The 121,664-nt window shown below is 38.7% G+C and overlaps 11 protein-coding genes and 1 long non-coding RNA gene across 13 annotated transcripts; 5 read left to right on the top strand and 7 right to left on the bottom strand.

Moving 5' to 3' along the window:
- Positions 1-1,564: 1,564 nt before the first annotated feature.
- On the bottom strand, positions 1,565-2,074 carry LOC121808357 (ATP-dependent DNA helicase PIF1-like). The gene has a single exon (XM_042208790.1). The coding sequence runs from the start codon at positions 2,072-2,074 to the stop codon at positions 1,565-1,567; it is 510 nt and encodes a 169-aa protein (XP_042064724.1).
- A 773-nt stretch (positions 2,075-2,847) lies between these two features.
- On the bottom strand, positions 2,848-5,349 carry LOC121809060. Its single transcript, XM_042209612.1, has 8 exons — positions 5,206-5,349; positions 4,619-4,746; positions 4,414-4,538; positions 3,997-4,082; positions 3,716-3,879; positions 3,493-3,613; positions 3,158-3,397; positions 2,848-3,075 (listed from the first exon to the last, which is right to left on the bottom strand). Exons 1-8 carry the CDS (start codon positions 5,347-5,349, stop codon positions 2,848-2,850), a joined length of 1,236 nt encoding a protein of 411 aa, XP_042065546.1.
- Positions 5,350-17,008: 11,659 nt separating this feature from the next.
- LOC121809539 lies at positions 17,009-20,628 on the top strand. Its single transcript, XM_042210241.1, has 15 exons — positions 17,009-17,173; positions 17,548-17,659; positions 17,763-17,877; positions 17,992-18,138; positions 18,607-18,711; positions 18,855-18,938; positions 19,014-19,129; positions 19,245-19,346; positions 19,430-19,543; positions 19,624-19,680; positions 19,778-19,844; positions 19,918-19,971; positions 20,054-20,128; positions 20,203-20,238; positions 20,332-20,628. Exons 2-15 carry the CDS (start codon positions 17,625-17,627, stop codon positions 20,446-20,448), a joined length of 1,224 nt encoding a protein of 407 aa, XP_042066175.1. The 5' UTR covers positions 17,009-17,173; positions 17,548-17,624; the 3' UTR covers positions 20,449-20,628.
- Positions 20,629-22,673: 2,045 nt separating this feature from the next.
- On the top strand, positions 22,674-25,236 carry LOC121806544. The gene is made up of 2 exons (XM_042206625.1): positions 22,674-23,150; positions 23,796-25,236. The coding sequence occupies exon 2, from the start codon at positions 23,811-23,813 to the stop codon at positions 24,885-24,887; it is 1,077 nt and encodes a 358-aa protein (XP_042062559.1). The 5' UTR covers positions 22,674-23,150; positions 23,796-23,810; the 3' UTR covers positions 24,888-25,236.
- A 2,858-nt stretch (positions 25,237-28,094) lies between these two features.
- LOC121810012 lies at positions 28,095-29,445 on the top strand. The gene has a single exon (XM_042210884.1). The coding sequence runs from the start codon at positions 28,192-28,194 to the stop codon at positions 29,248-29,250; it is 1,059 nt and encodes a 352-aa protein (XP_042066818.1). The 5' UTR covers positions 28,095-28,191; the 3' UTR covers positions 29,251-29,445.
- Positions 29,446-29,676: 231 nt separating this feature from the next.
- On the bottom strand, positions 29,677-32,523 carry LOC121810011 (CRM-domain containing factor CFM9, mitochondrial-like). Its single transcript, XM_042210883.1, has 4 exons — positions 32,388-32,523; positions 32,031-32,292; positions 31,099-31,500; positions 29,677-30,997 (listed from the first exon to the last, which is right to left on the bottom strand). The coding sequence occupies exons 1-4, from the start codon at positions 32,459-32,461 to the stop codon at positions 30,044-30,046; spliced, it is 1,692 nt and encodes a 563-aa protein (XP_042066817.1). The 5' UTR covers positions 32,462-32,523; the 3' UTR covers positions 29,677-30,043.
- Positions 32,524-37,688: 5,165 nt separating this feature from the next.
- Positions 37,689-40,934, bottom strand: LOC121806401 (serine/threonine-protein kinase STY13-like). 2 transcript variants are annotated; one of them, XM_042206422.1, is made up of 6 exons: positions 40,481-40,934; positions 40,140-40,272; positions 39,827-40,022; positions 39,034-39,158; positions 38,801-38,959; positions 37,689-38,245 (listed from the first exon to the last, which is right to left on the bottom strand). In XM_042206422.1, exons 1-6 carry the CDS (start codon positions 40,609-40,611, stop codon positions 37,931-37,933), a joined length of 1,059 nt encoding a protein of 352 aa, XP_042062356.1. In that variant the 5' UTR covers positions 40,612-40,934; the 3' UTR covers positions 37,689-37,930. The 2 variants fall into 2 exon arrangements, with proteins under 2 accessions (XP_042062356.1, XP_042062357.1); XM_042206423.1 differs by lacking the exon at positions 40,140-40,272.
- A 5,657-nt stretch (positions 40,935-46,591) lies between these two features.
- LOC121809463 (putative glucose-6-phosphate 1-epimerase) lies at positions 46,592-49,146 on the bottom strand. Its single transcript, XM_042210101.1, has 9 exons — positions 48,768-49,146; positions 48,524-48,669; positions 48,217-48,291; positions 48,000-48,056; positions 47,768-47,925; positions 47,557-47,688; positions 47,307-47,409; positions 47,099-47,198; positions 46,592-47,022 (listed from the first exon to the last, which is right to left on the bottom strand). Exons 2-9 carry the CDS (start codon positions 48,662-48,664, stop codon positions 46,802-46,804), a joined length of 987 nt encoding a protein of 328 aa, XP_042066035.1. The 5' UTR covers positions 48,665-48,669; positions 48,768-49,146; the 3' UTR covers positions 46,592-46,801.
- A 4,704-nt stretch (positions 49,147-53,850) lies between these two features.
- On the top strand, positions 53,851-57,032 carry LOC121806606. The gene is made up of 2 exons (XR_006051688.1): positions 53,851-55,001; positions 56,730-57,032. It is a non-coding gene; the product is annotated as an uncharacterized LOC121806606 (long non-coding RNA).
- Positions 57,033-62,713: 5,681 nt separating this feature from the next.
- On the bottom strand, positions 62,714-65,945 carry LOC121806201 (serine/threonine-protein kinase D6PK-like). Its single transcript, XM_042206160.1, has 3 exons — positions 65,678-65,945; positions 63,965-65,069; positions 62,714-63,737 (listed from the first exon to the last, which is right to left on the bottom strand). The coding sequence occupies exons 2-3, from the start codon at positions 65,062-65,064 to the stop codon at positions 62,852-62,854; spliced, it is 1,986 nt and encodes a 661-aa protein (XP_042062094.1). The 5' UTR covers positions 65,065-65,069; positions 65,678-65,945; the 3' UTR covers positions 62,714-62,851.
- A 7,209-nt stretch (positions 65,946-73,154) lies between these two features.
- Positions 73,155-80,262, bottom strand: LOC121807354 (nuclear pore complex protein GP210-like). Its single transcript, XM_042207574.1, has 3 exons — positions 79,993-80,262; positions 79,633-79,898; positions 73,155-78,641 (listed from the first exon to the last, which is right to left on the bottom strand). The coding sequence occupies exons 1-3, from the start codon at positions 80,142-80,144 to the stop codon at positions 73,264-73,266; spliced, it is 5,796 nt and encodes a 1,931-aa protein (XP_042063508.1). The 5' UTR covers positions 80,145-80,262; the 3' UTR covers positions 73,155-73,263.
- A 31,118-nt stretch (positions 80,263-111,380) lies between these two features.
- On the top strand, positions 111,381-112,998 carry LOC121806969 (F-box/LRR-repeat protein 20-like). The gene has a single exon (XM_042207148.1). It carries the CDS (start codon positions 111,483-111,485, stop codon positions 112,881-112,883), a length of 1,401 nt encoding a protein of 466 aa, XP_042063082.1. The 5' UTR covers positions 111,381-111,482; the 3' UTR covers positions 112,884-112,998.
- The last annotated feature ends 8,666 nt before the right edge of the window (positions 112,999-121,664 follow it).

The following is a 121,664-nucleotide window of genomic DNA, read 5'->3' as shown; positions in this document are numbered from 1 at the left end:
GCACGTTTCTATTGGTCGTTGGTATTTTTTTTTAATTCAAAAATAATACCAAAAATGAAAACATATATATTTTTGGATTCCCAAAAATATACAGATTTTATTACCATTTTTTTGAAATCTTTTTTGAAATTTTTTAAAACAAAATTAATCCCAAAATCATCTATAAATACACACATTCATCATCCATTTGGGCGAAATTCGGCCACGAGTAGTGGGTTTTTTTTAATTTTATGAATTTAATTATGTAATTTTTAATTTTTAGGATTTAAATTATGTAATTTTTAATTTTTAAGACTTTAATGAAGAAAATTTTAATTTTTAGGATTTTAATTATGTAATTTTTAATTTTTTTATAATTTGTAATATTATTCTGGTTATTTTTAATGCATTTTAATATTGTGGAAATGTTTTTATTTAAATAGAATAATAGAATGGTGGACCCTTGAGCATGTCCTTGCGGAAGAGCACGGATGTGGGCGTTGTGCTCTTGCCTAAGAGCAGGGAGTAAAAGTGGGTCTGGGCCCACATCCTTGCTCGTTGGCAAGAGTACGGATGTGGATGCTCTAACCCCTAAGAGTGTCCACAGTAGTTAGCCCAAGCCTGAGGCCAAGCAATAAATTCTTGTCCACGGCCACAAAAACTTGTCCAGGGCCATAAAAAAACTTGTCCAGCCTAATAGTGGATAACCACAACCACAAATCTAATTATTTTTTCAATTGTTGGTATATTTTAATTTAATTAGAATAAAAATTATCGGATTATAATAATTAGAAAATATGTGTGAGGTGAAAATACGTAAAATGGAGTAGTATTTATAGAAAAATTTTGAAAAAAAAAGTTGAGCAGAGTCGCTGCTCCCGGCGCCCTGCAATAGAGCGCCGCGGGCAGCGTCCATGCGTCGTGTCCACGCCAATCCCACCCCCGTTGTGGCCCTCCGTTTCTGCATCTATAGGGAGCCGCGACCAAGCCTTGTCCTTGGGCGGGAGTCGCGACTCCCTATTGTGGACACTCTAAAAAGTACTCCTACTATACTAACATCACATTCTCAATTGTGTTTAGGTTGGCACATATTTATCATCGTTGGCATATACTACTATATGATCAACTAGTTTTACCACCCGTGCTATGCACGGGCCAAATTATCTTCAGGAAAAAATAAAATATGTTTTTTAAAAATAAAATATTATTGAATTTTTTGAAATTCATCAATAAAAACTATTGAAGTATTGTATAAATATAATTATTAACATTTTAAAATCATACTTTTACTACTACATCTATTAATCTATCGATCCACTATAACAGAAATATATGAGGGAAAGAACTAGAAATAGAATAGGATATACAAACAGTAGATTGATAATTACTAAACACTAAAGTAAATTAAATACTTCATTATAAATTCGAACAACAGCACATAGAATTCAAACATCTTCTTAACAAAAACGTTACAAACATCTCTCTAACACAAGTAATTCATACATTTTGAAAGACTTGTGTATACAACATTAAGAGTAGAATCACTTCTATTGTCAATCTCATCCCCACAAACTAAAATTTTCAATCATTCACGACTTGTGACTCTAGATATAGCAACATAAAGTTGTCCATGACTGAAGCCCGGTTTTTTCAAAAATAATCCAACATGGGACAATGATTGGCCTTGACTTTTGTTAATGGTCATTGCATATGACACAGCCAGAGGAAATTGGCGTCGTTGGAATTTGAAAGGTAGCCTTGGATCAGACGGTATCAATGACATGCGCGGAATCAGAACCTTATCACCAATATTATGACACCCCAAGACACGCGCCTCCAAAACATAATCACCTAAACGGGTAATGATCAATCTAGTGCCATTACACAAACCATTAGAATGATCTATGTTTCTTAACAACATCACAGGAGTTCCAACTTTCAACATCAGTTCATGATTAGGGGTACCCGAACATTTCAAATTATTCAAAAATTCAACAGAATGAATCTCAGCAGAACCATTCGAAGTGGAATCTGAATTTGAAATGCTATCAGAGCTCAAATATACCCGCCCTGGAGACTGATCCACCGAAATCATGAATTGGTTAACCTCATCAACAACATCAAGCGTGGGAGCAAGTATAGCACGATCATGCAAACAATTGCTCAACTCTTCTGGATCCATATAGGAATGATATATGCTTTTAACAATGGTTTTAATTTCTACTAATATCAAAACCATAACTCTCTATATGTTATTTTATAGAAGATTTTACACCATTTTATACTTAAATGTAATCAGAAAAGGTAAAAGTTGAAAAAGCCTAATGCAGAAATTGTCCAGATCATATACTATGCATGTATCTTTATTATTCTATGAATGTAGCTGTTAAAACTTAGGAAAAATTAAACATAAGGCTAAATTTATAGTATATATTCCTAATCTGTAGAACTTAGACACAGAGCCTCAATTAATGTCAAAGCCATAAATCCCTTTCTGTTATCTATTCTAAGATTTAAATAACTTCTTAATCTGTAGAACAAAGTATATATTCCTAATATGTAGAACTAAGACACAGAGCCTCAATTAATGTCAAAGCCATAACTCCCTTTCTGTTATCTATTCTAAGGTTTAAATTTCTTCTTAAATAAATCTGATACATGGCAAAAACCCAACAAAAACATCAAATTATGAACACAAAAGAGTAAACCAAAAGAAGAATTCATTAAGAAAAGGCATAACACATGAATACAAATAACATTCATCTTAACAGTGCTAAATAAAACCAAAAGACAAAGATGAAGATTATGATAAGTTCAAAAAGATGAGACAGAAATAAAAAACACATAGATTCATAAGTTTTTCCAACATTAATCACCAAGAGAGATGTCCCGACTGTAGCTGACAGAAGCCTCATCATCTTCTTCAATCACATTTACTTTCTTCATCTTCTTCTTGATCTTTCCAAAAGACACATCATCACAGTTATCAAACTCATCTTCCAAACACCTCTTCACACTTCCCTCAGCAATCCATTCAATCTCATTTGCCTTAGTAACCACAGATAAATCAGGTGTGACAAAGCCCTTACCAGACACCTAAAAAGGAAGTTAAAACAGAATTACAAACCACTACAATCAAAATGGAACAATAGGTCAACTTAATATTTGAAAAAAATACCTCTACAATATCAACACCAAAGAGTAAATCATACAACTTCACATCAGAATTGAAAACTTGTGATCCAATATTTAGAGGAACATGTTTCTCAACTATATCTGGGATGTTGCAAATTTTTTTAACCGTATACGGATATCTACGATAATATTCCTTGTTATTCCTGCTTTGAACCTTAAACAACACCTCTTGACCCAAAAGCAGCTCCTCAATTTTCCTAGGAATATATTTCATAACATTATTCTGTAATAAAGAAACAACCACTCATGATACAAAAATAAAACCCAATTATTCTGATGTATAATTATTACACAGATTTGAGTTCATTCTTTTATTACCTCCATATTGCTTCCAATCAAGTCAGTCACCCTTTTACCAATTAATTGAACAGTTTCTCTACCCCACAACAAAAGGGATGCATTACTTGTGTCATCAACAATGTTGACTACAAACCTGAACCTAAATAAGAGAAAGGGAAAGAGAAAGTTAAATTAATTAACTTCTTGCATTAAATAATAAACAACAACTAAGTCAGTGAAAAAATAGGAAGCTTAAATATACCTTTTAACAACATCATCATAATTCTTGATGCAAAAATCACATCTAAACTTCTTGTCATCCAACACTCTAACTTTCTTAACACAGGTTTTACATGCTAGATAGTACCACTCTCCAAAATGAGGCTCAATTGATTCAACTTTACCAAAGACCCAATAAGAGCCATCCTGTTTACCAACATCAGAAATAAACTATTCCACAATTAAAAAGTGAACATATTGGGTGACAGAGTAGCTCATCGGTATTTATAAATGTATAATTTTTAAACATAAACCCTTCAATACCTCCAAACAGACAACATCACTAATAGACTTGACATCAAGATCATCAAGCTCCCTACCATGCTTCACTCCAGTTTGATCCACTGACCCTTGTGCAATGAAGGTATCATCATTTTTAATCCAAAAAATTAGAATTAATATTTGTTAGAAGCAATATACATCCAAGTATAATATCAAAGATAAAAAGCATAAACACTACAAATGTGTATAATATTCAGACAATTAGACAGAAAAAATAAACTTTGAAAAAGATACTACCTCTGCCTAAACTCCTTGACTTCATCCACATCAACATTAATTAGGATCTTGGATGCTTGAAAATGAGTGGACACACCAATCTCACCTAAATAAATGGCAAACAAAAATTATAAGTAAAGTTTCAAAATATCAAACAGAATATAAATAAAATGGAAACACAACCTCTGAAAACATTAGCCTTGCAAAACTGCACTATGATTATAGGGACAGTCCCTTCAACCTTTTTCAATTGAGACAAATAAGAATCCACGTTGGAATCCCAAGTTGTACACAATATCTTATTATGGCTGTTGAGAAAGTAATAAAATTAGTTTAAAAAACAGACTAAAAAATAAAAGGTCATTTAGAATATGGCAGTGAGACTTACTGCTCATCACTTATTTTCACTTCAATCAACCTATATCTACTTTGCTTCACAACTCTTCCAGGTGCAGTGATAACACCAATGATATATGCCAAGTTATAGATGTCATTAATGAACCAAAAGATTGTAAACTAAAGTGTATCAAACAAAAGATATAATAGATGTTATACCAAAAAATGATGTCTGCTCTTCATTCTCATTGCTTGTTATATCACCAAATGGTTTACATGAAAAGAAATTTGTTGGAAAACAAGGATCTCTGACCTCATACATCTCTGTTCTGAAATTCATAATGAGTCTATAAAGGTGATTAGTAGCTTTGTTTCTGAGACTGTTGTCCCTAACAAAGAAATTTTTCATATAATAAATGCCTCATTCATAAAGTTTATGTTCCAGATTCTGTAGCACTTTTTTGGAAATGTTGTTTGAATTTATGTACCCTGAATATGAAGGAAATAAGCAATCAGATATGTGTGATATGATAAATAAAAGATTATATGTGTAACTCTTTAATTAATAGAAACATAGAGATATAGAAAGTAATTTAATTAAAGATAAGTAAAGATTTATATTCTGTTAGTCATTTATACCTTTGAATCATGAAAAACACATTCTAAATTGATATCTTTATTGTCATCAGGAAGACCTCCAAAGACACGAACACAATAGACTTTTATGATAGAGTTTGTGATGGCAGTATGAAGATTTTGCACCAAGGTAACATAGGGAGCCATACTTCAACAAGACACTGTTAGAAAACAACCATCTAGATTTTAGTAACATTTACATTTATCTAAATTAGTCATATAGCTAAATTATTAATAACTCTAATCTAATGCAGGTTCAAAAGATTCAAAAAGAGGCCGGAGATGTAAAGGAGAACGTGACACTACAACAGAGGCCAGTTTCAATAAACTAAACTAAAAATACTACCAAATATTATGAGCTATTATGTAATAAATAAGATTTGCAATAACAGGCACATTATAAATAACTTTTTTTGCAGATACTCATGATTCCACAACAGGAGCAGTTCAATAATAATGAACAATGACATCTAAGAAGTGCTGGAAAGAAGAAAGCTCTCAAACAGGTAATCTAATCAACTCTATAATACAACTGATTCCCTGGTGTATAAACATTGAGTATAAACATGTAAGGTACACTAAAACTCCACTTAATGAAGATAACTGCATATAGCATAGAAGATCCATCTAATGATGAAATTAGAGGAATCTATAGAAAAATCATAGAGTATCTAGAGAGTATAAACTAAAATATTTCAACTATAAAATGGTTTTGCAACTGATCTAAACCGCAGATGCTTGCAGATAGTTAAACATGGAAGGTACACTAAAACTCCACTTAATGAAGATACTTGCTTATAGCATAGAAGATCCATTTAATAATGAAATTAGAGGAATGTTTAGAAGAATTACACTAATAGAAACTAACATGCTGATACATCAGAGAGTATCCAGAGAGTATAAACAGAATTATTTCAACTATAAAAGAGATTTGCAACTGAGATAGAATAAGAAAGAATCAGAAAGAATCAGAAATAATGGAAGAGTCATATACCAAAAGAAGAATGGAAGTTTATGATGGTCTGGAATATGTTGCAAGGTGAGCAAAGAAGAAGTAGAAGATGGTATTTATAGAAGTATGTTTGCAAAAACACTGCAGAATATAAACAAATCAGCTTTGGAAAAAAATGTAATGATTAGTAAGACCTTTCATATAACAAATAATAGAAAATAACAGATAAAACAAAGAATTAACTAAAAAATATATTATACAACCAATCATAAAACCATGCTAATATTATTATATATGTTATTTATTGGGACTGCTACACAGGAATATAAATATTGTGAATTTTTATGCATTCTGTATTAAATACAGAGCCCATTAATTGGGCCTCCTGACAGCCATAATAAATGAGTAATACATTGTGTTTCCCTATTAATATCAACAATAAATAGAAGAAAACCTAATGAGATAACAACTGTCTCTCATTTTCAAGATATGGGAGAGAGAACTATAGCTGCAACCAATACAATAGAAGACATCTAGAGGTTCCACGCCTATAAACCTCTTCAAATCTGTAAGATAACACCAGAATATGTCAGAAATAAGAGGAAGAAGAAAGGATACCAAATACATCTTATATTGAAGGAGAATGAGAGAGAATAAAGGATGCAATCATTACAGCAAGAAGGCACAATTGCTGATGCACGCCTGAACCTTTTTGCTTCTATACTCTACAAAGTAGATAACAGAAGATGAAGAAAGCACTACTTCGAAAAGGTAACTTCATTTTATAGATTATACTTTACCATATAAATCATTTTTACATTAACATACTTAACAACAGATGATTTTATTTGCAGGATTTAAATACCAAAAACTTTTAAAGAACCAAGAGAAGTATTATCCAGAATAATATCAGCACTCTTCAATCAGAATAGGTACTATACTTCTTTATTACTACACTGTTTCATATCTACACAATTCAAGCTCAACTTTAGATGGTTTTAAAAACCATTAATGACTATATTCTTTTGCTATTCAGATACTAATACACAAATGATTTCATTTGCAGGATAAATCTTCCAAAATATTTGCAAGACAAAAAAAAAGAATTATAGCAACTAATAACATCATTTTTCCAAGAAAATGTATCAATCTAATTTATTACTCTACAAAGAGAAGTTCAAGATTACATATTTAAAATTAGCACTGACATCTATGTATTACAGAGCAGATTTCGAATTATGCAATAGTCTAGTGGCCAATAAAGTGCTACTTTGGATTCTCAACCATCTAATTCTATAAGAGGTATGAACTTCTTTTCTTTTTATTAGTTGCACATGGATGAATAATAAAAGTATAGAGGCAACATAACTGACCTATGATCTATGCATTATGAACATAAAACCATTACAATATAAGAATAAAAAGGCATACTCTACCGATACTTTCATACATGATTTTCCTCATCAAATCCAATAACATTATTCATTAATTTAGATAAAGCTTTTCATAGATTGTTGATATACTCCTCATTCTGTGTTTGCAATTTCTCTTAATGCTACATGATAATCAAGTTTGCATACTTCTTATATGACTTTTGATCAAACATTTCATATTTGCTATAACTCTAGATGACTTCCAAACTAATTAACTTTGTTGATGTTTTCTATTCAGTGTTGACATACTACTCATCCTCTCTTTCCTATTTTAATCTTTGCTATATGATAAACAAACTTGTATGGATTTCATGTTTGACTTTTACATATGCATATCATATTTGCAATATCTCTAGATGACTTTCAAAATTCATATGTACATAATGTTCATATGTTCATATTAGGCTGTTCATATTATACTTATACAAATGCAGCTACCTAAATTCCAATTCATATTTTAGTTGTGAAAATGAAGCTATATTATTTTTTATATGGTTCATGTTATATATGTATGAAAGCTAATATATTTTGTTCATGTGTGTTCAGGATTTGAATTGCACTGCATCCTGGTGTAATTATGTATCTCAATTCCTATTCAAAAATATGTATATATGTAATTTTCTATAATATCTCTTTATTTGTAATAGAATAGGTTTAACTACACAAACTAATGAAACCTATAGATAAAAAAAAAGAAAAATACTACTAACAGAATACAAACATTGAAACCATAAATTGCTTTTATATTGAGTGCAAAAACAGAAACAAAAATGAATGAAATAAGAAAAAAAAACAAAACAAAATGAGACTTCATTTTCCCACCCAAATCAATGCCACATGGCATGCCAAAAAACGGGCACTTTATATTTGTATAGATAGATATGCTAGTAATTCTTTTATGAGCCAAAATATGTAATTATTTTACAAAATATAGAAAAATTATAAATTTAATTATTTTCTACTGATTAAATAGTATCTTACTTAATTTGACACGATTTATGAATTAAATATTTGGAATGTATTAAAACAATAATAAATACATATAACAAAAATAATAAAATAAATTTAATGAAAAATGCTTATCATAGATGAATAGCAAACTGAGGAAGATGAGGATTAGGGATTAGGGTTTAGCAACATTTAATCAGATCCATTTTCATCCGGGTAAATATATCCAATCCAAATAAAATTATTTAAAGGTGGCATTTGGATACAATATGAGACTAGTAAAGGATAAAATTCATAATTAATTAGAAAAAACACTGAATTTTGTTATAATGAATGTTAAAAGGAAAATTACAAGAATATGTGTTATATTGTGAATGAATAATTTTTAATTACTATGAAATAAGTATATATATTAAATTTCAAAAAACAATTATAGATTGTGGAATTACTCGTTTTACTTTAAAACTCAAGTATATTACTTTTTTTACTTTTTAATGTGATAACTAATTAACTACCAAAACTAAAAATACGCACTATTCCTAAGTATACGAGTTTTGAAGTTGCAGACAGTTAATATTCACATGATCTATAAATTACTGTCTTAATTGGAGTGTTATTTGAAACACAACCAAAATTATAATTATTGATAACAATCTTTTTAATAAAATAAATCCAAGGCTTACATGTTCGTATATAACTAAAACTCATCAATATGAAACATCAATATATAAATATAATTTTTTATATACTTTATGAAGTAAAATAAAAATAAAAATAATGATAGCTATTCTAAACTTATAATTTTTTATAAACTTTAGAAAGTAAATTATAAATAAAACATAGTAATGGTAATTATTTTATTAGTATAATTGGTTTAAAATGGAGTACTTTATAATAGAGAAATGATATGCTATATACTTTATGTGAGCATCATTCTCGTTTAACGCATATTTAACGTTGTTCGTTTCGATTTATATATTTAGTTTGATTCTAATGAATTAAAAAATGTTATTGAAATTTTTAATTTTACAAAATTCATATAAATCAAAGCTCGATTTGCTCGTTTTCTCTATAAATTCAAGTAAATTAATAATCTAACAAATTAAGCTTTGATTTTTATGAATTTTGTGAAATTAAAAATTTTAATTACAATTTTTAATGCATTGGAATCAAACTAAATATATAAATGGAAACAAACAACGTTAATAAACATGCGTTAAACGAGAGTGATGCTCACATAAGAAGCTCAGAAGGTAGGTAGAATATCATTTCCCTTTCATAAAAGTTAGTTTTAATTTTAAAATTTAGAACGGAACAACGATAAAGCCGATAGGCCCCACAAGCTAATTTGTCTACCGCCGAAACCACGGAGTTTTGATTAATCAAAATCAAAACTCTTAATAAATCGCAATAATTGCAGTGTGCTCTTGCTTAGAGCATGCATAGCGGTGGACGGACGGCGTCCGTCCGTCCGTGCCGCTGGCACGAACAAGCTCCACCGCCGCTGCGCTCGCGCCGCTGGCACGGCGCTGCTCGCTGCGAAGAGCACGTACGTGCCAGCGAGCAGGCGACGTGGCGGCACGCGATTGAGCAACGACATAGCCGTTGCCTTTGAATTTTTTTTAATTAAAGATTGGTTTTTAATTAAAAAAACCGATAAACAAAAAATCACTTCCCAAAAAAAATATATCCGTTTATTACAGTTTTTTACCACTTTTTAATTTTTTTTTATTTTTTCCCCCAAAAATACACATTTTCATCTATAAATACCCCCACTTTCACACCCAAAAATTTACACCAAACTACACAATTCTCATATTCATTCTCCCATATCCATTCTCATCTTCATTCTCCCATATCCATTCTCAATCTTTCTTCCACTCCTACACCATAACAATGTCCGGCCACGGCGATAACCCTCGGGCTCCGGTTGGAACCCCGAATGTGACAAACGACAAAGGAAGAAAGGAATTTGGGGTAAAAGCTTGATTTATTCTCATTACCACCGTATAGGTTAAATAGGAGTTTACAAGGTCTTGTATATGGTAACTAAATCATTCTATTCTATACATGATATGTAATTAATTCTTAATTTATTCTTTCCTTGCTTAATCAAATCTTCTCCTTTATTCTAACACTCCCCCTCAAATTGAGTAGTGGGATCCCCGATACTCAATTTGTCAAGAACATCTTCAAGACTCCTCGAGCTAACCGCCTTGGTTAGTATATCTGCCAGCTGATCTTCCGAACGCACAAATGGGAACTCGACCACTCCATTTTCAATCTTCTCCTTGATGAAGTGTCTATCCACCTCAACGTGCTTTGTTCGGTCATGTTGTACGGGATTTTCTGAAATGCTTATCGCAGCTTTATTATCGCAGTACAATTGACTCTTACTTGGAATAGAATCAATCTCTGTCATCAATTTCCTTAGCCACATGATCTCAGTCAGACCACTTTTAATTCCTCTAAATTCTGCCTCTGCACTAGACAAGGCTACCACCTTCTGCTTCTTGCTTTTCCACGTTACCAAGTTACCTCCAACGAATGTGAAGTAGCCTGAGGTCGATCTTCTATCCACTGGGTTACCTGCCCAATCTGCATCAGTATACCCATGGATTTCTAAGCTTCCATTTTTCTTGAACACTATTCCATGTCCAACGGTTCCCTTCAAATATCGAACTATCCTCAGTGCAGCCTCTAAATGTTCAGCCTGGGGTTGGTGCATAAATTGACTTACCACTCCTACCGCATAAGCAATATCAGGTCTAGTGTGAGATAAATAGACGAGTCTCCCAACTAACCGCTGATAACGCCCTCGATCTGCTGCCTCAGCTCCATCTTGTATCTTCAAGCCATGATTTTGCACAATCGGGGTCTCGGCTGGTTTACACTCTAGTAGGCTTGTCTCTGCTAGGATGTCCAAGATATATTTCTTCTGCCTCAAAAATATCCCTCGCGGTGATTGAAGGACTTCAATCCCTAAAAAATACTTAAGGTCACCTAGATCCTTCATCTCAAATTCCTTGAAAAGCTTCTCCCTCAAACTCTTAATTTCCTCTACATCATCGCCTGTAATAATCATGTCATCAACATACATAATTAAATACGTAGTATTTCCTTCGTGCCGTTTCAGGAACAATGTATGATCTGAATTGCTCTGTCTATATCCATAGCTCTTCATTGTGTCAGCGAATCTACCAAACCAGACTCTCGGTGACTGCTTCAGTCCATATAGAGTTTTCCTCGACCTGCATCCTTCACCTACCTTGAACTCGTCAGAGAAGCCCGGTGGTGCCTCCATGTAAATTTCTTTCTTTAACTCGCCATGAAGGAAGGCGTTTGTGACGTCGAACTGGTATAGTGGCCAATCTCGATTGGCGGCAATGGAAAGTAGTACCCGGACCGTATCCATCTTGGCTACTGGAGAAAAGGTTTCTGAGTAGTCTATTCCATAAGTCTGAGTGTACCCTTTAGCCACCAGTCGAGCTTTATACCGCTCGATGCTTCCATCCGGTCTCCGCTTAATGGTGAACACCCACCTACACCCAACTGGTTTCTTTCCTTCGGGTAGTATACACTTGTCCCAAGTGTGGTTGCGCATTAAAGCATCTATCTCCTTCTTCATGGCCTCTCTCCAATGTTGGTTCCTTATTGCCTCGTCCGCCGACTGTGGGATCTCTTCCTCATCGTAGAGTGCTTCCTCAAACGCCTGAGCCATCTCGGTGAGGTGACCTTTGGCGAGATTAGCCATAGAGTATCTTGCCTTTATGTTGATTCTCTCTGGAGTGTACCTCTTCGGTGGTACTCCCCTGTTTGTCCTTGGAGGTAGGATATATCTCCCAGTGTCGGGATCAATTCCCTCAATGTCATCTATCTCACCTTCTTCAGGGCTAACATTAGACTCCCCCTGAGTCTCATCAACAACATTAGATTCAATAATCTCATTGACAGGAGCAAGAGTACTTACATCCGATATCAGGAGCGGAGAGTCGTTACTAGGACTTGTGTCACCTGCTGCTTCAGCGGAGTTGCGTACTGCTTCCTCTGGTAGGTCCGCCTCTGGTACACTTGGCATTGACACCCAGCTTAGTGGGTCACTAACGTCTTTCCTAGTGTCACTCTCCCCCTGACCGCTAAGATGGGTATAGAAGTACTCAGTTTTAAGAAAATCACAATTCATGGTCGTGTACATACGATTAGACTTAGGATCAAAGCACCTATATTCCTTTTGGTTTACCCCATAGCCCACAAAAACACATTTAATAGCACAAGGGGACAATTGTGTTCTTTCATGTTTTGGTATATGGGCAAAGACTGAGCATCCAAAGACACGGGGTTCTAGTGAAAGATGTTGGGGAATAGTTGTTTGTAGGGCTAGGGTATCGATTGGTGTTTGGAATTTTAGTGTATGGGTGGGTAGCCGATTTAGAAGGTAAGCGGAAGTGGCAAGGGCTTCAGGCCAGAAGGTTTTTGGAACTTGTGATTCTATGAGCATGGCTCGGGTCATTTCTAGTAGGATTCTGTTTTTTCTCTCGGCTACCCCATTCTGTTATGGAGTGTGGGCATAGGTGGTTTGGTGTATCATTCCTTTTTCTAGGGTGAACTGTTTCATTTTGGTATTGACAAACTCTCCCCTATTATCAGATCGAAGGGTTTTTATGGGTTTTTGGTATTGTGTTTGAACAAGGTTATAAAAGTGGACAAAGTGTTCAAAAACTTCAGACTTATGCTTCATAAAATATACCCACGTCATACGGGTGCAATCATCAACAAAGATAAGAAAATATCTAAAGCCTTGTCCCCCAACTACTGGTGCGAGTCCCCAAACATCAGAATGTATTAAATCAAAAATGGTTTCAGTACGAGAATTGCTCAAAGGATAAGAGTTTCTATGACTTTTAGCCAAAACACAAGTCTCACAGTACATGCTCGACTTTGGAATAATATTAGGAAATAACTTTTTTAAATAACCCGGAGAAGGATGTCCTAAGCGTCGGTGCCAAAGCCAAGCTTCCCTATCAGCAGTCCCGTGAGTTAGCATGGCAGCCCCTTTTTGGGCTATCTCATCCACGTAGTACAACCCGTTACTTTCAGTGCCACGCCCAATAATCTCTCTGGTCCTGATATCCTGTAATAGACAGAAGTTTGGTTGCATCAGCAATGTACAATTTAATTCCCGTGTCACATGACTGATTGACAATAATTTATGGGAGAGTGAAGGAACATGCAAACAATTAGATAGTTCTAAAGTTGGAGAAATCTTCACAGTCCATGCCCCCTTTACAGCCGTAAACTCTCCACTAGCAGTCTGAATATGAGAAAAATGAGGTTTATGGAGTTTAGTAATATCCGACTCATCATACATCATCGTATCAGTAGCCCCGCAATAAAAAATCCACCTATTAATTTTTTCCGATCCTGTAGACACGGCACATGCTGCTCCAAAAATTTTCTAGGACTTGAAAACGATTTTCACATTTAATTGGGTCTGATTTGTATTTCTCAACACATCTGGGGTCACTTTAAAATTTCGGGAAACTTTTGGGGCAAAATTAAGAGAAAGATTGGCATGGGGTAATTTTTCAAAATATAAGAAATATGGAGGGTTAGGTTGCAAACCTAACCCTAATACACGGTTACCTCCCACCGCCTCCGTCATTTCTCCTTCCTCTGATCGGATTGGTCCAGCGGCAAACTGTGCGATCCCGGCCATCTTCGGTGGTGCTCCGATCAGCTGCTCGTTGCCCCGAGCCTGCGCGGCTACATCACGGTTGCCCTCGGCGGTGGCGAGATTAGCTCCTCCTCCATCCGCTCCAACTCCAACAGCCGCGGCGGCGTGGCCCTTGCTCCATGGTGGCCGAGCGGCCGCCGGTTTGTGCTTCGACTCCCACCATTCCGGGTATCCCACCAATTCGAAGCATTGTTCTCTTGTGTGCTTCCGTTTTCCACAGTTTGTGCATACCAATTTGGACCGATCTTCATCTGTTATTCGTTCATCGGATGGTCGCTGGTTCCACCCTCCGATCCTGCTATCGCCGCCGCGGCGTGGGGCATTGGAGTGATTTGGCCTTCGCGCCGTGAACAGCCCTACTCCGATCCCATCTCCTGGGGCTTTTCCGTCTGCAGGGCGGAGAATCTCCGATCGGATGTCCTCCCGCTTCACTACGTTGTATGCTTGTTCGGCCGAGGGGAGTGGTTCCATCTTTAACACTTCTCTCTTTACTAACTCATACTTCTCATCCAATGCCGTAAGGAATTGATAGAGGCGATTTTGTTCTGTCTCTTCATTGTAGATTTGGATATCCTCTGAACATTTCATCCGGTTAGGCCGCTTCTGGTCAATTGCGGTCCAGATCTCGTTGAGGTCGTTCCATACTTCCTCCAACGTTGTGTTCCCCTGTTTTAACGTGCTCGCCCTCCGGTGGAGATCGTATGTTTGCAACGAATCTCCCCCGCTCTTGTATGTTACAGCCAGGCTGTCCCATATGTGTTTTGCCGTCGGTTGTTGAGCAACTCGGCTGACCAACTTGGTTTCGATGTTTTGAACAAGCCACGTAAATACACAATGGTCGGCTTCTTGCCACTGTGTAAACGTCGGGTCTGTTCTCGGCGGGGGGATGGGACTCCAGTGATGTGAGATACCATCCCCCTTCCGCTTATTGCGTTATGCATCAGGATGGACCATACCGGATAATTGTCGCCGTTGAGTTTAAATCCTACCGTCAGTGGCTGAGAGTCGGTTTTGTATATGGTTTTCTCTGGTTTGGTTTCATTGATTTCTGGTGGTTGGTTATGCATAAGGCTTTTACGCATAAAATTTGAAAAGAGGCGTGCAAACTCATCCGCTTCGGATGTGTTCGGGCCGCCGGTTGTTCCTTTTTCGGTTTCTGACATCTCTCTGTCACAAGTTCACAGTCAAGGGTTGGGATGATATTGATTCTGAGCTCCCAGAATCGTCGCCCGCTCTGATGCCATGACAAACGGCAAAGGAAGAAAGGAATTTGGGGTAAAAGCTTGATTTATTCTCATTACCACCGTATAGGTTAAATAGGAGTTTATAAGGTCTTGTATATGGTAACTAAATTATTCTATTCTATACATGATATGTAATTGATTCTTAATTTATTCTTTCCTTGCTTAATCAAATCTTCTTCTTTATTCTAACAGAATGGTTCGGTTGACCACCATTTCCTAGTCCGGAAACGGAATACTCGGCCCCTCCTCAAACCCAAAGTTCGGGCGTTCCGGGTGGCTACCGGCCATGCCCAATCGACGACCAAGGTGCCCCCGAAGGGCGATACGGGTGGACACCGGAGCCTAGGCCGACCGCCCCCTCCCAAACTCTGACTCCTCCTACTCGCAGTGTCCGCACACCGTACACTCCGGCGGAGATGGATAAATTGTTCAAGGCGTACTTGGAAATCTCCGAAGATCCGGTGGTTGGCACGAACCAATCCGGCGATCACTTTTGGTGGCGCATCGCTCGCCGGTACAATGAAAACTGGCCACCGGGAACAGTCGAGCGCAACGAGAGTATGGTGCGCAACGCCATCTTCCGAGCCAACGATGAAATTGGCAAGTTCAATGGCTATTTCCTCCAGAAATAGCGGAATGAGGGGAGCGGCCGGAACGAGGTCGACTTCATCACTGCCGCGATGAGCACCTACCAATCCATGAACTACAAGCCATTCAAGTACCTCAACGTTTGGCAGGAGACGCAGACGCACCCGAAGTATTTGGGAGGCGTAACATCCTCCTCTAGCGGCTCCTCCAAACGGTCAAGGTCGGTATCCCTATCCGACGCCGGCTCCGAAGAAGTGGCTAGCCAACTCGCCGGAACTAACTTGAGTAGCCCCGACGCCGACCCGAGCGGTTCCCAACGCCGACCGCAAGGAAGGAAGAAGGCGGCGGCCAACCGCCGTCGAGCCGCGGCTGCAACCGCCGATGCTCCAATTCCCTCTCCCGTTCCATATGAGCCACCTCCACCCCCCACCAACTCGTTGTGGCAGCTTTTGACCTAACTCAATATGGCCGATAGGTCCACTATGACCCCCTCGCAGCTTCGATCGCACGAGGCCATGATATTGGGCCTCCAAAGACAATTAGGGGTAGTGCCGCCGGATGAGTAGTCGTCAACGAGGGTATTTTTAGCTTTTAATTATGTAATTTTTAATTTTTAGGAGTTTAATTATGTAATTTTTAATTTTTAGGATTTTAATTATGTCTTTTTTATTTTATTTGTAATTTGTAATATTTATTGTGGTTTTTTAATGAATTTTAATATTATGGAAATGTTCTTGTTTAATTGAATTTTAAATTGAATTGTGCTTGTCCTTGCGGAATAGCATAGCTGTAGGTGTTGTGCTCTTGCCCGAGAGAGCAGATAGGAATAGAGGTGCCGAACCCACAACCATGCTCGCGGGCAAGAGTATGGTTGTGAATGTTATTATATCATCTCATTCATTTCATAATAACAATCCCCCTTTCGCTTTGGGGGATTTCCTATCATTGTCAGTTTTTTTTTGTCATTTCTCTGCTTTTCCCACCTTCGAATTTGTGCCTTTTGTAGCTCAATTTCAGCATTTGAAAACCTCGGACTCGGTCGGCCCTATCAGATTCAAGATTCCTGAAAAAGGTGACACCCAAATGCCCTACATTTTCATTCCACCAATGATTGAATTTTAATTCTTACCCATTTCGTTTAAAGATTGAATCTTTTTGTTTTGTTCTTGTGTTTCCATTTTTTCTGGAAGGAGGGATTTTGTGTAAATGGGATATTTGTGCATCTTTCAAATGAGCCATAAAATTCTGTTATGTATTTTTGTCTTTTGATGATGGGCTGTTATTGACCCTATTGGTTGTGAAAGATGATATTTTTGGGCATTTTGATTTTCTGTGATCAGCTTTTTGTGGTGTTGGAATTTCCTAAAATTGATTCTTGAAGGAATTGAATTTGGTGTTGGATTGAATGTTTTTTTTTTCTAAAAATGGATTCTTTATTTCTATAAGGAATGGAATCTTGAGAGATAGGGGTGTGTGAGATTTGGTGCATTGGCTGCTCATCTGCTGCAAAGATTGTGAGCAGAATGGGTACCCCAATACGAAGGACCGCGAATTCTAGGTAATTTTTTAGCTCAAGAATCGCCCGTTTAAGATAAAAAAAACTGCTCAATTTGTTGGGCCCGATTGTGAGTAAATGGTGACGCGGTTCCTGGCTTTTGCAGTGGGTGGCATTTGAGAAGAACAAATGAAACAATGAGGCTGATTATCACAACTTTTGTGGGGATTGTATTTGGCTTCTTTTTAGGTGTATCTTTTCCTACACTTTCATTAACAAAGGCAGGGAGACTTGGCTTTTACTCTTCTCAATTCCTTTACTTGTTTGCTTCCTTTCAATTTCTTACACTCAGTGTTTGCATTTTGGTGAGATGGTTTGTGTTGTATGCTTTGTAGGTTAACTTATCATCAAACATATTTCCATCTGTTGATCTCACTTACATTGAGGACAAGTACTCAGGTATCTCGACTCAAGCACTTTTGAACGTATGGTCGGCTCTTAAAGGAAGGAGAGTCATCTCGCGCAAATATAACGACACTAAGGTAAGTAATTCCATTTTGGACACGGTTTCATAAAATTTACACTAAAGCAGAGCTTGCCTCGTCGTAAATATTTATCACACAGTTTTAGTTGCAATAGTAAAAAAGCTGCAGCTTCTAACAAAACATTTCAGAATAATAATGTTGTATGCTTTAATGAGGGCTTTTTGCATAATACTTCTATATCTTGATTAGGTTATATGTTTGGTATGAATTATTCGAATAGTTCATGTTAAGGATTCATATGATTTCTTGATTTCAACACTTTTAGGCTCGTAATCGACATGCCCTAATCTTGAATTGAACTCTTTATGTATGTCTGAATTGACTTTTTTCTCAGCCTTGTCTTGAATAAGCCCATATGGACGAAAAAGCAGAAACACATGTATTCCTCTTAAAAACTATGCTATCTTTGGTGTCCGACTCAATTTCAAGTGATTTCATTTTCTTAGTGTGGGCGATTTTTTGCAGATCTGGGTTCCAACCAATCCTCGAGGTGCAGAGAGACTACCACCTGGTATTCTCGTAGCCGACTCTGACTTTTACACTCGCAGATTATGGGGTGTTCTTGGCGAGGTGTGTATTCTTCAGCAAACTTAATCGTGTGTGTAACTTTCAACTTCTTGAGAATGAAAACAAGTTGTGTTACCCTTATACCATCATGCTCGTTTCCATGTGAATTATGTTCCGTTGTCTGATAAGGAGGCTTGACATTGCAGGACCTAATTGTTAAACCAAGATATCTCATGACCTTTACTGTTGGTTATGACCAGAAAAACAACATCGATGCTGCAGTAAAGAAGGTAACCTCTAAGCCGTCCCGTTGCTCTTTCTACTAAACAGGCATTTTATACAAATTCCTGACAAAAGTTGTGTAGTTGACAGAGAATTTCCAAGTTCTGTTGTTTCACTATGATGGCCGGACAAGCGAATGGGATGAATTTGAGTGGTCTAAACGGGCTATACACATGAGCGCAATGAAGCAAACCAAATGGTAATTTGTAAAGCAATTCCTTGAATTCCTTTCGACCTTTGTGTATTTGGAGACATTTTTTCGTTTGTGCAAAACCAGAACTGAATAGAAGTTAATATATTGTGATGCATACTAGGTGGTACGCGAAGAGATTCTTGCACCCCGACATTGTGGCTCCATATGACTATATCTTCATCTGGGATGAAGATCTAGGAGTTGAGAACTTCAACCCAGAGGAGTGAGTCAGAAATAGGTCGCTTCAACTTTCATTTTATGAAGCTCGAACCAAATTATTCGCTGATGCTTTCTTCCACATGACAGATATATAAAGCTAGTGAGGAAGCACAAGCTCGATATTTCACAGCCTGGTTTATCCCCCGATAGTGGTATGACGTGGGAGATGACAAGAATGCGTGAGGATACCGAAGTCCATAAGTACGCTTCATTCAAAGCTTCATCCGAAAATAAGCTGTCATGCTTTGTGAATCTAATGATCACTACTTTTTTACTCACAGGGACACGGAGGAAAGGCCTGGCTGGTGCGCAGATCCTCATCTACCACCCTGTGCAGCGTATGTGAATGAGACGAGACAAGCATTTGTTCGAAGATCCATTTTTTACTCATATACAGTTCAAACATTCAACTTATTGAGAAATTTATATGTGCAGATTTGTGGAGATCATGGCCCCCGTTTTCTCTCGGGATGCCTGGCGTTGTGTATGGCATATGATCCAGGTATGTTACGCAACATTCCTTGAACACGCTCCTCCCTCTCGATTTTTGATGATTCGAAATTACAATGGCGCAGAATGACTTGGTCCATGGATGGGGTCTTGATTTTGCTCTTCGAAAATGTGTAGAGGTCAGCTATCACTTTCTGTATCATGAAAACACCCTTCTTTTCCTTTCTCTCTCCTATAACTCGCTCTCTCTCTGTAATATAGCCTGCTCATGAGAAAATAGGAGTTGTCGATGCTCAATGGATCGTGCATCAAACCGTTCCTTCTCTAGGGAATCAGGTAAACGTGTACAACAATAGGTCTTACCAACGAGTCCTTGACTCAATAACACGAGTTTATTTTATTTTTTTCAGGGTCAAGCGGATCAAGGCAAGGCGCCGTGGGAAGGGGTAAGAAACCACGTGTGACCTGCCCCAAAAAACATGTGTTTATGCATTGCACGAAAAAAAGTGGTTAAACGTGATTTTGTTTTGTTGACTTAGGTGAGGGAGAGGTGTAGGAACGAATGGAGTATGTTTCAAGATCGGCTGAATGCAGCTGAGAAAGCGTATTTTCAGGCCATGGGCGTCGATCCTCCTAACTCCACAGCTAGTCGTTAGGCATTCTAGTTTTCGATGGTTTTTTTTTGTATGTATGAATCAACCGTGCTTCGTCTTCTATTCTCGACTGTAATTTTGTAGCCCTTTAGAGGAAAGGGCGTTTACATGTACACTAATTGAATGGGAACTGTAACCTTTTTGCTTAAGTTCATAGAATAGAGTTTGTACATCGTCTCATTATATTTGATAATTCCGATTGCTATTGATTCGATATAATGTTAATATGTAGAAATCGGAAGGTAAGATGAGTGGTGTGAAGTTTTGTATTTCTATTTCTCATTCGCCATCGATGATTTTTTATGGCAATTTTGATGAAGGCGTTGGATTCTTATCTAGGATTTATTTATTTGGAGGGAGAATGGATGATTGGTTATTTAGTTTATTTGTGTAATTGTGTTGTACGTACTGTATAAATGTATAGATTTAATCATTTAATCATGGTATGTTTTAGTATGTTTATAATTTACGGTACAAATTATGTGTATCATATCTGCCCATTTGCTATAAGTTTGTTATTTTGTGGTGGTTCATTATATATTTCTCAAAATTATTTTTTATATTAATGTATTGATAATAGATCTTAATAAAGCATTTTATTCTCTACCGAATTATGAATAGTTTGTGTCGTAAGTAACTTAAGTTATTTTTTTCTCCATGATTTAAGTCAGATGAAATTTTTGCCTAATCATATTTCAATTTTTAGCATTCTTTTCACACAATTTCATAATCAAATGAATCTTATTTATATATTTTTTTTGGATGTATCTAATTTCACTTTTATTATTTTTATAAGTAGAATGCGTGAAGTAGTATAGCCCACTTACAAGAAATCAAGAAATTTTTAAAAAAATAAAATAAAAATAAAAATGAAATATTCTTATGCTTCGAAAATATTGTTAATTTATAAGATAGATGTGTTGCATATTAAAGCCACCTCAACATATGATATAATTTTAATATTTAATAATATTCCACTTATGACTAAATGGATGCTCCATTTTTACTCATTATGTACAACTCAGGATTAATTAATACTCTATGGGGCTATTCGGTTGGCAAGATTAAATCTCATAATTAAATATGTATCATGTTTGGTTCATAAGATAGAACCCTTCAACTTAATCCTAGATGGATAGTCTCATGATAATTAGTCATAGTCTCTCCCTCTAACTAAAATAATCTCACAACTTAATCCTAGATGGATAGTCTCATGATATTAGTCATGGCAACCGAACGCCACATATCTATCTTATAATATCATTATATACAGCTCGATATTAAATATTCTATCTATCCCATAATAAGAGATCTGTTTTGCCATTTCTGTTCATTCAAAAATATGAATCTTATTTCATTTTTGCCATAAATGATACGTAGACCTATATTCCATCAATTTATTTCACTCACATTTTATTATAAAATTAATATATTTAAGTGAGACTCATATTTCACTAACTTATTCAATCTGTTTTTCTTTATATTTCTTAAAACTCGTGCCCAAATTAAATATGACTCCTATTGTGAGACGAAGAGAATAATTAATACTAATAATTTATTACTCCCTCCGTCCGCCATTAGGAGTCCCATTTATGGGCGGCACGGGTTTTAAGGAATGTTAAGAAAAGTGGGTGGAAAAAAGTTAGTGGAATAAGGGTCCCACTTGTATATATTAATTTTAAATGAAATGTGAGTGAAATGAGTTAGTGGAAGGTGGGACCCTATTACTATTTATGGTAAAGGTGAACCGGGACTCTTATTCGCGGACGGACTAAAATAGAAAAACGGGACTCCTATTCGCGGACAGAGGGAGTATAAAAAAAACAAAATACTTGGATTCTTCATTCTTATCATAATCATTGCTATTACAATAATTCGAATATACTATATCAAACAATAGGTTGCTTATATCAATTTTCCTCCGAGACCAATTATTCAAGATTTCTTTTTCTCTCCATATATTTTAATTTCCATATAATATTATAAGTTTATAAAAAAACATTAGAAGTAACTCGAATTAAATATACAACCAATCACATCCACATTTTCCATTGCTCACATCATATTTAAATAGAAATAAAATAAAACCAATTACCAACTTTATCCATAAAATTGGGTAAATTTAGTTGGTCATAATGCAGCATAAATGATTTTTAACCAAATTTATGAGGAAAAATTAAAATAGAAATAGGCATGCAGCCTCCACCTTACACCTTCTTTCCATCATTCCTTCTTCGCTATCAATACAATTCGATTTGTCCATTTCTGATTTCATTTTTCCCCAATCGTTAATTATAGTATTAATCCCAATTCCCCAAACGCCATTTTCTTCCAATTTAATTGCTCATTATTTCAGCATTCCATTCCCTCTCAAGAAAATTTGCGAAAAAAGGTTCTCCTTTTATATGAGAGGAGAGGAGAGGAGAGGAGAGGGAGAGAATGAGGAAACTGGTGATTTACACAACCAACCCTTTGTCGACGACGATTGCCCGTTTTTAGGAAATCAAATTCCCCCTGTTTTCTCTCTCCAAAATTGTGTCTTTTTTCACCATTGTTATTAAATTTTGTATAAACTTTTTTTTCTTTTCTCTCCGCTTATTTATGATCACGGAAGAGGCATTTGTGCAGAGAGAGGGAGAGATTTTGAGGTAGAAAAAAAGGATTTTTGGGCTCTCTTCTCTCTCTTCTTTTGCTGTTGTTAACAGGTTAGTCACATTTCTTGTTTTTGCTACTATTGATTTAAGGGTTCATATTTAATCAACAAGGGCTTGTGTTGTTGCTCATTTTCTACTTATTTGATTTGTTTTTGTGTCTTGTGGGGTGCAATCTTTATGTGTTTTTTTCATTGATATTTTGAGGTACAACTGTTCTTGAATTAGCTTTATGAGTTTACATTGCTGAAAATGGCATTTTTGCTGTTGAGATTAATCCAAAATAGTGAGAAATAAGCAAATGTGTTGTGCAATATAATCTTCAAGATTTGCCCTTTTAATAAAAAGAAATGGCTTGTTTTGTTGATGGCATTGTTTCTGTTGAGGAGAATCCAAAAAAAGTTCATATTGTTCACAAATAGACAAATGTTTTGTTGATTATAATGAATATATAGGATGGCATTGTTGCTATTGAGGAGAATCCATAAATAATTCAAATTGTTAAGAAATAAGCAAATGTGTAATGCAATATCAAGATTTTCCCTTTTTATATGGTTTGTGACTTTGTTGATTATATGAATATATGTTTTCATTTTTACTGTTGAGAAGAATCCACAGTTGTGCATGATGTTGACAAATGAAGTGGTTTGCACTAAATTACCAAATTCATCAAGAAATTCTTGTTTTTTCAATATGCAGCCTGCACTCTTGAGCATGTCGAGAGTCCGGTGGTCATTTCTAGGGCTCGATTTGAGGGCCTTGCTCTTCCTATGTCTAGTCATACCCTCCGGCATAGTTGGCATATACTTCCACGGCCAAAAGATAACCTATTTCCTCCGGCCATTGTGGGAGTCCCCTCCGAAGCCCTTCATAACACTAACTCATTACTACCACGAGAATGTGTCGATGGAGACTCTTTGCAGGCTTCACGGGTGGGGGGTCCGGGACTTCCCTAGGCGCGTCTATGATGCTGTCCTCTTCAGCAACGAGGTCGACATGCTCAAGATCCGGTGGAAGGAGATGCATCCTTACATATCACAATTTGTGCTGCTCGAGTCAAACTCCACCTTCACAGCCCTCCCAAAGCCCCTCAACTTTGCCTCGAACCGGGACAAGTTCGAATTCGTTAAGCCTAGGCTGACCTATGGCATGATTGGCGGGAGGTTCAAGAAAGGCGAGAACCCCTTCATCGAGGAGGCATACCAGAGACTGGCCCTCGACCAGCTGCTGAGGATTGCTGGGATAGAAGACGACGACCTCCTTGTCATGTCGGACGTTGATGAGATCCCTAGCAGGCACACCATTGATCTACTGAGATGGTGTGACAACATTCCTCCGGTTCTCCACCTCCAGTTGAAGAACTATGTCTACTCGTTCGAGTTCTTGTATGATCTCCGGAGCTGGAGAGCCTCGGTCCATAGGTACCAAAGGGGGAAGACGAGGTATGCTCATTACCGCCAAGGGGACCTCCTCTTGGCGGACTCTGGGTGGCACTGCAGCTTCTGCTTTCGTTACATAAGCGATTTCGTGTTCAAGATGAAGGCTTATAGCCACACGGATCGAGTGAGATTTTCTCACTACCTCAGCCCCAAAAGGATTCAAGAACTGATATGCAAAGGTGCTGATTTGTATGATATGCTACCGGAGGAGTACACGTTTAGAGAGATCATCGGGAAAATGGGCCCGATTCCTCACTCACACTCGGCCGTTCATCTGCCTGCGTTCCTTCTCGAGAATGCAGACGAGTACAAATACCTTTTGCCCGGGAGCTGCATAAGGGAGAGTGGTTGAGGGTGGAAGCCTCGGATTCTTGAAGAGGGCGAGCTCTGACTGTGCAACGGGGCAAGGGAGACGACGGGAAGGGCTACACATATTCATCTTTGCTCCGACTTGGAAGACCTCTCTCGCTCGCTCGCCTTGTTTGGTGGCTCGATCGTGTTTTTGGCCGGATTCCGGCTGTGGAATGGCGTGGTTTGCTTGCTTTCATCAACGATGTTTTATTGAATTTTTTATGCTTACATTTTAGAGTCTATTTATAAACTACTGTCTCATTTGTGATGCACATTTAACTTAGTGTATATAACATCAAAATACTAAGCATGATAAACAAAAAAATACATAAAATTGTTTATTAAAATTAGCCTATAAGTGTTGATTAAAATCTGTTACGTATTTAATACCGTATAAAAAATTGCAAACACACATCAACAGTAGTATGCCATAGTGAGTGAAGATTAAACTCTAGAATAATGCATCACCCGAATGAAGAAAATATAAAAAAAATTAATATAACGAGTGAATGGATTTATAATCCAAAATGACTTGCAGCTAAATTTAAAACTTTAGTTATGGTTCTATTGTTTTTTTAATATAAATTATAAATTAATTATCAAAATGACTTTTTCAATCTGTTTCACTTTTTCGATGAATTAATTATCCATCGAACATTGCACGACTTCTGATATTTGTATATGTTAGTTTTTGAATTTTTTTTATTATTGGATTTTTTTACATTCTTTATTATTTTTATGTAGTTTATTTATAATTAAGGTCCAGTACAATATTTTATTTTTAACTATCTTGTTTAGTTAAAAGTTATTTAAATAATTATATTTTTAATTTTTAATATTAAAAAAATTGAAATATAATCAAAATCAAATTTAGCTACAAAATATTTTGATAATTAAATGTACAATTATAATTTTTAAAATGAATATATTTAATAGTATCATACTAGTATTAAATTTTTAGTTTCTAAAAGTTTAAAAGAAAAGAAGCAAAGAGGATTGAGATAAAGTGATTAAAAGAAATACTCTTTTGTCTTTTTTAAGGATGAACTACTACATGTTTAGTCCAAAGGAATTGAAAAAGTACTCTTTATCTATAGTGGCCGCTTCTCTATTGTTCTCTCCGTCCCATAAAAATATAGACAATATATATGATTTGAGAATTAAAATAAAATTAATAAAATAAGAGAGATAATGAAAATTGTATGGTAAAGTAAGAGAGATGAGGAGAATGGTAGTTACAGTAGAGTTAGTGGATAATAGAACCTACATTATTTAATTGATATAACTTTCTAAAAATAGAATGCACATATTTTTGTGGGACGGACGAAAATGGAAAGTGCATATATTTTTATGGGATGGAGGGAGTATAAAAATACTCGGGTTTTTATCTTTTTTTAGAGTAAACTACATGTTTAGCTCCTAGGGTTTTTGTTTCTCATACTATAGACCTCTAATAAAAAAAATATTACTCCCTCCGTCCCACAATAATTGTCACTATTTTCCATTTCAGTCCGTCCTACAATAATTGTCACACTTCATATTTACCATAAAGGGTAAGTATGTCCAACATTCCACTAACTTACTCCACTTACATTTTATTATAAAACCAATATAAAAAAATGAGTCTCATATTCCACTAATTTTTCCAACCAACTTTTCTTTACATTTCTTAAAACTCTTGCCTACAATAAGAGTGACAATTATTATGAGACTATACACCCAAACATATAATTTAACCACGAATTAGGTTTTGTTGGCCATTTTTATGACCAAAACGCCCCCAAACCTTGAAGGGCAACATTTGTTTTTAATTTTTATTTTTTAATTGTCTCTGCATTTTTCTTAACTTAATTATCTCATATTCTAATTAAAATATTTAATTTTTAACTGACCATTTTACAACACTTAATAATAGGAAAATACAAGTATGCAAATACTATTTTTATTTTATAACATATAGTACAAAAATACTACTAATTTTAATTTAAATAGGACTATATTTTGAATACTAAAATTGATCAAATAAAAATAGCATAAATTTTCTTATAAAATTTACCGTTCTAACTTCTGGCATAGTATTTGACAAATTTAATTATACTCGGAAGTATTATTAGTTAAAGTAAGTGGTACTCCGTATAACTTTTTATTAAAGCACCTAATTAGTTAATTGACAAATCTAATCTTTTATTTCTTACATATATATTTCACAATGAATTCAAATTGGAGTAAAGGAATAATATTCTAGTAATACATGGATTGACAACGATTAAGCGTTCATGAGATAAAATAATTTAACTATAAACAAAGTATCTAAGCAAAAGAAAAATAGAAGCAAAAGTCGAAACAATAAAAATAGTGACTGCCAAAAATCCTCTTTAGGGGCTAGAGGTGTTTTAGACCAAAAAAACTCATTCATGATTAAATTAAATACTAACGGTGAATGGTGATATTTATTTTATAGGAATGTGTTGTGTGAGAACCACATACACTAGGAACTAAACATTGTTCACTTTTTTTTTAAAATCTATGAAATAGTCATTCAAATATTTCGCATTCTTGTACTATGTTAAAAATACTCCACCACTATAATATTATCCTAAACCAATATATCTTTGTCCTTACATAAATACTCCACCACGTAAGTATTTTAAGCCACAATTGGGTCAAATGCATGTCCACAAAATTCTGTTATACCGAAGAATAGTTGTGTGGCTAGTTGTATAAATTGCGATTGACAGTGAAGGAGATTCTTGTTAAATAAAATCCAAAAACAAAATAAGCATATTCTTTTGTTGGTAAAACAAAAGTAAGAAAATATAGGATGTAATAAATTTAATTTATTTAGTCACTCGTTGACCAGTTGACCAAGTGCATTTTAGTCAAATCTTGGAATTAATGGTGGAGAAAATTGAGTGTGAATAATTATACATTTAATCTTTATGAGAAATCTAGAGAGAGTAATCTTGATGGAAGATCAATAGATTTTTTTTTGGTAATTACGAAGGATATCTACCGTCGGGTCCAGTGACTGTTTCCTGCGCTCATTTGTAGACACTTTGATGTGTGGGAAAACTAATCCAATGATTTAAGACTGCTCCGTACCCAAAGGCAGACCATTTAGTTAAGGATGAATGAGTCTCATACCACTCGACTACTTTATAAGTACAAAATAACGGAGAAAAAATTATGACGTGGGTGGGTGTGTGGTCATATAAGGAGCTCAGCATGACCAATCTGTTGATATTTAAGAATCAACAAGTAGTGTGCATTTATAATTGTGTATTCATGAAGAAGTAGTGTTGATCATGTCAAGAATGAGGTTGGCATTGGTAGGGGTGATGCTATGTGTAGTGATCCCCTCCGGCATGTTTGGCATATACCTCCACGGCCAAAAGCTAACCTACTTCGTCCGGCCGCTCTGGGACTCCCCTCCCAAGCCCTTCACAACGATAACTCACTACTACCACGAGAATGTGTCGATGGAGACTCTTTGCAGGCTTCACGGGTGGGGGGTCCGGGACTTCCCCAGGCGCGTCTATGATGCTGTCCTCTTCAGCAACGAGGTCGACATGCTCATGATCCGCTGGAAGGAGTTGCACCCGTACGTGTCGCAGTTCGTCCTGCTGGAGTCCAACTCCACCTTCACGGCCCTCCCCAAGCCCCTCAACTTTGCCTTGAATCGGGAGAAGTTCATGTTTGTTGAGTCCAGGCTTAACTACAACACGATAGGCGGAAGGTTCAGGAAAGGCGAGAACCCCTTCGTTGAGGAGGCTTACCAGAGGCTGGCCCTCGACCAGCTTATCAGGCTCGCGGGGATAGAGGAGGACGACCTCCTCATCATGTCAGACGTGGATGAGATCCCTAGCCGGCACACTATTGATCTACTGAGATGGTGTGACGACATTCCTCAAGTTCTCCACCTCCAGTTGAAAAACTATGTATACTCGTACGAGTTCTTGTATGATCTCCAGAGCTGGAGGGCCTCGGTGCATAGGTACCGGAGGGAGAAGACGAGGTATGCTCACTACCGCCAGGCGGACGTCCTCCTGGCGGACGCTGGCTGGCACTGCAGCTTCTGCTTTCGCTACATAAGCGATTTCGTGTTCAAGATGAAGGCTTATAGCCACACGGATCGAGTGAAATTTTCTCATTATCTCAGCCACAAGAGGATTCAGGAACTCATATGCAAAGGTGCTGATTTGTATGATATGCTACCGGAGGAGTACACGTTTAGGGAGATCATCGCGAAGATGGGGCCGATTCCTCAATCACACTCAGCCGTTCATCTCCCCGAGTTCCTTTTCGAGAATGCGGAGGAGTACAAGTACCTTTTGCCCGGGAACTGCGTAAGGGAGAGTGAATGAGGGTAGATGATAGGATTAGCCAGCAAATCTCGCCCAAGATATTCTACAACATACCTTCTTAATTTTGTTTTAGTTAGCATAGCAGTTTATTTCAATTAATTATTTTTATGCAATCTTTATCTTCCTTCAGCCTAATTATTGTATGAATTGGAAGGTAGAAACGCCTCTTTGAACCTCAACTATAGCTTTTTCGCTTCTTTTGAGTTCTAGTTCTTAGAGATGGTATGTATTCGTGCTTTCATTGACGTTCTCATTTCCAAAAGTCGTCTTGCCATCACCATTTAATTTCCCATATTTAATGTTCATGTGCAATGAGAAGAATATACTCCATCCGGTCACAATCAAATATCCCATATTCAAAGGATATTTACTTGTTAAATTGCGATTGATAATGAAGGAGATACTTGTTAAATAGAATCCAAAAACTAAATAAGCATATATATTTTTGTTGGACAAACAAAAGTAAGAAAAGATGCTACAATTGCCGTGGAGGGAGTAAATGATTAAAATAATTTGATAAATAAAAATTCCACATCAGCAGTTCCACTCATCCCCAATTCCAGCCTGTTGAAGCAGCAACAACGAACAAATTGTCCACGGCAACGGCGAGCCACCGACCTTCTCCACCGTCGGCGTATCATGAACCTCCAACCAGTTCGTTCCTTTTCGACAAGGAAAATAAGTTCGAAATATCCTTTAACCTTGTATCATGAGGAGTTATCACAAGCTGCCACAAGTTCAAATTTCACCCAACATTCTTGGATTTTCTGATTCTGGTATACTGCATTGTCGATTATTTGCTGCCTTCATCGTCTCCTGATGTGGCATCTGATTCCCATTCTGCCAGCTCCGATTCGCTAAATGGATCTCGATCAAAAGCACTGCCTTTCAACGTTGCTGGAGTGCCTCTATGCGATCTTCTGTTCATCTCTGTCTGTTCAAAGTTATTGACATTCCTACTGCTCTTACTCTGACGGTGTGATGTTCTTGAATCCGTCAGGGCCCGCCCTTCGCCTTCCGAATCCCATGTTATATCTTCCAAATCACTTAATGCGTGTTCTCGAACAGTATGCTGATTCTTCCTACCATTGGGTTTCATTTCATTTCTCCCAAAACCCCTGCTGTTAGCTCTGCCAGCGTTGCTACGCTGAGATCTCTCCCCATTAGATTCATCAGAGTCATCCTCATAACTCCCGGGAACCACTTCTCCAATGCCATCAGATTCAAACCCGTCGTCATCACCTTCAACCTCACTGTCAGAGGCTCTCACCCTACGCCTTTGATCCCTGTATTTCATCCTATCCTTCGTTTCATTACCCAAGTCCTCATTTCTGATACCTTCAAATCTTTGGTATCTACCACCAAAATCTTCTCTATTCCAGTATCTAATCCGGTTAAGCTCTTCCTTCTCTGCTGATTCCTCCTCGGCCCATTCTTTATCAGCCGCATCTTCTATCTCTGCAATGAATCGGTCGAGCTCCTCCTGATCACTATCATCACCAGCATCTTGCGGCTGCTGAAAGCTCTCCTCAGATGCCACTTGTGTTGTCTTGTCCTCTCGAAAGACGTAGGGACTTCCCTCTCTCTTATCAATAGCATTGAAAAAAGTCGAAGCCACTCTTTGGATGCTAGCCATGGCAACTGGGTCATCAGGATTCACACCCTTCCTGCGAAGCTCTTGTTCTATCTTTTTAATGTTAAGCTTCTGAGATTCGAGGGCCTGTTCAAATCGTGCCTTGAATAATGCCTGCATGTAAAAAATACAAGTAATTAGGATCCAACATTATTCTATTCTACACTCTTTAAATTTGTTGGCAGATGCCAATATTGAGGAAGATTACACCTCACCTTCCTTTTCGTGAGGGTGTTGATAGGTATCAAGTTCTTAGGTTGGCGATAGTTTCTGCCACGAAACATGATAATGGTTTTCACATTGTGTACATTCACCACAATCCCCCCACTCAGTCTTGTGAGCATGGATGCCATCTCTTTAATTTTTTCCTTGGGGAAATTATCACAACAAACTTGAACTGTCTCATGGAATTTCCAGTGAAGGTGCATGTTCTGAACAACTCCTCCAAAGACACCGCGAACACCAACAGGGACATAGTTCTTATTTCTGAAACCAATCTTCTTGTATGCCTGCAACTGCTCTGCAGTGAACAACTCGGGATCATGGCGAGGAAGCGGAAGCTCTGGTAGTTCGTACTTTTTCAGCTTTTGGAGAAGCAAAGCCACCTTTTTCTTTGCCTGGACTAGTCAAAACATGAGGCAAAATGGTGAAATATTCAGCTTCTGAAACTAAAGGAGAAAAACAAGCAGCAAATTGAGAACACAAAGCTTGCAACTATTGTAAAAAAAAACAGCATCACTTCTATCAAATGAAGTAGAAGCTAAGCAACAAGAGACAACAACAAAGCCCAATCGGAAACAAGAACAAGTCACCAAAAAAAGATAAAGAATACACCTTTGAATATATACGAGTAAATGAAAGACAGTTTCTGAAAATCGAATATAAAGACATACTGTTATCCCATGCTCAGCATTCGATTCTTCATTCCAACATTGCACGAGCAATTTAAGCAGCTAAGATCAAACAGTGATTCATTTCACATATCCAATGAATGAATCAAAAAAGAGAACTCAAACTAATCAACTAAATTCCAATAACTACTAAAGCAAGCTAACCCATTTCAGCATTAAAGAACCAGTCGAGACACAGAAAATGACCTAAAAATAATAAATAAATAAACTAGTAGAAATTAGCAGTAATAGCATACCCTTCTAAGATTGTATATGAGGCGTTCTTCATCAGTCATCAATTTCTTCCTCAATTTTTTCGCCCTCCGAATTTCCCTTAGGGTTTTTCCCGACTCCCGCTGCATCCGCTTCTCCACTTTACTCCTCATACTCTTCGACGAGAAACGCCGCGCCCCTTCAAAACTGCTCCATATTTTCGGCGCCGAAGACGATTCACAGCTCACATTGCTGAATCCAGGCATCGAAATTGCAGCAAAACTGCTTCTCGTGATGACATCAACCCTGAGAAAAATGGAAAAGTTCGATTGATCAGATATATGCACAACTCTTCACAAAAAATGAGAAATTTTTGGAGAAATTACACAAAATTCATTTACCTTTGATTGAGGAGGAGAGAAGAAAGGGTTCTGAGACATTGATTTCGAAGATTTCTAGTGTAAACAGACATCATTTTGATTCAAATTTCCGCGAATTGAAAACCGGCCGAGATTGAATTGGAGTTTGGGGGTTTTTAGGTGGGGGGTTTAACAGTTTGGTTAATTACAATATATCCCCCGAGACTTTGTATAATTAATTAGTAGCCCCACAAATTTGGTTTAGACTTTAGAGTCTGCTTCTGAAATTAAAATTGAAATAGAAATTGAATTTGAAACTCTAGCATCGAATTGGAAAGAATTGAATTATAAACTAATTTTAAATTTTTTATTGATAAAATAAAATAATTAATATGAAATTATACACACAACACACAAGCTTACTAAATACACGAATACTTATTGAATACATATATTGCGCACACACAACACATCAAATATACGCAATACATACATTACATACTACTACTTCGTCCGTCCCCTATTACTTGTGTACTTTTCTTTTTACGATAAATGGTAAGTAGGTCTCATATTCCACGGACTCATTTCACTCATATTCTATTATAAAACTAATATATAAAAAAAGAACTCACTATCCATTAACTTTTTAAAAGCACTTTCCTTTACATTTCTTAAAACCCTTGTCGGGACAAAAGTGCACAATTATTGGGGGATGGAAGTAGTACACAATATCTTGAAATGTGAAATACACACTACATGCAACGTCACGCACAACAGTGGCGGATCCAGGATCCGAAAACAGAGGGACAAATATATAGTATTAGCTTGATTTAGTGCGGACGTGGCTAATTTTTCAGTGTTTGGGACGATGCCGGAGGCAAACAGAGGGGTGGAAATGGTAATTTTACGTCCCGATGAGGGGAATAAAGTTAAATTATACATATACTTAAATATACTCTCTTCATACCTCTGTAGTAGAGACGTTTCTTTTTTGCATAGGATTTAAGAAAAATTGTTTTAAACGAGCTAAGTAAAAGGAGAATAAAGTAGAAAGGAAAGAGGTAAAGAGATGAAGAGAGAATAAAGTAAGAGAAAGCAAAGTACTTTTTGCCAAAATAGGAAATGACCCAGCTATAGTGGGACAACCCAAATCTGAATACGACTCATCTACAGAGGGACGAATGGAGTACACTATATGCAGCCTCGCACACAATACACACACAACACATGTTACGGTCACACATAATACATACACTTCAGTCTAGGGGTGGTTCGGTACGGTATACCTTACCGTGAGTGCCATACCGATACCGCACCGAATTTTTTGGTATACCGAAAATTCGGTAAGTTGTTTTTTATACCATTACCATACCGTGTTTTCGATTCCGTAAAAGAAAAGTGGGTTGAATAAGTTAGTGGAATATGAATCCTACTTATATATATATTGGTTATAACAAAATGTGAGTGGAATAAGTTGGTGGTGCTTATCACTTATGGTAAAAGTGAAATAAGACTCTTATTGTTGACCGACCGAAATGACAAAAACAAGACTCTTATTATGGAACAGAGGGAGTATGTTTTTCTATTTATTAGCATAATATTAGAACCCCATTTTCTGCAATACTATATTTTCCATTTATTACAATACTAGAATCCCATTTTCTCCAAAAATAGGTTTATCTATTTATTATAATATTATATCTCCATTTTCTCCAATACTATGTTTTCCTATTTATTATAATCCATTTGATTTTGGTTTATAGTAGAATGTAAGATTTGGATTTTTCGGTTCATCAAATCACGGTTGATCCGCCAGTAGCTCCTTTAGACTATATTTATCAGCAACCATTCAACTCAATCCAACCATCCACTTTTTTAATATTTAATTAATTTCTATCTCCTTCACATCATCAATTGTCATACAACCCAACCATACCATATTTTATGATTTATCTATTACCACCCAACCTTACCATTATATATTTAGTTTTATAATATTATAATTTATATAATATTATTACATAAAATATTTATAAAAATAACACAATCAAATCTAGGAAAATAATCTAGGGAAGAATTGAAAATTTGGGAATCATAGAATATATTATTCTCATCATCCTCTACGGTTGGCAACAAAGGAAACTAAAAAATATTACTAGTAGTAATAAATTGTACTCCATCAAAGAAGAAGGATTATAGGAGTAGAAAAGATGAGATTTTTTTGTATGTAAAACTATATCAAATGTAATCTCTATTTATAAAGGATGAAAAATTATGAATTTTGGTATAACTTTTAAAAAAATTTAATAATATATTAAAGATATATAATTTTAAAAATATATATATATACCAACCAATGAGATTGTGCAAAATAAAAATGGGATGAGACCATGAGAGAGGCCAGCCAGTTGATGGTGGCCTTGGAGGAGACCATATCACTTCAATTTTTTTATAATTAGATAATGACATGGAGGTCGGCCATTTCCAACCGATAATCCTAGTCTTAGAATATGATTATCTGCAATTATCGTATTAACACCTAACACTATAAATCTTAATCCAACTAACTTTTTTGGGTCAAACTAACTGTCATGACTTGTTGATATAAGTACATAGATATCGAATTTCATCATATCTATGACATTCACATTTGAGTGAAATATAATATAGTAGTAATAAATTTAAATATACCAATTTTAGGTCGTTTGTCGGGATGTTATGGTAGTGACGTTTTTAGTCAATGCAAAAAATATACGCAACGCAGAGAGAGTAAGTAATGAGACCCAAGATATTTACTTGTTAGAGAGGTGCACAATACATGCACTCATGTTGATATTCTTCTTGTGTATATCCACGAGTATTTTTTAATACATACGACGAGCGGTAAGTTCATTGGATTTAACTTCTTTTTAGTTAAGTAATTAAATATTTATATATTAATTATTTTACTATTTTATATTACTCTTTAGTATATTAAAATTATTTTATATTTATATTTAATATTCAAGTTGTATAATTTATAAATTTTACAAATATATGTAATCCCTTAAATCTTGGGTTTTAATTATTTGTTGATTTGTTAATTATTAAAATATTGGAAACAATATAAATTATAGTACTCCCTCCGTCCCACAAAGTTTGTCTCATTTTACCATTTTTGTCCGTCCACAAAGTTTGTCACAATTGGATTTTTTTCAAAAATAGACATTAAATACACCTTAATCTCTTCAATGTGGAGCCCTTATTCCAACACACCCCTCCATTTAATACAAGTTAAACAAATTTTAAAACCCGTGCCAAGGCAAACTCGGATAAACTTTGTGGTACGGAAGGAGTAACATTTATGTACTTGTAGTAGTAGTAAAATTTATTTTTGTATGCAAACTACATGTATTCGTAGATGAGGTATGATCTGTTGCTAACTTTTCTTAAGTTGCTAACTTGTTAATTCATCAACGTAGTATATTACAAATGTCAATACGATGATAATGAAATGTCAAAATAAACTTAAGTTGATATTTTAATATATTGTGTTGACATTAATATTTAAATGTCAACACAGTTTACTAAAATATCAACACAAATATGTGTTGACATTTTAATGTGATCGTGTTGACTTTTTTAATACACTACATTGATGAGTTAGTAAATTAACAATTTAAAAAAGTTAGCATTATAATGCACCCCTATGATAATAATCTCGCTCCATATAGCTTTTAGTTTCGGATTGAAAACGTAAACTATTATTAAAACATAAATTTCTAATTTTAATAATAGTTGTGATAATTGAATTTTGTGGTGATGCAAATTATAATCCAATTTTTTGGTGTAGGGGAGGATGTCAATTGTTACACATGATGTATACAGATGATGTTGTTAATTTTACCCAACAAATTGATTTAAAAGTCCCAACTCACTTCTATAAAAATATCATATTTCGTCTTTATTTCTCACGCCTTCCAATCTCTTTCCCAATAACTCATTTCCCATCAAAAAAATTTGGTCATGTAATCGATGAAATTGTATTTTTTTAGTATTGCGCGTTATACTTTTTTGGCTTTTTAATAAAATAAAGTTTTCCATAATGTGGTCTTATGTACTCCATATTGAATATCTAAGTTGGGTGAGTAATTTTTGTTTCTTTCTCCCAAATTACAAAAATTTAATTTTATTTCGAACAGAAAATCTTTTTTTTAGATTAGGACTAGAGCATCATTCTTCTTTTATATAAAATACATATAATGGTTTTTTTTAAGTATTTACAATTTATATTCATTAGCCAAAAATTATTTTGTCTGTGCATAGCTCCAGTGCTAACTATTCTCTTAACCATTTTCTAAATTCACTATTGGTTCTTCATCGTTCGTTTTAGTTTCTACTAGGAGCATCTTCAAGGGGAGAGGTAAACTAATATAACTATCATATTTACTTTTTTTTCATGAAAAATGATTCTCCAAGGGGAGAGGTATTTGAAAATGTATTATACATTTTCCCATTTTGAAGAGGTATCTTTACCTCCCCATCAATGGAGAGGTAAAATCATATAACTACCATATTTGTCTTCTTTTCATGAAAAATCCTTCTCCAAGTGAAAAGGTATTTGAAAAGGTATTACACTTTATGTTTTTTAATGCATTTTGTACTATTATTTTGTTTTTAAAAAATAATTTACTTTTCTATATACATTTTCCCTTTGAAATGTGTTACTTTTTAAAAGGGTATATTTCACCTTTTTTAAGAAGGTAAATATATAATATACATTTTCTGTATATCTTCTTTCCAGAACTGAATAATTTTTTATTTATTGATTCGATTTTCGTATCCTATACCTTTTCGTCTTCTCTTTTTCTTTGGAATTGTTGAGGTAAGGCAAAAGCTGCATAAATCGTTTTTTTTTTGGTTAACCACAAAGCTTAAAACTATACACGTGAAGTAATTTATGCATTCTTTAGCTCACATGAATAAGGGCGAGGCAATATTCTAAGCCCAAAAATTAACTTTTTTCTTCCTTTTGGAAAAATTTGCGAGTTTTTTACATTTCGAACATTTTAATAAATTAACTCAATAATTTATGCATATTTGCATCTGCATTGTTTAGAATTGTAGCATAGTATCCATATGTCCCACTATAAGTGAGTTATTTTTTTTCCAGCTTTTATAAAGATGATAATAAATAGTTAGATTGTAGATGAAGTAAAATAAAAAAGAGAATAATATAAAAAATAGTCGTGTATACATTATTCTCTTGCTTACTTTACTTTCTCTCTATTTTAACTAATTAGTCTCACTTATAGTAGTGGGACGGAGAGAGTATGATCTAAAGCAATGGAGGGTTACTTACAATGTCGAGCAAATTAGTTGGTAAATTATTTTCTTTGAAATCAACAGGTTGGGAGTTCGAGTCACCACAACCACATGCAACATAAACAGAGAACCAACCATTATTGATTCTCTTTAGAGAAAATCTACAAATCAATGGAGCAAAAGGCATTTGGATGGACCTCACAGTTTCACTGCAACACCATCACAGCAGCCTCTAAAAACTCCATAATTTACAACCACTCTTGCCTCGAAAATCAATGCGGCTAGCAACAGCAGAAGAAAAGTCCTCTCGGCTCATCTTCAGTCGCTGCAGTCGGCGTGCCGGCCATGTCACCCCTCTTCGCCATCAGCGAGCTCGTCCCTGGGGACTCCGGTGGGAAGACAGCATTCATCTCAGAAGTGCTTTTGAAGATGCGGTGCGGTATGGCTGGCTCAGGCAGAGAGGTCGCGGAAAGATATTCCAGGAGCATTTGTATTATCTGAGTGAAGTTGGGGCGAGCATCAGCGTCTTCCTTCCAACATAAGGTCACTATTCGAGCCAGTTCCTCCGGAAGCTCATCCGCACTCGGCCGTACGTTCTGCAAAACATAGGGAAAGAGAGCGGTTTGGGATGACGGTTGACCGGATTTAGAATTGGAGCTAGTAAGGGTCAAGAGGGTTTAACCCCTAAACCCTTAAGCCCCCACATCAATTTTTATACTCAAATTATTATCAAATTTTCGGTATTTTGTGAGAGTCGTTGCGCAAAAGCCCCCATCACGAGACTATTATACAAAAATTAGCTTATCGAAAATTCAAACTTGAAATTGATAAAATCCAGCACTCATCATCGAGCTGAATCATAGGAACTGCATAAAATCCAGCGCAGACGCATGACTAAATTTTGGTAGTAGTCTTTATATATTCTAAATTTCGAGTTTGAAATTTTGAGACAATAATTTCCATGTTTTTTTTGTGATAATACGGGCTTTTGCACAATAATTCACACAAATAATGAAAATTCGAGAATGAATGAAATAAAAATTAATTTTTTTAGCTTGGTATGGGCTTAAGCCACTCGTAGGCTCTAGGTACTGGATTACACGAATCAAAGTAAGTGCAAAATATTCGAAAGAGGAGTTGAAGAAACTCACTTTAAAAGCTGCAGCATAGGCCGCCTGCAGATTTGACATGCCTTCGAAGGGTAACTTGTTGTGTATGAGCTCCCATAAAACGATCGCGAAGCTATAAGCATCCACTTTGTGGTTATAATGCTTCTTTTCACCCTGCCTTAGTGTGACAGTACTATACAGCTGCAAGTGCAACATATTTTTCAATCATTTCGATCAGAAAAAACAAGCAGAGGGGAAGATGTTGCGGAAACTACCTCTGGGGCCATCCAGCGATAGGTTCCCGTCTCCGCAGTCATCATCTCAGTCAACGACTCTTCTCTAGCAAGACCAAAATCTGCAAGTTTGACTGTTCTTCGATCTTCTGTCAAGAGCAAATTCTCTGCAAGACAGAGAAAGCCGTGTGCCTGTTAACCGTGTTATCCAATATTCAAGCAGATTCCTAGTCTAGCAGCACGAGTTATACGAATTTGACAAAGAGCAAACACGTTATCACAAATTCTTGATATTGGTTTTGCAAAGCCAACCATTTTGTGGTCTGATAGCAAGAGCCAAGTGGTGTACAAATTTTGACGAGGGCAAACGAGTATCAGCAGCATTATGAACTGCTCCTAACGATTAACAACTTATACAAATTCGTAACCCTGGTTAGCCAACTACCCCCCCTATGTTCCATTATAATTTGTAATTGCTCGTTACATTTGGGCACATAAACAAGAAAGTTGTGATTTGTATTTAAAGTAGAATGAGCCTCTATCTTTGAGCCACATTTTGTGCTTAACGAAGATTCTTTCTGGAATGAGCCACGTATAATAGGACGGAGGGAGTATTTCCTTGTCCAGTAGTAAGAGTCGTACAAATTTCAACGGGAGCAATCAAGTTTTAGCATCATTAAGAACCGCTCCTAACACAACTTAACCAAATTCTTAACCTTGGAAAGCCAACTATCTCCTAGTCTAATAGCAAGAGATACAAATTTCATCAGGGGGAAACGAGTTTTAACAGCATTACGAATTGATTCTTCGTGCGTTGAACAATAAACATCTGTACCAGGTTTAAGGTCACGGTGGATGATTCCATGGGAGTGCAAGCACTCCATTGCACGAGCTATATCAAGCGCAAATCCAATAGCTACCCGAATATCGAGGCACCCAGGGCGCAGGCTGATCAAGTGCTTTCGCAACGTCCCACCAAGCAGAAGTTCAGTCACTAAAACCATCACAGGCTCCTTGCAAGCACCAATGAACTATAAAGGAAGGAAGAATCTCTAAGACAATACTCACTACAAATATCACACCGACACACACACACACACACAGATCACTCACTCATATTTGTATGTAATGAATATACAACAAACAACCTTAACTAAATTCTTATGTTGGACTCTGGAAAGCATCGCAACCTCTCTTGCAAATCTCGCCTCCTTCTTTGCAATCTCTTCAGCTGTATCCCCTTTCTCAACAATTTTGATAGCAACATTCCGATTTTTGTATCTTAAGAAACAAAAATCACAACCACAAATTACTTTCTACAACATGAAATCTTTTTTTTTTAACTTAAATCTGTTTTACTTAAAACTAGTGCTCTCCCACCTCAAAAGATTAGATTTTTCAACATCCTAACATCACATAGATGCATCGTAATGTCAGAATCATAAGCAAATTTTGACTTAGGAAATCAAGATTGAGAAGGTCAACTTACTTTCCCTCGTAGACTTTGGCATGAGCTCCTTCTCCAATCTTCGGCCCTACAAAGAGAAGCTTCGGATCCACCAACCATTTCGGGTCCAAATCAAGCTCTGCTACAGGGTAAAACCCGTTTCGAGATTCCATTCTCTCTCTAAATTATCACCAGTTTTAAGACTTTCGCACTTGCTTAAAAAAGTGCTGAAGCAGCTCCAAGATCAGATTTTTATCCCTTTGCGGCACATTTCAAGCAAAATCCTTGTTGAAATTGATGATTTCTCGCAAGTAAATTGATGGAAGTGATGAATTTTGATTGCCTGACTTGGTTTCTCAGAGACCCAGATCCAAAAAAAACATGCACTGAGATGAGAGGATTGGATGCTTCTGAAATCTTCGAACACCCAATGCAGAGAGAGAGGAAAGAGAGCGGCGGAAGGAATTCTGTCCGCGTCACAAATTAGTGAGCTCGTTTTATCTTGTCTTTCTACACTTTAAGTTGAATATATTCAATAAGCCATGCTTGATAAACATGGAACAGAACGAGGGCATCCGCAATGGGGAGGACGATAGCGCGCCCGAGACAATGTGGTGTATGGACGATGTCCGATGCATCGTCCGCACCCTATAAATCGTCCGCGGATGATAGGACATCGTCCGCCCATTATGGGCGACGCGGACTATCGCGCAGACGATGCAACACGTCTTCGTTTTTTTTTTCCAAATGTTTGTTTATTTAAACCTCGTTTCTCATTCTATTTTTCATACGAACATTTCTCTCATCTCTCACTTTCCATACGAATATTTCGATCATCTCTCACAAACAAAAATGAACCACGACGACGACTGGAGTACCTCGGAGGGCGTTAGTCGGACCTTGACTCGAGCCTTATTCGATGTCGTTAATGACACAATGGCGGATTGCTTAGCCGAAATGCAGCGCGAGCAGGAGGCGGCGGCGGAGCAGATCCCCAGGCCTATTCGACGTCGTACATTTATCCGCCGCGACCACGCCGTAGCTCACGAACGTCTATTTGCAGACTATTTTGCCAAGCAACCACGGCGGAGCCCGACTGTTTTTCACGGCAGGTTTAGAATGCATCGTTATCTTTTTCTCAGCATTGTCCAGACGTTGGAGTCACGTGATGAATACTTCCAGTATCGGGAAGATGGCATCGGTAGACCCGGACTTACGCCGTTGCAGAAGTGCACGGTTGCACTCCGACAGTTGGCCTACGGCACCACGACGGACACGTTCAACGAGTACCTTCACGTCGGGGAGACAACTGGCCACGAGTGCTTGAAGAGATTTTGTAGGGGAGTTGTGGAGGCTTACAGCGACACATATTTGCGAAAGCCGACTGTTGTTGATTGTCAATTCTTCCACTCACAGTGCATACAGTTGTGGAGGCCTGATGAAGATGCACGAGACGGCGCACGACTTTCCTAGGATGTTAGGGAGCATCGACTGTATGCACTGTGAGTGGAAGAATTGTCCGACGGCGTGGAGAGACCAATTTACCAGTGGATACAAGGGTAGCCACCCGACGATGATCCTCGAAGCCGTCGCTGACCATCGGCTCTGGATTTGGCATGCTTACTTCGGTGTAGCAGGGTCGAACAACGGCATCAACGTCCTCAACTCATCCACCCTTTTCACCGAGCAATGCAATGGCAACGGCCCGGCCATCGAGTTCACTGCCAACAGGCGCCAATATCACATGGGGTACTACTTGGCCGATGGCATATACCTAAGGTGGCCTGTTTTTCTGAAGACGATCAGCTGCCCAATTAGTGAGAAGAGAGTTTTATTTGAGCAAAAGCAGGAGGCGGCGCGAAGGATGTGGAGCGAGCATTTGGTGTGCTCCAATCACGGTGGGCAATAGTGAAAGGGCCGTCGCGTCTCTGGTTCAAGGAAGTCATCTCTGATGTCATGTATGCGTACATAATATTGCACAACATGATAGTCGAACACGAAGGTAGAAGCGTCACCGATTGAGCCGATGATGAAGGTGGATCTAGCTCCAGCACGGCGACTGCGCCCCACGCTCGAGGATTACCGACGGGCTTCAATGAGGTTCTATCTAGACAGGCCTCAATGCGCAACCAACAAGACCATGCTCAGCTCATGAACGACATGATTGAAGAAGTTTGGGACCGTAACCGCCGTCGTTGAGAATGCATTTTTTTAATTCGAATTGTAATATATTAATTTTAAATGAAATGAAGGGTTTTTCCAATTTTTGTAGTTATTTAAATATTCAAATAAAGAAAATGCTTAGGTCGACTTATAGGGCGCCCCACTGCAGGTGGAAGGGTAGGAGGATAAAATTATGATGTGGCGGTGCATAGGGCGCTCCATTGCTAATGCCCTAAAAAATAGAAATTACTCATTATGTCCATAAAAAATATTCTTAGAGCATCCACAGTGGTGCGGATCTCCCGGCGGATATCCCCGCGGACATCCCAAAAACACCCCTGTCACGTTATAAGGACTTCTCACTGCACTGCCACGTCATAAGGACATCCCAATGCACAGTGGCGGACATCCCCAAGGACATCCCGATGGACTTCCCACAATAATAAAAATTCACAAATTCACCAAATTAAACAATTTACGGAATTAAAATTTCGACACAAATACAGAGAAATTGCAACCACTTAATTTAAAAGAAACATACATAGTATAAAAAAAACATACATAATTATTAAAAAAAATTACACAATTTAAAAAAAACCGTCGTCTCACTCCTCGGATTCCCCGCCGCCAGTACCCTCGTCGTCCCCGCCGGTAGTCTCCTCGTCGCCACTCTCCGCCATGTCTCCCAACCCCAAATCGCGTCGCATATTGTTGATGATATCCTCCAGCGACGACGGGAAAAATTGGTCCTTGTGACTCGCTCGTGGCGGGGGAATCACTATCGTGGTGCTCCATTTATCTTCGAAAGAAAAGTATTTAGAGAGAGAGAGAGATACACGTTAATACAAGTGGTGTGAATGAAATGAAGTTCAACGAGCCGTATTTATAGAATTTTTGAAAAAAAATAATAAAATAATCGGGACGTCCGCGCGGGCGTTCGTTGAGTCAACGCAATGGCGGACGTCCGCAAGGACGTCGCGACGGACGTCCTGGGAACGCCACGGAACTCCGGTGTCCGCAGAGGACGTCCGTATCCGCGTCACCGCTGCTCAATGATGTGTAAAAATCATGGATTAAATATGCCCGGTCAATGGATTTTGACCAAATAATAAATGTGACGAGACATTTAATTTTGTGAAATTAAATGACATAGCGTCGATCTACATTTTACGTAGATAAATGTAGTATATTCACTTTCTCAAATCCGATTTCCGGTGAGTGAGAAATAGTGGATTAAAGTTGGGCATAATTAGCTTTTAATTAAAGCTTGGAGTTGGAGCTTAGGGAATAATTAACCAGTGTTAATTATCCCACATTGGAGGATTAGCACATCTTTTGATGTGTATAAATTAAGTGACTTTATGTTACTTAATAATTATAGTGGACCAAGATGGGTGAAAGAGCCCACACGCGCGCGCCGCCGCCGCCGCCCGCCCGCCCGTGCTCGCGCTCGCGGGCCGCGGGCTCGGGCCCGGGCCCGGGCACGATCTCGATCTTGGCAATTGGTCTTTGGGTGGTCTTTGGGCTTGGTGCTTGGCCTAAACTTTTCTTTTTAGACCACCGCCGAGTCAGCAATCCAAGTGGCTTGACACGTCGTCAAGCGAGGCACAGTCACGGCTGCCACGTGAGAAATCCACACGCTCCACACACGGGTGGCACACTCCAGCCACACGCCTGTAACCGACGTCGGTTACGAATTGCCATGATGAGCCTTCAATGGCTGGTTGACCCTGCATGGTGGCTTGGCCTATAAATAGGCTAGCCATACCACTGCATTAGAAGACACACATACAAGCATTCTCTGCATAAGCTATCTCCCTCTCTCTGCATTGTCCTTCTGTCGAAGCTCTGCCCTCTCCTCTATCCAGTTCGCCGGAGCTCTGCTGATTGCGGTGCTGCATCAAAAGAGACGTAGCCGTTTTACTTTTGGGGACGACACGCCAAACCGAGAGCACTACCGGGGCGTATCTCGTCTTGCGGGAAGAGGCCTCCTCGACTCGGCTATCATACCATACTGGTTTAGTTGCTTCATTTTTTAAGTTGTAATTTCAGTTCAGTTCTTTCTTCTGTATTCCTTCTTTTGGGTTGTATTACGCCCGGTTTTGCTATCTTGTAATCCAGAAACCAACATGATGGACGTCCCGCGTGGAATTCCGGCACGCTGGCCGGACGTCTGCCGGGACGGACGTTATTGTGGATGCTCTTATGCAAAGAGAGAGAATTCCCACTCAAAAAGACACTAGGCTTAGGAAAATGATAAAATGACACTAGGCTTAGGCAGAGAGAGAGGATTCCCACTACTGTATTCAGTAGACTTGAGAGTAAAAGAACTCTCTCCACTCAAAAAGACACATAATCAAGTGTAGAGTTTCTCAATCATTCCAAGAATTGAAGAAGGAGGCTCCAACCACTTATCTATCCTCCAAGGGTGTAAAAGTTTAATGTTCTTGATTCAAATACTTTGTTTGATTGTTTTTATATTGAACATGACTAGTTAAATACACTTGTAAATCGACTGTGTAAATACTTATTTCCTATGGTTTAAATACTACTCCCTCCGTCCCAAGAATATGCACTTTGGGTTCAACACGAGTTTTAATGAAAAATCGGTAACGTAAGAAAGAGGTAGAGAGAAAAAAATAAATAAATGGTCACACCTCCTTAAAGAGAAAAGAGTTCCAAAATTAGAAAGTGAATATTCTTGTGGGACGTACTAAAAATGAAAGAATGTATATTTTTGTGGGACGGAGGGTGTATGTTTCTCCTATGTTGATTCATGTAGGTGATTTAATGGATTTTGGTGGCTTGCTATTTAATTGATTGGTCATTATTTAAATAGTTTAGGCTTTTATACAAGATTCAAGAGATCAGTAATCTATTGTAGAATAAAAATAAATATCATATTAATCCATAGGAGTTGAGAAGTTTAAGATTAAATGTAAACTGTAAAGTAAATTGATAATTAGATATTGAATGAGAATATTATAATCGTAATTGCAAAACTTGGATTGTAATTATATAATTCCAAGTTGTGCGCTACAAGAGAAGATACATATTTAGGAAGTGTTTAACCTATCAACCAGTTAAACCCCTAGTACGCATAGGATCATACTCCTTTCGTCTGGTATTAGGAATCCAATTTCTTGGCGACACGGGTTTAAAAAATGTTAAGAAAAATGGATGAAACAAAATTAGTAGAATATGCGTCCACTTATATATACTCTTATTAGTTTTAAATTAAATGTGAGTGGAAATGAGTTGGTGGAATGTGAAACCATATTACCGTTTATGGTAAAAGTGAACTGGGACTCCTATTCACGGACGGACTAAAATAGAAAACAAGACTTCTATTTGCGGACAAAGGAAGTAATTAATTAACCATAGGCGATTTGTTATCAAGTTTATAGAATTCTACTTCTTTTCTACCTAGCTATTCATCTTTTTATTATTATTATTTTATTTTAATTAGTGTTTAAAATTTGTTTTCACTAGAATATAAACAAAAACCTCTTTTTATGACTTATCTAAATAGTGATCAACATTGCATTGTGGTAGTTAAATTATCATCCATAGTCCTTATGTATACGATACTTTTACTTATTGATTGTTATACTAGCTCCATACACTTGTAGATATTGCTCGTGTAAAAGTAAGTAGAGTCAACAAACAATGAGAAAGTTGAGGACCTTCTTATAAGAGCGAAAACTGGAAAAGCGGAATCTAAACATCCAAGGAAATGACGGTGATGGAATCGATATCGGGATGCTGGTCCGAGTGATGATCGGGTTTTCTAACCTAGCTTTGGTGAAGGTTTAGGTGCTTCCATCAAGTAGCTGGTGAAAGGATGAAGAGCTCGCAAAAATGTATGATTCCTCCTCACTTCTCAACGGTGTAAATATATGACGAAATATTGATGATTCAAACCAGCTTCTTCAATCAATTATAGGATTATGGGAGAAGCATCAGATGATATTAAAAGCTAAAACTAGGTTCCATAATTGAGACCATCATCATAGAGAATCTAATGTAAAAGCAATTCTCCTACATAAAGGTAAAATGTTGAACCTCATATAAAAGAAGACAGATAAAGCTCATCAAACAGCATGAAGCTGGATTAGTACTTCACAAAGAAAAGAAGCGGCTTATGTATGCATGACGGAAAATGATGATAAGCGATCCCGATATATATGCACTACAAATTCAATACTGGTACCCCTGAAGTACTTTTCGAGGATCCAACTGTCCGCTGCAATAACTTGAAGAGACGCCTGTCAGCTCTTGACGGCCCTTCCACTCTTCACAGGGCTTCAAGACTATCGGGGTTTCAACTGAAGCAGAATCGATACATAACGATATCTTGTAATCCTCATCCCCAAAATCTGGCATAGCCTTTGCTTTCTTGTCCCAGGGATTCCATAAAACTGCACAACGGGGTTACTCCTTTTAGAAAAAAATGAACACAAAGATGAAGAACATTTTGACAACAAAACAAGGAACCTGCATCAGGCATCCCGTCTTTGCGAAGCACATAGGTTCTCTTCTTCTCATGGTCTATTACTGCTATCTTTGGTGGGGTGCTTAAATACACCCGCTCAACCTATCAACCCAGAAAGGAGACGATAACCAATTACACTAATGTGTATGTCTCATCGGCTTTCAAGCATAATATACAGAAACACTAAATAGAAAGAAAAGCATTACCTACCTCACCTTCAAAAGTAATTGCATCAGCCTGCTCAGTATACCTTTCCCTCTGTAACAAATTATCGAAGTAGTCCAGCGTCTCCAAGCCCTCAACACGCACTTCGCTGCAAATCAAACAGCATCAAGCAATCTATTTCTAAAAAGCATAGCGGAGTTCCTCATCCGTGATAATCAAACTATCATCTAAATGTGTAATACACTCAATAAAAATGAATTTAGCAATACCAAAGCATGATGCAAATGAGAAGAACCTGATATCAGAGACGGATAAGTAACTGCATAAAGCAAATGTGAAAGAGAATGGTTTGCTATCGATGTTCCGCACACGTGGGATCACGGTGAGCTTGCCAGCAGTCACAGAAATTCGTAGACGTAACTCAAATCTACAATCAAAAACGAAATAACATAAGACTGTCTTAAATACTAGTTATTGTGATGATAGCCATTCTAATGACTGCTAACCTATGCGGCCAAGTCTTCAGATCATCATCTGTGGATTTAAACAGAAGATCCACCGTTGAGCGACTATTGGCAGGGGCCAGAGGCGAAGGAGAGTTATCTACCGACCACAGCCTATTCCTCACAAATCCAGGTTGCTCTGGTGACCCAAAATTGGTACACTGGTATGCACATAGAATTCAATAAGAATCGGTAGAAGCTTTTTAGATACTTTATAGCTAAGTTAGCGACTCACCTGCGGAAAGCAAATGGATATCCCGCCCTTGATGACTTTACCAGCCTTCCAAAGAGCCTGCCAAACCCCAAATACAGTAACCTTATCAACTGCCAATCTGGCATAATATTCAATCATTCATTCAAAGAGATGTATAAAATTCTTTACCACCTTTTTTCGTGATAACTGAGTTATATTAAGTTATTAACACGTATACATAATCTGAAAAAAACTTCACCTTGTTGGTCATAAATAGCAACTCTTCTCTTCTTTCATTCTTCCAAGACACAATCTGCCCGCCGTGCAAAAGCACCTAGGCAGCAACATACAAAATTTCACAGTCAAACATTTGTCAATAATTCTCTACTCTAAATAGGCTAAACTTAATTTAACACAAGACATATACAAAGAGCAATAACAAGCAGAAAGGGGGGAAACAGTTGCATTCCATGAAAAAATAACTATTTATAGAAAAATCAATAAATCTTCATGAGATGGAAGAAATTCATCAACAAAAGCATTTCTCTTCAAAAAAAAATACAAACCTCAGCCGTACAACCGGTGGGCTCCGATAAAATAACCCTAGACGATCCATCTGCATCGCGAATTACATTAGCCGGCATCGCAATTGCCCCCAATTTCTCCCCTGAATTACTCGCAATCGGGTGAAATTTCCCTTCATCCATTGCAGCTGCGCACAGAAAAAAGGAAAACCAGAAATCGACAAAATCAAACCCAAATTCTAAATAAATTATAGAGAGTGATAATGCGGAGCCTACAGAATCACACCTGCAAATCAAATATTGTGCAGAATCACAATTGGAAACGCCAAATTTCGATGAATGATCAGCCAAATAAACTAAAAAGGAAAAGAAAATGATAGTGAATCGAAATCACACATCTGTCGTAAATAGATCACGATAGTAATAATTAAAAATGCACAAAAATAAAAAATAAAATCGGTTTCGAGTTTGATGAATAATCACATAATAATCGAGCATAAATGATGGAGTTTGCATTAAATATTGGGAATAATTATCTGATTTTCTAATGATTTTCAGTTAGTAGTATAATATTCATTGGATTGGTGAATGGGACTATGAAATTTCCAGTGAATTTGGGGCTGTACGCCACGTCACCAGATTTCAACACTTGGCCGTATGAGATTACGACATTCAACTTTTGGGGATGTAATCAAATTTAGTTGGTCTAATATAGAATAAACGTGTTTATCTTTGCTATTTTGCTATCATGATTGCCTTTTTATATCAACAGATATTTGTCTATAATCATTGTTTATGACAGAGATTTTAATATATTGTCCCAAAGTGTATTAAGTTTCTTTAATTTTAATATTCTTTTTTTGGTATTTTAAAATTACTACAAATGATTAATTTCTATTTTTAGTAAAAAATAATTAATTTATTCTTTCTATATATATATAATTTATTTTCTCTTACTTCAATTTATAAATATTATTTTTTGAATCTCGTGCATAAAAAAAGAAGAGGAAACATCTTTTTAGGTCCACGAACTTTGCCGAAGTATCATTTCAGGTCTGTGAACTTTGAAAATAACATTTTAGATCCGTCAACTATAAGTTAATATCATTTGAGGTATTTTGAACTTTTTTCGGAGGAAAATGCCCTTAAGGCCTTCAATGGCAATTTGAACAATTCTTTCGTCACTCATCTTGCGTCAAACACCTAGAGTCCAACAATTTTTATATTTAAATTTAATTTGGATGGTAATTGACCTCATTCTGAAATTCATATAAATAATACTCCGAATGACAATCTACATTAATAGTTATCCAATTTCAAAACAAATAAACTAAATATAATTCACAAATCACCTATAGTAAGTTCTTAAAATGATAAAATAAAGTATCTAAGTCCCAATTCATTATCCCTATATAATTGGTCATCTAATAATTGAAAAATGTACTATTTTTTACGGTAAATTTTAATTATATTTAAATTCAATTTGGATGGTAATTGAATTATACGGTGTAAAAAAAATTGTTGGACTCTCTGTATTTGACGCAAGATGAGTGGCGAAAGAATTGTTCAAATTGCCCTTTGAAGGCCTTAAGGGCATTTTCGTCCGAAAAAAGTTTAAAATACCTCAAATGATAGTAACTTATAGTTGACGGACCTAAAATGATATTTTCAAAGTTCACGGACCTAAAATGATACTTCGGCAAAGTTCGTGGATCAAAAAGATGCTCTCTCAAAAAAGAAATCATCATTTAAATTGAGATAAAATAAAAGTAATCAAGGGTTGCTTTTAGCTTCTAATTAAATTGAATTAACTAGCTCCTTCCTCGATGAAAATACATTTTAAGTATCCTGAAATAAATTATGAACTTAATTTGAAAAAAAAAGTTCTCATATTTGGAAAATACTGTTGAGACTAAAATGCATGAAATTCGTGCAATGCCCGAAAGTGGTGAATCCAATTGACAGAGAAAAATTTCATTGAGAGAGGAAGAAGAAAGGACAATGAAATATAGAGAAACTTGTCGATTATAAGAGAGGAAAGAAAAAAAGGGGTTTTTCATTAATGACTACATTTTACCAAAAGTTACAGTAAATTACAATTAAGAGCCTTATATATAGGCTAACTAAAAAGCTAACTAACTAATAAAATGCTAACTAATTACATTTGATTTTTCTGATTTCAATACGATAGAAAAATTCGCAGATATCTCCTCAACTTCATATGCTCATTTTTATTCACCGATCTGATCCAGTTTATGAATCGATTATAGTATGTCTAGGCAATAGGCACAATTTATTTATAGTCCATAATTCATACTCGTTACGCTTATGCATCTTATTATAATTTGAATAATTAAAGTTACATTCATTGGATAATAATGCTTTCATTTTCATCTTATAAACGAGATACCAAAATAGAGCATAGGATTGGGGTTTTACTCAAATAATTTAATATGATCATGCATGATTCGAACACTCAAGCATCATATTACTATATCGCTACGTGTCCAAATTTACTTGCTCTAGAGAGAGCTATTATTATTTAAAATAAATATCTCGCGTAAAAAAAATATTGTTTTAAAAAACATATGTCTACATACAGGAATCTAAATATAATAAGAATCTTAAATTGCTTTTGACTTTTCTATTTAGTTACATCCAACTTAAATATTGAAAACGCTTAAAATGTTTATATAGTTTAAGCAACCTATATGGTACTACTAATTATGTGGTAACGCTTAAAATGTTTATATAGTTTAAGCAACCTATATGGTACTACTAATTATGTGGTAGTGCTAATCTATATTTATTCTGAGTGAACGACTTCAAAAGTTCTTAGCATTTCGGTTTGTGACACGGTAGGTCCCTAACAAAAACAAAATAGTGTCAGAGGACCCTAACGTTAAATATAATCACGAATCATATTTTTTTCGGATCAAAATACCCTCAGGCCCTAAAAGGGCATTTTTGTCACTCCATTATATTGTTGACATGTGATTTCTGTCACATTTTTGTCAGCAACTTCTTATGTAATTTTCCAATAAATTAGTACTTCATACGTAATTAAATTTTTTTCATTATTTACACTTTCTAATTTTTTTATAATATACATATTTATCATTATATGCATTAATTAATATGAAAATAATAAAATGAGACCCTTTCTTCCTTATAAAACTCATTTTCAAGTATTTTTCGATGTTTTCTATTTCCACTAATTTTTATTTGTTTTTTACCTTGATTCATCGATCGATTTTATTTATTATGATAGTATCCCAATTTTGCAGTATTAATTTATAAATTTACGTTGTCTTAATTTCAGATACTTTTAATAAAAAAATGTACAAGGATTAAATAGTTAACGTCACATGATTGAATATTTTCAAAATATTACTCATGTTTCAATTTTATCACGAATGACAAGAAACTATGCAAATTTATATATAAAGATTGAATATTCATATGATGTTAAAAATTTCAGTTTGAGCTAATTTAAATTTCTTAATAAAATATTAATAAATATAAAATCATCTTAAAATTAGGCTTACATTAACACATTAGTTCGATGATATATAATGAAAAAATATTTTAAATGTCAGTGTTTCAAGAAAATAATAATGTATCATTTAATTAAATATGAAATATTTTTTATTCTGTGTATTATTGATTCAGATTTTTATTTCATAAATAACTTCACATTTCCATGTGTTTATTGTTTCTCAATGAATTTCCTATATGATATAACTAGAAATAGAGGAATATAAGAAGTTTTTTTGTGTACAAATATTGACAAAACTTTAATCACGTATGAAATATCAGAATTTATTAGGATATCACATAAGAAGTTGCTGACATAAATGTGACAGAATTCATATGTCAGCGAATTTAGGGATTGTCTGTCACGACCACAACTCCCTAGTACTAGTGAGCGTAGCTATTCCGTGACTAAAAATAATCTCATAAACCATGGATTAAACATAAGTGAACAATTCAACTCAAGAAAATGGTTTCGAAGGCGAACGGGTACATAGTCAAAATAAAATCAGAGTATCAAGACCAAATTCATAAGTTCCTAGAACATAATTCTACTGCAGCGGAAGGTTCCAAGACAAAATAATATGTATGAAGACATACTACTTTGGGCTACCTAACTACTTATTAGCGGTCACTTCCCAACACCTTTGCCTCCTCGTCCACGTTCAACCTGCACGTTAGAAAAGAAACATGCAGGGCTGAGTACTTGATATACCCAGTGAGCATAGTGCCAAAATAAGTTCCATTTAATTTGTCAGCCACAGTTGAGTGAACACAGAGTTTTTATTTAAAAAGGCCCCGAGTCACTAAATTCCTTTCATTTCATAAAATTGATTGCGCAATCCCATAAACATAAATACCATATCTGAACATATGTGAACCGGGAATGTGGCCACATTCCACGACGGTCACCGGATCGGCCAACTCGAAAGCTAGCTCATGATCCCCATATGTGCACACTAGTCCGAGTAGGGTTTGCGGCCATACTGGAACCCGAATTCGATTTAACATGATTGGCATAGTCAAGCAGATAGGTAATCGTAAAAGCAAAACATGACATGACAAACATGTTTAGGAAAAGATTCACATTTTCATATTAAAAACATGTTTTGAAAAGAATGCCCACGTGATGTGCTTATCTTCAATTAATAAGTCTCGTGTAGGCCTCACTTTGCTCTCGAGCAAAATTGCCTTTAACATTCAATAGCGTAGCACACTCATTAGTACTTTGAATTAATTCTCTTGAGAAAAGAATGCATGCGTCCTATTAGATCGCACCTATATCTTAGTCTCGGCTCATAGGATCTGAAGTCCCCTCTCGGCTTTACTAAGTTGTAGGGTTTAATTATTTACTTTAATTAAATACAGAGAAATTCTATTCTCTCTAACACCATTATTTGGGTACTTATTTAATAGAGATCTTGGAAATCCCTTCTATTTCTTTCTTTGAATTTCTTAAGGCCGCCTGAGGCGTCACGAGGCGATGCCGGTCAGCTTTCGCGTTCCCAAATTCAACATTTGTCAACCTCGCTAATTTAGTTAATTACTCGGGAATTAGTTCAATCAGCTTTCGAGCTCCAAGCTCCTTTCATAATTAATTTTAGCCCAAAGTAAGTTAATTAGCAAGCCTGATAATTAATTAAAATGGAGGGCAGCCCACTTGCCCCACTTATTCCTCCAATTCATTTCATACTAACATGAATACTACACTACACGGCTAGTTTAATAAATTGGGTAAGGCCAATTCATTTAAGTTCTTGCCCATGGTAAAATTGGCAGTCCAATTAAATAAAAGGAGTGGCTCACTACACTAATTAATTAAAGTGGCCCAAATTTCTCCTCTCTCTCTCTCTCTCTCTCTCTCTCTCACCTCCTCTTCCTTTTCACAAATTAAAATCCCTAACTGTGGAAATTGAGGTCAACCAGCAGCGGCGCCCCCTCCATTCCTCTCACTGTTTCTCTCTCTTCGGCGAACACCGCCGCTCACGCCTCGTCCCGATGACTTCGCACCCGGCGTGATTCTCCCCCTCCATAGATCGGGCTCCTCTCTGAAGTCACTCTCTTTTTCCCTTTTCATTCACTGCCAAAACACCATTTCACTTGCACCGCCGCGTATACTCCCTCCTCACGCCTCTCTCTCTCTCTCTTCGGTGGAGTCACGGTGGAGCTCCGACGCTGCGTCGTTTCGTCGCCGGGCAGCCTCTCTTAGTGGAGCCTTCGCGGCAGCCTCCGAGGCCCCGTCGTCAATCGATCACCGCCGCAGTTCACGCACAAGCTAAGTCCCCTTCCCCTTGTTTCCCCTATGTTTGTTCTATTACGAATCTAGTTCTTGGCAGTGGTGTGACTATCCTCTCATTTGGGACTCGTATCTTTGTTACATGGTTAAGTCCCCGCTGTTTGATTCAAGTAGCCTATGTTGCTATGTGTTTCTATTGATGTGCTTCATCCTATGTTGTGAGAATCCTATTGCGAATCTAAGTTCTTGGCTAAATACTGTGGTTGCCCTACATGATGTAAAGGTGTGGGGTTGTGATGTTACCTGTTGTGGTGAAGGAAAGCTTCCTGTGCTGTAACTCTCTATGATACTCAAGCTCTCTACTCTAAATCTTGCTATGTTGCTTAATTTTTGTGGTGTGTGGGAGGGGAATTTGACGAGTATGAAGGGGTTTTTATAGGCAAGAGTGTGTACTCGTGAGGCTTTAATTGGGGCTGTTGTATTCCTTGTTTTCTTCCTGCAACAAATCCTTTAGGATTCTGCAGCAAATTGTAACTGAAATTTGGTGATGTACTAGGAATAGGGACTCTTGTAATTATGCTATTTGTTGGTATTGTAGAGGGTACCATCAGAGGCTGCAGAGATTGGTTAGGAGCAGAGCTGTTGCAGGCTGCTCTTCTGGCTCGTTGCAGCCCTCGGGTGTGGAAGAAGGAGTGCAGGAGTTGCTGCTACCTTGCCCCTTTTGGCAAGTCTTTGGTCTTCCAACTAAAGGTAGTGTTGTCTCCTTCCTCTTAGGGCATCAGCAGTGGGGTGCCCTAAGGCGCGCCCTATGGCGCGCCACTTCATCAGTTTTATCCTTCTTCCCCCCACCTGCAGTGGGGCTCCCACATCATCATTTTATTGTTTTGTTTAATTAATTTAAATGTTTTCAAATAACAAGTAACGAGTAAATAAAAAACTTCTAAATAACAAATGGCGACGCATTAATAAAAAAAAGTTACACCATTCAACTTACAAAAAAAAACCAACTAAGTCGGTGCAATTCCCAACTCCCGACGCAGCTCATCGATTAACGCCTGGAGATATTCGGCTTCGTCGGGGTCGGTACACTTCTTGAGGGCCTTGTGCGTCTGCAATAACGTCCTCGCCATCGACGCTGTTGCCAACGACTCAAACGCGGTGGCCGTCTGGGTCGGGAGCGTTTTCGGGAACGGAGATGGGTTTGCAGCGGTCGAGGATGAGGTCGAGGCCGCCTTCCCCTTGGCCTTCGCAGCCTTGACGCCGGGAGGACACCGGTGTGCCGGAACTCCCTTCATCCACGTACGTCCGGTTGAGGTCAACCGGGTGATTGCCGCTGCCGCTGCTCGTGTAATCACCAGCTTCGGTGGTCTTCGTCATCTTCGGCGCACCAGTGTGCAGAATTCCACTTTGGAACTTCTGCTTGTCCCTCAAGAGCGTCCAGATGGCCTCGTGCTTGAAGTCGCCGTACATCGACCGGTACGACAACAGCGCTTTAGGGCGCACGTCGCTCAAGCTCTCGCCGCTCCCCTGTGCTCGCGTGAACTTCTCGAACTCCGCCGCGTACAAGTTCACTTGCTTCTTCACTTGATCCCAGTGCTTGCAGAGTTGCTCACGTTTGCGCTTGTACGCGGTCGGCGGCTTGACCTCATTATAGAGGCCGGCGATGCGCTCCCAGTACGCGCCCTGCCTCTGGTTGTTCGTGAAAATCGGGTCTTCCGATATATCTACCCAACACCGAGCCAAAATGAGGGTTTCGTCGTCGGTGTAGTTCGTACGGCCGGGGGCGTACTCATCGCAATTTTCGGGAGGCGGCAACTTCTGCGCCCGCTGCCGGTTCCGCTTCTTTTTGGCTGGGGCGGAAGCGGTCGCGGCGAGTTCGGGATCGGCCGCTGCCGGCGTCACGACGGGAGGGAGCGCTTGGTCGGTTTGGAGACGGCTCCATGTCAGACAACCCGTACGATTCCGTACTGAAATCGGGATCGTACTGGGTGTCGGCGTCGAACGAACGATATTCGCCGGGTTCTGTACCCGGCCAACGCGCCTCTCCGCTAAACATAGGACTATTGAGACTTGAATCCATTTTGTAGTAATTATGTAAATGTAATAAGTTTCGAAAGTGAAATAGTGAAATGAAATTACAAATGAACTCTATTTATAAAAAAACGAAACCGCGTGCCATCGTCCGCGTCGATCGTCCGCGTAGCCCACAGTGGGCCGGACGATGGCGCGGACGATCGCAATGGGGCGGACGATGGCGCGGACGATGGGCATCGTCCGCGCTATACTCCGCGCCCTTAGTATAGGGCGCGACGATCGTCCGCGGCCTATGTCACGCACCCGCAATGGGGCGGACGATGGCGAGCGCGGATGATGCGCGTCATCGGGCGTGCCATCGTCCGCCCCGTTGCGGATGGCCTTACTAAGAGTTTCTTTACTTTTTCCTATTCATAAATCTTAACATTTGTTTTGGTCTTGCAGTTTGGGGCAATGACTCGGCCGTCCCGCTGCTGTGCTGTGAAGTGGGCCGCCCGCTACTCTGGGCCGTCGGTTCATTTGGGCCTGGCCCGCAGGGGTGTGATTTTGAGCTCGAAGGACACTGGCTTTTGAGCTCGAAGGACACAGGCCCAAAGTTAGCATTTCTGAAACTTGTAATAGGATAGTGTTTCCCCCCCTTTTTTTTCTTCATTTCTCAAATCACATGTGAACCATTTATTTCGATTAATGTACCTTGTTTCCGAGCATTCTTAGTTCGAAAAAAAAATCATCGATTTCCTTTCTCTATATTCCGTTCAATAAATTGTTTCAGTTTATTCGATTATTTCATAAGCTTTTGATTTTGCAAACTAGTAACATTAAGCTTCAACAAAGGCAGTGAGTTCCATTTGAAACAACGAGATAAGAGAGTGGCAAATCTCTAATTCGACAATAACACATCTAATAGGGCGTTTAAAAGAGTGGTTGTTACATTGCAAAAATGCCCTTCAAGCCGTTTGGGCATTATCGTCCGAAAAATGGCTAAAAAACATGATTCATGATTATGTTTAACGTTAGGGTCGTCTGACGATCTTTTTTGGTAGGGACCTGCAATGTCACAAACCGAAAAGTTAGGGACTTTTGTGGTAGTTTACTCTATTTATTTATTCTTTTTATAAAAGGCGAGTTTTGCACATAATTTAGAATATTTATAAATTTTTTTGTAATTAATTTTAATTTATATATTCATATCTACTACTATAAATGTAATCCACCATGTAAAAAATTAATTTCCCAATCATGCGTTTAGGGTATATTGTACAATTATTATTGATTATATGTTACTTCAGAATTACTATTATTGCTATTATTGATAAGGAAAATGATTAAAGTATAATTAATATTAAGTGCATTACTAAAAAACAAATATCAGTCATTAGATCAAAATGATCTAGTTTACTATATGGACGTTTTAGTTCACAATATAAATTTGAAAACAAGGAGTGAACCAAAACACCATTATAGTTAAATATTTATCCCGTGAAAGATATAGTTTATTGTAATGGCGTTTTGGTTTACTCCTTCGTGTAGTGAACTAAATCGCTGTTATAGAACTAAATTCGTGTTCTCTATTGCAGCAATAAAAACATTAAATTCGTGTTATCTAGTTATGCATTGAAGTAGTGATTTCCCTAAATCACTAATCTTGTTGACAAAAAATATATAATTAATAAATGTTTGAGTTTGATTCTGTTGTAAAAATAACAAAAAGAAAATTTGCTTCATTGGAAACAACTATAAACTTGCATAAAAAAAATAGGCTAGACTATTCATGTTCCAAAATAAGCTACATTTAATGTAGTAATAAAAAATGATAAATGCACCAATATTCAAAGGAACTGTAATTAATATAATAATATTAGCAGATTTAAACAGATCTTTCTGTATATATTATTCACCCAATAAATTTCTTCGATCAATATTCCAGATGTGTTGTGGTGGGTGACGGTGCGGAGAGTGAGATACAAATAATCATAGAATTAGTATAGATTCTTGGGCCATATTATGTTGTTAGTTATAATATAAAACAATATTTTTTTTTAGTTTGCATGTAATGTTTGCTAAACTTCTATATTCCATTATTTTATTTTTCATTATTCCAATATATATCATTTCTTCATCGTCTAGAATAGTGTGAATAACTGATTCATACCATAAATAATGTCATGTACATTATTATAATGCAATAAATTTCTACCATTTTATATTTTTATGCTCCATTTTTAATTTTTAATGTAATGAATTGAGTCATAGTATTCATATTACACTAATATTCTTTAAGATCAGTGTAAACGTTGAAAAATTTATTAGCATGTGGCGATATTATTTTTATGGTATCAATAAAGAAGTACGTAATCTCATTTTCATTAGATATCTTTTTAACTTTAATAGTGAAATCCATTAATTTTTTATTTTAGTAATATATATTGTCAATATATTTGTACTATGCGACTGCCAATGACTTGAGTTGATTAAAAAGTTCCTATTGAATTGAAAACAGATAAGTTAACAGTAATGGTGATTATCATTAATCAGTTCTAGCAGTGTCAAAATGTTATATTTTTTATGATAATAATTTAATGTTTTGAATATTATAAGTTGTGGATTGACTATTTTATTAAAAAAAATTGATTCGTGTTTTTGTAGTAGAGATATGTAGAGGTTTGTTAAATGCCTAGACATGATGTACTCTCTCTTCACTGCAGTCCTATTAACTGGGTTTATTTTGATTTCGTTTTAAGTTTATTTAATTTTATGTCTACCGTGAATTCTTTTTCTTATACTTAAATTGTTCCTCATTCGCTTTATTAATTGACTATATAAATATATGGATATAAAAATAAATTGATTTGTCATCGAGGATTAATACTAGTATCAATAATTTACTACTTTAGATAGAATTTTGAATGTATAGGCCAAGTTTAATAAATGAAAGGGAAAACGGTCTCTAAAACCATAAACTTTGCCTAAAATTTGATATTTTCCACGAACTTTAAAATTAGTACTATATAATATCACAAACTTTACACTTTGTTTGATATTTCTCATTACATATCTATTACTATATTTGACTAATTTAAGAGGCTTTTTTTTTTTATCATACTTGACACAATTAAATCAACGTGATTTTCAACGTGACCTTTTATCCTACATGTTATGAACTTAAAAAGTGGTTTAAAATATTATAAAACGTATCACGGTTGCCTACGTAAAATAAGATTTTGATGAAAATATCTTATTTGAGTGAGTTTGGGAAATAACAAATAAAATGCAAAGTTTGTGATATTATAGATCAATTTCAAATAGGGGTGTGCATTCGGGTTTCGGTTCGGTTTTTTGCCAAAACCGAACCAAAATCGAAAAACCGAATTTAGTTCAAAATCCAAACCGAACCGAACCCGAAAAACCGAAAAACCGAAACTGAAAAACCGAAAACCGAACTTAAGAAACCGAAAAACCCGAAAAACCTGAAAAAAATAAATATAATATAAATATATATTTATATATGTGTATTTTATTTTATTTTATATATACTAATAGAATATTTATATTTAATATAAAATTAATAATACATATAATATATATTATATAGTAGAGTATATTAAAAGAATATATATATTATATATAATATAATATATTAAATTAATAGAATATATATATAATTCGGTTTTTCGGTTATTTTCTTCGCCCGAACCGAACCGAAAAACCAAAAAAACCGAACCGAATTTTAAAATTTCGGTTTGGTTCGGTTCGGATATTCGGTTTTCAGTTTTTTTGCTCACCCCTAATTTCAAAGTTCATGGGAAATACCAAATTTTAGGCAAAGTTCATAGTTTTAGAGACCAATATCCCTAAATGAAAATATGTGTATTTATAATTCCTTGAAAAAATTCATTATGAGATCATCTAATTACTTAATGATAATAATCTAGTTACTCTCGTTGATTGTGAGACTGAAAAGATGGAAAAACAAAGTAAAAAAGTTATATTTTTAAGAGATAAATGGAGTATATAAGTACAAGAAATCTTTGTATAACTGTATTAATCCAAAATTAGAAGGATAAATATGTTAACGTTTTCCACTTAACCACATATGTATCCCAACATTATGCACGCCTTTACGACATCCACAATGATGAAAAAATCGTCTGGACGATCTGTAGTTCGCGCTATCGTTCGCAGTTGTCCGACCGTTGTAGGTCGACGGATGACGCGAAGGACGATCGCCACGCCCGAACTTTCGGACGGTGACGAAGGGGCGCCCCAGCCTCGTCCGCCCATTGCAGGCCCACAGACGAGGACGAGTGACACGTTTTCTGAATATTTTTTTCAAACCTTTATATATACTCCCTCACAATTCATTTTTTCCTCACACACTCCACTCATCTACTCTCTTCTCTTCTCTTTTCTCTATCAAATATGAATCCCAACAAATTCTCAAACCCGAACAGTGCCAACGACGGTATGCTGATGTTCAACAGTGGCGGCGACACCCGTTGGCGAGGCCATGAAAACTACAGTGGGCAACCGTTTACTACACCCGTTTTGATTGAAATGGTTTCGTTGTTGGCGACCGTTTTGATTGAAATGGTTTCTGTAGGGTCCACATTCAAGTCGGAATCTGAGTTCAAACTGTTCTTCAACACCGACTCCTATAGGGTCGATGAGATGGAGCAGAGTTGTGGGCAACCTTCAGCTCCGGAGCCTTGGACAACGATGCTAAAGAAGAGGGTGGCCCGGAAGGAAAATGCTCCAACCGTCCCACTCCTATCCAACGATCCCAACTACACCCCAGAAGAGTATACGAAGGTAGCTCAGTGTTGGATCGATATATCGGAGGATTTAATATACTCCAACCACCAGACGACGGCCAGGATATGGCATCTCATTGAGGCTAGGTACAACACGGTGAAGCTGAAGTGGGCGTACAAGCGGAATAAAGAGCAGCTCCGCAAGTGTTGGGATCGGCTCAGAGTCCGCGTCAACAACTTCAGGGATATTTACACGAAGTTGAGGGACGGAAGGGGCAGTGGCGAGAGCATGGAGGATGTCATCCAGAAAGCAATGCCTACCAGTCAAAGTACGTGCAGTTCAAGTTCTACAACATTTGGCTGATGATGAAGGACAAGCCGAAGTTCGATGAAGGGATAGCGGTCGCGTCCTCAGCACTGAAGCGGACGAAGAACACCTTCAGTGGCGGTTACACGAGCAGCGGTGGCCCGACGCCTATGGATCTCAACGCTGAGCCGGAAGGGAGTTCCGGCACGCCAACGTCTACTTTTATGCGTCCCGTTGACAACAAGACTGCCAAAGCCCAGTTTAAAGAGAAGGCGGTTGCGTCTGGATCGGCTCCCCCGCCTGCGCTCGTGTCCTCAGCGCTCGCTAAGTTCGGTGACTTTCGCAAGAGTAACGGCTATAGGTTGGTAACTAACGCGACCACCATCCGTGATAATGCTACCGACTCGAACACCCGCCGGATGTATGAAAAGATGATCAAGAATTTGTTGAAGAAGTTAGATTTAGATGAGTAGTGTAGGTTTTTTTAAATTTAGTAATGTAGGTGTTTGTTTAAATTCATCGTGTTTAATATAATATATTTTGGTATTTAGTACTCCATCTGTTCCATGTTAATAGAGTTATTTTTCTATTTTAGGAAGTTCCAAGGTAATTGAGTCATTTCTATTTTTTGGCAAAAGTAATTCTTTCTTTTACTTTATTCTCTCTTCATCTCTCTCACTTTATTCTCTCTTACTTTATTCACCAACCATTTAACACACTATTCTTAAACTCCGTGCCGAAAAGAAATGTCTCTATTAACATGAAATGGAGGGAGTAATTGAAAATAAAATAAAAAACTAAATTTAAATATAAAGGTGGGTACTTGTCCGACCACTACTTCGAATCACCGCATGAGAGTAGGTCAAACTAAGAAATGCTAATATGGCGACCACTAGTCTGCTCACTAGGGCAAACACTAGTCCGAGCAATAGATGCTCTTAGCATTATGCTGATTTTTCATGAGAAATTCAATAGACTTACGTTCAAAACTTTTGCAATAAGAATTAAGTTATGAACATTAGTAAATTTCAATCAAATAGATTCTATAGAGAGTAGAATAATAAGCCAATGACAAATAAAAATGATTACTTTGCACAAATAAATTTCTCTCTTAACACGCTATACTGAATAGAAATCTAGTAAAGCAAAATGAAAATCTTCAAAGCGCAAAATGCGTCTTTTCCTTTAGTTACAGTGAAGAGGAAAATGTGGGTCACATGTGATAATTACAAATGAAATTCTGAATTTCCACTACAAGAAACAAGTAATAAGACATTACTAAATCTTGATCAAATAAACCTCCAACTCAATCTAAATTCTCCTACATTTTACAAGTCTTTCAAAAATAAAACCAATAATTCCAAAACCAGTTAAATTTGAAGGAACAACAGCCTTTATATATTCTTCCTTGCAACGAAACAATATCCCTAAAATTAAAATTTGAGTACAAAGATGATAGCAGAAATCATCTCAATGCATAAAAGAAAAGAAAAAAAACAAGATTTCAGCTAAAAAAAATCTATCTCATAGTAATTACCCGAAGGCTTCACATCCACACCTTGCCCCTTCCCAGCCCCGGCCGGCAAGGGCGAGGGCGCAGCAGCTGGGGCTGGAACCGCAGCCACCTCGCTCATCACGAACGGGGGTGGCACGTCAGGCGGGCTAGCGCAACGAATGAGAGCCCAGTTCACACTCTGGAAGAAAGGATGCTGCTTGATCTCGGTCGCACCCCTCCTATAAGCGAGGCGATGCTGCGGCTCCTTCACGAGCAGGCCACGGATGAGATCCCTCGCAGCAAAGCTGACTGTGGGCGAGTCCGGGAACCTCAGAGGCTGCCCCACGACATTGAACAATGTGGCTCGATTCCCTGCTCCTTTGAAGGGCGTCCGCCCAAATAAGAGCTCGTATAGGAAGATCCCGAAGGTCCACCAATCCACTGCACTGCCGTGGCCTTCTCCCTTGATGATCTCCGGTGCTAGATACTCGTGTGTGCCCACAAATGACATGGATCGAGCGCTTGTGGGCTCGGCTATCAGCTCTGGGAGGGGGGTTACCTGGTTGTATACCTCGGTTTTGGGTTTGGACTTCTTGTCTTTCTTGGATTTGCCAAAACGCGGCCCGAAACATGTAGGTTGGATGCAGGCGGGCTGGATCGCGCACGAGGGCTCCATGCAGGTGGGCTGGACGCAGTAGCCCGAGTTCTTGGACTCTGCATTGGTGTTCGAGGACTTGACCAGCGTCGGGCTCACTGCACACCTCAAGGAGAGGTCGAAATCGGAGAGCATTATGTGGCCGTCGTCTCTCACGAGCACGTTCTCGGGTTTGAGATCTCTGTAGATGATCCCAAGCATGTGCAGGTATTCAAGAGCAAGGAGAACTTCAGCCAAATAAAACCTGCAAGAGTTGAGCATAAAATGAAGTAATTTCAAGAAACCAATATTGAGATTTCAAGAAATTCACAAATAAACTCTTAAAATCTTCTAAAACAAGGATGCGTAGCACGAACAAAGCGTTTTCGTGGATCAATCTAAGTTCAAAAAGGTATGTGTATCAATACTTTCTTCTGACAGATTCGATTCAACAAGAAAACTATGTGAAATTTGGAATTCATTGAATTCTACCTTGCAGCATGCTCGGGGAAGAACTTCCCGGGCTGCTTCTGCCTAAGCGCGTGCAAATCTCCCCCGGGGCAGAACTCCATCACCAGGAACGAGAACTTCTCCGTCTCAAAGTGAGTGTACAAAGTGGGAAGAAATGGGTGGTCGAGAGACTGTAGAATCTCCCTCTCGGTCTGAGCTCTGAGGATCTTTTTCCGGCTAGCTAGGGCTTCCTTGTCCATCACTTTCATGGCGAACAAAGTCCTCGTCCCTATCAGCTCAGCGAGATGGACACTGCCGATATCCCCACATCCCAATCTCTTGAAAATCCTGAAATTCTTCAACTCCAACGCCCCACTGTTACAAGACCTGACAGCTAGAATCGCTTCCCACCTCGTGTCATTAGCTTTATGCGGCTTGTACATGGCGCTGCTGAAGCTACTGGAGCTGCTCTCGTCGCTGACATCACTGCCCGTGCTCCCTCTATATATGCTAGTCTTCCTACTCTCAACAACAAAGTCACACGAGTTGCTGACTTCACCACTCTCAGACTTCCCACACTCACTCACTTCAGTGTTGGTGAAGCTCTCTTTAGCTTCTGCATACTGCGTCGTGGAGTAGAAACTGCCTTGAGGGCTCGGACAAAACCCACTTCCTACTTTAGCCTCTTTAGCAGGCAACGAATCAATCTTAACCGGCTCCACTCCATTAGAATCAGAAATCTTGTCATCTTCAGCCTGTTGCTCGATCTTACCATTGCTTAATGGCTGTTTCCCTGTACTACCCGGTTCCCCCTTCTCTTTCTCCATTCCTTCGTCCATTCCACCAACATCCCTGTCTTTTCGCATGACTAGATGAGCAGTTTTGTAGGAGCGTTTAGAGACGACCATAGAGCCAGACGGGGCGTAGATTGTCTTCATTATATGATCCTTAGGCACCGAGTCCTTGGGAACTGCATGAGATCCGGATGAGCCTCCACCGTTCCTGTAGTGCTTCGTAGAAGGATGGTGGGGTGGGCGGCTCGATGGAGGTGCAGAAGAAGATTTGTATTCCACCTTGCTAGCACAGCTCATATCTATCGAATCCACTCCTTGGATAAGGGATTCCCTAGCGTCGTGAGGCATCGACACTGCAACACAGCCACCAAATGAGGATGGATTCAGCCCAAATTAACACAACCTCAACAAGCTAAATCATAAAAAGTTGATTCTAAAATTCAGTCAACCAACATCAATTTTGAGATACATTTCTACCAACAACAAACATTATTCACAAAATGAACACTAAAATCACTCAACCAAGATCAATTTTCAGATACATTTCTATCAACAACAGCTCTTCTACACTACTATATAACATTATTCACCAAATCCCCACAGAAATCACTCAACCAAAATCCCTTTACGATAAACTAAGAAATCCCAACATACTAATTCATGAAAACTTGATGCACTCAGAATGCATATGAATCCACCAACTAAAACAACTTTTTCCACTCAAATTCGACTAAACTACAAGAAACCCCCTCAAAAACCAACAATGTGTCTAAAAATATGAATCCCATTAACCGCAAAAAAACATGAATTCCCAAACAGAAGACGAAATTCACACTGATCATTACCAAATTCAATTCTCGAGTCCCATTAGCCAAGATTCCTTTTTTTTTAATTTCACTCACATTATATACATAAACAAAAATCAAACAACACGAAAAGAGAGTGGAGTTCTTGAATTTACCTAATCACAATCCTTCATCACCCATGAGAAAGAAAAGAAAACTCCCACAAAGTAAATGAGCTTTGTGCAGCTTTATTATTTAAAATATTTTCCTTTCTTTCTCCGGAAAATGTTGTTGCGCAAGTCCCTTTCAGATCCGATCGGAACAAGAAAGGATTTCAGGATTGTGGCAATAACGATAAAACGCAGTGAAATTGATTCCCTTCGTGTCGTTTAATGGAACGGAAATGGGAAGGAAAGGGAGAAAGAGAGGAACTGAAGCTCAGTTCACAAGCAATGATTAAAAGGGTATGGGAATAGGAAAAGAAAAATACGTTAATACAAAATGTTTTACCTTTGTTTCAATTTAATACCATGTGTATTAAGTTTACCTATTTCATACAAAAAGTTACATTACTGTTTTAAATTAATATATTTTGTTAAATATTTTAAACACCGTTAGTTAATTTATAATTTATCCAACTTATCATCATAATAAAAGAATAATTAGAGATTTAATACAATTAATCACTTAACATCCAATATCAATTCTTCCAGCAATTGATCGTGGTTTAAAAAACACCCTTCTCTCAATATACTCTGTTTTTATTGTAATATTTATAGAACACAATATAAAATAAGTCCATATTTCATATTTGCAAAATGACTAATTTGAACTTCAAACAGTCAATAAGTCAATATTTAATTTTTTCAAAAAAGATTCAATATCTTTTTAATTGTATTCTCCATTTTTACATGAGAAAGCTTCGACAATAAAATGCAATTCGCTAATTTGATGGTGAAGAGTGGTGATTTTTTTTCTCTGTATTTTATTTTTGTGAGTAATAAAAATAATTGTGTTTGAAATAATTAATGGAAAGTTTTAATTTTAAACTTTTTGTACAAATTTGAAACATTGATGAAACTTTTGTATGTATGATGTAATTGGAAGTAACGGTGTTAGTAGGGACTTAACGGAATATATTATTTTGTAACACTAAGTAATTTTTTGTATTAAATATATAAACTTAATACTTTTTGTACTAAATTGAAATAAAATTAAAATATTTTGTATGAAACATGGAATTACCCGAAAAGAAGAGAGCCGAATTTTAAAATCAAATTTCTCAGCTTTTCTTGTTTTTGTAAATTTTGTAACGCTCTTCTCGTTGTCTGTGAAGTGTTCAAAATGTGCACTTGATTTTCATGAAGAGAGTTAATGCTCTCTCTGTGTTTTATTGTTAATTTAAATGATTTTATTGGGAAACTTTTTCTGCAGACTGCGATATTCTAGGAAGGTTTTCAAGTTTTCAATTTTAATTTTAATTTTATTTTATTTTTATAATAGTGGGGACTTTTTCAATTGTTGGTAGAATATTATACTAATTGTACTCTATTAATGCGTATTTTTCTCCGATATGTAAAATGTAGGGATCTTAATCTAATAAATTTAGCCGGTTTTGTGTCAAATCCACTTGGATCACGGGCTAATCAAGTTGTCATTTTTTGATTTAGAATTTTTTTTACTCTACATTTACACATTCAAGTTTTGGGCTAGCCTACTGTGTTAATTATATTGCTATCAGTAAATTTAATGTTAGATTAATTCAATATATGATAATCTAAATTAATCATATTTTATAGTTAAAACATTTTATTGTGATAGTTTTGAAATATATATGTATAAACACAAACATCATTAAATACTAATTCAAGATTTATATGAATAAAATAAAACTTGCATTTTTAGAGAATTTTCAAAGCATGTTTTATAATTCAAAATATTTCTTATAATTAATACTCCATGTTTTTTTATTATCTATTACCTATAGTAGTAAAAATTCAACATATATATTAAACATAAAATTAAAGGTTTATTTTTTATACTTATTTTATTATTTATATAATAAAAATTGTTAATGAAATATCGAATTACTCGTTAAACTAGACAAAACAATAGATGATAGTTGCACCAAGTTCCAACCCATCTGGTTAGCCTTACTTAGATTGTTGGCTAATTGGATTACTCCATTCTTCTCATAAAAACATGTGCATTTTCAATTTTTGTCCGTCTCACAAAAATGTGTATTCCATTTTCGGAAAATTATGCAATTTATTACCACAACACATCAACTTATTTACAACTTATACCACCATTAAACACACTACTACTAATAATGTGGGTCTCACTATCCACTAATCTACTACTTTAATTATCCTTCTATTCTCTCTCTTACTTTACCAATTTTGTCTTAATTCACGTGTCATATCAATTGCCATATTTAATATTTTTATGAGACTGACGGAGTATGAATTTATCGGGCTATAAATTTTCAAAACTAACCCTCGAAATTTAGTGGGTTATTTAGGTAGCTAATAGTTTTTGGACTGCACTGGCGTCCCTAATAAAATGTACTCTAGTATTATTTTCTTGCTCGTGTGTATTTTTATTACTAAAATATTAACAACCGGATTTTTGGAACATGCTAATATTTTCTCGTGTATCTAGAAATATATAGTCCATCATAAAGTTGATTTAAAATTTTAATTTCTGAAAAAAAGTTAGATGGGATTTTGTAAAATTACTTCATCTATTTCATTCCATTCCATTTCATAAAAATAGAGACTTTGCATATGCTACAAGTTTTACTATAAAATAAGTAAAGTACAAGAGAATTAGAAAGATGAAATAATTAAAGTATTATTAATTGAGAATGAAGTCCATTTTATAGTTAAGAAAAAAAATAAAAATAAAAATAAATTAATTTTATGGGATGTACTAAAATACTACTAGTAAAGAAAATTATTTTTTATAGGAACGGAAAAGCACTATAAATTATTTTCTGAGACCTTTTGTTTTGTTCTGTTTTAGGTTCGATAGAAATGTTTAGTCATTTTTAGATGAAAATACCCAACGGCAAACACTACATCAATTTATTATTTAATGTAGTATATGACATAATACGATTAATTCAATGTTTTTATTAATCGTTGGATGATATTTGTATCTTCTACCATCAACTTGTTGTATACTACTAATTCAAATACATAAATATTAAATATATATTCGTGTGCATAGTGAACACCGAACACTTTATTAATGTAGGCAAATATTGTGCATGCTACATATTTATTGTCCATTTATAAATAACACTATAATCACTCCTAATTTATTTGTATACGTGCATAAACTGGTGGAGCTAACCCAGATTTAATTAAACCCATATAAATACAAGACAAATAATTGACATTGGATACTCATAAACCCACGTATTTTTTGTCCTATTTATATGTATTACTACCATTTTCTTTATGTTCAAATTAATTATAGCTTTATCAATTATTGTGTGATTAAAGTAAATGCACATTAATTTACGTATAGCGAAATTAAGGAAGAGGCACATGCATGCACGTGAATGAGGACCAAGCCATGTGGGCCGCTGACAATAATTATATCTATTCAAGCACAATAATCGTAATTCCTAAGTCCTAATAATTTTTAATTATGCTCATAAAATTAACCTAATCATACAGCTACGTTAGGATTAACACAAAGGTCAATCATCAAATTATTACATTTTTAAAAAATATACATTGTTAAGGATTCGGCAATAATTGTTTTTGCCGACACAATTCGGCAAGTTCTTTTTTGTTGCTATATTTAATACTATTACTAAATACTGTAAATGTTTTTCAATCCCTGGTTATTTTTAATCAAATGATTAGGGAATCGATCTCTGTCTTTGAATATAGAGCTGTCATAATTGTTGGGCCAGTTATTTCACCATTTAAGGTGTCTGTAAACATACACGGAAAATAACTTCTGAGTCTGCTATGAGTACATATTGATTAAAGGGTATTAAATAAAATAAAAGATGGATTAAGAGAATATGTGTGTCAAATACCATTTGAAAAAATATGTTTCCATATAATTTGGTACTCGTAGAACGTATTATATAATTTTTGTCATTAACTTTTTTTCTCTGCTGGTTACGATTACAACTTTACATACATTGAATTAAATGAATTCATGAGTTATTATTAAAGGAAAGTGTCACGTCTTACTCTCTCCGTCTTAATTGAATTGAATTATATTTTATTTCATATTATCTCAAATTAATTGAGTTATTCTCTTTTATATTTTCTTATATTTTATTGTCTCTTATATCTCGTACTTTTTTCTTTATCTCTCATACTTTTTTTCTATCATTTCTTATTCTATTCTCATTTAATCTAATTTAGTCTCTCTTATTTCTCATAATTTATTCTCTTATCTATTACTTTATTGTATTTTATTTTAACTTTATTTAACCTATTAAACTTAATTTTCTTGTTGAAAATAAATGCTTCAGATGAGAAATAGAGTACTAATTAGATCCTATTCATCGCCTTATCATTAAATTTCTAAATTTACAAATCCGCAATTTAAGAATAAGTAATAAAATATTGTATAGTACTCTTAATTATCATTAGATCGGCACTTGCCACCTAAGGACCAGCCGGGTAAAATGTACAGACAAAACAAAACAGCTTATATTTTGAGCCATGTTTTCTATTCTCCTCACCAAATTATTTACTTTCATCCATAAATTTTTGTTCCCAATCCCATATCATCCATACGAAATTAATTAGGAAAATCTAAAATTAAAAAAGGAAACGAATAAAACTTATAAATTGACGGTTTACATGAGACCGAAGAATATATTTTTGATGAAATATACTTACAGAGAGAGCCTAATATTTATACCACCGATGGCAGGGAGGACGCGGAAGCAAGGGAGAGGGAAGGGCAAGGGCAAGGACACTACCTCGTCCTCGCGTGCGGGGAACGAGGGTGGAGCAGGGGCCGAGGAGGAGGGGGATGAAGCCGGCGGGAGAAAGAGGACCATCTGGAGCATAAGGGAGTGCGTCGCGCTGGCGAAGGCCTGGATCAGTGTAGTCGAGGATCCCTACTCGGGGCTAACCAGCATATCAACAGAATGTGGTGGAGCATTAGCCAAAGCTACCTCCAATTCAAACTGCCAGGTGGGAAGCCTCACGATGGAGAGCAATGCCGGAAACAGTGGGAGCGGCTGAGGAAGCAGCTCAGCCGATTTGTCGGCATCTACCAAAACAACCTCCGCACGACAACCAACGTCATGTCCGCCGATGATGTGAAGCTTTTGTCTCACCAGCAGTTTCCCGACAGTGAATTGGGTTTCGGGGAATTCAAATATTGGGAGGTCTATCTTGTGGTGCAGACTTCCGCCAAGTTTAGTTCGGGTGTTGAAGCTGGCTGGCTGAAGCGGACGAAGATCAACGCCTCCGGGGAATACAGCAGCAGTGCCAGTTCCCACGAACTCCCTGACGTCGAGGCAGAGTTCCCGACCCCTCAATCGTCTTCCCGCCGCCGTCGTCCTATCGGCAGCTCCTTCCCAGATCGATCCCGAGCTCCCCCACTCGCCCGCCATACAACAACATGAGACCCTGATACACACCATGGAGAAGTGGTATGCAGCGACTGACCCCTTATATAACTTGATGCTGAAGGATGTCATCGACAGTATGCTGCGCGATTTGGGGATGCCATCCCTGCCCGTGAGTGACGCCGGGACCGGCCACGGGCACGACGGGACTGGCGGCGGGGACGACGAGGAGGGAGACAGGGGCCGCATTTGTCGAAGCTTGAGGTTGTTTTTTTTAACTATGTATTTTTTTTATAATAATTATGTATGTTTTTTGTTTTAAATAAAGTGGTTGTATTTTCTCCGTATTCGTGTCGAAATTTTAATTCCGTAAATTGTTTAATTCCGTAAATTGTTTAATTTGGTGAATTTGTGAATTTTTATTATTGTGGATGTCCGTCGGAATGTCCGTCATTGTGCAGTGGGATGTGCTTATGACGTGTCATTGTAGTGAGATGTCCTTATGACGTGCCAGTGCAGTGAGATGTCCTTATGACGTGGCAGGATGTGTTTTTGAGAAGTCTGTCGGGATGTCCGCCAGGACATCCGTTCCACTGTGGATACTCTTATGGGGCCTTTATCAATAGCAGTAGTTAAATGGGACCACTAATGTCACCCATCAACATAGCATGTTTAAGAATAATCATAATCAGAGTGCAGACAGGTATCATTTCCTCTCTTTTTCTTTAACTTTATTTCCTTTTTATTAAAATATAAAAATAATCCTTAGTCCATCCATAATGACCTCTATATTCTCAAATTAGCCCCATCATTACATGTATCTTCTTCAATGAGCTGGGTCTGTTTCATCAATATATAGTAATCCCTTCGTCCCATAATAGATGTCATACTGAGAGATGCCACGAGATTTTAAGAGATGTTATTTTGTGGGTTAAGTGGTGAGAAAAAATATAATTTTATAATTAGTGTGAGAAGGAACTTTTTTTCTAAAAGAGGAAATGTGACATCTTTTGTGGGACAAACTAAAAAGGAAAGTGTGACATCTGCTTTTTCACGGAGGGAGTATTTATTAGTACTATTATAAACTATAGTCCAAACATCTCTAAATTAAAGAACATATGATTAAGTTTATTAATAGCTATAAGTTGTTTTGAGAAGTTTATAAGCTCACCCAAACACTCTCCTAGAACTTATGAGATTATACATGTTTAAATTTGTAAATTGTTTTGAGAAACTTATAAACCTAAACCAAACATCATCTTATTATGGTTAAATACAAACCTGATTAAAAAGTTGACAGAATAATCTAAGAGTGTGTCCCTTTTGTTTAGTTGTAAAATTACTATAGATGGAAGAGAAAATTCTCTTTTCAGAAATCGTATTTCTTTTCCATCATTTTCTGCATAAATCAATTTTTTTTCCCTTCAGTGACCAAATATAATAATGTTTGCTGTAACCGAGTAGTAATGGCCCGAAACCAACAAGCCAATGTGTATCATAAAATAAATTCAAATTTTACATACGACCATAACTTAAGACATAAGTTAATAAAAAAATTTAACAGGATTGTTTTGAATACGTGACATCAAGGCCACAACAGCCCTGCGCTGCCAACTGCGCTACAACCTATTGGTTCATTTTTTTTCTATTTTGATTTGACATAAAAATTAATTTCCTTTCATTTATTATAAGTTACTACATATAATTAAATAAGTCTCATTTTCTACCAATAATATTCCATCGTTATATTTTCATAAATAAAAAAATTAAAATCATCAACGTAGCAAGGGGTGAACCGTGAATGGGCTTCACGGCAGGCATTGACGGACAACACCACATTCCTTCCACGCGCGAGTCCCACAGGGAGTTGACGCTAGCAATGCGTCCCCCCAGTTCCGTTCCCCTGTAACGTGATAGGGTATCCACGTTGCAAATGCCCTTATGGCTCGATCATAGCTTAATTCTAAATGCCATAATGCCCTTATGGCTCGATCATAGCTTAATTCTAAATGCCATAATGCCCTTATGGCTCGATCATAGCTTAATTCTGAAAGCTAGATTGGAAAAAAAATGAAATTAAGAATATTTTCTCCTAGCAACAAGAACTCGAAAAACTACACTAATATAATAATTTTACATGAAAGTCTACAAGCATACACCTCAAAAAAACAATTTGTTCTTGCATCTAATTCAAAATTCAATCTAGTAGGTGTGTTGAGGATTAGCCCTCCTCCTAAAGTCTTGCCTGTAATAAGGAGTTTCATCTATGGTGCTCCTAACATAGTCAATGAACGGCTGCGGTGTCCGAGGCGAATGCTCATTGACCACGGCCGGACTGCTGCGCTTGGGGGTGGCAGGCGCCGCAATGCCCGGGCTGCCGAAGGCAACTCGCGGCGGCGATCTAGCAGGTCTGTCAAGGTAACATATGCCAAAGGTCACTGTGAATATCAGTAGAAAGAGGAGAGCAGATATACCAGCCCAGAAGGTGAGGTTTGCTGGTTTCATGGCTGTTTCTCTGTCACGAGGATAGTAGCTAACGCTGACTTCAACTCTCTGGCCAGTTGATGGCAGCGAGAAAACAAGATGATCCTGGATTCTGGTGGGCCCACGGGCGCTGATCTCATACTTTGCTACAGCAGGATCGCCCCCGTGGATGGGTCTAACGATCAGGTTGTTCCTGTCGAGCCAACTGAGCTCGACGTTGGTGTTACCAGTTAGGGTTATGACACGCTTGTTGGAGTCTGGAGTCAGGTTCATATGCAGTGAGTTCATCCCATCGGTTTCAAGGACAAATCCTCCAACGAAGAGAGCAGATGCAGAGCCAGAAATTTGATGATCATCCGTTAGCGAAGCTCGAATAAAAACAAGCACCTGGTGTGGCGAATCTCCTCCTGTGTTGGCTGCTGAACGCGCTAAATGTTGAGGAGAGTGTGGGAAGAACAGGCAGTGCATGCTGCCAGTGTAGGGATCCTTCCACGGCCTGGCAAACCCGATTTTAGGTGGAGTAACAGCACAATCAAACGAGCTTAGCTTCTTTCTTCCAGAAACTTCATCATTAAACTTCACTGAGAAAGCATATCCTTCTACTGGAATTGGCACATTAGTGATAACCTCATTAGGAGCATCAACAGACACGATGTTCCCTTTCAACACTCTGACCGTTGTATGAAGCTCGAAACTCGAACTTGTACCCTCAAAGTGAACTAGGGCTGTACCTTCTCCGGTGGCTTCAGCTTTTCCAGAGAGACTTTCAATAGACACAACGCTCTCATTGGAACTGAACCACTGCCCTGATGCTGAATCCCCTAAACCTTTTATGTCGAAGTTGAGACTTGCTCCCTGGTGAATGACGGGATTCTGTGGATACAGCTGAGGACCAACAGAGATCACAGCATATATTGCTTTCCGAGGATTATTGACAAAAGACACTTGAACAAGAGCAAAACCTTCACTTTTGGCATGAAGATTGATAGTCCCATGACCATCATACTTGCCAATTGATACAATGTGAGGGTAGTTAGTTTCCACTTCGAACAGCATGATGTTATATGCCTCATGGAAAGGATTTCCAAGATCGTCATGATACCTGATGGGAAGGGCAAGATCAGCATCTAAAGCAACCATGTGAACATGAAACTCATCCACCATTCTGATTTGATCCAACTCCGCCACCCTTACACAAGATGCAACGTCAGTTCTTCCACTTGTCTTGTCTTTTGCTAGTATGCATGCAACACTGTCCGAGTCCTTAGTTATGATTTTAGCACCATCAATATATAAATCATTGCCACGTAACTCATCATTTTTCCCCTTTTCCGGTCCTAACAAGGAATAAGCAATGCCTTTATCACTCAAAGAAACCCCTTTACTGTAGGCATGTGAAGATAAAGGTAATAGATCAGAAGAGGTATAGTAAGAAGGAAGGATCCAGGTTATTGGTGATCCAAGAGCAAGGGGAAGATCAGGGACCACCGATACTGACACAGATGCAGTGTAAAACATTGATTTTGACAACGAATTGGAATTCTTGAATTTGCATGAGAACGAAACTGCAACTTTTGTCCTGCCAGCTGATATTCCGCGAAGAACTTGTACAAAGTTGAGGTCAAGCTCATTTAGGGATGTTTTCAGAGTTCTGTTGCCTCGACCATGCGCATGCTCTGCCCCTTGAAAATCCATAACATCTTTGTCTCCCACAGTCCACTTGAAATTGTTACAGAGCTCATAGAAGGAAAACAAATTTCCCTCTGACAGTGAAGGATATATTGGCATCTTGCAGTTAACAGCAAGTTGTTCACTCTGGACATTTAAAATGGCCGATGAAGGAATTCCAACTTTAACTATGCCATATGCTCGACAAAGCATGATATCACCAACACCATAAATTGTGGCAACAAGAGTACTGTTCCCTGGTGAAATTGCCGATAGTTTCCCTGAGAACTGGTGAATTTGAGCAGTTTGATCATCCAAACTGGAATACCGAACATGTGAACCAATTTTAGGGCCTCCCCTGACTGTAAGCACATAAGAAGCACCTGGTACAAGAAATATGTCACGGGGATGTACTGTTGGTGGTGCATATACTTCCACCTTAATCGGCTGGCTAACAATTTCATGTCCAGAGTGTTGGACAGCACTAAGATATATTGTTGTCACTCCAAGATGCGTGCCTTGCAACGTGAAAGTTGGCCCACCACGTAAGTATCTATTACCAACTAATGGAGTGTCATTATTCTCCATAACATCAACTATATCTTCTTCAATGTGGACACTTATTTTCATGTAAATGTACTGAGAAGGGTCAAAAGTACGCCCATCACTGACCCCAACCAAAAAGTTTATAGACTGCAAACTTCCCTTCTCAATGCTTATATGTTCTCCGGTTGAAATCTTGATCCAGTCCATGTCTGCAACTTGGACAGTCGAAGATGCAGAAAGAGGAGGAACTAGCCCAACATCCTGAACAGTTACAAGTGCAGAGCCTAGGCTTTTAGGAGCCAACGTTAGTTGTGAACAATCATAATCAGGGATCTGTTGTATTACTTCAACAATATGAGTATCGTTTACCAATGTGTCAAGAAAACAGCTCCCTCCAGTTATAGAGATATTCAACCTAGCTTCAGGATTGAAAAACAACAAGCTGAATTCTGGAGTGACTCCAAGAGACGAAACGAGTTGCAGCTGGATTGCATCTGTAAGAGTATTGATATAAGTTTCAAACTTAGCAGCAAAATCATTACGGCCCAAAGAGTGAAAGCTAACAGCGGTGGAACGCACAGTACAGAGTCCAGATGTATTCTGCAAGATCAAAAACCTTTCCCAGCTGGAATATAATGTTGAACTTTCAGTCTCATCCCAGAGAGCCAGTCCTTCACACTCAGCTAATTCCCAACTCAAAAAGATAGAAGATGAATTTGCAAAAGCTTTTCCCGAATCACTAAGACCAACAGCTGATGCCCGTATTTTACGTCCATTGGCTACTTTAATTGGGGTGGCGCGCATTCTGCTCGGCAACAGTTCAGCCCGAGCTGCAGACTGTATAGCTAGAGGCGTGTTCAAAGCTTCATCAGCTATTATTACAATTGATGATGGAAAGTTGCATATAAGCAACAACTGCACTTCAGATACAACAGGTAAATGATGGTCTTCTCCCATTAAGTTTCCACGTCTGAAAACAAGTCTAAAGGTTCCCAAGCTATCACACCCGATTCTGTATGGATTCCCATAGCTGGTTGGTATTTGATGGACCGAAATCTTATCTTTCACAAGACCATCCTGTTCAGCCATCACTGCAACATTCTCAACGTACTCCACATCCTTGCCCCATCTTTCTGGTCCCCCATGAAGCATTACATCCAAGTGAGTACCAGGCACAAGATACAGATAATCCAAACTGCCCAGCTGATTTTGAGATTCAGCATGAACCCAATTGAACCAATAACCACCAAACTGGTTCCCGTCACTTGCCTGGTGAATAATAAGTGGTAAAAATGCAGCAATAGGCGAGGATGCTTTCAAGACAACAGAATCCCTACCAGCATGTTCTGATAGTTGATGATCCCTGGTCAATGTTGCATGCACCAAAGTTTGACCAGAATTTGCAGCATATATGTTTGTCCATGAACACGGAGGACCATATGGAAAGGAATGTCGTTCAGCAGCTTCTTTTATGTCTGGAATAAATACTTCCGTACTTGTATTGACAATTATGAATGAGTCACTCTCAGTTTTCCATCTGATGAAGGACCGGAAAGCATCACATGCATAGAAATATGCACCAGTTGACGCTTTCAATGTAACGGACGCTTGAACATGTGAGCCAACAGGTGCTTCCGTTGGAAAGTTAGGCAGCAAGACCATCGAATGGGGAACGGAAACTTCAATAACCACCTCATCATAATTCAATGAATCAAAGATGGACACTGCTCTAATAGTTGCCTTCCCAGGCTTTTTTGCCTGAACGATCCCAGAGACAGATACAGAAGCAATAGACATGTCTGAAGAAGACCACTTATAGTCACTGGAGGACATGGAGCAACCTCCACTTGCTTTAAGCTCCAGTTCCTGATAGACACCAGTGACCCATGGGAGGAGAATTTTGTCCACATCACCCCTGTCTCCTTCAGTAATAAATTTTATTTGATCGCATACCATGACTTCTTGAAAAACCTTAAGAACTTCTTTCTTTACCTCAGGACCAGTGTGATAAGCCAAAGTTGCAGTAAGCTTTCCCAGACCATATGATTTTGCATCCAACATTCTATAATTGCTCATAGCAGTAGCACCTTCTGAATGTGGGAGAATATTCCAGAATTCATCTTGGTTACTGTGCAACTTTATTTCATCACTTTCTGTTATATAAATTTCATGTGCTCCAGGTCCTGGAGAGAAAACCTTTACAAGAATCATATATAGACGGCCAGCCACTACATACCAGCGAGACACGGAGGGAATGGGCTCAATATCCTCAATACGATCACCACAAGAAGAAAGAGGTGACATGAATAACAACATATTATCAGGTATGACAACATGAAGAGATGATATTTGCATGTGTCCTACGACCCTAGTATCTTCAACAGCAACTGCTGTAACCCCCAAGTTCAATGCATGAACTGTACCCACAGCTCTATCCACTTGAGCCACTGAAGAGTTCAGAACAGACCATTGATGGAACGGAGATGGTAAACTTACAACATGCGGAATATTGCTACGGATGACTTTAAGAGTATAACGAACAACAGCACCAATAAGGACATGTACGGGTGATGGGGGATCTAGAGACATTGCTTCTGCAACAGTTATTACAATTTCATCCCCCAAGTGCCCCGCTGATGGTTCCAGCAGATTAACCGAAACAATCTCATGGCCAATTTCAGTGCCCTTTACTACATAAAAGTCTGAAAAAACACCACTTTCTTCAAGGTTTATTTGAATATCCAAGTCGCCACAAAAGCCACTGCAATCACTCAATGGAGACTCCTTCAAAGGAACATGGACAAGGCTATGAGGCATTTCGTGGGTTTCAGGCATCAACTGCCACATGAATTGCAGGCCCACCAGGGAGGAGAAGACATTGTCTACATCACAACAACAGCACAAGGGAGAATAATTGGGTGAAAGAACGAAAAAGATGAGAATACAAATAAGTAGAAATAAACAAACAACCACCTCCATGAAGAACATAACACTAGTCACAGAACTAAAGTTTCTCTTCACATGAAAATCTCATGAGATAACACAAATCAGCTAATTTTAAGTTGCTTACAATATCTGAGAACAGCAGATAAAACACACATAACAAGAAGGCTCCAGGAAACCACAAGCCAAAAAGTGCAGACCAACTATATCTCATAACTTGCCTATATAAACAAAACCAAATTCAGTAAATCTCGTGTGACAAATCCATGCATAGATTATCAGTAAGGCATATGGCTTTCTTTCATGGTTTAAAAGAAGCATACAACAAGACTCTTCTAAATCTTCAAATCTAAGTCTATTTACTTTTATCAGTTTAAGAACCAGATACATGTACACAAATCAGATACACAGTATGCAAAGAGTCCACTCACATTTAACTGTAACAAATTCAACGAGACACTTACAGGCCCCAGTCCCAACATGTAACAGTTATGTATCATAGCCTTATAACGCATTGTAATTTGCAATTACTGAATACTGCTTAACAGAAAGCAATACATCACCATATTGCTGCTAAGTTCCTTTGTTCTGCATTTCTATGTCAGCTTGTCAGCAAGACCACATGTAGACTTTACATTCTTTTCCAGTTTGGGATAGAAATGGAGATAAGTGTTCTATCCGTTTAGATATAGCAACTCAGATTTTTATAATCGACGGCAATCATTCTTTTCTGAATGAACTAGAAAGTTATTTTCATAGTTATCGCTATTCTACTCCATACAGATAATGGATCCCTAAATGAAGCATCTAGTGCAAATGTGGACAGCAGCTACAATATTCTGAAATTTTGCGAGCACCAGATAAATTCGAACGGAAGCAAAATTAATAAGTAATACTGTAGCAACATTAAAAAAGAGAGAGAAAAAAAACCTTCAGAGTCAAATGCTCGAACGCGAAGAGTAGCGAGTCCATCCAGATCAAGCTTGACAGAGTTATGGAATATCTTAATCTTAGATATTGAATCCACATAAACCTTGCACCTAATCACCATTCCAGTGTTCAAGTCAGTGGCGTAAACCGCAGTCTCCTTGCGGCCACCGTAGGGCGCAATCGACCTCAACCGAGCACTAGTCGAGCAGCGGCTGCTCGCATTGAACTCCGGCAACACCGATAGTATGTCGTGATGATCCCACGACCTACAAAAAAAGTGAGTGGTTACAAAATCAAGCACTTCAGATGAAAAAAAAAACGATGAAAAATAAAAGGTACAACAAGCGAAGCACGGCGTACCACTTGAAGCAGCCGTCGCTGGCCTGAAGCCTGTACTCGACGGGGTAGGTCATTTTGGGCGGGAGGAGTATGTTGACGTCGGTGATGTGGGGACCCGGGGTCGGAAACGACGTCGCATGGTGGAGAAGGAAGAGGAGGAGAAGCGGAAGCATTTCTCTGTTTTCTCAGGTGAAATTTGAGTTCAATGAAGAAGAAGCTGTCAACATTGAAATGTTTTTGAGGAGAAAAAATTTGAGTTGGAAATTTTGGTGACACCAAGAATTTAGGGTTTAGGAGTAGAGACCTGGCCACGAGGCGATGGCTGATTGGGTGTGATTTTATTTTACTTTCTTTTAGAGCATCACACGTGGCGCGGAATTCCCAAAAACACCTTCTGTCACGTCATACGGATTTTCCACTGCAATGCCACGTCATAAGGACTTCCCACTGCACAGTGACGGACATCCCCAAAGACTTCCCGAAGGACTTCCCACAATTAAAAAAACCACAAATTCACAAATTAAACAATTTCCGGAATTAAACAATTTACTGAATTAAACAATTTTGACACAAATAGGGGAAAAAATTCCATTAAATAAAAAAAAGAAAAGTACATTGCACCAAATTAAAAAAAATTCAATAATTAAAAACCACATCAACGACGACCCTTCTGCTGCCATACTTCTTCAATAATATCGTTCTGGTCTGAGCCCATCTATCTCCTACATGAAATGATCTGAGTCCATCCAAATAGCCCAGAAAATGACAGCCATCAAAACTCCCGCCAAAATTTAGCGGCTTCCACACTTTCGCAGAGCCCGTCTTTTTTGCCAGACAGACGAAGTGGTTCTACAATCAATACTCCTTTCTTCATCAATTCTGAGAGAGTCAAATTCTTTTGAATCAGTGAATGACTGATTTTTTCAATCTTTTCGACCTTGGTTCCGTAGGAGCAAGTCAGAAAGATTGAGAAATAGAACCATCTGATTTAATTCGTTCTCAATAGCCAGCTACTCATGGAATAACCCACTTAACTACACCACCTCATACTCTTGAACATAATAGTTACGCCGAGCGTCGTCACCGCCACATTGTTGAAACTGGACTGACCTTACTTCACCATGCGTCTATCCCGCTAACATTTAGGCCTTTTGCTTTTCTTTGCTAAAGCAGTCTTCATAAAAGAGCTAAACACTAGAGGGTGCATTCAAGCTGCTAAACGAAAGGAACTCCTCAATCGGTCACTTTCTTCTTTCTATTAACAAAACATCCCCTTTTTCTTCGCTCTTCCGGAACCGGTACAGAAATGGGTGCTTTTTCTACGTTGTTTACCTTAGTTACTGGGGGGTTTCGGGGAAGACTTATGTGGGGCACCTTTTGGGTGTGGGATGCTCGTTTAACCTCTGTATCGTCTCCACTGGATCTGTTCCCGGGAGTACCCTCAAAAAAAGGAACCTTTCCTCTCCCCAGCCATTCCGGGTTAAGAAGATGTGAAAGCGCGTTTATCTCCTTTCAGTTGGCTAGAATCCGTTACTTGAACGAAACTGGATCTTGTGGAATCATATTGAATATTTGACGATATATTCCGTACCTTTCTAAAAAACCAACCGAACATGGGCTTGTCTTTGGCGCATGTCGGCAAATGCATGAACTCGATCGACATCGTCATGGGGTATCCCCATGCGTACATTGCTAGTGGCCACGTCGTAGCTTGGACCCGCAGCACCAGCATCATCATTGGTCCAATCAGTCAGTGTTGGACCTTCATCTTCGACAATCATGTTGTGCATGATAATACATGCGTACATGATGTCGGTGATGCTGTCAACATACCACAGTCGTGTTGGACCCTTCACTGTCGCCCATCGAGCCTAGAGCACACCAAATGTCCGCTCCACATCTTTGCGCGCTGCTTCCTGGCGACCCGCAAAATATATCTTCTTTTCATCTGTTGGGCATCTGATCCTCTTCACAAAGACGGGCCACATAGGGTATATCCCATCCGCCAAATAATATCCCATATTGTGCTGGTTGCCGTTGGCGATGAAGTTGACGGCCGGACCAACGCCCATGCACTGCTCGTTGAAAATGAGCGACGACTGGAGGACGTTGATGTCGTTGTTAGACCCGGCTACTCCAAAATATGCATGCCAAATCCATAGCTGGTAGTCAGCTACCGCTTCAAGGATCATCGTGGGATTCTTGGCCTTGAAACCAGTAGTATACATCCCTTTCCAAGCAGCGGGGCAGTTCTTCCATTCCCAGTCCATACAATCTATGCTGCCTAACATCCCCGGAAACCCTTGCTGATTCCCGTGCATATCCAGCAGAGCCTGACAATCTTCGGGGGTATGGCTCCGAAGATACCTATCCCCGAATATCTCCCTAACGCCCTGACAAAAATACTTCAGGCAATCGCGGACAGTCGTCTCGCCGATGTGGAGGTACTCGTCGAACATGTCGGTCGCGCCTTCGTATGCCAGCTGCCTGATTGCGACAGTGCACTTCTGAATCGGCACGTGGCCGGGTTTACCAGCCGCATCCTCCCGCACCCTGAAATACCCGTATCGATGCTCCAAAGCGCCCACGATACGCAGAAAGAGCGGACGATGCATCCTAAGTCGTCGCCGGAACAGGTTTTCCCCAAACCGTGGCTCCGGCGCAAAGTAATCCTCATACAACCGAGCGTGGGCAGCGAGGTGGTCCCAGGGTATTATAGTTCGACGATGGATGGGTCGAGGTAACGCCGACGCCAAGGCCGCTTGTTCCTCCATCTCCGCTGATTCCGGCACACGTGCATGAATCAGACGCATCATGTGTTCATAATGCCTACCACTACCACTACCACTACCAGCCATTCCGGATATATAAAAGAAATGTAGAGAGAGAAACTTGTTAAAACAAGTGGTGCGAATGAAATGCAGTTCAACGAGCCGTATATATAGAAATTTTTAAAAAAATTAATGCAATACACAAGAATTCCGCGCGGACGTCCGTGGGAGTCAACGCAATAGCGGACGTTCGCACGCTGGTCGCGACGGAATTCCTCGTAACGCCGCAGAACTGCGGTGTCCTCGGCGGAATTCCGTATCCGTGCATACCATGCACAATGGCGGACGTCTGCCGCGAAATTTCGGCACGCCGGTCGAAATTCCGCTGAGACGGGCGCCATTGCTGATGCTCTTAGGTAAATAGAGTTGTTTGATCTGGTTTTAAAAGTGCAAATACTGAAGCAACTGATTTTTGTTTATATTATTTGTAAAAATATAACTTTATGCGGCAGTTTTTTTAATAAAGAAATTAGGTATTTAATTACTCATCAGGCTACCAATATTGATTTCGGTATTTTTTTTTATTGCAGTATTAATAAATTCAGAGAGATTTAGGCCACCCGCAACGCGTCCCGCGGGTGGCTCGTATCTCGTCCCGCCGAGACGAGACGATGGCGAGACGCGTTGCAGCGCCCTGTCTCGTCCCGGTCTCGCCGAGACGCCCGTCCCACAGAGACACCTCGCGGGCTGTCTCGCCACGCGCGCAATAAATCACTTTTTTTTTAAATTCAAATTTAATTAAAAAAAATTAAATAAAAAATCAAAAATGGTAATATTACCATTTTTCGACCGTTTTCCTTTTTTTACTCTATAAATACTCCTATTTCATCCTCATTTCACAAACAAATACACATCAAATCCTCCAAATTATCTCCATTTCCTCTCCAATTTTCATCTACCTCTCATCACAAAATGTCCGGCGGCGGAAACTCTAGCGGTGGTGGCTCCGGCGGGTTTGACATCAACGCGTTTGGCTACTGGGGGGCATGTACAACGTGTTGGGTGGTTCCGGTTCCGGTTCGTCTACGCCGGGCACCCAGGGCTCGTCGACGCCGGGGGGTACCAACCACCCCATTTTGATGTGGATGCATACGCTCGTCCCTCCGCACCAAGGTATTCGCATAGATTATCCCAAATTCAGGAGGATTATCCGGATGAACCCCATCCGGAAGGAGGACGAGGCGGTGGAAGCTCCAGGGCATTCGACACCGTGGAGGAAAAGGCGGAGGCGACCGAGGATGATGAGGATGTAGGCCGGCATCCGTACAGCCGCAAGGACACGATGGCAGTGTACAACGCCTGGATCAGCGTCTCGTACGATCCCATCGTCGGGAAATCAACAATCCTGGAAATGCTTTTGGGAAAAGGTCACCGAGGCCTACAACGAGATCAAGCCAAGAGGTTCCTGCCACCGCACATTGAAGATGCTCCGCTCTCACTTTGACCGAGTCGACAGGGAGGTCAAAACATTCTGCGGCATCTACAAGAACGAAGCGGCTCATTACCAAAGCGGAGCCACGGGAGCCGACATTCTGAGATCGACTTTGTGAGTCTATTTCGACGACACCGACAAAGAATTCAGACATGTCGATGTCTAGGAGGCTGTCAAAGACGAGGAAAGGTGGGCCGGCGGTGTGTGGTCCAGCTCGGGCTTGACCTCGAAGCGCACGAAGCACACGGCGGGTGGCCAATACTCGTCTAGTGGGGGCAGTTCGGGCAGCGCCGCACAAGAGGCTACCTCGCAGGAGGTTTTGGGCACGGCAGACGATGCCGGGGGGTCCTCCCGTGTTCGCCGTCGGCCGCAAGGGACCAAGGCGGCCAAGGCGGCTCGAGGGAGGAGGGGCTGAGGCGAATCAAGCCAGGCAGGCTCGGGCTCGAACACCCTATTGTCCATGTACTTGACCGCCACGATGGCGGACACTTCCAGCATGACGCCTCCACAATACCAAGCCCATCTTGCCGGAATTGAGTATATGGCAAGACAAATTGGTATTCCGCCTCCAAGTAGCTTGAGTGCACTGCCACCGCCTTAGGGAGATGATTCGCCGGCGGAGTAGTTTTTTTAATTTCTATAAAATTACATTTTAAATTATGTTTTTTTATTTATTTTGCCACGAATTTAATTATGTATTTTTTTAAGATTTTAAGTTGTATTTTTATTTTATTTAATGAAGTGTGTTTTTTATTAATTGAATTTGTTGGAAAAAAATAATAAATGAAATTGAATGAATAGTGAGTTAAGAGATGATTAAGAGACGGATAAGAGATAGATGATTGCAGGTTCTGTGTAGCACCCCGAAAATTTGTGACTTTTTTTACCTTATTGATGAGAATGTTGATTGGGAAATTCAATTATGGAATTTAATTTCTATGTGATTGAGTTAATTATGTGAAATTAGTTGTTGTGAGTTATGTGAAATAATGTGATTAAATTTCCAATGTGTGAATTAAATTAAATGGGATTGAAGACGAGTTTTTCTGTTTTATATATATCGAGTGTGCACAGAAATAGATCACTGCAAGCGCTTGGTCAAGACACCACGCTCCTTAAATCCACTAGAGCACAAGGTCTATGAACTTAAGAGAACATAAAGTGCTTGGTCGTTGGACACACATCGACTCCCCTTCAAAAAATATAAATCCCTCAACCCGAATACTATGAATTAGTATAGGGAAGTGGGGTCGATCCCACAGAGATGGACTCGCAAAGTAGTGCTCAGAGACTTTGGACAGACAAATGGCTGCTGCCACGCAACAAAAGGGTTGAGAATTTTAAACTAACTCTAGACCTAGGCAGAAAATGTAAATGCTAGACCTAGGACATGTTAAACTTGTAAATTCAGACTTCGACAACAAGAAACATAACCACTTCCTAGACAGTGTAAACAACTACCTAATCTAGCTAAACAGAATATGACTGAAGGTGGGGACCATAATTCCAAAAATGGCAAGTACGGAAAGAACTGCAGATTAACAAACTGAGCAAAAAGCGAGATTCGAACAGAATATAGAGATTTGGTCGTCGTTATCTTGATGCAACTCGGAAACACATCAGATCTGCGTCCACTAGACGGAATGAAAGAAAATCACGTAAACTAAGCATGAAAATCAGATCGAAACTACTCAGATTCACGTCAGAATGCTTGATCCACTCCGGATCCAAGACATCCGAACCCAACAACCAACAAATCCAGCAAATCCAACCAAAATTCCTCCACAATCCAACTCCAATCTCCCAGATCTGACCATTAACCTACAATAACTCAGTAAACAGCTGCGAAACGCATCCAACTCAGACAATTTAAAACTCCAAAATCTCAATAAGCGAAACGATCAAACCAGAAATCAACACAATCGCCATAACGGAAAATTAAACTTGCATTTAAACCAGAAACTATTCGGTGAAAACAGCGAACCGAGCTTCGAACAACGAAGCTCGGCAGAGTAAGCAAAATGCGGAAAGCGGAAAATAAATTGTTTCTTCGCTCCTAACAAGAGCGGTGTTACACCATATCAGAAGCTAAGATGAAACCCGGACGTGCGAACTGAGATCTCCTCAAAACTAGTATCAAGTGTGTGTGTGGGAAAGTGAACTAAGCAACAGGCTGTGGTGAGGTCTCCCCCGGGAAGATCCCTCCAGCTTGCATGCTTCTGCCTTTTATAGATGCGGAAATAGCCCTTGAGTCTTCGTAGAAATCTCTATTCTACCCTTCAACTCTGGAGCTTCCTCCGTCGAGCAATTCTCTTCATAATCGTTCACTAAATCGCCAGTTCCTCGACCTTGTGATTTTTTGGTCTTCTTTCCTGGACCTGGCGAATTCCTTCACACACCTGGCTTAAAACGTGCGTTAGTCCTAGTAAAATCACGAATTAAATCCCTAGACCCATGCATGAAATTAGCCTTATCAGGGATCATGCATAATTATTCTAGCCATTTTATTGGAATTTTCGGCCCTTCTATTTATTGGAAATAATATTTTCTCTCTTGGATTTAATTAATTGTTTTGGGATATTTATCCAAATTAAATCCAAACCAAATTGTCCTTATGTTATTCTACATGATTTTCGGTCTACCTCTTGTTTTTAAAAGAATTGATATTTTGTTCCTATTTTGTGGGATCCCTTCTATCCAAATAAATATCAAATTAATTCCAATGCCTAATTCATTGAGAATTTAAATATTTTTTTCTTTGATTACTCCCCATATTACACGCCCCTCCATCCCTTCCTACTTGGAGATTCTTGAATTGTCGTGTTACCTTATTTATGGGATACTCAATATCTTTTTACCTATTTTGTGAGTATATTTCTCTCCAAGTAGATATCAGTCAATTTCTAGGCTAATTAAATAGCATAATTTTCGAAATCTCATTTCCTCACTACACGCCTATTTTGTTTTAAATTGGGGAATTTATTCATTGACCTCTATATTTTTTTCTCCCACAAATTTTAATTGTTTTATTTAAGTGTGGGATTAATCCTTGAATATAAATAGAAAACCCTAACCCTAACCCCCACATACACACGCCTCCTCCCTCTCCTCCCACACGCCTCCTTCTCCCTCTCAAGTGCCACACGCCTCCTTCTCCCTCTCAAGTGCTCCAAATCCATCATTCACAAACTCTTCATCCTTGCTGCGATTTGGAGTTGGAAACTCAGTATCCGTCGAGTTGTCAGTTCGTCAAGATAGCCTTCTGACTTCCCAATTGTTAGATTCACTCGATCACTCATTCCTCACCAGGGATGTTAGGATCGGATCGCTCTTAAGTTAAAGTTACTCCACTGATGCATCGGGTTATGAGAGTTTCTCCTTCCTACCGTCTCCTTTTTATTCCTGGGTCTGGTTACTACTGCTTCCTACCCTTAAATTTTTTTTTTTTTTTTTTTTTTCCTGGACTTCGTCCAGCTTATACCTCCGGTTTTATTATTTTAACTCCTCCCCTGGACTTCGTCCAGCTTATACCTCCGGTTCCTGGACTTCGTCCAGCTTATACCTCCTTTTCCTGGACTTCGTCCAGCTTATACCTCCAGAAACCCCTTTTTTTTCCGTCAGACTCTTCTCCCTAAGCATCAAGTGGTAGCCCATTCTTTTTACAAGTTAGCTCAAAGTGTATAGGCTTATAACTCGCTCTTATAGTAGGGCTGCACAACTGGGTTATCTAAGGCATCCTCTATCGTTCTCACTTCATCCAACTGACTTTGATTTATTAAGAGAAAAGGATTCACAATTTAGCATGTATTTTCTCTTCAATTACTCTCCCTAAGGGGCTTTTTGCTATTTATTTTACCAGTTATGCAAACACGAAACCTAAAAAAAACTTCTACAAACTCCTAGACCTAACAGAATATGTACAAGACACTAACTGCACTAACTGCGTCCCCCCTCCCTCTTCATTTATGCTTGTCCCCAAGCAATCCGTATGAAGTGGAAAGCAGGCCAGTTAGTGGCGACATGAAACGAACTCAACAAAACACAAACTTCTCACACTTAGACCAAGCATTGGGCTAAGTGGGAGAAGGAACAATATACAACACAAAACATGCTATGACATATAACCCCTTCTCACACTTAGACCAATGCCTGGTCTAAGTGGAAGGGTTCAACACATATATACAGAACCTAGCATGCTGACAGGTAAAACAGAAATAAAACGAAAGAACTGTTAAATAAAAGAAAGAAAAAGTTACTTGGGTTTGAGGGGAAATTCAATTCGGTGTCTGGCCCCCGTGGGAGCCAAACTTTGGTGGCACCGTCGGCTGGGTCACCTTTGCTTTCTTCCTGGCCGGCATCTCCGGCTTCACTGGTCTGTCATCAGCAGGTCGGGGTATGGCTGTCCTCAGGACCACGGGTCTAGCGGAAGAGGGGGTGATGTGAGGCCTCGGGCCTTGTGATGGCTTCTGCGCGGATACACTTCCTGAACTTAGCGTTGTAATGTTGCCGCTAGACCCAGGAATAGTTTCTGATGCATCCGGGAACTTTTTGTGCAGCCATTTCATCATGGTCGTCATCAAAGCAACACCCTCCGCCATCCTGTTGGTTTGCTCTGTTGACGAAGCCACCCAATCGGTGATTCGTCCCCTTAGGACTGCGGCCTCTTCCCTGCTTTTTCCGAATTCCCTTCGGATCTCAGTCATTTCCTTGCGTACCCCGTCGATTCCTTTCCTTACCTCCTCAACCTCTTTCTGAACTCCCTGAACCATCAGCCTGACTTCGTCCTCAGTGGCTTGATCCTTTACCTCCACACCATCGGGTTCCTGCTTGACTTGTGCCTCTGACTTACCGACCTCATAAAAACACACCTCCTTCCCTCGGGCGATCAGCAACCCCTTGTTGAAAAAAAAGTCGAAATTGAAGACTTCCGGGGCTGAGCACATCTTTACTACACGGCAGGCCTTGCTGATTTTAATTACAATGTTGCGCTGCAAATAGGCCCCGAGAAGATGGCACGTGTACAGATGCCGGGACGGGTTGGAGGTGACTTGATGGCAGGCTTGGGCTAACCAATAACCCAAATGAACTCGTACTCCTGTGGCCATGCACCACGTAAAGTATAGATCGGCGGTCGTCAGGGCGTTGTTGGCAGTGCCCATCAAGTTGTAGCTAACAAAAGTTTGGGCGAATCACAGGACCCGATTTTCTATATGGTGTGCCTTCGACCAACTTGTTTTAAATTGACCCACTCTTGAGTGAGTCAAGAACTCCCACGCACCTTGTGCCTGAAATCCTGGCGTCAACTTCGGCGGACCAACCATTCTGTCGTTCCACAGGCCCTCATCATCTTCTGTTCTCGTTAGCAAGCCCATCCGCAGCGTCCACTCCCGGATACTCATCCTATGTTCTTCATTAAAAAGCCTGAAAGCTATGGAATCCGCATCCAAATCGGCGGTGGATTTGAACCGGAAGGTGGAAAAGAATTCACGTGCCGCGTCGACTGGGACTTCGAAAGTGCTGTGCTTTAGTAACCAATCAAAACCGATTGCATCTATATACCCCCTGAACTCATCGTTAGAGCTAATATGTTTGAGTTCCGCCGGGTGGTACATTTTTCCGGACTTCGCCACCTTTCCCTCCGCACTCTTTTCCTTGTATATGGCCACACGTTTTGGATCGTCAAATCTTCTCATATTGTCTAACAGCTCGTTTGTAATCCAAATCTCCGTCGGCTCAAAGTTCAGTACATCCTCGTCTTGCTCCTCCTCGGAATCACTGGACCTGGCAGGATTCTCGGGCTCTGTGGCGTATGGTACCTTGGCGGGTGGAGGAAATGGAGATTCAGTAGATTTCCCCCTCTCCTTCTCGGTCGAGGAGGAAGCAATTTGTTTCCCTTTCCTCTTCTTAGCCCTCGCGCGGCGCCCCTCTTCGTCACTCTCCCTTCCACTCGGCCTGGGGGAGTCTTCCTGCGCAGACACGGCTGTCGCTAGGTCCAGCGTATCCTTTTCCTTTTGTTGGGCAGAAACGGCAATGTCATCAAGAATACTCCGACGTGTCCGTCTCCTTGTTTCCCTTAGATTAAGCTACGAATCGGCCTCCTCAGAGACCTCAGTTAAATCCACTATCATGTGGAGTCCTGCATCGACAGTTTCTTGAGCACCCTCAGATTCGAGTGCTCCACTTTCCTCTGCTAACAATGGGGTTGCCCCCGTGATATAAACAGGGGTTTCTAACCCCGTAAGATTTCCTTCAGGTTGGGCTTCAGTGCCCACAGATTTTTCGGGAGTCCTTCCCGCATCAACAACTTCCTCAGTAAATTGGGCTTCATCGCCCCCAACTACGTCTAGGGTTTCCTTTTCTACATCCTTCTCAGAATTTAGGGCTTCTCCGCCCACTTGAACATCATCATCATCAACGACATCCCTCTCAACAGACGCCTCCAGAACAGGGGTTTCCCCCTCAGGCCTACTGACAGTAATAGCGGTGTCTTCAACTACCGCAACAAGAGCATCTACCCCCCCAACAACACTCTCCACCAAATTCACAGTAGGAATATCAAGGTTTACTCCCTCTGAAACACCATCACCTCCAAACTTTAAAACAGGGGATTCCTTCTGAGAATCAGAACCTAACCTGGGTTCACTTACGGCCAATAACGTCAGTCCCGCGGCCAGATCTGTCTCTACTTCGCGAATCTCCGCAATGGGTGATCCTGGAACGTCGGGCACTGCATCGTCCTCCGGCCTGGTGAAGGTTTCTGGGACTGTGTCCTGGGCAGAGGTGGTTTCTTCTGGAATAATGGTAGCAGCCTCCGGTGCGGTTTCTTGTACAGCAGTGGGTGGTGTCTCGACAACCTCCGGTTGTGTCACGGTGGTTGTTGGAACGGCTGGCATGGGTTGTCCCATTGCAAACATCGCGAACGCTTGCATCGCTTTATCGGCCCCTCCGAACTTCTGAAATAGTTCATTCATGAACTCCGCCGCACTCTTCTCGGCGGATCCAGAAGCGCTGCTGGTTCCTTGTTGGTTATCCATGGTATTCTGCAGAAAATTTTGAAAAGAACTTGGGCGAAATTTTCAGATTAGGGTTAGAGAGAGATTGAAATTTGGGGTTTTTGATTTGGGAGAGAGAATATTTGGAGAGAGAATGAGTAATGAAAAAAAATAAAAAGGCCAAAACCGATCATAGTATAGGCATTGGAGAGGACAGTTTCCTTTTGCAGGCGGGTGCAGGTGGTGACGCTAGCGACCGTACGCCTCCCCATAAAGTGCTCTTTGAAATCCGGACCGGTGCCAATTCCCTCCAAAACTCTTTTACCCCACAATTCCTTGCTCAAGTAAATTCCTTCTGCCAAAACGCACTAAAAGAAAACATCAAACTAAAAAAAACAAATATGAAACGCCAAACTCCCCGGGTCTAGGATATGACAGCATCAAAAACATTCCCGATGGGTCTGGTGTTTCGAAAATATTTTTGGAAGAATAAAATTTTTTTTATTTGTTTGGATTTTTCTTGATTTAAAGAAAGCAATTAAATATTTACAAAATTGTTGTCAAGTGTTCTCAAAATTTCCTGGATCAGGGTATGGTTAAACTTTATATTACTAGACCCAGGAGATATTTTAAAAACACTTCCTTCCTAGACTGGTTAGGTGATATCAAAGAGTGCGCGTAGTGGCGCTTCGTCCACTACACACAACTCTGAGCTATCCCTAAAGACCTTTATCCTATGTCCATTGACAAGAAAAGGTATGGAGTTTGGTGCACTTCCCTGGATTTCAACTGCTCCGTTTGCTCGAAGTCCCATGATGATGTAAGGCCCAATCCATTTAGACTTTAACTTTCCAGGCATCAACTTGAGCTTGGATTGAAACAAAAGGACTTTCTGTCCTACCCTGAGTTCCTTGACCCGGAGATTTTTATCATGCCAAAGCTTAGTTTTTTCCTTATACCACATGGCAGATTCATAAGACTCAAGCCGTAACTCTTCCAGTTCCTGGAGCTGCATCTTCCTCTCTTCCTCACAAGCCTGCGGATTCATGTTGATCTCTTTGACCGCCCAGTATGCTCTGTGTTCGATTCCCACGGGTAAGTGGCACATTTTTCCGAATACCAACCTATATGGTGACATACCAATAGGTGTCTTATAAGCTGTCCTATAAGCCCATAATGCATCATCCAGTCTCTTACTCCAATCCTTCCTAGACGGGTTCACCGTTTTTTCGAGAATGGCCTTTATCTCCCTATTTGATATTTCTGCCTGGCCATTGGACTGAGGATGATAAGGTGTAGACAACCTATGGTGGACTCCGTATTTCTTCATGAGAGCCTCTATTGTACGGTTCTTAAAATGGGTTCCTTGGTCTGAGATGACAGCCCTAGGGATCCCGTACCTGTTGAAAATGTTAGACCGCAGAAATTTGGCTACTTCCACAGCTTCGCAGGAGGTCGTAGCTTTTGCCTCTATCCATTTCGAAACGTAGTCCACCGCCACAAGTATGTATGTATTCCCATATGAAGATGGAAATGGACCCATAAAGTCCATACCCCAAACATCGAAAATCTCACAAACAATCACCGGAACTTGTGGCATTTCGTCCCTTCTAGAAATTCCTCCAATCTGCTGACACCTTTCGCAATTCTGGCAGAATTCGAATGCATCCTTATGTAATGTAGGCCAGTAGAAACCACTGTCTAGAACCTTCCTTGCAGTCTTCCTAGGTCCAAAGTGACCCCCACAAGCCAAAGCATGGCAATGATTCAGCACATCCCTTTGCTCCCACTCCGGAATGCATCTCCTAATTACCTGGTCAGCTCCCATTTTCCACAAATACGGATCGTCCCAAAAGTAGTATTTGGCTTCACTTTTTAATTTCATCTTCTGGGCCCGGGAAATTTCGTCGGAACTGGGCACTTCTCTAGTGACCAAGTAATTTGCTAGATCAGCGAACCATGGCTCTGCATTCGCCTGGCATTTCCTTTTTTCAGCATCTCCTGGACCTGTTGCTGCCATTACTTCTTCCCAATTGATAGGTCTAGGAGAATCGTTAAAATAATAAAGATGTTCTTCCGGGAACGCATCAGGTATTGCTTCATCCGTCTCACCTTGGTAAATGCGACTCAGGTGATCAGCCACCTTGTTCTCCGTCCCCTTCTTGTCTCTGACTTCCCAGTTAAACTCCTGTAACAGTAACACCCATCGGATCAACCTTGGCTTAGACTCCTTCTTTGCCAGTAAGTACTTTATCGCAGCGTGATCTGTGAAGACTATCACCCTCGACCCGAGCAGATATGGTCGAAATTTTTCAAAAGAGTACACGACTGCCAACATTTCCTTCTCCGTGGTGTCGTAATTTTTCTGGGCTTGATTTAGCGTTTTTGACGCATAGAAAATCACGTAACTTTTTCCATCAACTCTTTGACCTAGCACCGCCCCTACTGCATAGTCACTCGCATCGCACATGATTTCAAACGGCAAACCCCAATCAGGTGCTCTGATGATGGGGGCAGATACTAATCTGTCCTTCAGCAGCTGAAAAGCCTTAATGCCTCCTCATTAAAAACAAACTCAACATCGTTATGCAACAGATGAGTGAGTGGCTGAGCAATTTTGGCAAAATCTTTTATAAATCTCCTGTAGAATCCTGCGTGACCTAGGAATCCCCTCAATTCTTTTTGATTTGTCGGGTGGGGCAGTTTTGATATCACGTCCACTTTTGCTTGGTCCACCTGTATGCCCCTTTCCGATACTACATGCCCCAGGACAATTCCTTCAGGGACCATGAAGTGGCATTTCTCGAAATTCAAAACCAAGTGCTTCTCTTGACATCTTCTCAGCACTACATCCAAGCTCGCCAGACATGAATCAAATGAGTCCCCGTATATAGTGAAGTCGCCCATAAAGATCTCGATGCAATCTTCCAGCAGGTCTGAGAAAATACTCATCATACATCGTTGAAAGGTGCCTGGTGCATTGCAAAGGCCAAACGGCATTCTCCGATATGCATACGTTCCGAACGGACACGTGAAAGTTGTCTTCTCCTGGTCCTCGGGGTCCACGTAAATTTGGAAATACCCACTATATCCGTCCAAGAAACAGAAATATTGCTTGCCTGCTAATCTCTCCAGCATCTGGTCAATGAACGGAAGGGGAAAATGGTCTTTCTTGGTTGCCTCATTCAATTTTCTGTAGTCAATGCACATCCTCCAACCGGTGACTAGCCTGGTCGGTACCAACTCATTCTTGTCGTTCTTGACAACCTGGATTCCCGACTTTTTGGGTACCATGTGTACTGGGCTAACCCATTCACTGTCTGGTATGGAATAAATGATTCCTAGGGATAACAACTTCATTACCTCCTTCAATACCTCCTCCCTCATATTGGGATTCAATTTGCGTTGAGGGTCTCTGCAGGGTTTCGCTCCTTCATTTAATCGAATGTGATGCATGCACAGATCAGGGCTAATCCCTACCAAGTCAGAAAGTGTCCAACCAATAGCGTTCTTGTTCCTTCGGATGACTTTCAGCAGCTCCTCTTCCTGTTCCTTGATCAAGTTGCTGTTGATAATCACCGGAAAAGTCTCATTCGCCTCAAGGTAAGCATACTTTAGGCCTGGCGGAAGTGTTTTCAACTCCTTCTTGGGAACATCTTTTTCCTGGGGCAGGGGGTTCTTTTCTGCAGCTCCAGTCGTCATCCCCTTAGTCGATCCAGGAAGATCTTCCTTGCTTGCCCCATAAAGTGTCTCCCTCGATCTGGCTAGCTCGGGCTTGGTGCAAAATTCCAGAATTGCTTCTGCTAGCTCTTCATCTGACAACTTGCTCGTATTCATTGCTTGGCACCAACTGGCCACCTCCTTATCAACAGCATGACTCATCTCTGGGTTCTCAATCTGTCCCTGCATTAATTCAGTCTCGAGGTATTCCTGGACCAAGGGGTTAATGATATCTACAGAATGCATATTTTCAACATCAAGTGGCTTCTTCATTGCCTCATCTATGCTGAATGTATATTTATCCCCATTGTAATCGAGACAGATAGTACCATCAAAGACATCAATGATAGTCTTAGCAGTTCGTAGGAAAGGTCTCCCCAATAATACTCCGCCAGACTCTACAGACTCATTATCGCTCATCTTAATCACATGGAAGTCAGCCGGGTACAGGAAGTCGTGTACCTTGACTATTACGTTCTCGAGCACTCCTTCAGGGCATATGCATGACCTGTCCGCCAATTGGATCACAACCTTCGTATCCACCATACCTACTCCCACTAACCTCTTGTATATGGACAGGGGTAACACATTTATGGATGCTCCCAAGTCACACATAGCATGCTCAATTTTTACATCGCCGATGGAAATAGGCAAGGTGAACATACCTGGGTCATTGCATTTCGAAGGCATCCTCCGCTTCTGAATTACCGCGGATACATTCTCGCCTATCAAGATTTTTCCACTAGGTCTAGCCTTCCCAGCTATAAACTCTTTGATGAACTTGCTGAAAACTGGCATTTTCAAAGCCTGTAAGAAGGGTAGATTTATCTCCAGTTTCCCGAAAATATCCATAAGATCCACTGGCTCATCCTTCTTTTTCTTTGCCTCTCCTCGGTTTGGGAAAGGTTTTGGTCGTTTCCCGGTTCCGGAACATTCACCTGCTGAAGATTCATCGACTCCTTTTTTCTCTACCAATTCCGGTTCTGGATCTAGGAAAAATGGTTCGATTGTCCTGGGCAGCCGTTTCTCTAAATCTCCTGCCTGAAGTTCATCTCTAACTGCAGGGTTGCTTTCAACCGAGTTTCTTGATTCAGTGGTTTTTTCCTCTGTTTCCTTATCCTTAATGGGGGTCGTGACCTCTCTGTACCTCATGACCGGCCCTTCGTACTCCTTCCCAGATCTCAGCGTGATCTGGCTAATATTGGCTTTGTCAGGTGGTCTTACCGATGCAGGAATCTTACCCTCGTTTCCCCGCATATCACTCAAGGACGTAGCTATTTGAGACAACTGTTTGGCCAACATATCCATTGCCGCCTTCTGTTCTTGCTGCGCATCCTGAAGCTTGTGGACCACATCATTGTTCGACTGTAAATTGTTCTGAATGTGCTGCTGGGAACTAACGAGGTCGTGAACCATCTCATCAAGGTTCCTTGGTCTAGAGCTTGGCTGACTAGGGCCTGGCCCTATATTTTGGTTTGTTCCACTTCCTTGGCCTGGGCGAATGTGCCCTTGACCTCCTGGATTGTTGTTGAAATTACTTCCTTGACCTGGGTAAGGTGCTTGGAAATTCCTTTGATGTGGTGGTACATAAGAATTCCCTTGATAATTTTGATTCTTGTTTCCCCAGGTCGAGTGATCTCCTTGATTACGGTTGTTCCAATTTCCTTGCCCCTCATGATTTCTCCAGTTACCCTGCCTCTCGGGCTGCGGTGCGGACTGTATACTCAGTTGGGGTGCTGGCTGGCTTTGCTCGTTTTCAGACCATCTAAAGTTCGGGTGATTCCTCCAGGGTGCATCTCTTTGTCTTCCTTGGTTCCAACTTCCATCAGGATTCCAACTTCCCATCGCGTTCGCCTGGGCCTGGTAATCACCTTCCTGAGGTCCGTAATATTGCTGGGGTTGATTATCTGCTGGACCTAACAACTTAGCCGTTTCCCTGGGTGCGGCTGTATTAGTTTTTTCGATAGCATTCAGCAAGGCTTTCTCCAGCCTATCAATCCTTGCTTCAACTTTGTCATCCTCCTGCTCCCTTAATGCATTCACAGAGCCTTTTCTCACAGCATTCCTCGTACTGTCATACGCCTTCTTGGCGTCGATTAATCTTCCCAAAATCTCTCTTGCCTCACTTTCTCTCTTTCTTGTAAAATTCCCCCCGCTCGAGGAGTTCATCAAGTCCTTAGACTCGGGAGTTGCCCCTTCATAAAACAGAGAGTAGGTCTCTGCCTCTATCATCCGATGATTCGGGCATGCGTCCAGCAATCCCTTGAACCTTGACCAGTATTGGCTCAATGACTCATCGTAATCCTGCTTGCATTCCACTATCTCCTTCTTCAGAGCGTTCGTCTTGTTGGATGGAAAGAAGTAATCTAGGAACTCCAATTTAAAGTCCCTCCAGGTGCGGATAGAATCCGGGGGTAATCTCAACATCCATGTATTTGCCTCCCCCTTTAGAGTGAAAGGAATCGCGCGCAAGCGATAGTCCTCCTCTGTCGCATCATTAGGCCTCCTTTGAATGCCACATAACTTGCTAAACTCGTTCAAAAACTCGTACGGGCATTCACTCCTTCGCCCAGAAAATGTTGGCAAGACACCTAACACATTCGTTTTGATCTCAATAGATCTCTGACGTGGGTTCATCACTATTGCGTGTGCTGGTTCTCCATCGAGATGAGCCGTTAGTGACCCTATTTCTGGATCTGGGTCCGCTACGTGTGCCATCTCAACTTCCTCTTCCTCCCCTGTTTCTCACTCTGTTTCCGATTCTGGTGGGGACTCCGGATCTGTTCGTCCTGAAGATTCCCAAGATTCGTCACTCAAAAACTCAGTCGGGAACGGATCTCCCGTCGTGAACCCTGATCTGGTAGTCACAGTGGAGGCTGTATCCTTGATCTTCCAAACGAACTGACCGTATTTCCAACCAGACGAGTTACTCCGGTGGAAGCTCCTGCTCATGTACTACAAAGAAAACAGAAAGAAAAAGTAAATTAAAATTATTCACACCAAAAACTCTAGGCACTAACACAAAGTACGCCATCCATCCCCGGCAACGGCGCCATTTGAAGACGAGTTTTTCTGTTTTATATATATCGAGTGTGCACAGAAATAGATCACTGCAAGCGCTTGGTCAAGACACCACGCTCCTTAAATCCACTAGAGCACAAGGTCTAGGAACTTAAGAGAACATAAAGTGCTTGGTCGTTGGACACACATCGACTCCCCTTCAAAAAATATAAATCCCTCAACCCGAATACTATGAATTAGTATAGGGAAGTGGGGTCGATCCCACAGAGATGGACTCGCAAAGTAGTGCTCAGAGACTTTGGACAGACAAATGGCTGCTGCCACGCAACAAAAGGGTTGAGAATTTTAAACTAACTCTAGACCTAGGCAGAAAATGTAAATGCTAGACCTAGGACATGTTAAACTTGTAAATTCAGACTTCGACAACAAGAAACATAACCACTTCCTAGACAGTGTAAACAACTACCTAATCTAGCTAAACAGAATATGACTGAAAGTGGGGACCATAATTCCAAAAATGGCAAGTACGGAAAGAACTGCAGATTAACAAACTGAGCAAAAAGCGAGATTCGAACAGAATATAGAGATTTGGTCGTCGTTATCTTGCTGCAACTCGGAAACACATCAGATATGCGTCCACTAGACGGAATGAAAGAAAATCACGTAAACTAAGCATGAAAATCAGATCGAAACTACTCAGATTCACGTCAGAATGCTTGATCCACTCCGGATCCAAGACATCCGAACCCAACAACCAACAAATCCAGCAAATCCAACCAAAATTCCTCCACAATCCAACTCCAATCTCCCAGATCTGACCATTAACCTACAATAACTCAGTAAACAGCTGCGAAACGCATCCAACTCAGACAATTTAAAACTCCAAAATCTCAATAAGCGAAACGATCAAACCAGAAATCAACACAATCGCCATAACGGAAAATTAAACTTGCATTTAAACCAGAAACTATTCGGTGAAAACAGCGAACCGAGCTTCGAACAACGAAGCTCGGCAGAGTAAGCAAAATGCGGAAAGCGGAAAATAAATTGTTTCTTCGCTCCTAACAAGAGCGGTGTTACACCATATCAGAAGCTAAGATGAAACCCGGACGTGCGAACTGAGATCTCCTCAAAACTAGTATCAAGTGTGTGTGTGGGAAAGTGAACTAAGCAACAGGCTGTGGTGAGGTCTCCCCCGGGAAGATCCCTCCAGCTTGCATGCTTCTGCCTTTTATAGATGCGGAAATAGCCCTTGAGTCTTCGTAGAAATCTCTATTCTACCCTTCAACTCTGGAGCTTCCTCCGTCGAGCAATTCTCTTCATAATCGTTCACTAAATCGCCAGTTCCTCGACCTTGTGATTTTTTGGTCTTCTTTCCTGGACCTGGCGAATTCCTTCACACACCTGGCTTAAAACGTGCGTTAGTCCTAGTAAAATCACGAATTAAATCCCTAGACCCATGCATGAAATTAGCCTTATCAGGGATCATGCATAATTATTCTAGCCATTTTATTGGAATTTTTTGCCCTTCTATTTATTGGAAATAATATTTTCTCTCTTGGATTTAATTAATTGTTTTGGGATATTTATCCAAATTAAATCCAAACCAAATTGTCCTTATGTTATTCTACATGATTTTCGGTCTACCTCTTGTTTTTAAAAGAATTGATATTTTGTTCCTATTTTGTGGGATCCCTTCTATCCAAATAAATATCAAATTAATTCCAATGCCTAATTCATTGAGAATTTAAATATTTTTTTCTTTGATTACTCCCCATATTACACGCCCCTCCATCCCTTCCTACTTGGAGATTCTTGAATTGTCGTGTTACCTTATTTATGGGATACTCAATATCTTTTTACCTATTTTGTGAGTATATTTCTCTCCAAGTAGATATCAGTCAATTTCTAGGCTAATTAAATAGCATAATTTTCGAAATCTCATTTCCTCACTACACGCCTATTTTGTTTTAAATTGGGGAATTTATTCATTGACCTCTATATTTTTTTTCTCCCACAAATTTTAATTGTTTTATTTAAGTGTGGGATTAATCCTTGAATATAAATAGAAAACCCTAACCCTAACCCCCACATACACACGCCTCCTCCCTCTCCTCCCACACGCCTCCTTCTCCCTCTCAAGTGCTCCAAATCCATCCTTCACAAACTCTTCATCCTTGCTGCGATTTGGAGTTGGAAACTCAGTATCCGTCGAAGGATCAAACCACTCGTCATTTCTACCGATTGTTTTTCAAGAGAAAGGTATAATTTGACCCACCTTTCTCATTGTTACTGTTTAAATCCGTAATTCTTGAATCCCCCCCCCCTCATGTATATAGTTGAGTGGAGAATTGTAAATCTAAGAACTAAATGGTTGGGAATGAAGGTTGCACAAGATGGTGTGTGTGCGTGCGTGTATGTATGTGTGTGTGTAAGTGTGTGGATGTATCGATTGTGAATGTTACGTGTGATTAGGAAAGGACGATTGTAAATTCGTATTTGGAAGCATGAATATGTATATGTGGAAGTATGATAGACAAACTAGGGTTTGTGTGTGTTGTGTATGAAAACTGTTGTGTTCGGGCAGTAGGTTCCGACGTCTGTTGGACCAATGCAACGATATTATTTTGACACGAATTTTTAACTGGATGAAGTTTTAGATGTCTTCTGTGTTGTGTCAAACTTTCAGCTTCAATTGATGACGGATGAATTTTTAACGAATTTTTCAATTGAACTGCGCAGTCCTGCCAGAATTGTGTTTCGTCTAGTGAGTTTCGTCTTTGATTTGACCGATCGAAAGATGTGATTTTGGTGTGAAATTTTAACTGGATATACCTTTATGTGTCTACTATGTGGTGACCAAATTTTAGCTTCAAATGATATCGGATGGAATTTTAATGATTTTTACAAAAAGACTGCGTTGTTCTGCCAGATTCATGTTTTGTTGAAATTGTATTTGTTGACAAGTTTTGAATGAAGTACATGATACATGTGTGAGTAAGGGACTTATCCTATGATGTGGTTAGGTGTTGCACGTTGATGTATGCTAAAGGGATCGTTTCGTTTATGATGGTGAACGATTAGGATGGGCAATGTAAGAAAACGATGAAAGGAACGATAGGGCATGCATGATTAATGTGTTGGTGGAAAACTGATTGTATTATGTGTTTATGGTGTTGACAAGGGTTATTGTGCGTACGTGAGTACGAAGAAGCAAGAGTCGTGATAAAGTTGTGAACTGTGAATTATAAGCGAGAGAGGTGGGCTTTCTTTTACTAAACTATTTTACGCTTTCAAAAGTATGATTATGGTGTAATAAGGGTGGTTTAAAGTGTTATGTCATGCCATGTTTGTTTTGATGATGAGATTGTGCCTGATGCCTAGTTTGTGAGTGCGCTCCATTAGGCTATAGGGCTATGTTAAACGAATTCGGGTCTGGGTAGGGCCGCAAACCCTATCAGGCTAGTGTACACAGGTGGGATCGTGAGCCGTCCTTGCTAGTCGGCCGGTCTCATGGGCGAATAGTGTGGCCACACTTTCGTCGCACTATGGTAAGAGGATGTGATTGGTTGATTGTTGAGAAAGTAGGGAGATTGTTTTGACTGGCCAGTCTATGAAATTGTTTTGTGATACTCGTTGATAATGTAAAACTCGAGTTCACTACGGTATGGATGACATAACTTTTATCAACTATTTTTTGCGTGTGTCCACTGAGTATATTAAGTACTCAGCTCTGCATGTGTTTTCCCTATGTGCAGGTTGAGTGGTGATGTTGCGGCGGATGTTGAGTCGAGCCTTAAGGATTTCCGGATGCATCGTGTCTTCATACATGGGCGTCATCTTATGACTCTCTCTAGATACCTTATTTCCGCTGCCTTGTTTGGAATTGTTTTTCTAAAAGTCTTCCGTTTTACTCCGTACTAATTTTATGACATTAAATACCTTGAGACATTATCCGCTGCTTAACTATTTAATAGATTAAAATATTTCTTTTGAAGTTTAGTTGAGTCTCGTGTTAAACGTTGCCTTTTATTGTTTCCCCATTTATTCCCCGCTTCTTAGTTCCTCCCCTAGTTACGAGTTCCCCGTCTTTACTATCCTTAGTAAGGGCGGTCGTGACAATTCTGTCTCTTAGTTAAGAGATGGAGTGAAAAATATAGTGGGGCCCATAAATAATTAAGGGATGAGACGGTTAAGAGACGGATAAGAGACAGCGTTGCGGATGGCCTTAAGGTAGAAAAAGAATTTGTCAATAATACAAGATGATTAATATATATAGATAATTAATATTAAAAAAATAAAACTGCTAATTGTATATTTTTTATGAATAAAAAGCTGTAAGTTAAAATAACAATCCAAGGATAATATAAAAAATAAAGGTAATGTGTATTGTATTTATTGTGGATAAGATTCCAACAAATATGATTATTAATACATTATTTTTTATGTGTTTGAAAATATCAAGAAAGTGGTAAGGATTTTGAACTTACATTAATATAGTAAATTGAATTCACTAATTATTGTAGTAATTGAAGTAAGATTTTATGATTAATGAATAATAATATAATAAGTTAATTGATAATTTAAAAAATATTTTTGATTGATTAATAAATTACCGCAAGAATATAATAGTAATCATTATTATTCTTTTTTTGTTATTCACGATTTTGTTTTAAGAATTTTTTGATAAATTATCAATTGACAATAAAATAATAAAAAATATTATCTTATATCGACGGTGGATCCAGGAATTAATAATTCGTAATAAAACTGATAATAAAATAATAACAATATTATTATAAATCATAATTTCTATAATTACATCAATATTGTCTTAATAATTTATTAAATTAATAATAACAACATTAAATTATTTTTACTATATATAGAATTATTGATCACCCCTATTATTTTGAAAATGATTCATAAATTTAAAATTATATTAAAACTATTTTAAGTTGTTAGTATTAATAGTATATATAATAGTATTAATAAAAATAATAATCCGTCCGTCCACAAAAAAAATCGTTCCATTTGTGGACGGCGCGGATTTTAATCAGAAATTTGGTAAGTGAGAGAGAATGAGAAATAGCAGATAAAGTAAGAAAGATATGGAGAAAAATTAAGTAAAGTAAGAGAGATATGGAGAAAAAGTAGGTAGAGTATGGGAGAGAGACTTTCCATTCACAGAAATGAGACAATTTTTTTAGGACATCACAAAATGGCAAAATGAAACTATTTCTTTTATGGACGGATGAAGTATTAAATACTTATAGATGTACCAATACTAAAATAACCACAAGACATCATTCACCTAGGTGAAGATGTCCAACTGGCTTGGCACATCTTTTGGGCATTGGTGTAGAGTCAGCTGTACTTCTGTACGTCCTTTTGAACTCGAAGCTAGTGCTTCCAAAGTATTTCGTACACATGCTCGGTTGTTCCATTTGTGTTGAGCGTTGTACTTTTCGATGACCCGATCGAAAACACTCGATATTTCTGGAGTTGATGATGATGGGGTCTTCGGAGACATCAATGAAGACCTTCATCAAGATCAACTTCTCTTCGGGGCTATAATTTTGAGGCTCGGTGACATTAGTCGTCGTCCTCTTGCCATTGTCCTTGCCCTTTCCACGACTGGTCGTGGCCTCCATCGCATTGATATTATAATAATTAGTGTTCACTGGAAACAAATCAATGTGACTGTCGGTGGACCCCGTCCCCGGACTAGGCGATATTGCATTGGATGACGCTCGCCAATTTTGGCTTCTAAATAACTCATCAATCTCCTCCCGTAGATCATGGTTGATGAAATCCATTCAAAAGAAATTTATATAGATTCTGGAATTCAAAATAATCTATAAAGAAGATGTGGTATATTTATGTAGATTTAGAAATTAAAAAAAAAAATTGACTTACATCGTGTCACCGTGCTTCTCAAAGGGCGTCGCTGGAGCGTCTGTGCCGCATCAACGATGATCACCCTACCCCTCCATCGACCTCACCCCTCCCATCGTCTGCCTGACGGCTCCCTCCCACAGTGGATGGCAACTCCTCCCCCTATTGATTGTGAATGCTCCATTTCTTCTACTTTAAAAGTTTCAAGAATACAATTATGACAATTACCTTTAAAAATTGATGGGAGAATTATATTAGTCTTTCTACTATTTAAAAATTAATACAAAATTTTGTTGTTTTATATGCAGTATTATATTAATTCTTTGTATTTATGGTTTTACTATCGGGATTTATTCAATGTCGAACTAATTTTAAAGACCGAACCAGAGACCAAATCAAATCCCTCAATTATTTTAATCTAACAGTCATATTAATTAAAACCAGATCTCATTATTTTATTAAAAAAAATCGGACCAAGGCTTTTTTAGTAAATCCCAATCTTGTGCAAATTTGTTTCCCAGATTCATGCCACACAAATATGGAAAAAAATCTCCACTGCACGATCCAAGATAAACTGCTTCTTCTTAATCTTAATGAATTCTTGCAATTTTTGCTTCTCAATTCCATCGTTCAAAATCTCTCTCTGAATTTCGTGGTTCATTTTTTCCATTGTTCAACTTCTGCTTCTGAAGTCGTTCGATATGCAACGATTGTGACTCGTTTTTTATATTGATATACTTATTTCGTGATCCATGGAGAATTCAACCAACACTACATCTATAAATGTCAATCGATAACATGAACAACCCCACTCCCATAACTGATGTTAACCGACAAGCAGCGAACGAACGTGAGACATCTCCCAAGATAATTATTTTCGGGGACGAGGGAACAATAATGGATGACTTATCTGAAGGTCGACTATTTGATCCTGGGGAGGAGGGTGCTTTTTGATCCGAAGAAGAAGAAGAAGAAGAAGAAGAAGAAGAAGAATGTCGACTATTCAAAATGATGCATTTTCAGTGAGTAGTCCGATTCAGAAATGCTTAGCTTTAATATCATTATGTCTCCATGTAATTTCCTAGTTGCTGAACTTTTTTTAATTATTACGTAGTTGAAATTTGTTTTAGTTTTGATGAAATATTTTACATACTTAATGAAGTATTTTTGCTAGTTAGTTCCAGTGTTATATTACAATAAGTTCATCTACTTTCGTTATCTTATAATGTAATAAGTTCACCCAAAAATAGAATCATTTTATGTTAATATAAATCTACTTTGAAAAATCCAAAACAAATATATCTCATAATCATTTTTATGTTAATATGTATCTACTTTGAAAAATCCAAAACAAATATATTCATTAAATAATATAACTTATTCATCTTCTACCGAAACCACTTCATGTACTGCAACCAATTCATATTACAAAATTAATATGAAACAAAATTACCCAATCAAACGATTCAAACAAAATATTGCAGATCATTGAGAAACCCAGAATTGATAACCAAAATAGTAAAAATTGAAGAGAAACAGATCTTTCTTCATCTTATAATGAAATTCAGTTAGAACATATCAAATTACTTCATCTAATAAATAACTTTCTTCATCCTATATTGGCATAAGTTCACCCAAATATGGAATCATTTTATGCTTAAATGACTCTACCATGAAAAATGTGATGGAAGGTGACTGAAATAAATTTGGATGGAGAATTGCTAAATGAAACCAATCATTAACTAAGGTGAAATATGTGTATACAAATTCTAAACATAAATAAAATTTGTGGAAATGTTCAGTGCCAATTTCAAAAGTATCCCAAAACATAAACCAAGAATTACATTAATTCTTTTTTAGGTAATCTGCTACATTTTTTCTACATCAATATCATTGTATTTGCTCGCCTCTTGACTACGATGTTATATGCGTTTGTTGTTGAGGTATTCATGACTTTTTCCTTCATTTATGAAAAAAACGAACTCATTACAATTACACTTAAATTCATAATTACACTATGTAATCACTTAATCATATAATCACATTTCTTTATCTTAAATTGTAATAACTTCACCTGTTTTTATTAATTTAATAAAATATTAGAGATGAGAAACAATTCATCTTATAATGCGGCCATTTTATTGATTTAATCAAGCATTCTGGTTAAAACACATATCTACGAATTCACATTAGACCATCTAATAAACAATCATAACTCCCCACAAATACACTGAAAATGGATCAAACAATCATAACTAAAGTAAGTAATCATTTCATATAATAATCAACTTTCTTCATCTTATACTCAACTTCCCAACAAAACACATATTTGTCACATCACCATAGAACAAATCAGTTCGTACCAAATATGAAGTGATTCAGTTACAGCATACCAAATTATTTCATCTAATAAACAACTTTCTTCATCATATAATGTAATAAGTTCACCCAAATATGTAATCATTTTATGTTAATATGAATCTACTTTGAAAAATTCAAAACAAATATATTCATTGAACAATATAATTTATTCATCTTCTTACTAAATCACTTCACATACTGCAATCAATTCATAATACAAAATTAAGATGAAACAAATATACCCAATCGAAGGATTCAAAAATATATTGCTGATCAATGAGAAATCCAGAATTGATAACCAAAACAGTAAAAAAATGTAGAGAAGTGAAACATTATCCAAACTATAAAAATAAAAATGAAGTGGAAACTACGTCAAACCTGGATGACGTTATTCGAGTTAAGAATGAACTATGGAAATATGACGTCCAATTCTTAATCTAATCCATCCAAAATCTGATCTAATGATTATATTTTGGTCTCTAATTCTACACTAAAGAGGTGTTTTGTATATATCACTACCCTTTACTATCGTATTTAGGTTTAAATTATTACTTAACAGTTTGTTTTGTAGACTCTTAAGATATCACAATTAATACGCATTAATCTTAATATAAAAATATACTAATACTTTATTTAAATTTTTTTTTATTAAAAATCTTGAATATGTTAGTACTACGGACAGTTTAAAATTTTAGATTACTAAAAAAGACTAGCTGCTCTTGACAAAGAGCGGCAGAATTAGTTTAAACTCTTAAATCCTAAATTTGGCCACCCCATACCTGTTAAATTTTAGTACTATTGCTTATTTATATTCTGATTTATCCAATAACGATGTACCAATGAGAATCTTTAGATTTAGAGCAGATTCAACCTTAGGCTATCACGTTGCAGTTTTGCTTGCCTATATATCGCAGATTGCTTATTATCTCTTATTTCGTACTCCCTCCGTCCCATTAAATATGCAACATTTGTTTTTCGGCACGAGATTTTATGTAGTGTTGTTTTGTGAGTTAATGAAGAGAGAGTAAAGTAAGAGAGAAGAAAAAGTAGAGAGAGTATTCTTTCTATTTTTAGAAACGTTTCATTTTTAATGGGACAGACCAAAAAAGAAAACGTTTCATTTCTAATGGGACAGATGAAGTATAACATATTGCTTGCCTAGGTTGTCATGTGAACTATGGTGTCATCACAGTGCACTGATTTCGTGTATCAGATTGCTTGAAATCATATATCAAATTGTTTGCTTATGTATCAAATATATTGCAGATTGTATATTACTTGTTGTCACGTTGTCACTTTAATGCATCCCTATAATAATATATATGTACAGTATGTTGATTTGGAGTATATTCAGTTAAGTAGCCCAGTTGGTTACTTCTATGGTTTTGCTTGAAATTGACCTAGACTCGAATCATGGATCCGACGTTCATATTCAATTGCACTTAGATATGTCTTTCCTTTTTCTATTTTACTTTTATCATATATATTTAATCATTTTTCAAATTCACTTCTATTTTATTTTCTCATTTATTTACACACATATTTTTCTTTTTAGTACTCCTTCCATCCCCAAAGAATATGCACTTTGGGTTTGGTACGAGTTTTAATGCAAAATTGATAAAGTAAAAGAGATATAGAGAGAGAAAAAGTAAATAAAGTATTGTTAGTGGAGAATGGGTCCCACCCTATTAGAGAGAAAAGAATTTCTAAAATTAGAAAGTGTATATTCTTGTAGGACGGACTAAAAAGAAAAGAGTGCATATTCTTATGAGACGGATGGAGTATTAGATTCTGTTGGTAACGTAGCATATTTTCAGCAATGACCGATCATTTTTTATTAGATTCTGTTACTAACCTAGCATCTTTTCTAATATTAAATTCATAATCATTGGCAAATAAATTCATTATGTTGGGCATGGGACCTTAATTGGCTACGGTCAAGTTTAATGGGCTCATCCAAACGATTGGGTTTCAAATAAATTTTTAAAGAAGAATATGAATTGTCGACGTTTAATTTGATCTGACATGTACTTTTGACATGAGTAAGAATACATTATTAGCATATATGTGGTGGGCTGGTGCTTAGAGTGTCAAAGGCGGACACCCCAATACCTCCGTCCCAGTTTTTATCTACAGCCCCAAAATTATTATACACAGCCCAAAAAATTTATTTCCGCCACTGTGGTAGACACTTCTAATAGCCTCCAAATTTTATAATTAATTTTCATTTTAAAATGTTTTCAACTTCAATCATGTATAATTAAAATCATCGCAATGTAAATAATTAGAAAACGAGGTAATTGAGACCGAATATTCGTTGTATTGAAAATTGTAAAATTATACAACGAATATTTAAAATAAAATACAAATAAAAACTCCGCCACCGTCTACTCGGTGTCGGAGTCGGCTTCCTCGTCTTCTTCTTCTTCTCCTCCTCCCTCGCTGCTGCCGGCCGTGGTTGCCCCAGGAGCATCATCAGCCAACCCTAGACGACGCTCAATCCGAGTGATGAGCTTCTGGTATATATTCCTGATGTACGGGTCATCGGTGACTAGGTATTTGCTGCAGACGTCCTGCAGTTGTTGCATGAACTGCACATCGAGGTTCTCCCTCAAGACCTCGTGGGGACCAGGAACCATGGGCTGTGCGACTGGGGAAAGCTGCGGGATGCGCGATCCAGACACGGATGATGATGGGCGGGAGGCACTTCTAGCCCCTCTGGCGCTGCGGATAGAGGCCTGTTGTCCCGGGTGCCGTCTTCGCCTAGTGTGTGTAGCGGCGGGCTCTTCGACTTGCTCGTCGTTCTGCTCGAACAAGTGCGAGCCGCTTCCGCTACTGTAGTCCCTGGCAAGGTTGTGTCTTGTACGCTTCGGCCCAGGAGCTCCAGTGACCTCTTGCGCTCAGATGTCCTTGAATTTCAGACAATCCGTGAGGACTAGATACTCCTCCCACATTGTAAACTTCGGTCAGCCCTCCGTGTTGTATAGGCCCATCGACCAGGCATTCACGTCTGCTTCGCTTCGGTCACTCTCAGCGTGGAGAAGGTTGTTCTGGCATATGCTCGCGAACCGCTTGGTAGACCACTTTTTGCGGATCTGTTCTGGGTCGCGCTCTCGGGCGCCGGCAGGTTTGAACTGGTTGTATGCCATCAGGACGCGCCTCCAAAAGCTCCCATCGGTCTTATCGGTGCCCACTATGGGGTCCGATGTGATGGCATCCCACGCTCTCACTACGGCAATGGACTCCGCTTTGGTGTAGAGCTTGCCTCGTTTGGAGCCCTCGCCACCGCCACTGCCGACGCCGCTGCCAGAGCCACCGCCACCGCGGCCATCGCCCCTACCGCCACCGCCCCCGGCACTGCTTCAGGTCGGAACGGGCGTTTCCACCCGAGCTGCAGGCGTATCCGGGATGCCGGAACTGAGCAGACCCATCATGATATCCAGAGCGTCTTGATATGCTTCGGTGTAAGGAGATTGGCTGGATAGGAAAGGGGACTCCGGACGCGGCTGGTTAGGCGCGTCGAGGTTGGGTCTGTAATCTCCAAATGCCGAGCGACTTAGATTCCGCTGAAAAGGTTGGGGCGTTGGAGAAGACCTCCACGACTGAGATGGAGGAAGGTTTGGACACGATGCCCACGGCGGGGGAGATTGACTCCAAATCCACGGCTGGGACGGAGACCCTCTATATCCCGAGGGCTGAGAAGGATAGCCGCCATATCCCGACGGCTGTGAAGGATTGCCGCCATAGCCCGATTCCTGCGAGTCGGGTGATTCGTCGTCTCCACCGTACATTTTTAGAGAGTGGAAGTGTAGATAGTGAATGAAGGGAGAGTGTGTGAAAATGGTGAAAAAATGGATGGTGGAGGAGTGGTATTTATAGAGTTAATTTTAAAAAAACTTAAAATTAAAAATTCGAGGGGCGCCGGTGCGCCTATCGCCGGCGCACTATGGTCGGCACGCCTATAGGCGAGGCGAAAGGCCGACCAGCGCGTCCTCGCCCCGGTTTCGCCGAATGACCATTCGCCCCCAGTTTCTCGTCCGCCCAGGGGCGGACGTCGCCTACTATAATCGGCCTCGGGATCGCCCCCGCCGGGACTATAGGCGCGACGGTCCCATTGTGGATACCCTTAATTGTCCCATACTAATTGTGACTTGTGAGTGTGTGAAATCACCCCCTAAATAAACTAATTTTTTTTTTCTAAATATTTAATTTTTGTTATTCTCTTAATTGTGAGAGATCCACAAATTTAACCTTGATATATTATTATATTAAACACTTTTGAAATGAACGGTTGGAAATCAAAATCATGTCTCTTTCCCACTTCTTCTAATTATATTGTTTTGAAGCAAACAAAAAATTATATCCACACAAAACTCCCAAAAAGAGAAGCATCAAGTTTACGAGTTCTAACATAATAAAAGTAGTAGTAACATACTCTTGTTATACCTCTTTTTTAAAATTTGACTTATCTTGCATGTATAATATACATACTATTTTCTATAAAATAATTTATGGGACGTGATCAAATACAAACTCTAAACTATGATCTGGATCGTTAGAAAATATCAACAAATGATAAAATATCAGCACCAGAATGTCAACATAATGTCAACGGTTGATGCTGTGTTGAAAATGTATTGAAACTGTGTTGACATTTTTTGTTGATGTTATTTTGTAATCTGTTGATATTTTCTAACGATCCAGATTATAGTGTGGATTTTGTATAATATATAGAGTTTGCATTTTAACACTACCCACAATTTATGAAGTATAATACAATTATACACAACTCAAGTATTATCAAAACCGACACATTTATTAACCAAATTATGCACTCAACTTTAGATTTATCAATCTAAATAACAAACTACTACTGCTCTTTATGACTTTATCAATCCAAACAGTAGTAATAAACTATATAAGTTTACTCCATTTAATAATTACAAAACTAGACCGAAAACCTACAAAATTGAATTGGAATAGAAAAATATAGTACTACCATGCAATAGATTTCATTTGAGTATCCAAATCATCCGCTACTAATTTAACTTAGCAACCCAAATATTCGAAAAGGATTTCACTTTCAAAACAAGATTCTTGACGGAAAAAGAATTGATTTCACCCTTTCATTCTCAAACAACCAAAACCAGAAAAAAAAACAATTAAAACAACCATGCCCACAAATAAATAAAAATAAACGAGTGGGAATTGAATAAATTCAGATTAGCTTTACCCTCAACTAAAAAAACAGAAAAAATGGACTCACTTATCTGCGACGAGCTTCTCCAAGAAATCTTCCACCGTCTCCCGCCTTCCTCCGCCGTCGCCGTCGCTCTCGTGTCGCGGCGATGGCGGCGCCTCCTCCGCTCCTCAACGACCTCCCTTTCCCTCAACTTCCCCCCTCCCTACAACCCCACCACCATCACTTCTTTCTCCACCTTTCTTCACCACCACCCCTTTCTATCCTCCCTCTCCGCCTCCGCCGCCGCATACGGCGGCGACGGCGAACACCCTCTCCTCCTCTCCGTCGCCGCTTCCTGCCCAAATCTCCTCCACCTCCGCCTCTCCAGCCCGCCTGTATCTTCTCCATATCTCTCTAATCTCTCAAAATCATGCCTTCATCTCTCTTCTCTCTCTGTTGATATTTTGAGGCCTTTTTCTCTCAATTGGCTTCCTTGTTTCAACTCTTTGACACGCCTTTCCCTCTCTGTGAAAAACCCTTTATCGGAAATCGACGATTCCGAGCTCGGGAGCGAGAAAGATTCAATCTTTGATGTTGAATTGCGTTTGCAGAGCCTTAGCTTGGCTGGGATTTCACAGAGGGATTATGGGGTTTCCTATCTTTGGAGAAACTGCAAGAATGTGACAAAATTGGAGCTCAATTGCTGCGAGGGTTTAGGAGATTTCTCATCTTTTTCTGATTTTTTGAGTGATCTTCAAGAATTGGAGTTGAGATCATGTAGAAGTGTAGCTAATTTTGTCCTGTTTAGTTTATCTGAGAATTGTGTCAATTTGAATTCTCTATTGATCTATGATGGAGGGAGCAGAGAGGGTTTGCTTCACTTTTTGAAACAGGGAAAGTGTAGTTTGAGGAGTCTTGATTTGAGGCTGCCACTTGATCTTGACAACTCTCACATGCTTGCAATGTCTGAGAATTTTCACTTTAGGGGATTGATGAGTTTGAGGCTGCAAAGTTGTTGTTTTGTGACTGGGGAGGGGCTGAGGGCAGTGGGGAGGGCATTGGGTGGGGCCCTCGAGGAGCTCTCGTTGATCAACTGCGACATTGTAGTGAGAGAGCGCGGCTTGCTAACGACGTTAGGGCAGGATTTTAGGGGATTGAGGAGGTTGGACTTGTCTTACAATGGCATGTTGGTTGATAGAGAGGTTGTGTCAATGCTTGCCTCTTGTGGTTGTTTGGTTGAGCTGAGATTGAGGGGTTGTAGTAGGCTGAGTGATGCGGTTGCGGATGCGATGGTTAGGAGGTGTAGGCGGCTGCAGGTTGTCGATGTAGCCTGTTGCTGTGGGATTCGGGTGCAGGGAGTTCAGCTCATTGTGCTCAACTCCCCGGGCTTGAGGCGGGTGGAGGTGGAGCGGAACAAGCTCTCGGAGGCTGCAATGGCACGGGTGGCGGATAGATTTGTGGAGGTTGTGTGTTGATTTTGGTTTGATTGTTGAGGTTTTGAGGCAGTTCTCAATTTGATTGCCTTTTAGTTGTGTGCAATGTGTCAATATGTGGTGTTGTGTTGAAGGGAATAAAAGAATTTGTTGGATATACTATAACATACTCCTAACTAATTTATTGAAAAAAAAATGATAGATTAGGCATTTCATATTGTCGTTAGTTTATTTTCAATTCAGGCTTAGCCTACTTTCTTTACCATACAAAATTTCTTTACCATACAAAGAAAAACTCAAAGTTTCTTGGCCAAACTAGTTACCCCAAAAGCTATTTAAAATATTGCATTTGTCAAAAAAATAGTTCATTTTTGTCATTTTTGCAAATTTTATAGTTGTTGAATTTTCCACCGCCGTTTAATTTTCTGTTCTCCACTAAATAAACCGGATTGCACACTCACATAAGATAAATACTACTAGTACTTTTTTTGTTACATTTTTACTATTGTATTAGTCATAATAATCTAAGTGTATTTAAAAATATAGTGAAAATATAAATTAATTTTTAAAAGCATAGTATTTGATAAGAAGAATTAAATTTTTTTATCATAAATAATTATCAACATATTACTAATATTTAAAGAGTATTTATATAATTTAGATCCGTTTGGGCTTATCTAGTTCGTAATCATAGTCCCGATAACGGCCAAGTGTAAAGAAATATAAGCCGGTTCATAGCCCGACATAAAGAAATGTACGCTCAGCCTGAAAATTTAAAATACACGAAGTTTTCATTATCTGTGGGGCCCAAAAATATTATGTCTCGAGTAATATATTTACTCGAGACACATGTATTCTCTTTTGTGTACACAACATTTACCAATTTTTAGATATGATTTATTTTTCCAAACAATAAAGTCATTTGTTCATGAAGTGTTTATGATTCTTTCTTTGAAAAGTTATACTATCATAATTTTTTGATTGCCAATTAAGATCAACATTCATCACCAAAACCTCTTGATGTGTGTTTATTTAAGGATGTGTAAAATGGAATAGTTCAACATTTATTATACAATAAGATGTTTGATGTAGAGTCGCCTTGGGCGAGCTCTACTGCAACAAAGAAAACAAAACGAGGCGGATGCCGTAAAATTACCGCCCACACAATGCATCAGTGCACAAATATTTTGGTCATGACCACAACCTTTTTTATTCTTTTAAAATAAATATTTTATTTTAAATTATTTTTTAATATTCTATTTTCACTATTTATGGTGATTTTTGGTAGAAAATACCCTCCAAACTAATTTTATAGCCGGAGAGCAGTTTTGTCCACTCATAAAATTGGGATACCTACCATGTACTTGGTATAATATTTTCTGTATCTCTCTCTATTATTAGGTTTGATATTTTCTTATAATTTTTTAGTGTCGGAAATGATATCTTTCACTTCACTTTTTCAATCATTCTATGTCAAATTCTCTTTTACTCTTTTTCTCTAATATTTTAGAAAGTACAAAATTAATTGGCCGTGACAACCGTTTGTTTTTCATGCTAACATGGCGTGATGACCCGCAGTGTGTCGTAGCACCAAATCTCGCCCCTCGAATGCAGCCGGTCTTGATCAGGTCACGTTGGATGCCGTTACATGGTCGTTTTCAAGAAGCAAAAATGTTCACTTAGTGAAAATTAATGCCTTCAGATTTGTTGTCCTTGCCACTTTAGTCGTTGCTGTTGTCCCCATCTTGGAGAAAAAAAATAGAAAAGTATAAAGACCAAACTTGTAATACCCCGACTTCTTCTACCCTTTTTATTTGTTCTCGAAAGGAGGTCGTTTACGCATCTGAAAATTTTTTTAGCCTTTATTTCTTTTGTCGAGAGAAGTATTTCATTTTTTGGGTCTATAACAATTATTCTTTTCCTATCTCAATTTAGTTATTCCCAAGCCCAATCATTTTTGGAGAATCCAATATGAGACCAGCCGTAGATATGCTCAAATCTCCCATTCAAATCTTTTTCCATGGAGATATATATTCCAGGCCCGGCCCTGGGGGGGGTCGAGCAGTGCCCCCGCCCCGGGCCCCCAAAACGTTGGGGCCTCCAAAATCCAAATACATACATGAGTATATACATGCTACTGGGCCAGGTCCAAGCAAGAAACAAGAGCCCACAGCAGAGAGCCGCAAAGGCAGGCAGCGCTAAAGCCTAAATACAAGCTAATAAGCCTCACGTAAAATGATTATGGGGCCCCTCTTTTAGTTCCGCCCCGGGCCAATAAAAACTCAGGACCGGGCCTGATATATTCCATCGATTCCATATATTATATTATTCAATCAGTTTCCACAAAATCAGCCACTCCCTTTCAGTAAAGTAATTTTCGGCCATGTCCTGCGTTTATATACTATCACTACAAGTTTTCCCATAACTGCAAGTTACCACTTTCATTCAACTCCAAATCTAATGAGAAACCGAGAGATAGAGAGCGATGGTAACCTTCACACCAATTCATGAAATCAATCTCCCTAAATCGGATATCACTGGGCGACGGGCGACGGAGAATGGAGAGACGGAAGGCGAAAGCAGCGCGGCGAGGCTGCTGAACGACGTGCTGGAGGAAGGCGGCGGCGGCTCGGTGCTGGCAGCAGCGACCACGTCTGCCCGGCAGCACAATCTGCACCGTGACAGTAGCGACGAAGCTGTCAGCATACAGTGACAACAGCGGTGTGAGGAAGGCAGCGAAGGAGATGGAAGCGGCGACGGCGCTGCAATTTGGAGCGTGGGGCAGCGGCGACCGGAGAGACCAGGCTGGACGGAGGCGGGTGGCGGCGCTGTGCAGAAAAGAGGAAAATAGAGCAACGGCGGAGAGGCAGAGGTGCCCCGAATTGAGAGGAGAGTAGAGATTTCAATTTTGTAAGTCTCCTGATTTTGATAAGAGAGAGAGAGAGAGAGATTGTTGTTCCAAATTTTTGAGAAGGAGAATGATTTGAAGAAGAAGACAATAAAAGGGGCTCGCTGTTTTTTTTTCCAAAAGTGAGTTGACTCATTTTGATTTGGGCTGCTGTACCATCTTTTTGGGCTAATGTACTAATTTTTTTATTGTGGCCTAGAGTACATCAAATTAATAGTTAACGTCATGCACGCTTTTGAGGACGGAACGAAACACAAGTTAAAGCTTTAAACGAATAAGGTGGGCTTTCGAACTAAATACTTTCAAGAGCTTTAGTTTTAATATATTTATTCGAGCATCATTTTATGTGACGAAATTCCTTTTAACTGAGATTGCAACTATTATTAATTTTATTCGATGATGATGTGATTTATGTGTTTAAAGTGAAATGATTTAAGTGAAAGTGATGTTATGTGATATATGTGTTGATTTATCGAGTGATTTGTGATTTACTCGACTTGTTGATGTAATATGAGATGATGCTCGACCTTGACAGAGAAAAATGATTTATGCTTCAAATACGTTTTTGAGGAAAATAAAGTTTGCAAAGGGAATGTCATGCCATGCTTTTGTTTGAGGAATGCCTATCTGTTTGTTTAGCAAGGGAGTTGTCCCTACTAGACCTATTGAAATCGAATTCGGGTCTGACTAGGAAGTGAGTTCCTACTCAGGCTAGTGTACACCACGTAGATCGTGCGCTATCTCTTCGAGTTGGCCGGTCTAGTGACTTTGAATGTGGCCGCATTCCTTGTCATATATGTTGAGATTGTTGAGATGATGTTGTTGAGGTTGTTGAGATGATGATGTTGATGATTGCTTAGTGGGGAGTGAGTCCCTACTATGAGTTTAATCGAATTCGGGTCCTAGCAAGGGTGCATCCCTGCTCGGGCTAGTGTACACGATGAGGACTGTGAGTCATCGAACGGGTTGGTCGGTTTTCGTGCTCGTGGAAAGTGGCCCCCTTACACGGCACCCTAAAGAACAGATATGACAATTTCTTAAATAAATCAAGGAGAAATGGTTGTGTTTTGAAATGATGAGGAAAAAGGATTTGAGGATGAGTTGAGAATTTGTATTTGAGATATTTTTAGTGTCTCGGGCCTTTTCAAGTTAAAACCCCGAGGTCACTCATTGGTGGCATGATATAATTGTTTTTTTAAAATTGTTTTGACATTTGTCCACTGAGTGCATCAAGTACTCAGCCCTGCATGTGTTTTCTCTATGTGCAGATTGAGCTGTGACGAGCGCGGTGGGTGTTGAGCATAAAAGTGAAGAATGTCTATCAAATGTCTAGAATATGTTGTGTCTTCATACATAGCATTATTCTACTCTCGAAATGCTTCCGCTAAATATTGTTCCTTTTGAGTTCGTGTATTGTTGAGATATTTCATTTGGAGTTGTTGATTGTTGAAATGGTACTCTGATTTTATTCGAGTTATTTCCATTGATTCGAGCTATGGTGGAGTTGTGTTAATTTCCTCATTTCTTCCCCGCTTCTTTAACCCCCCCTAGTCGCGATCAACCGTGTTTTCTATCCTTAGAAAATGCGGGCGTGACAGAGTGGTATCAGAGCAAATTTTTCTTTCTGCTCTGGACCCGAGAGTCTTTTTCTGTCTTAGTCTAGACTTGTTTCGCTAGACTAAAATAATAATGATAATAATAATGATGATAATAATAGTTATGCATTGAAGGCTCAACATCCCGACTCGTCGCACTCAACCGAGAAAAAGGTAACATGTTTTTTTTAGAATGTTTTTATGAGAAAGTTTTGGAGAAAGGAAAATGAGAGAATTTTGAGAATGAAAGAGGTGAAATTTTTATAAGAACGAGGAAGTGAAATCTTTCTCGCGAGGGATTGATTTCAAATTGAGAATAGTATTTTCTGATGTTTAAGAAAAGAGCAAGTTTCGAAGAGAAATTATGAGTTTGATTTCAAGTTTGAGTTTTAAAGTGAGAAAGATAGTTCAAATTTTATTTTTAGATAAGTGAGTTTTATGAAGATGCTTTGTTCAGAGTCAAAACTTTTACTTTAAAATTGAAAGTAAGATTTGAAATTTTTGCGGAAAAGGGTGAGAGTTTGAATAAAACTTTTGTGTCAAAATTTTATGAATGTATATGTGAAGTGCATGAGTGTCTTGTTTAGAATGCAAATGTGATATGAGTTTATACTTGTTATTTGAAGTATGAATGACTTTGAATGTGATATTTGTTGATCTATGAGGTGGTGAAATGTGTTGTGAACTTAGAGTGCCTAAGACTAAGCAAGATGGAACGTGCGCGAACATTAGTTTTAAGTTGAGATAATCTACCACTTTCCCGAGTGACGAAAACGAACGAGAATCTGAAAGTTTGGGGTGAACCCCTAATTTGTCAAGGCACGACGAGGCAATGAGATCGAGATAGAGGATGGAGACCAATGGACAATGAAAATTTTCTATTCTTGGAATGGCGCGAAACGTTGGAGCAAGCTTGATGTGTGAACTATTTTACTATTTCCTACGTTTTTCCTGAACGACAAGAACAAAAAGAATACGAGGAAGATTTCAAGAAGTGGAAGATAGCAAAGGCGAAATGAAGTTCAAGCGCAAAAGATGGTGCAAGACAAGGAGGGATGATGCGAAGTGCGCGATTTAATTTAATATAGTCTAACCTCGCGTAATTTATTAAAAGTGGCAGCGATGTGACTTTCGACTACAATGTTAACTAAACAATATGAGGAAGGTGCTTGGAAATTGGAAGACAAGATGATGGAGAAATTCTATATTCGAAGGACGTAAGCAAATTTCGGGACGAAATTTTTGTTAAGATGAGTAGATTGTAATACCCCAACTTCTTCTACCCTTTTTATTTGTTCTCGAAAGGAGGTCGTTTACGCATCTGAAAATTTTTTTAGCCTTTATATCTTTTGTCGAGAGAAGTATTTCATTTTTTGGGTCTATAACAATTATTCTTTTCCTATCTCAATTTATTTATTCCCAAGCCCAATCATTTTTGGAGAATCCAATATGAGACTAACCGTAGATATGCTCAAATCTCCCATTCAAATCTTTTTCCATGGAGATATATATTCCATCGATTCCATATATTATATTATTCAATCAGTTTCCACAAAATCAGCCACTCCATTTCAGTTGAGTAATTTTCGGCCATGTCCTGCGTTTATATACTATCACTACAAGTCTTCCCATAACTGCAAGTTACAACTTTCATTCAACTCCAAATCCAATGAGAAACCGAGAGATAGAGAGCGATGGTAACCTTCACACCAATTCATGAAATCAATCTCCCTAAATCGGATATCACTGGGCGACGGGCGACGGAGAATGGAGAGACGGAAGGCGAAAGCAGCGCGGCGAGGCTGCTGAACGACGTGCTGGAGGAAGGCGGCGGCGGCTCGGTGCTGGCAGCAGCGACCACGTCTGCCCGGCAGCACAATCTGCACCGTGACAGTAGCGACGAAGCTGTCAGCATACAGTGACAACAGCGGTGTGAGGAAGGCAGCGAAGGAGATGGAAGCGGCGACGGCGCTGCAATTTGGAGCGTGGGGCAGCGGCGACCGGAGAGACCATGCTGGACGGAGGCGGGTGGCGGCGCTGTGCAGAAAAGAGGAAAATAGAGCAGCGGCGGAGAGGCAGAGGTGCCCCGAATTGAGAGGAGAGTAGAGATTTCAATTTTGTAAGTCTCCTGATTTTGATAAGAGAGAGAGAGAGATAGATTGTTGTTCCAGATTTTTGAGAAGGAGAATGATTTGAAGAAGAAGACAATAAAAGGGGCTCGCTGTTTTTTTTTTTTCCAAAAGTGAGTAGACTCATTTTGATTTGGGCTGCTGTACCATCTTTTTGGGCTAATGTACTAATTTTTTTATTGCGGCCTAGAGTACATCAAATTAATAGTTAACGTCATGCACGCTTTTGAGGACGGAACGAAACACAAGTTAAAGCTTTAAACGAATAAGGTGGGCTTTCGAACTAAATACTTTCAAGAGCTTTAGTTTTAATATTTTTATTCGAGCATCATTTTATGTGACGAAATTCCTTTTAACTGAGATTGCAACTATTATTAATTTTATTCGATGATGATGTGATTTATGTGCTTAAAGTGAAATGATTTAAGTGAAAGTGATGTTATGTGATATATGTGTTGATTTATCGAGTGATTTGTGATTTGCTCGACTTGTTGATGTAATATGAGATGATGCTCGACCTTGACAGAGAAAAATGATTTATGCTTCAAATACGTTTTTGAGGAAAATAAAGTTTGCAAAGGGAATGTCTTGCCATGCTTTTGTTTGAGGAATGCCTATCTGTTTGTTTAGCAATGGAGTTGTCCCTACTAGACCTATTGAAATCGAATTCGGGTCTGACTAGGAAGTGAGTTCCTACTCAGGCTAGTGTACACCACGTAGATCGTGCGCTATCTCTTCGAGTTGGCCGGTCTAGTGACTTTGAATGTGGCCGCATTCCTTGTCATGTATGTTGAGATTGTTGAGATGATGTTGTTGAGGTTGTTGAGATGATGATGTTGATGATTGCTTAGTGGGGAGTGAGTCCCTACTATGAGTTTAATCGAATTCGGGTCCTAGCAAGGGTGCGTCCCTGCTCGGGTTAGTGTACACGATGAGGACTGTGAGTCATCGAACGGGTTGGTCGGTTTTCGTGCTCGTGGAAAGTGGCCCCCTTACACGGCACCCTAAAGAACAGATATGACAGTTTCTTAAATAAATCAAGGAGAAATGGTTGTGTATTGAAATGATGAGGAAAAAGGATTTGAGGATGAGTTGAGAATTTGTGTTTGAGATATTTTTAGTGTCCCGGGCCTTTTCAAGTTAAAACCCCGAGGTCACTCATTGGTGGCATGATATAATTGTTTTTTTAAATTGTTTTGGCATTTGTCCACTGAGTGCATCAAGTACTCAGCCCTGCATGTGTTTTCTCTATGTGCAGATTGAGCTGTGACGAGCGCGGTGGGTGTTGAGCATAAAAGTGAAGAATGTCTATCAAATGTCTAGAATATGTTGTGTCTTCATACATAGCATTATTCTACTCTCGAAATGCTTCCGCTAAATATTGTTCCTTTTGAGTTCGTGTATTGTTGAGATATTTCATTTGGAGTTGTTGATTGTTGAAATGGTACTCTGATTTTATTCGAGTTATTTCCATTGATTCGAGCTATGGTGGAGTTGTGTTAATTTCCTCATTTCTTCCCCGCTTCTTTAGAAAATGCGGGGCGTGACAAAACTGACGTTGCTTACACATTTTTCACTTAGCAAAACATGCATATACTGCTTTTTCTTGTACTAATATTTATCCTCTTTTCACCTGAATCGAAATAGCTTTATTGGCCTTGTTCTAAATATAATTCTATATTTTTTTCCCGGCGCTTTCCCATTAAACAAGGAATGCGGGATTGATTTATTAAATTTTAGATAAAAAATTAATATATGATAGTAGTATCTATTGTTATACTCCCTCCGTCCGTGAAATATTGTCCACTTTTGCCATTTTAGTCCGTCCGTGAAAAGTTGTCCACTTTGTTTTTTTTCTTTCTATTTTTGGTAAATGGACCTCACTTTCCACCAACTCTTTATACTCACATCCTATTATAAAACTAATATATAAATACAGAACTTTCATTCTACTAACTTTTTCAACTCACTTTTCTTCACATTTCATAAAACCCGTGCCGAGTCAAACTTGAACAATATTTCATGGACGGAGGGAGTATCATATATATATTACATACTCATATATGCCTTCCAACCATGAGTTGTTTTTTTTTATGTTGAACTAGTACACGATGTGTGAGATGACATTTAAATTTTTATAGTATTATATGGTGTAATGAATGGTAATTTTTAAATATTTTAAATTGTTATT

Source organism: Salvia splendens, chromosome 6, assembly GCF_004379255.2.
Source record: "Salvia splendens isolate huo1 chromosome 6, SspV2, whole genome shotgun sequence".
Taxonomy (NCBI): Eukaryota; Viridiplantae; Streptophyta; class Magnoliopsida; order Lamiales; family Lamiaceae; genus Salvia; species Salvia splendens.
The sequence above is the reverse complement of the archived record's forward strand: the minus strand, read 5'-3'. Positions and strand labels throughout refer to the sequence as shown.

Excerpts from the sequence above, each read along its gene's own strand:
- LOC121809463 (XM_042210101.1), bottom strand. The coding sequence starts at position 48,664 with ATGGATGAAGGGAAATTTCACCCGATTGCGAGTAATTCAGGGGAGAAA. Across the intron at positions 47,689-47,767 it reads CTGAAGACTTGGCCGCATAG|ATTTGAGTTACGTCTACGAA; the intron begins GTTAGCAGTCAT and ends TTTTGATTGTAG. Across the intron at positions 47,199-47,306 it reads CAATTACTTTTGAAGGTGAG|GTTGAGCGGGTGTATTTAAG; the intron begins GTAGGTAATGCT and ends CTGGGTTGATAG.
- LOC121809539 (XM_042210241.1), top strand. The coding sequence starts at position 17,625 with ATGGGTACCCCAATACGAAGGACCGCGAATTCTAG. Across the intron at positions 18,712-18,854 it reads TATGGGGTGTTCTTGGCGAG|GACCTAATTGTTAAACCAAG; the intron begins GTGTGTATTCTT and ends TTGACATTGCAG. Across the intron at positions 19,130-19,244 it reads GCAATGAAGCAAACCAAATG|GTGGTACGCGAAGAGATTCT; the intron begins GTAATTTGTAAA and ends GATGCATACTAG.
- LOC121807354 (XM_042207574.1), bottom strand. The coding sequence starts at position 80,144 with ATGCTTCCGCTTCTCCTCCTCTTCCTTCTCCACCATGCGACGTCGTTT. Across the intron at positions 79,899-79,992 it reads AGCGACGGCTGCTTCAAGTG|GTCGTGGGATCATCACGACA; the intron begins GTACGCCGTGCT and ends CTTTTTTTGTAG. Across the intron at positions 78,642-79,632 it reads TCGAGCATTTGACTCTGAAG|ACAATGTCTTCTCCTCCCTG; the intron begins GTTTTTTTTCTC and ends GTTGTGATGTAG.
- LOC121806544 (XM_042206625.1), top strand. The coding sequence starts at position 23,811 with ATGTCGAGAGTCCGGTGGTCATTTCTAGGGCTCGATTTGAGGGCCTTG.
- LOC121810012 (XM_042210884.1), top strand. The coding sequence starts at position 28,192 with ATGTCAAGAATGAGGTTGGCATTGGTAGGGGTGATGCTATGTGTAGTG.
- LOC121806401 (XM_042206422.1), bottom strand. The coding sequence starts at position 40,611 with ATGGAATCTCGAAACGGGTTTTACCCTGTAGCAGAGCTTGATTTGGAC. Across the intron at positions 40,273-40,480 it reads GCCAAAGTCTACGAGGGAAA|ATACAAAAATCGGAATGTTG; the intron begins GTAAGTTGACCT and ends TTGTTTCTTAAG. Across the intron at positions 38,246-38,800 it reads CCTATGCTGCAGCTTTTAAA|AACGTACGGCCGAGTGCGGA; the intron begins GTGAGTTTCTTC and ends TATGTTTTGCAG.
- LOC121809060 (XM_042209612.1), bottom strand. The coding sequence starts at position 5,349 with ATGGCTCCCTATGTTACCTTGGTGCAAAATCTTCATACTGCCATCACA. Across the intron at positions 4,747-5,205 it reads GTGTTTTTCATGATTCAAAG|TTTACAATCTTTTGGTTCAT; the intron begins GTATAAATGACT and ends GATACACTTTAG. Across the intron at positions 3,076-3,157 it reads TTGGTGTTGATATTGTAGAG|GTGTCTGGTAAGGGCTTTGT; the intron begins GTATTTTTTTCA and ends CTTCCTTTTTAG.
- LOC121806969 (XM_042207148.1), top strand. The coding sequence starts at position 111,483 with ATGGACTCACTTATCTGCGACGAGCTTCTCCAAGAAATCTTCCACCGT.
- LOC121810011 (XM_042210883.1), bottom strand. The coding sequence starts at position 32,461 with ATGATGTCTGTTTACACTAGAAATCTTCGAAATCAATGTCTCAGAACC. Across the intron at positions 32,293-32,387 it reads TCTCTCCTCCTCAATCAAAG|GGTTGATGTCATCACGAGAA; the intron begins GTAAATGAATTT and ends CATTTTTCTCAG. Across the intron at positions 30,998-31,098 it reads ACACCCTCACGAAAAGGAAG|GCATTATTCAAGGCACGATT; the intron begins GTGAGGTGTAAT and ends TTTTACATGCAG.
- LOC121806201 (XM_042206160.1), bottom strand. The coding sequence starts at position 65,064 with ATGCCTCACGACGCTAGGGAATCCCTTATCCAAGGAGTGGATTCGATA. Across the intron at positions 63,738-63,964 it reads TTCCCCGAGCATGCTGCAAG|GTTTTATTTGGCTGAAGTTC; the intron begins GTAGAATTCAAT and ends CAACTCTTGCAG.
- LOC121808357 (XM_042208790.1), bottom strand. The coding sequence starts at position 2,074 with ATGATTTCGGTGGATCAGTCTCCAGGGCGGGTATATTTGAGCTCTGAT.